Source organism: Bidens hawaiensis, unplaced genomic scaffold (genome assembly GCF_021521415.1).
Source record: "Bidens hawaiensis isolate Kalapana, Puna unplaced genomic scaffold, B.hawaiensis_p1.1 tig00022166_1, whole genome shotgun sequence".
Lineage (NCBI taxonomy): Eukaryota > Viridiplantae > Streptophyta > Magnoliopsida > Asterales > Asteraceae > Bidens > Bidens hawaiensis.
The window spans coordinates 91,818-235,996 of NW_027493438.1; the positions used below are offsets into that span (position 1 = coordinate 91,818).

General features: G+C 35.1%; 7 protein-coding genes, 11 non-coding genes and 6 pseudogenes across 18 annotated transcripts in view; 9 read left to right on the forward strand and 15 right to left on the reverse strand.

Annotated features, from left to right (window-relative positions):
• The first annotated feature begins 14,780 nt into the window (after window positions 1-14,780).
• Window positions 14,781-14,976, forward strand: LOC143564825 (U2 spliceosomal RNA). The gene has a single exon (XR_013140938.1). It is a non-coding gene; the product is annotated as a U2 spliceosomal RNA (small nuclear RNA).
• Window positions 14,977-16,625: 1,649 nt separating this feature from the next.
• Window positions 16,626-16,779, forward strand: LOC143564835 (U2 spliceosomal RNA; annotated as a pseudogene).
• A 64-nt stretch (window positions 16,780-16,843) lies between these two features.
• LOC143564814 (protein TORNADO 1-like) lies at window positions 16,844-21,562 on the reverse strand. The gene is made up of 3 exons (XM_077051982.1): window positions 20,517-21,562; window positions 18,514-19,766; window positions 16,844-18,428 (listed from the first exon to the last, which is right to left on the reverse strand). The coding sequence occupies exons 1-3, from the start codon at window positions 21,490-21,492 to the stop codon at window positions 17,058-17,060; spliced, it is 3,600 nt and encodes a 1,199-aa protein (XP_076908097.1). The 5' UTR covers window positions 21,493-21,562; the 3' UTR covers window positions 16,844-17,057.
• A 575-nt stretch (window positions 21,563-22,137) lies between these two features.
• On the reverse strand, window positions 22,138-22,332 carry LOC143564828 (U2 spliceosomal RNA). The gene has a single exon (XR_013140941.1). It is a non-coding gene; the product is annotated as a U2 spliceosomal RNA (small nuclear RNA).
• Window positions 22,333-23,872: 1,540 nt separating this feature from the next.
• Window positions 23,873-24,067, reverse strand: LOC143564831 (U2 spliceosomal RNA). Its single transcript, XR_013140945.1, has one exon. It is a non-coding gene; the product is annotated as a U2 spliceosomal RNA (small nuclear RNA).
• Window positions 24,068-26,994: 2,927 nt separating this feature from the next.
• Window positions 26,995-27,175, reverse strand: LOC143564839 (U2 spliceosomal RNA; annotated as a pseudogene).
• Window positions 27,176-28,063: 888 nt separating this feature from the next.
• LOC143564844 (U2 spliceosomal RNA) lies at window positions 28,064-28,260 on the reverse strand. Its single transcript, XR_013140951.1, has one exon. It is a non-coding gene; the product is annotated as a U2 spliceosomal RNA (small nuclear RNA).
• Window positions 28,261-34,946: 6,686 nt separating this feature from the next.
• Window positions 34,947-35,142, forward strand: LOC143564842 (U2 spliceosomal RNA). Its single transcript, XR_013140949.1, has one exon. It is a non-coding gene; the product is annotated as a U2 spliceosomal RNA (small nuclear RNA).
• A 1,649-nt stretch (window positions 35,143-36,791) lies between these two features.
• On the forward strand, window positions 36,792-36,945 carry LOC143564837 (U2 spliceosomal RNA; annotated as a pseudogene).
• Window positions 36,946-37,009: 64 nt separating this feature from the next.
• On the reverse strand, window positions 37,010-42,590 carry LOC143564815 (protein TORNADO 1-like; annotated as a pseudogene).
• Window positions 42,591-43,617: 1,027 nt separating this feature from the next.
• Window positions 43,618-43,812, reverse strand: LOC143564829 (U2 spliceosomal RNA). Its single transcript, XR_013140942.1, has one exon. It is a non-coding gene; the product is annotated as a U2 spliceosomal RNA (small nuclear RNA).
• A 1,539-nt stretch (window positions 43,813-45,351) lies between these two features.
• On the reverse strand, window positions 45,352-45,546 carry LOC143564832 (U2 spliceosomal RNA). The gene has a single exon (XR_013140946.1). It is a non-coding gene; the product is annotated as a U2 spliceosomal RNA (small nuclear RNA).
• A 2,938-nt stretch (window positions 45,547-48,484) lies between these two features.
• Window positions 48,485-48,665, reverse strand: LOC143564841 (U2 spliceosomal RNA; annotated as a pseudogene).
• Window positions 48,666-49,553: 888 nt separating this feature from the next.
• Window positions 49,554-49,750, reverse strand: LOC143564843 (U2 spliceosomal RNA). Its single transcript, XR_013140950.1, has one exon. It is a non-coding gene; the product is annotated as a U2 spliceosomal RNA (small nuclear RNA).
• A 6,823-nt stretch (window positions 49,751-56,573) lies between these two features.
• On the forward strand, window positions 56,574-56,769 carry LOC143564836 (U2 spliceosomal RNA). The gene has a single exon (XR_013140948.1). It is a non-coding gene; the product is annotated as a U2 spliceosomal RNA (small nuclear RNA).
• Window positions 56,770-58,418: 1,649 nt separating this feature from the next.
• Window positions 58,419-58,572, forward strand: LOC143564838 (U2 spliceosomal RNA; annotated as a pseudogene).
• Window positions 58,573-58,636: 64 nt separating this feature from the next.
• On the reverse strand, window positions 58,637-64,219 carry LOC143564816 (protein TORNADO 1-like). Its single transcript, XM_077051983.1, has 4 exons — window positions 63,596-64,219; window positions 62,311-63,361; window positions 60,307-61,559; window positions 58,637-60,221 (listed from the first exon to the last, which is right to left on the reverse strand). The coding sequence occupies exons 1-4, from the start codon at window positions 64,055-64,057 to the stop codon at window positions 58,851-58,853; spliced, it is 4,137 nt and encodes a 1,378-aa protein (XP_076908098.1). The 5' UTR covers window positions 64,058-64,219; the 3' UTR covers window positions 58,637-58,850.
• Window positions 64,220-65,246: 1,027 nt separating this feature from the next.
• Window positions 65,247-65,441, reverse strand: LOC143564830 (U2 spliceosomal RNA). Its single transcript, XR_013140944.1, has one exon. It is a non-coding gene; the product is annotated as a U2 spliceosomal RNA (small nuclear RNA).
• A 479-nt stretch (window positions 65,442-65,920) lies between these two features.
• LOC143564826 (U2 spliceosomal RNA) lies at window positions 65,921-66,117 on the reverse strand. Its single transcript, XR_013140939.1, has one exon. It is a non-coding gene; the product is annotated as a U2 spliceosomal RNA (small nuclear RNA).
• An 8,615-nt stretch (window positions 66,118-74,732) lies between these two features.
• On the reverse strand, window positions 74,733-76,708 carry LOC143564822 (uncharacterized). The gene is made up of 10 exons (XM_077051990.1): window positions 76,689-76,708; window positions 76,465-76,607; window positions 76,285-76,375; window positions 76,083-76,173; window positions 75,794-75,969; window positions 75,584-75,704; window positions 75,310-75,492; window positions 75,154-75,228; window positions 74,850-75,028; window positions 74,733-74,760 (listed from the first exon to the last, which is right to left on the reverse strand). Exons 1-10 carry the CDS (start codon window positions 76,706-76,708, stop codon window positions 74,733-74,735), a joined length of 1,107 nt encoding a protein of 368 aa, XP_076908105.1.
• Window positions 76,709-112,165: 35,457 nt separating this feature from the next.
• On the forward strand, window positions 112,166-114,581 carry LOC143564817 (small ribosomal subunit protein eS8-like). The gene is made up of 5 exons (XM_077051985.1): window positions 112,166-112,256; window positions 112,346-112,418; window positions 113,024-113,351; window positions 113,462-113,631; window positions 114,382-114,581. The coding sequence occupies exons 1-5, from the start codon at window positions 112,253-112,255 to the stop codon at window positions 114,455-114,457; spliced, it is 651 nt and encodes a 216-aa protein (XP_076908100.1). The 5' UTR covers window positions 112,166-112,252; the 3' UTR covers window positions 114,458-114,581.
• A 5,463-nt stretch (window positions 114,582-120,044) lies between these two features.
• On the forward strand, window positions 120,045-121,778 carry LOC143564802 (FAD synthetase 2, chloroplastic-like). The gene is made up of 5 exons (XM_077051973.1): window positions 120,045-120,118; window positions 120,254-120,306; window positions 120,452-120,587; window positions 120,816-120,991; window positions 121,198-121,778. Exons 1-5 carry the CDS (start codon window positions 120,060-120,062, stop codon window positions 121,701-121,703), a joined length of 930 nt encoding a protein of 309 aa, XP_076908088.1. The 5' UTR covers window positions 120,045-120,059; the 3' UTR covers window positions 121,704-121,778.
• A 303-nt stretch (window positions 121,779-122,081) lies between these two features.
• On the reverse strand, window positions 122,082-126,021 carry LOC143564818 (glycerophosphodiester phosphodiesterase GDPDL3-like). Its single transcript, XM_077051986.1, has 9 exons — window positions 125,845-126,021; window positions 124,817-125,110; window positions 124,612-124,724; window positions 123,870-124,371; window positions 123,751-123,789; window positions 123,362-123,646; window positions 123,079-123,221; window positions 122,483-122,969; window positions 122,082-122,387 (listed from the first exon to the last, which is right to left on the reverse strand). Exons 1-9 carry the CDS (start codon window positions 125,954-125,956, stop codon window positions 122,089-122,091), a joined length of 2,274 nt encoding a protein of 757 aa, XP_076908101.1. The 5' UTR covers window positions 125,957-126,021; the 3' UTR covers window positions 122,082-122,088.
• Window positions 126,022-140,912: 14,891 nt separating this feature from the next.
• Window positions 140,913-144,179, forward strand: part of LOC143564803 (sodium/hydrogen exchanger 4-like) — a 5,373-nt gene continuing 2,106 nt past the window's right edge. The window contains exons 1-9 of the mRNA XM_077051974.1: window positions 140,913-141,312; window positions 141,399-141,517; window positions 141,623-141,720; window positions 142,520-142,579; window positions 142,807-142,853; window positions 142,959-143,153; window positions 143,297-143,343; window positions 143,485-143,551; window positions 143,624-143,724. Of these exons, the coding sequence (XP_076908089.1) occupies window positions 141,118-141,312; window positions 141,399-141,517; window positions 141,623-141,720; window positions 142,520-142,579; window positions 142,807-142,853; window positions 142,959-143,153; window positions 143,297-143,343; window positions 143,485-143,551; window positions 143,624-143,724 (929 nt within the window). The 5' untranslated portion in view covers window positions 140,913-141,117. The remainder of the gene's footprint in view (window positions 141,313-141,398; window positions 141,518-141,622; window positions 141,721-142,519; window positions 142,580-142,806; window positions 142,854-142,958; window positions 143,154-143,296; window positions 143,344-143,484; window positions 143,552-143,623; window positions 143,725-144,179) is intronic.

Consider the following 144,179-nt stretch of genomic DNA (forward strand, 5'->3'; position numbering starts at 1 on the left):
AACAATCTTTTTTAAACACTATTCTTCTTAAAAATATAAATCCACATATCAAATTAATTTTATTATTAAATGATTTATCAATAGCAATCGTGTGCTTTTAGTAAGAAAAGTTACTTAAATAAATTTTAAACATAATATACAACGAAAGTTTTTAAAGATTTGTGTCGTATTTTATATATTAAAACTAGAGATGGAGTCAATCTTCTAATATTAAATTAATAGAGTAACTACAAATGTTGTATATAAAGATTTTTTAAACATTAATGAAAATTTACCATCTAATTTTCTTTTTCTTTTTTATTTTACAAAAAGTTTATTTTATTCAACTACTAGGTTAGTTACCCGTATAGCACACGAGTTAGAATAAATAATTTTTTTTTAAATAATAACATATTGTGAATACAAAAAAAAATGTATCACATATATATAGATATATTATACAACAAAAAATTACACATTACGCAATTTGGAAATAAAAAGTTAGATTCATAAATCATAAATTATTTCTTTGTTATTTTCTATATTAAAACTTAGTTGTAAATGACAAATTTTTTAAACCAACTCATGGACCAAAACTCATTTTAATCTTAAACTGTTTTGACATGAACAATGTTTGATACTTTAATCGGTTAAAGAAACCTACATGTTTCGTATTTGTTACTTATAAAAATCTAATATTAATAACTAATGCAATACAATTAATATTAAACAAATTAACATATTTATGATGGTATTAATTCTTTTAAATTAGGATGAAATTATTAAAAATTGAAAATAAAATATTAAAAAGGGAAATGTAATTAATATGAGAGAGATGAAGAAAAATTTTATAAGGATCAACATATTTAATATGAGAGAGATGAGGGAAAACTATTGGACTAAAACCGTAGATTTCGACAAACCATAGGGACGAAAACCGTAGTTCACTCAATAATTGTAACATCCTAAAATTTATAATGTTGAATAAAAGAAAGTTATGTTTAGTAATTTCACGTTTTAGTTATTTAATGTCGAGTAAGGAACGGGTCTTGGGCTTAGTTATTTTATGAACTCGGCCTGTCTCAACCCGTAGGAAGCCAACCCGAGCCTAACCAAACCCGTAGTATATAAACGAAAGTTCTTGACACTTCCACCATTTTCACCATCTTCCTTCACTTACACCCACCCAAACACTCTCATTTCTAGAGAGAGAAGCTAGAGAGAGAAAGTTCTCAAATCACAAATCCGAGTCCACAATCTTGTTCCTAATCGTTTTTGGTAAGTCCCTCTCGAAAATCATCCGTTTTCATAACCATTTCGGCCTCAAATCGAGCAAAAACGTAACTTGAGTTTTCGGGTCAAAAACCGCCTTGTTTTGGTGTCAAAATGCAAGCTTTTGTGTTTAAAAGTACTAGGAATCGATAGCCCTTTCAATCCCGAGCATTTCCATGTCAAAAACTTCGATTTTGGGTCAAAAATCTGGAAAATCTGGAAAACCCGTAGTTTTCTCCGTCGCCCAGCTTGAAGGAGTCGAATCAGACTCATTCGATCGAACCAGTCGATCGAATCAGTCCATTCGATCGAATGTGTAGATCGAACAAGTCCAGTCGACCGAATAGGGAAGCAACCGAATGGTCTCCAACTCATTCGATCGAATGAGTTTTGTATTCGATCGAATAAGTGTTGTATTCGATCGAACGTGTTCCTATTCGATCGAACGTGTTCCTATTCGATCGAACGTGTTCCTATTCGATCGAACGTGTTCCTGTTTGATCGAACGTGTTCCTATTCGATCGAACGTGATGTATTCGATCGAACGTGTTCCTATTCGATCGAACGTGTTCCTATTCGATCGAACGTGTTCCTATTCGATCGAATCAAGCCAGAACCAAGCTGTTTCCAAGTTTGCCTAAGGTTTAACTTCGCCTGAAGCGAAGTTCGTCTATAAAATAAATTAAAAACCTAATGAAAAATGTGTTAAGGCAGTTATCGAAAATAAAATTTTTCCAAGCTGACCTGGCAGCTTAACCCCAGCCAGGGGCTCTGCCCCTTGGACCCCGCTAGGGGCTGCCGCCCCTAGAACCCCGCTACCAGGGGCGCTGCCCCCGGACCCCCGTTCGCTGTGGGTCATATAAAGATAGAAACGCAACATAAGTAGTAGTAGCTAATTGATACGTGTAAATATTATACAGTTAGCCGTGCGCAGCTCAAGAGGGGAATAACTATTAACGGAGAGCGTAACAGTATTCAGGTGAGTTTCTAGCCCCATTTATGTGTTATGTTTTCGGGGCTGTGTGCATACTCGATGTGTTGTTAATACATTTATCCTAAGTGATAAGTGTATGCCATATGTGATATATGTGATGGATATGAATGGTTGCTTGTCGGTACGCGAACGATCTTCGGATATTGCGCGTACTGTCAGGTCAAAAATAAAGGTACGAATATTATACATCGAAGATGTATGAACATTACAAATGAATACTTGTCGGGGCGTGAACGATCTTCGGATATTGCACGTATCGACAAGAGGTATGGTTGTTAAATGAATGATGTAAAGAACGCCTAGGGTGTTCTTATGCTATGATGTAATTATTGTATATGTGAAGTAGGTGTATGCAGTTACACGAATGGTATGTGAGTTCTACGTTCGACATAGTAAGTTAGGATGGCAAATCCCTCTAGCTTTTGGCGGACATAGACTCGGCTGGTGATGGCGTAGTTAAGGACTGCGGGCCTTATACGTAAAGTAGATGATAGATGTAAACGTAGTTAAGGACTGCGGGCCTTATACGTAAAGTAGATGATAGATGTAAACGTAGTTAAGGACTGCGGGCCTTATACGTAAAGTAGATGATAGACGTAAACGTAGATAGGGACGGTGGGCCTTATACGCGTTACAGATAATAGACGACAACGTAGTTAAGGACTGCGGACCTTATACGTATTATAGATAGGCATCAGCATAGGAAAGGACTGTGGACCTTATACGTGCTGTAGTTGTATTGTGGTAGCATAGGGGAGGACTGCGGGCCTCGTACGTGCTATGGTTTAGGTTGCAACATAGGGGAGGACTGTGGACCTTGTACGTGTTGTGGATGTAGGATGGTATAGGGAAGGACTGCGGACCTTGCACGTACCATAAAGGGTGAACATAGGTAAGGACCGCGGACCTTTTACGTGTTCACGACCTTGAGTACAGGTATAGACGGCGGACTATGAACGTACTCACGGTAGACTGAGGTTAGTGGTTATAAATATGTGTGTATGTATGGTAGTAAGTGTGTATGTAGAACAGAAGGGTAACTAGTGAAGTATGGATATGTATCTACGGATATGTATGTATGTGTATGTATTGTATGGCGTTCGATTAACTAGAACTCACTCAGCGTAGCTGACTTTTAGTATGCACGCAGGTGAGCTGATTACAGAGTTAGCATGAGGACGACACACGGCATGGATTGAACGGCTGGCATCTGAAGAAAGGAGTAAAGATGTTTTAAATATAAAGTTTTGTGTTATGGTATCAAAGAAAAAGTTTAACGTTTTGTAACAAATGATTGATGTTTTATATTCCGCGAAAAGTTTTAATAAACTCTGATTGAAGAACTGTGTTTATGAGTAAATCCGACGCTAAAGTAGGGCTACCGGGTTCGGGGCCTTACAATAATAATAGATTGAAAAAAAAGAATAAAATATAAAACTATTAATAAGAAAAAGAAATATATACTTAACATGAGAGAAATGAGAAAATTTTGTAAGGATGACTCATGTTTAATGGCATATGGCATTAAGACCCGTATAGAACACGGGTTAGAATAAATAAATATGTTTATGTTTAGAAAATAACACAATGTAAATATGTTATAATAATATAAAGATATATTATATGGTAGAATAAATTACATATTACACAACATAGAAATAAAAAGTTGTTGAAAATTCATAAATCTCTAAATGTTTTTTTGAATACAATATTTATAATTTTAACATACATATCAAAATTAGTAATTTCGTTTTGTTTTTATTTCAACTTTAGATAATGAAACACATAACTTATCATCCGCTAAAACATGTTGTCTCAAAAACAAAACAAATCAAACCATCTATAGTCATGATTGACTTTAGCTTTTATTAATTTTCATTGCAAAACAAACATAAAGTTAAAATTTCTTTATTTGAAATTAATTATTTTATCTAAATCAACGTGAAAGTTTATTACTTATAAAAACTTAATATTAATAACTAATACAACATATTTATATAAAACTAAATAATATATCTATGTTTGTATTAAAATTTTAAATTAAAAAATAATTATTAAAAAGAGAAAATAATTGATTAAGAAGGAAAACAAAAGTTAAATATAAAACTATTAATAAAAAGGAAAATGCATTTAATAAGAGAGAGAGGTGGAAAAATTCTGTAAGAAGCTATCTTATGTGACATTAAGAACTATTATTTATTATATAGTATAGATGTAATACATATTTATATTCATTCATCTAATACCAAATTAGTATAAGTATTTCACATTGTTTTGTTCTTTTAATAATATAGTTTACCCTACCCGTGTATACACGAGTATTTAACCTTGTTATTAATAAGTCAGTATGATTACTTACTTTATTAAGATCAAATTAAAAAAATCAAGTAAATAGTTAAGAAATATGTACGAATATTGACCGATTTACCTAAATGGTATGACTCTATGGCTGTATATTACTAAATTGCCCCCTACTCTTTTCCCGTGAACCCATCTTCTTCACACATCTTCACCTGCAACTTCCAAGAGATCAAAAAATAATTCCGATGAACTTTTTTACACTTTGTTCTTCAACTTCGCTACTGCTACTATCTTTACTTAACAAATTTGGGGGTCAAGTCAACAAAAAACCAACTGGTTGAAGGAATAAAACATGCTTGGTCGGAGCTTCTCCGGAGGGTCATCGGACCCCCCGGACTCTCCTGTAGTTCCGTCACTGGTTATGAGTAGAGGTGGTCAAAAAAACCGGTCCGGGAACCGGTTTGCCGGTTTAAACCGGAAACCGGTTTTTAAGAAAACCAGTTTTTTAAAAACCGGTTTGACCGGTTTACAAACCGCCGGTTTGTATATCGGTTACACGTTTTAGAGCCAAAACCGGTTAACGAACCGGTTATAAAAAAAAACCGGTTTTTTTTAATAACCGGTTATAAAAAAACCGGTTAACCGGTTTTTTTATAAACCGGTTTTTGACCTTTATAAAAAAACCGGTTAACCGGTTTTTTATAACCGGTTAACCGGTTAAAAACCGGTTTTTTTTCCGTTGTATAACGGCTATATAGCCGTTTTTTTTTACCATTTTACCCCCACAAACATCTATATATAGTTTAGGTTGGGTATTGGTTAGATCACACTCGATTATACAACTCCAAACGCTCTAAACGTTTATTTCATACGCGATTATTTTGTTATCTCACGCTCAATTATACCACATTACCACTCCATACGCTCTTATTTCGTAGTCGATTATCATGGCCTCCCAAAGTGCTGCTTCATCAGTTAACATGGGTGCCTCGAACACGGGAGAAACGGTCGTTCGGGTCATCCCCACGAAACGAAACCAAGATGTTTGGCAACATTTCGACCTATGCGAAATGTCTAACGGTAGCCAAAAAGCTCGATGCAAACATTGTTTGTAGTTTTATGGCAAAGATGCAAACTCCACTTTAAAAGCGCATGTACAAAGGCCCTTTTGCAAAGCCTTGAAGGACGAATCGGGAAGTAGTTCGCAGCCGGAGATGACGAATCAAGGAACGGTGTTTACGTACGACCTTGAAGCGGTACGTCAACAGTTTTCAAACTTTGTGATTCAACAAACACTTCCTTTCAATCACTTCGACAACCCTCAATTCACGGAGATGATGCAAAAGTATGTTCAACCACGCTACCAACACGTAAGTCGTTCGACCATTAAAAGAGATTGTCTTAAAGCATGGAAAAACGCTAAATCCGAACTAATTTCATACTTTTCAAACTTACAAACTGGTGTAAACTAACAACGGATGTGTGGTCGGTACCTAATGGTTCGCCCGACTCATACATTTGTGTGACGGCTCATTGGGTTGACCCCGAGTCGTGGCAAATGATGAAACGAACCGTTGCGTTTCAATTGTTTGATTACCCGCACACGGGTAGAAATATTTTTAAACTCTTGGATAAAGTCATTCGACAATACAATATTGAACATAAAATCTTTTCAATTTCGTTTGATAACGCGTCCAATAATACGGCCGCGGTTGGCCATTTAAAATTAAAGTATAAACCTATTTGTGATGGAGCGTTTTTTCATAGCCGATGCATTGCACATATTATCAACTTGGCCGTGCAAGATGGGTTAAACGTGATCGAAACGCAAAGAAACAATTTTAAAAGAATGTTACGAGATGTTTTTAGCAACAATACAACATTTTCAAGATACAAAAAATTTTGTGTAGAAGCTAATTGTCAATGGTTGGGGCCAAATTGGGATTGTCCAACAAGATGGAACTCGACTTGTGATATGTTTGAGAAAGCCATCCAACAAAAAGAATCATTAATTGCGTTTCATCAAATTTTGTCAAGTAGGGGTAAATGTGCACCGTACGATCCTAGAAACTGGTTATTGATTGAGATCGTTACGGAGGTCCTTCAAATTTTTAAATCTTGCACAACTAGTTTATCCGGGGTTTACTATCCAACAAGCCCCATTGCTTTACCAAAAATTGCTGTCATGTGCACAAAGTTGAGTGAACTTCATTGTAGGGGTGCACCTTATTTTGATATGGGTGTAAAAATGAAAGAAAAATTTAGAAAATATTTTCAAGAACTACCCGCTGTTTTGACATGTGCTGCTGCGTTAAACCCTTGCATCAATGTTGGTGGTGTTGAAGCTTTAATATAAAAAATTTGTGATGAACTAGAGTTAAACGACGATCAAAACCCCTATTATAAGCAAACTTTAAAGAATGCTTTTAACACCACCTTGTCAAACATGTATGATGTTTACCTTACAAAATACGGGTCGTCTTCCCAAATTCATGACTCGTTAAGAGCTGTTGCCCAATCCCAATCCTAAACCGACCTTGAAATGGGGATGTACTACATGATTTGGGAAGACGCCGGTAAACGTCAAAAGGTAAACACCCCAAGCAGTGAACTTGGAAGGTATGGTGGTACCAACTTTGTGAAACACATGACTCCGGATGAATTTAGAAGTCTTGATTTGCTGGCTTGGTGGAGAGGTAAGGAGGATGAGTTTCCGATCCTCGCCGCCATGGCCAAAGATTTACTAACGGTCCAAGCTTCCACGGTAGCTTCGGAGTCTGCTTTTTCTGTTTCTGGCAGGGTTATATCGATTAGGAGGGCTCGACTCACTCCACCAGCTGTAGAGATGTCGATTTGCTACAAGGATTACTTGGACTCTTTAGATAGGGCACAACATCAACGCTCACTCGAGGGGGAAATGGACTATGAGGCGGGCTTGTATGAAGACTAGGTCAATCAAGGACACACTCAACCAATGACCGATGAAGAAGCCGCGTACGACGATTACCTAAGGAATAGCTCGGGATCGGGTAGCGAAGAAAATTAGTTAAAGAAACAGCAAACATGGAGGCAAATAATGAGTAAGAAACAGCAAGTTGTTAATGTAATCGTGTCTAAGCATTCTTTAATGTTTGTATTTTTGAGTTACGAATATGCGATAACGATTTAATGTTTGTATTTTTAATGTAAAAGCTATAAATGAAAGTTATGTGTTTTTAATCTTCCAAGCAAAGAACCCTAACAACGAAAGCAAAGAATGGAGTCAGTCCGTTTTGCCTTGTAGTTACCGGTTTGTTTATACTGTGAAAAAATAATGGTTATTTAAAAAAAAAAAAAAAACAAAAAAAAAAAACCGGTTAACCTAAAAACCGGTTATTAAAAAACCGGTTAATAAAAAAACCGGTTTATTAACCGGTTCTAACCGGTTTCTAAACCGGTCCTAACCGGTTAGACCGGTTAGGGTTTTCAGATACAAAAACCAGTTATTAACCGGTCCGGTTATTAACCGAACCGGTTTTTTTCCGGGCCAAAAAAAACCGGTCCGGTTAATAACCGAACCGGTTTTTTTTAAAAAACCGATTTGTGCACCTCTAGTTATGAGTGGAATGAGGAAGTGGTATGGCATTGACATGAAAAAAATAGAGTATTAGAGCATTCTCATCATATCCTCTAAATTTATGTGAGGGAAGTTTGCAAATTATAATGTGGGATTTTGAGTAGTTTTTAGTGTAAATTATAAGGCGAAGAGAGAAAATGTAGTGATTTTTTATAAATATGGAAAAGAAAGTTTGCCCCTATTTATTTTTTAATATTTATTGAATTTGTTGTCAGTAGAAGAGAAATAAAACTATAATTATAAAAGTATAAAAAAGTATTATTTAATTAAATAAGGGAGAGTAACGTAATTTTTATAGTGTAATTATAGAGATAAAGATAGTAGATAGGTTGAGAATGCTCTTAGCTATTTTTTTAAGGACAATTAACTCCTACCCAATGATTAAATTTGAGAGTTCACACCAAGACATAAGCTTCTATCACTAAACCAACTACATAGGTGGCAACGTGTTAGGTATATTAGAGCATTCTTAGAGCATTCACATCAGGTCCTTTAAAAATTTTGTGAGAGAGATCTCTAAAAATTTTTAAAGTATGGTAAGTGATTGTGAGTAGAGGAGAGAAAAAATTTAAAGAGATGGGAAAATTTTGAGTAAATTTGGAGAACCACTGTTCATCCTCTATTTATTTTTTAATATATTTGAAAATGATAGTGAGTGGAGGAGAGAGAAAAGATAATGATAAAGATGCAAAAAAATATTATTTAATTGTATATGATAGAGAAAATATAGTGTTTTTTAGTGTAATTAGAAAGATAGAGATAGAGAACGTGATGTGAATGCTCTCAACTCATTCTTTATCTCTACCTCTATAATTACACTTAAAAACACTATATTTCTCTCTCATTTAAATTAAATAATATTTTTTATACCTTTGTCATTACAGTTTTCTCTCTCCTCTACTCACAACCAATCCAACAAATATTAAAAAATAAATAGGGACAAACAATGTTTCCCTAAATTTACAAAAAAACCAGTACATTTCTCTCTTCATCGTATAATTTACACTCACAACCTCACCCTATAATTTGCAAACTTCCCTCACATAATTATAAGGAATGAGATAAGAATGCTCTTAGGGACCACACCCTACCCATATATTCATGGTTTTCTTCATACCATTGTTTTACACCCCGACCAAAGGCGGCGGAACATGCCGAGGTGTAACGATTGCCCATAAGCGGATGACACTAATTTAAAGCGTGAATATTTAACAAACTCATTTCATTTCACAACCTTGAAAATGTCACATAACAATATTCAAGAGATAGTCAACAACAAGATATAACAAAATATAGCAAATCAAATATTGTTCATTTTTGCTAAATAACTTAAAGGTCTTGGCTTTCATTTCCTCCACAATCATCAAATCAACCTAGATGCAAACCTGTAACATTTCATAAAATAAAGTTTGTCAACACAAAGGTTGGTGAGCAATTTATAAGTTTGAACAATAGTTATATAGTATGAAAAGCCACAAAACTAGTATACAAAACCATAATAATAGCTATAAACTTGGATAAAATAGTTATCGCTAACAAGTTAGCGACACCCAACTATAAGGGGATGCCAAATAGTTTAGGATTTTATAGTTATCGTTAATTGCATTACGTTAACGACACCTTGCCATGAGAGGTTGCCAAATGGTCTAGGATTTATAGTTCCACCATCCAAAAGCGATAAACAAGTAGACAATTAAGCATAGAACACCAAATCGAGCAATTATTCAAGTAAAGTATACGACAACGTTTGTGGTTTAAGACCCAAGTATAAAACATTTAGTTTAGATAAGATGAAATGTCACCCCCAAAATAAAAGATAGAAAACGGGGTATGAAGTTACTCACGTTCAAGTAATAACTTGAAAGATTGATTATTTGGAGATTTGTCGGAAAGACGAGTTAGCGTATGAAGCCTAAAATAAAAGAAGTCTTGGATTTAGAAAGGTTTCCTTGAAGATCTTTAAATAAAATAATTGTTGCAAAAAGTAAACAATTTAAAGTTCAAGATTTAAAATGTAACTATTTAAGAATTTATAATAATAACCCTTTAAAAATGTAAGTTTGCTCGAAACCGGGTTAAAGTATCTAACCTCAATATTTACTTAACCCAAGTTAAGTAATAAGGTGAGAAAAATGCTAAATGCAAGTTCCATTGGGACAAAGATACTAAAACGGGTTTTTAACAAGTGTTCGGGTTGTCGGTTCGGGTCTTGACAAATGGTCAAACCCAAAGTCAACTTTCCAAAATATTAATTATTATGAGATAACTCATTAAAACATAATAACACTTAACCAAGTATGTAGATCTATTGTTTTAGAACTAACAACGTACGTTAAGCGAGTGTTCGGTTTTGTCGGTCCAACTATGTTATGAGACCAAGTTGGATCCAACATTTCCAAGTACTTAAGAAAATGATTAAAATCAGTTTGTAAACTGTTTTTAAAGAAATATACAAATCTTGATAGCTAAAAACACACTTGTGTGTCTTAAGCGAGTAAAATCGGATCGGTTCGGTTTCCATCTCATAACAAGTTCATAGATGGATTCTACATACCCATATATCATAGATCTTGTATAAAATGTACAAATGAAAATATTTAAGTTCTACAACTAAAAAGATCAACAAGTCTTTTTAACAAAAGTTCGGTTTGGTTCGGTTTCCATCTCACAATGAGTTCATAGATGGATTCCACATACCCAAGACTTGTAAATGTGACTAACAAACTAAAATAAGCAGAAGTTAGGCATAATTAATATGTATAAATAAGTTATGTGTGTGTGTATATATATCAAGAACACGAAGTCCTCCATGAAGCCTTGCCTTATGACGTTCGAAACTTAACCAACCGGAGTCGGTGAAGTAACTAACAAAGGAAACAAGGGGTGTGTATTATATATATGTTGTACCACCATAAACAAGTATTAATAAGACTACATAAGCTAAAAAGAATGAAAGATGAAACTTGGTTTGACATTTGGAAGTCAAACCTTCAAGAATACATAAATAAAACATCCTTGGATCTATGGAGGTTTGAGAGAGTTTTTGGAGATGTAGCAAGAGTAAAATGAAGAAGATGGGTGTGTATATATACGGAAGGAGTGAAGGGTTGGGTATAAAGATTCTTTTATGGTTTGCATAAAAATGGGTATGTTTAAATGGTCAAACAATGCATAATATAAAAATCCAATATTTTATATATTTTAAATGACAAGATCCAATATTTTATATATACTTGAAATGTTCAGGTTACAAACGGATCGGGTTTACATAACAAAAGTGACCCGAAATTGACGAATGTCACACATTGATCTAGAAATAAATGGTCAACATCTCACATGCTTTTATTCTTGTTGAGGAAGTGAAATGAGATTGATACAATTTCATAGAATAGTAACCAAGTTTTAAAAGTGTCTTAATTAAGTCATTCAACTTTTAAAGGTGTTTCAATTAAGTCACTCAACTTTCATATTTTATTAATTTAAAGGTTTTAACATGCTTTTGTAGCGTTTTTCTTTTTTGTTTCACACAAGAAATATTTTTATCTTCTTTCTGATGTTAACGTTGAGTAGCGACATGGATTTTATTTTTTATTTTTGAATTTTAATATAATTAACGTTTTTTAAAATTTTTTAAATTTAACTACATATATTGCAAATTCCGAACCTCACATCTTTTCCGTCATTTATTTCTTGACGCACAAAAAAAATCGGTGAGACTCGATTTGAAGATTTAGTGTCCCGATTTATGAAAAATATGCATGAGTGACCTAATTGAAACACTTTTGAAAGTTGACCACTATTTATGAGATATTCCCAAAAAGTAGAGTATTAGGTATTTATTTAACAACTATTAAATCATACCTAATGATTGAATTTGAGAGTTCATATCAAGAAACATAAGCTTCTAACACTAAACCAACTACCAAGATAACAGAGTGTGAAGTATGTCAGGGACCACACCCTCCCCTTACATTAATGGTTTTCTTTTGTCACCGTTGATCTAAAATTAAACGGTCAAGATATAACATGATTTTATTCCTAGCGTCTATAAATAGCATTAAAATGCTAGTTCATATCACACCATAACAAACCTTACAAAAGTATCATCTCCTCTCATCAATATTTTCTCTGTCCTTTTGTAAATGAAGGCTTATAGTTTTTTCGGGGTCATGGTGATGGCACTTATAATAAATCTTATGGTGCATGCGCACCTCGGTATGGCTGCAGATTGCAACCCGGCGCAATTGTATCCATGCTTGTCGTTTATATTGGGTGATAGAGCACCGTCTCCAGATTCCTCATGTTGCCAAGAGCTCCATGCACAAAATGCATGCCTTTGTGCCTATGTGAAGGACCCTTCATTTGGAAAATATCTCCAAATGCCGGGTGCTACAAAAGTTGCACAAGCTTGTAGTGTAACAATCCCAGATCCTAATACATGTCACTAATTATTTGATTAGTCCTATGTAATTTAAGTTGATTAATGAATTATCATAATGAAAAACTTTTATTATATGTTGGACTTAAAAGTGTAATTTAATTTGATTTAAATATCTTATGTTTTATGCTCTTTCTTTTTGGGACCAAAGTTCCACTAAGATAAATGAAGTTCAAGAAATAGAATACTAAATTTTTTTATTAAATATTACAACTTGTCAATGAAATTAAATGAATATTTCATCTTGAATTGACTCTTAACGAGACAAATTTATCTTCGAGCTCGAGTTGGAAAAAAGCATGTTTTTTATTCGGATTAAACGAATATCCGAATAATCCGAACAATCCGAATATTTTAAAATTCCATATCCGAATCCGATCCGAATCCGAATTAGTTATTCGGATATTCGGATTGATCCGATCCGAAAATCCGAAGAAGAATTCGGATCGGTTTATTTGAGTTTCAGTTTCAGTTCGGATTTCGGTGTTTTTCGAATTTTTTGAAAACCCCTATTCTCAGGATTAAAATATTAGGAAAATAAATGATAACATTGGATAGGGGAAGAAATGAAAAGAAATTATATACTTAAAAACATTCTCAAGTTAAAATACAATAAAAGAAAAGAAAGTTTTAATTACATTTTTTAGTTAGATCGGAAAAAAAAGAAAGAAAAAAATTGTAACTTTACAGTTATGTCTTCGTTGCAACAGGGAAAAGAAAATTGAGATAGAGATAGTGTAAATTATTAATATTTTGGCTGGAAATTTTGGAGGAAAAAAACATTAACTTTTCTTTCCATTCTTTTTGTTTATTAATTATTTAGAAACTCAAAAATGAAAAAAGAAAAATTTTCTTATATTTTCTTTTCCTAACTCTTACCTAAAGAACTCAAGAAAGCAAACAAGTTTAAAATACAAATCAGGGCATAAACCTAAACAAAGTCGAACATAATAGTAGATCGACACAGAAATTGACAAAAACAAAGATGCAAACACGGAATTAGAAACAAAACATACCGATAAAACTAGTAACAATAATTGTTTAATGCATCGATTACATAAAAATATCAAAAACATGTAAAAACTAGGTCTAAATCGACTGTTTTAATCTAATAAAGCATAACCAGGTTAACAATACATATCACCGAATCAGATTTGGAGAGATCGAATGGGTGGGCGGGCGGTCGTGACGGTATTGAAAATATTAGAAGTTAAAACTATAGTTAAAAAACATAAAATTATTCCAAGTAAATGTCATACCGGTTCCAGCAAAACACAGCTCTTTGCCTATCACAGCGAATATCTGAATCATCATTCGTTCGCGTTGTGCTAAGAAAGAAACATAAGCTGTGCCATACATTCAAAGTAAAGTACAAGCAAAGGGCTTCCCTTTTAATATATTATTATTAATTTATTATATGCAGTAATTACTAGTGGAGTTAATATCTCACGTTATGAAAGTCATGTTGCCATAGTTGCAGTTTCCTATTATGATACATTAACAAATCTTTTGTAGTCAAGTGAACCAGTGTATAAATTTGCTGCTTTAAGCTTTCATTAAGAAACTACTGTGGTTTGACTCTGCATTATATTATATTATAATAAACAAGCATATTGTTTAGTTCTTAATGCATCCAGTTTAGGTAGTCAATTTTGCTGCAAAACTTGTCTGGCCAGATACATATGTGTTTGTTCATTGGTGGAACTATGCAGAAGGACTATGTATTTACTCTTAATAACTGTTAGAGATGAAGAATTTTGTTTATTGATAGGACTGAATAATGTTGGTTAGCTGCTTTGTCAATATTCATAAGTTCCTTGTGCTCTTATGATTGCTGAGCTTGTGGACACTGTATTTACATTTTACAATTAATGGTGTAGGTGAGCTTGTCTAGCATTTAGGCAAATTTGGATTTCTGAATTCATTGATGACACAGTTTACAGGTGATAGTTTTTGTTTAGCCATAACAATAGTCAATACGGTTAGAGAGAAAGGATCGGTTTATTGATATTTGATAAGAGGGTGTGTAAGCAAAAGCGGGTTCTTTGAGTTTGAAACAACAAATTTCAGGGAGGTTCTGGATCAGGCTTGTTAGAAACTCTCACAGTCCCGCATCGGCTGAGTGAAGACATATATGAAGAGACTGCCTATATAAACAAAGACACAAGGAGTTATCAGGCATACCTTTCTCGGCCTTTTGGCTAAGATCAAGTGTAGTATCTGTTCTTATCAGTTTAATATCTGATATGTGAGCCATTGGCTCACTCGATATTAATTTTATTTTTTATGGGGGAAGGCCTGTTAAAGTAGCTTGCTGCTTGGGTCTTCATGCGTCGCCTTGGCCTTACACTACCGCCAAGGCCTGGCGCACCCCTCCAATTTGCAGTCATAAATGTCTGAATTAACTGGTGTGCTTCCCAACTATGGTACCAAGTACACATGTGAGCTAGCTGGTAAGTTACAAAGACAATGTGATTACAGACTACCAAATCACCTATCAGCACTCAGATATGTGCATATGGCGTCTATAAACCAAGCAATCTGACCATCATCCCTGTGAGTCTATTTTGTAGCAAAACTTGTCTGGTCAGATTCTTAGTTTGCTTGTTCATTGGTGGAATTATGTAGGGCCATCATGTTTACTAGGTCATCATGTTTACTAAAAGAATCTGGCAAGGGAACTCTAACTAAATTTATGTTAATAGTTGCAGTTTTCTATCATGATACATTAACAAATCTTTTAGCAAAGATCAAACATGTTTTGGGCTCAAATGTACAAATTCATTGATGCTGCTCATTGCTTTTAACTTTTATTAAGAAACTATTGTTGTTTGACTCTGCATGTTCATATATGCTATAATAAACAATGGACTTGGTGTCAGATAATATAAAGTTTTTAATTAATGATCCACTTTAAGGAGACAATTTTACAGCAAAACTTGTCTGGTCAGTTACATTCTTAGTTTGTTTGTTCATTGGTGGAACTATGTAGAAGGACTAGAAGAAGTTTGTTAATTGATAAGACTGAATAATGCCTGTTAACTGCTTTACAACAAAATGGCAAAATTCATAAATTTCTTGTGTTCTTATTGTTCCAAAACGTGTTGGTTCCGAACACGCAAACCAGCCCACGCCAGACCGTCTCAGGCCCATCACGTGAGAGGTAAATCAGCCTCCTTCAGTGGCAAGGCGATTGGCGCTTAGGATCGGTTTCAAACCCACAACCTCTAGGTTATTGTTCCAAGTCTTACACCCTCTAAACCAACTGAGCTACACGGCGGGGACTTCTTGTGTTCTTATGAATCTATTGTGGTTTGACTCTGCATGTTCATATAAGAAACTTTTATTATATGAGCTACACGCCAGACCGTCTCAGGCCCATCACGTGAGAGGTAAATCAGCCTCCTTCAGCGGCAAGGCGATTGGCGCTTAGGATCGGTTTCAAACCCACGACCTCTAGGTTATTGTTCCAAGTCTTACACCCCCTAAACCAACTGAGTTACACGACGGGGACTTCTTGTGTTCTTATGAATCTTGAGCGTGTGGACTTTGTGTTTACTCGTAATGTTGCACATAAGGAGCCTGCGTATGAAGGGTGCTAAAATTTAGAAATGAATTAACATGTCACAGATTTGGTTTTGATATTTGGATATAGTTTTATCTACCCTTTAGCAAATTTGGATATCTAAATTCATTAATAACAGTTCATAGCTGATAGTTTTTGTTTAGCCAACACAATGCTTATCAGGATTAGAGAAAAATGATCAGTTTTTAATAAGAGTGTGAGTAAGCAACTCTGAGTTTGAATCAACAATTTTAGTTCTTTGAGTTTGAATCAACAAATTTAAAGGTGAGTTCTTTGAGTTTGAATCAACTCTGGTTTTGTCTTGTTTTATGGTATTAAAACTCTGAGAGATAAACTAAAAAGAAACAAAAGAGTCTCTCACAATCTCACATCGGCTGAGTGAAGAATGCATATATGAAGGGACTCCCTATGTAAACAGAGGTCCCAGAATATAACAAGCATGCCTTTCTCGGCCTTTTGGTTAAGATCAAGTGTAGTATCTGTTCTTATCAATTTAATATCTGATATGTAAGTCATCGGCTCAGTAACTTGTTGCTTTGGTCTTCATGCGTCGTCTTGGTCTTACACTACCACCAAGGCCTGGCGCACCCCCCTCCAGTTTGCAGTAAAAATTGATTCTGTTCTAAGTAATGTTGCTCAGCTATGCTACATACAGTTAGCATTTAATAAATATTGGACAACTTGTAATCGATGGGAGTTTCTTTTGTAATTCTGTTAATAGTTTTCAAGTTACTTGGATAGCTCAGTGTACTTAAAGAGAATAAAGATGAATAGAAAGAAAGAATTGCAGATTCCTTATGTGAGCTAACTGATAAATTAGAAAGATAATGTGATTACAAACTACTAAATCATCTTTCACCTCTCCGTTTTGTCACATAGGCACCTCGAATATCTCATTTGATCTTGTATACAAATGGCGTCTACAAACCCACGCAATCTGACCATCATCTCGGTATCTGACCCTCCACAGCCCAAACTTTTCTGCAATATCTTTCCCTGTAGAGCACCCTCTTTCCCTTAGAAAATCCACAACCCACTGCTGTGCTGCTTTCATATCTTGCTGAATGTCGGTTGACCTCTCTCTGCTCCCGCCAGCAGCCGCAGCCCCCACCACCCCAGCTGCCACCACACCTGCTGCCCCGTATGCAAGCGGGTTTCCCGCCAGATGCGCCACTTCTCTGCTCAAATCCGGTATCATCTCGCCCATTCCCGCAGCTATATGAGCTCCTATTTTCAATGCAAATGTCAGCAGTTTCATGAAACCTTTCATGTATGGAGCCAAAGATATCACTGCTCGGTTATCTATCTGCATCATTTCACACCCCATTTGATCTTCAACAACATGCATTTCGCCTCTGAACTCACACAACATATGAAGCCGAAGCGCGGTCATCCCCGATATCATGTTTGTCATCAATCTTCTCGAGTAATTCTCGGTTTTCACAAAATAAAACATGTTTGGAACCTTTCTTTCTTCTATCTGAACGTTATAATTCGCTATATAATTAACCTTTCGATGAAGCTCGGTCAGTAGCCTATGTTCATAATATCTCAGCCCTTGGATTTCTTGCTTCAAGTCTCTGATTTCCATCTCAATGATCTTGAGTCTCTGAATCACCTCTTCTACGCCTTTAGCGATTCCCGCAAATGACGGGTCAACTTTACCGGATTCATCCTCTTGAGGGCGATTTTGCCCGTTTGAATCGGTTTCGGTAGGCACTTGTAACTCCACAGCTAGATTATAAAGATCATGATACCTTCTATGAAGTACTTCTCTGAAGTCATCATCAGATAGTAGATCCCGAGCAAGGTCAAACCCGGCTCTTAGTACGAGTGGGCCCGAATCCGAGACTGGGCTCCAAGTATGCTGATAATCATACATGCTGTCTGCTGGAACTGAAAGCAAAGCCTCCTTTAACTGAGGGAGTGGTACACATTGGGTTTTTCGGTATCGTGGGGGTGTTAGATTCTTGACACATTCTGGACGAATGACGTTTTCGGTTAAAGTTAACCCGTGACAAAGGTTTTGGATTGATGGGTATAGAAGCTCTCGAAAGAGCTTAATGGTTTCGGTTAAGTTTTTGGTGGAGCAGGCAAGAATATCAATATGGTACCCGAGTTGTCCTCCCAGCTCGACCCGAATGTGGACACCATTGATGTTGATCAAGATGAGGTGTTTTTCTAGACTGTATGTTGCTCCATGTTGGCTCTTGAGCCCTATGATTTTGTTGTGTAGTTGTACCTGTTCCCAAATAAAATAAGAAAGTTAGTTTAGAGGGCGGTTCGCTTTGTGCTTCGAAAATATTTTCAGTTTCTAATGAAGATACCTGTAATTTTGGGAAGAACCCGGGGGTGAGGAACATGTGACTCGAGTCGTGGCATTCAAGGTGCCTGCCTGCAAAAACACAATCAGATGTGACCAACTGCCATCTCGGTATTCTTGTTCTGTTTTCTTCCAGAAGAGAAGGAATCAGCAGCAAAGATTCCAGATCAGACGGATCTTGTCTGTAACATAACTCCAGTTTCAGCATCATGTTCACCAGATCTCCCGCATCCAAGTTCCCGAAGATCTTGGAACCCATCCCAGGAATCTGGCTATGCAAACTTCCTCTCAGAATCTTCTCCAACTCTTGTCTACTCACAAATCCACCATTAACATCTTCGTTAGAGTTCGTCTTTCTAACGTTTAACTTCACTAGCTGACCGATCACCTCACCGCAAAACCACTGGAAATCCAAAATCAAAAACTCTAATTCTTCAAAATATATCACCTCTCCTATACTATGAAGACACGTGACAACCGCCTTTCGCCTCATCTCAACTCTCTTTACAATGTGATTGCTTCTCGATTGAACACGCAGAGACGGAACTCTAATCTGGCATAAATCACTAAACTCTTGCCACCTCATCGCTGGTTTGTCGTGATTCTCCGACCTCCAGTCGGATAATATTGTTATAAGACCATTGCAGAGTTCATAGACCCTCGGGACTCTTTGCAGCACAGTTTTGCTGGTTTTTCTAATATGATGTGTGAGTTTACTCACTGAAGCAGATGATCTTGCATCAACTGTGAATACAGTTGGATAGAAATCGACATACCCTTGGAACTTATTTCTAACTCTCTGTATCGTGTTTACAGTATGCTGGAAATCCAGTGACGTCGGATCCACCTTATCATGGTGTGTTAGCACCATGGTAACATTTGGTAGCATGCACTGCTGGTCTGCTCTTTTTGAGTTGGAAACTATGAACCTGAGCCAGTACTGCAGGTCTTCTTCCAACTCTGAGGGTGATTTTGGTTCTTTGTTGTTTGGTTTACGGAACAAGCTGGAAACGACTACAAAAAACGAAGCGCTCCCGTTCCCCGGAAACATGAGGTCGTGGACGGAAAAGAGCTCGTGGTGACCTCCTAGGTTCCATATCGAAAGCTTTGTGTCTTCGTCTTTGAATGTTTTTACTTTCATTCCGGAAGTTTTAATCGCTTGCTCAACTGGATTTACTAGAGTTTTGACTTGATCAAGGTATGGTAGCTTTGGAGAAGACAGGTTTTGTGATATGGAGTTGCATAATGTGGTTTTTCCTGCATGAAGATGATGTATATATGTTGATTATTTTACAAGTTGATTAAACAAGAACAAATTGCATAAAGAAATGACATACTTCAATCAGGTAATCATAATATTTGTGTGAATTTCTAACACGACGTGAAAACGCAACACAAACCGAACATGAAATTCACAAGTTTGGGGTTCGTAACGAATTCGGATATAGAAACAGCCGGCGAACATGTTTAGTTATCTGTTATCCCTTCCCTGCCCCCATCGAGAAAAAAAACTGACTAATCCTAAGACAAAGGGTTGAGAAACTCGGTGACACTATACTTGAACAACTTGGGGCCGGGCCTTCTTTTCGTTGTATTTGGGTAGACCTGACGGGTTCGTGGTTGACCCATTTAACGCATTTATGTTTATAAATAATAAAAGTATGTGATTTGTCATAACTATATTGAACAAGTATTTTATGCCAAAACATAAAGGAGAAATGAACATATGTTTTTATAGTGTAAACATAATTATTTATATACATATGTATTATTTGTAGTAAATTTGTAACTTGAAATTTTTAATATGGAAAAAAGAAAAAAGAAAAACATTTGGGTTAAACTAATCGTGTTCATGTCAACCTGTGAAAACCAAAATTCTCTTAGGATTAAATGTCTGCCAATATTTTCGGGTTCGGATCACGTATGAGCCGTCACCCCGCGAATATGGCCCGTTTAACACCTTTAGCAAAAGTAACTTTATAAAATGCATAGCATGATCAAACTTACCAGCAAATTCTTGTCCACAAATGAATATTCTGCAGCTTTTAGGCACTGTCATAGGCATATCATTGAGCAAATCAACTTCATTTTCAGGTTCAGATTTTGCATTTTGACCCAATTTCAGATATATTTCTTCTGCTTTCCCACAAATCTGCAGTGGTGTTCTTGCAACATCAATCTCCTCAATCCATGGATTCACCTGCAAAGTCTCCATTATCGCCTTCAATACCAAATCACCATCGACCCCTTTGCAGCCTTGCAAAGACAAACACTTCAAACTAGCATTCTTCTCCAAACTTTTAAAAACTCTAATATAATCTTGTGGTTTTAAGCTTTGATCTTCATATATACCCAATCTTGTTACAGTCTGATTACTGCTCAACATCTGCAAAATCGCAATCAAACCACTCCTCCCGATCTTCGTTCTTTTCCCTCCAAATGTTATCGACTTTAAAGTTATATTCGCTTGAATTTGAAGAGTGGAAAACCGAGTTAACGGGCAGAGCAAGTGTTCAACACCAACCCCATTAAACCGGTTATCATCTAAATACAAGTTTTCCAAGCTTCGGATCTTGAATAGTCCAGCTGCAACATAAACAACACCCTTGTTTTTTAAGCATGTTTTCGTGAGACGAACTTCTTTTAGACTCCGGTTCTGTTCAAGAACCCACCGAAACTCCTTGGCCCACCGGGATCTCAACCGGACCCCGGTCAGGTCAAGAGATTTAACCGTTGTGTTCCACCCCAGCGCACAAGCCACCCTGCACGCGCCTGAAACTGTTATCCGGTATATCCGTAATGTGCTACTTTCGGGTGCGAATTCAACCACTTTTGAGCTTGTGTTCTTATCATGCTCTCCACTCCATACATGAACTTCCATCGATCGGTTTCTTGCTAGCACTGCAGATATCAATGGAGTTGCTGTGATCGAACTCGAGTCAAAGATAGTCAACACCTTCAACGTCGAATTCGCTTCGATCATTTTGGATATTTCTTCTGCCCCTTTTGATCCTATTGAATCTTCCCATATTTGTAACTCTTCTAAACAAGTATTCACCAGTAAAAGTAATCAGAAAATATTTGAACAAATATACTCAAGTCCCGATCGATAATCAAACACAAAGTAAACGACTAACTCTCATTTATTAATCAGAAAATATAACTCAAAAAATTATTACAATATCTCAAAACCAACTATGACCGACTTGTCATTATTGGTCCTCAAGTATACCGACTTGTGACTTAAAGTCGGAAATTACGTCCAACATATACTATATACAACTAGCATTACCTTTAAAGCTGACGCTATTAAACTAGCTCCATACGAGCCAATTCTTGATTCAGACAACATAATCTCTTTAACCACTTCATTTTTCTTCAATATTTTCGCTAACCGGTCCATGCACTCAAAATCCAGCTTACATTTCTTGAACTCGACTCGTTTCACATTCGACGAATTATCAAGCAAGATCTCAAGATTCCTTACTTCTTCTATATCCCACTCAACCTGGTAAAACTCTAGATTCTGTAACTGATGGAGCATTAATTTCATATAAAAAAAACCTATATATGGCTATGCTGATTTCAATTATATTATAAAGTAACAAAAAAAATTGACTATGTTTTGGAGGGGTGCGCCAGGCCTTGGTGGTAGTGTAAGAGCAAGGCGACGCATGAAGACCCAAGCAGCAAGCTACTTTGGCTGGACTTCCCCATAAAAAATAAGATTAATATCAAGTGAGCCGATGGCTCACATATCAGATATTAAACTAATAAGAACAGATACTACACTTGATCTTAGCCAAAAGGCCGAGAAAGGTATGCTTATTCACATCTTGGGCCGCTGACTATATAGCCGGTTTCTTTATATATGTTTTCTTCATGCAGCTGATGTGGGATTCTGAATAACTATTTTTTCTTTTCAGTTTTCATTTCCCTTTAATACCATAAAGAACTCAAAATTGTTGATTCAAACTCAAAGAACTCGATGTTGCTTACTCACACTCTTATTAGTAAACCGATCCTTTTTCTCTAACCCTGATTGCCTATTGTGTTGGCTAAACAGAAACTATCATCTACGAACATACTATTAACGAATTCATATATCAAATTTGCTAAAAGGTAGATAACACTACTATCCAAACATGAGAAGTACACCTGTGACATGTTTATTCCTATCAAAATATTAGAAGTCTTCACTCGCGGGCCACCTCACCTGCGCCATTAAGAGTAAATACAAAGCCACAATCTCAGCATTCATAAGAACACATGAAACTAAATCAATAACTTGGTGTCTAAAGCACCAATTTCTCAAAATTATATTGGTTGTTCTTGTGACATTAAAGTAAAGGTCAACTACATGCATATGGGCATCTTGTTTGATTATGAAAGTAAACTTATCTAACAAGTTATAAGCATCATGGATAATGTTTGTAGACTATTAAAAGTAATCAAGCATGCTGGTACACAGATTTGGAGTGATGTCTATTTAGCATCACGTGTTAAAAGCCAGGACCTTTGTCTAGAAACTAAAATCATGTCAATGTTTTGAAATCCCAGATCAACTAATTCAATATTTATGATTTAACTCATGACTTTTTAGGGGGTGTTTGGTTCATGAGAAATGATGGTAATTAGTTGAATGATACAGTCTAACACAAAACATAGGAAAAAGATTACTTCGTTGCCCAATACCCATGTGTCTTGGATGTTTGTTTGCCTGGAATATCCGCAATGCCTCATGAGTTACAACAGATCATCAATGGACGGAAGTCTCTTTAAAACTAGAGCACAAGTGTCTGAAATAAAATCCATTTCTTAATCAAAGACAACCCTTAAATAACAAGTAGCAAAGTGAAATATTACGGTTATAATTCTTACTGCAATTCTACTAAATCTTTTTTAGTTATTTGGTAATACCGGTACGGTAATCACAATAACACCAGTTAGTATAAGTAAATTTAGTTGTGGTTTGGAGGGGTGCGCCAAGCCATGACAGTAGTGCAAAGCCAAGGTGACGCGTGAAGACCCAAGTAGCAAGCTACTTTGACGGCCCTAGTGACTAGATTGATTGAATTAGCATGTGATCAAATATAAAAAAAAGGCCAATGTTGCATCTTCAGTATGTGGGAAATTAATATACTTGACTGTGGATAAGGTAGAAAAAAACAAAGGAAAATAATAACACATTTAAAATATAGGGTTTGAATCAAATACAAATTAATAACTAAATATACAACCTAATGTATATATTATTTGTCAATCCTACAAGAACTTCCCAACAAAGCATTATTTTAATTATTAACCATTACTAAAACATGTTAATTATTAACCATTACAGAAATAAATTTAACTATATTTTGGAGGGGTGCGTCATGCCTAGGTGGTAGTGTAAGACCAAGGCGACCATGAAAACCCAAACAGCAAGCTACTTTGACGGGTCTTTCCCCATAAAAAATAAGATTAATATCGAGTGAGCCGATGGCTCACATATCAGATATTAAACTGATAAGAACAGATACTACACTTGATCTTAGCCAAAAGGCCGAGAAAGGTATGCTTGATATATTCTTGGACCTCTGTTTACATAGGCAGTCATTTCATGTTTGTATGCTCTACTCAGCCGATGTGGGATGTGAGACTCCTGTTTTTCTTATTAGTTTTCAACCCTCCAGATCCTTCTAAATGTGCCTGAAAATTGTTGTCTTGCTCACTCACACTCTAATCAATAAACCGAACTTATTTCTAAACCTGATAACTATTGGCTATATGCAAACTTTCCAATTGGTTTTTCAACTCTAAGGCTCTGTTTGTTTTTACCTCTTTTCTCTGAATAGAGGAAAACGTCTGATTCGGTCAGACGTATTCAGACGTGGGGTTGTTTGTGGGGTTGTTTGTTTTTTTTCTGGCAATAAGAGGTTCAGCGTCTTAATAGCATCTGAACCAGTAAGAGCTTTTAGTGGGTCTGAAAACCTCTTAACCCAAAAAAAACATACGTTTGTCTTCGGCCTCCATTAACTTCTAACCCGGAGACTAGGCTCCATCTCCGACGACTAGAGGTTCGTCTCTAACCTCCACCTTTTAATGATTCAGATTTCAGACATTTGAACCACCTCTTAACATTCAGATGTGGTATTCAGATTCAGACTTAAATCTCCAAAAAAAACAAACGGGGCCTAAATCTCTTATAACAAACCATGAGGAAGTGCGTAGGCCTGTAGTTAAACCAAATGTTCGGTGAACTGTTCGTGAACCATTTGGTGGGAAGTTCTTTTTGTTCGTTTATTTAATAAGCATACGAACATGAACAAAAAATTTGTGTTCATTTAATTAAACGAACGAACATGAACACATGTTTCGTTCGTTCATTTATGTTCATGAGTGTTCACTTATGTTCATCTATGTCTTTTTTTTATGTTCGTTAACATAGTAATAGAAATAAATTAAATATATTTTTTTTGAACGGCCAACGAATCCTCAAAATAAGCTACTGGCTAAAGTCACCACATCGAGATACACTCGCCTTCCAATTCGGGGAAACCTTCACCTGAGGCCAACGTCCTGAACACTCGCCCGAAGGCGCAGGTGTGGTGAGATAAACACCCGTTTAGTTCAATGGTCCAACTAGTGAACACCGCCTACTCACCTAGTCTCCCATCATCACCCGATGTCGCAAAACTAAATGATGGGGGCGGGAATCGAACCTGGGTCACATGGAACACGAAGTCTCTTCCTTACCACTCCACTACAAGCTCATTGGCAATAAATATTATCTGGATGAGTCATCTATTTAATGGTTTTATATTTGTTCATTTTTGTTCATTTATGTTTGTTTGTGTCCATATATTTGTTTGTCTTTGTTCATTTATGTTCGTGAACTGTTCATTCAAATTTTAAACAAATAAACATAAACGAACATGAACACAAAATATGTGTTCGATTAAGTGTTCGTGTTAATTTGAAGTTAAATGAACAACACGAACATGCCCTTGTTCGTGTTCATTCGGTTCGTTTACAGGCCAAGAACTCTAGAAGTGCATATTAAGGTCATCAAGTTTTCAACAATCAACCAACACTACAAATCCGTTTTGGAATGCACCTGACTGAATTATTCTATGGCATGCATCATCAATAACTTCACCCTGAAACTTAGATGTTACATACTTTAAAGAATTCAAACGAACATATGGTTCATAGTGTCTTCATCTAGGTGCGATTTTTTTTCTGTTTCGTGTCCTTTTCATTTTCCTTTAGTTGCTAGTGTATATGCAACTTATAGGTTGATTTATATGCAAGTTGTCTGACGTCTCTACACGTGTAACGATGACATGCAAGTTAACAGCGAATTAAAAGTAAATAGAAGTACAGGCTTAATCACATAGCTAATAACAGTTCTATTTGTTAAGTTATCCGATGCACGCCAGCTTATATTATCTTCTATAGTTATTTGTTAACTATGATAAAGTGAAAGCAAATCACTATAGATTTGGCACACAACAGCCAAAGGCGATCATTTCTTTCTAACCCAATTGTGATGTTCATCATACGAAATGACAAAACATATATTTCAAAGAAATTATATAAATTTTGGTGTAGTTGGGATGCTTGTCTACCTTAAATGTGTAGCAATTCAAAGAACTTTTGAAGCACAAGTTTGTTACCGTGTTATCTTTGAATGTTATCAAATACTACTTATCAAGCTTCCAAATGATAAAACATCACATATGTGTTGTTACTGATAAGCATAACTAGAAAACGATTGCTCGGTAAAGAAATGCAGAGTTGGCTCATCATTTTTACAAAAATATACCTTAGCATAAAAGTGGATGTTCAGCAGCCATGATCCTGTTTCCCATAGCACAGAAAAGTCTATCATTTGTCATCATGGTGATCAACTGCATATTAGTAAATGCATTTTAAAATCATTTTAATGTAAATATAAACAAAAAAATCAACATAACAACAAACCTACCAGTTAAACCCTCTTGCTGGTACAAAACTCCCAATGTATGCAAAGGAAATAATACCTAATGAGTATAATATGTTTAAAGTGTGATTATTATAAACAACTGAAGGTGAATCCTCGCAAGATGAGAATCAAACAGGTTAGCGGGTCAAGAATTGGGAATAAGGGACTCATAACCGAGTATAGAAGTTCAAATGTTCAATTGATGAAAATTGCATCCTGGCAACCTATAAAGGTGTATTAGAGGTTGGTTAGGGATGAGGTTAGTTAATTTGGTAAAATAAAATCATAATCATTGTAACAATAAAACACTATAAAAAAAGCTTAAAAAATTTTTAAGCCAATAATACAAAATTTATATTGTGACTCAGAGGGGAGCGCCAGGCCTTAGTGGTAGTGTAAGACCAAGGCGACGCATGAAGACTCAAGCAGCAAGCTACTTTAACGGGTTTTCGGAAACCCAAGGACTCAATCGTATGGATATGTAAAATACAGGATTTCCAATCCTAGCAGGAAAAGGAGGGAAACGGATACTCAATTGAAAGTGAGTAAACAGAATTCCATACTCGATCTCATAGATACATATTCCCCCATAAAAAATAAGATTAATATCAAGTGAGGCGATGGCTCACATATCAGATATTAAACTTATAAGAACAGATACTACACTTGATCTTAGCCAAAAGGTCGAAAAAGGTATGCTTATCCTATTCAAGAACTCAATATAAATGCATATGCTAAAAAGGTAAGTTTAAGGCATTATACAGAAATACAATTCCATCTACGTTTTCACTATGTTGTCGGGTCTTAGCACACTTGTCCTGAAGTATTCCGACTGTGGTTTATCAATGATGGGAACTCTTAACTCATTACACTTGGATATGTTCTAAAAGAATTTAATATTTCAAGTTGGTGAGTTGCATGTATGAGATGAGTGACTTTACCATCAACATATATTTGGATTAAGTGGTGAGCAGTCTCGCAGATCTACTTCTATAGTTGCAGATACTTCACAAAATGTCTCCTGAAAGGCTTTCTACTTCTCGTCAAAATGACAAGACAACATATAAAGTATAAACCGTGTAGGGTTTCATTATTGTAATTAAGCTTTGAGTGAGTTTCTTTATACAATAAACGAGTTTGGGTGTTAGCCAACATAATCGAGTATTCCAATGCAGCTCTTGGGTGGAACCTTTTAACATCACCTTCTTCATCAGAGAACTAGAGCATCAAACAAATACCGGTCAAATTTTGGACATCACCCTTTATCAAATACCCTATTTGCAAACATTAACAAAAGGAAAAGAGCATGAATAAATACATCTTCAATTCCAAGAGAAACAATAGGTCATCATGTTTCAAAAAGTAGCAGTCAAATTTTGGATAGACCGTCAAGGCGTCAACGTTCAGTTCTTAAAAAGAAAAAATATGCTCTTAGTAAACCAACAATATTCCAGTTTATAATTATAATATGAAATAAATGACCAAAATTTAGAAAAGAGAGACAAAAAACTGATTTTAGTTACTAAATTAATTATCAGTATCAAACATTATTATTATTACTAAACAAGAGTTGAACTAAGACTTGGAGGGGTGCGCTAGGCCTTGGTGGTAGTGTAAGGCCAAGGCGACGCATGAAGACCCAAGCAGCAAGCTACTTTGACGAGCCTTCCCCCATAAAAAAATAAGATTAATATCGAGTGAGCCGATGGCTCACATATCAGATATTAAACTGATAAGAACAGATACTACACTTGATCTTAGCCAAAAGGCCGAGAAAGATATGCTTTTCATCTTCTTGGGTCTCTGCTTAGATAGGCAGTCCTTTCATGTATGTTTTCTTCACTCAGCCGATGTGGGATTATGATTAACTCTTTTCCCTTTGGTTTTCATCTCTCAGGGTGTCAAATAATGCTAGCCTTTTCTAAATGTGTGTGACTAAATTTAGTTTCTACAAGCCAAATCCCATAAACTCAACCTTAGTATTGTTGATTCAAACTCAAATAACTCAGTGCTGCTTACTCACATTATTACCAATAAACATATGTATTCTCTCTAACCCTGATAACTGTTGTGTTGGCTAAACAGAAACTATCCTATCATCTGAGAACTTTTATCAATGAATTCAGATATCTAAATTTGCTAAAGGATAGATAAAACTACTATCCAAATATATAAACTACACTCGTGAAATGTTTTGTTCATATCTAAATATCAAAACTCTTCACACACAGGCGCCTCGGCTGCACCATATAAAAGAGTCCACAAGCTCAGCAATCATAAGAAGACAAGGAAATTATAAACACTGGCATCTTGTTGTAAAGCAGTTAACAGACATTATTTAGTTATTAATAAACAAGCTTCTTCATCTCTAACACTTATAAGAGTAAATACATAGTCCTTCTGTCAATGAACAAACAGACTAATATGTATCTAACTAGACAAGTTTTGCAGCAAAATTGACTCCCTAAAGTGGATGCACTGAGAACTCAATAATATGTGACACCAAGTCCGTTGTTTATTATAATATAATAATCAGAGTCAAACGACTCAAACTACAATAGTTTCTTAATAAAAGCTTAAGGCAACGAGCAGCATCAATGAATTTGTACGCTCATTCCATCGACTATAAAACGTGTTTGATGTTTACTAGAGTCCTAAAAGGCTAAAAGATATGTTAATGTGTGATAATAGGAAACTGCAACTATGGCAACATGACTTTGATAATGTGTTAACTCCTCCACTAGTATTTAACACATCTACTTATAATAAAGTAAAATTAGTTGTTTAAGAAAGAGCGTCTACATATTAACTAGTTGTTTCACTGAATTGCTGCTAGTCATATTATTCAAACTACCAATAAATAATTAAGACAATTTTCCCAGTTAGTTAAGAAAGCAGCAGAATTAATTAGGTTTATCATAATTAAGTCAGATCAAAGTTGACAATTAATTAAATGGAAATGGAATTAGAAGGCGAAATGAAGAGATTGCTTGCATATGGTGATGAGGAAACTAATGACGGATAGAACTTAGGTTAAAAGATATGTAAGTAATTAATAAATTTTAACACCTGATGAGATGAATAATAATTGAGTGTCAATCAATCAATGTGTGGCTAGCTTTTTGTGCGAGCCTGACGATATCAAATGGAAAGTTCCTCAAATTAACTGTCGTCCATCAAATGGTCTAGTGAATTGTTTACAAACCATTTGTCAAAAAATTCCTCTATGTTAATACATTAAATAAACGGCCGAACATGAACAAAAAAAATTATAGTTATTTAATTAAATAAACGAACAAGAACATATGTTTCATTTGTTTATTTATGATGATGTTCATATTTGTGTTCATTTTTTTATGAAACTTTGGATGAATCATTTGTTTAATGTTATATATTTATATTTATTCGCTTATGTTCATTTAAATGTGCTCATTTATGTCCATGTTTGTTCATATATGACTGTGTATATTTGTTCAATAATATTCACTGGATGTTTCTCACGCGAGTAGTTTGGCAACGAACCCGAATATTAAATTTTGAAAATTTTTAAATTTAACCACATATATTGCAAATTCCGAACCTCACATCTTTTCCGTCATTTATTTCTTGACGCACAAAAAAAATCGGTGAGACTCGATTTGAAGATTTAGTGTCCCGATTTATGAAAAATATGCATGAGTGACCTAATTGAAACACTTTTGAAAGTTGACCACTATTTGTGAGATATTCCCAAAAAGTAGAGTATTAGGTATTTATTTAACAACTATTAAATCATACCTAATGATTGAATTTGAGAGTTCATATCAAGAAACATAAGCTTCTAACACTAAACCAACTACCAAGATAACAGAGTGTGAAGTATGTCAGGGACCACACCCTCCCCTTACATTAATGGTTTTCTTTTGTCACCGTTGATCTAAAATTAAACGGTCAAGATATAACATGATTTTATTCCTAGCGTCTATAAATAGCATTAAAATGCTAGTTCATATCACACCATAACAAACCTTACAAAAGTATCATCTCCTCTCATCAATATTTTCTCTGTCCTTTTGTAAATGAAGGCTTATAGTTTTTTCGGGGTCATGGTGATGGCACTTATAATAAATCTTATGGTGCATGCGCACCTCGGTATGGCTGCAGATTGCAACCCGACGCAATTGTATCCATGCTTGTCGTTTATATTGGGTGATAGAGCACCGTCTCCAGATTCCTCATGTTGCCAAGAGCTCCATGCACAAAATGCGTGCCTTTGTGCCTATGTGAAGGACCCTTCATTTGGAAAATATCTCCAAATGCCGGGTGCTACAAAAGTTGCACAAGCTTGTAGTGTAACAATCCCAGATCCTAATACATGTCACTAATTATTTGATTAGTCCTATGTAATTTAAGTTGATTAATGAATTATCATAATGAAAAACTTTTATTATATGTTGGACTTAAAAGTGTAATTTAATTTGTTTTAAATATCTTATGTTTTATGCTCTTTCTTTTTGGGACCAAAGTTCCACTAAGATAAATGAAGTTCAAGAAATAGAATACTAAATTTTTTTATTAAATATTACAACTTGTCAATGAAATTAAATGAATATTTCATCTTGAATTGACTCTTAACGAGACAAATTTATCTTCGAGCTCGACTTGGAAAAAAGCCTGAGCCAACTAATATTTTTAAGGTTGGATTTTACAATCCACATCAATAGTTGAAATAGTGTTGAAAATCACATGGCTCAATAGTCAATCCTATACTTATTGGAATTTAGTTGCTATTTGTAGTTTAAATTAGGGGTGCTCAAAATTTGATTCGAAATTCAACTTGATTCGAATTTGAAAGTGAAGATTCGAATTCGATTTCTAAATATTCGAATTCGATTTGCTTCGTATTCGAGTATAGTAATCGTATACGAACCGAATATGAATTCATGATTTTTTATTCGATTTGATTCGAAATTCGAATTCAAATTACATAAAATATTAATATATAGTTAATTTATTAATTTGGGTCAATCCTTAAATAATATATGTCGAAAACATAATAATTAATTCCAATAACCCATACTGATATTTCTTAATTTTGACAATACTTAATTTTAATTATTTTCATTTGATATTGTAGCTACTTTAAACTTATATTTATATGTTTTACATTGACGATTATGAGTTTTGAAGATTTTGACATATGTGAACTTGAATCAATTTGAATTCGAGTTTCAAATACGAATAGAATCGAATTTCGAATATGGGAAATAATACGAATATGAATACGAGTCAAATAATCTAACTTTTAAACGAATACGAATCGAATACCAGCAAAAAAACAAATTATTCGAATTATTCAATTCGATTAACTTGAAAATCCGTTATTCGATTCGATGAACACCCCTAGTTTAAATAGGAAATAAGTTGGTTTTAAAAAGTAATTTGTTTTAACTTGGTTTATATATAAACTATGTTATTATTAAACGTGTTATTGATATAAACAATCTAATAAAATGAAATGACGTTACACGTCTGTTTCCAATGTAACTAATTATATGTTAACCATGTATATATTATCAATGCATGACAGGTGAAAAGTGGTTGACTTTACGCTTGCAAAAATACTTAATGCGTCTATATGTTAATGTTTTCGAACTATGACCGGATGGTAGTCTTATCGTGGTAAAAGGTCGAACCAGATTAAAGTTTGGGACAACAATAGCAACATTATAATTATATCAAAATTTATATAAAATAAAAACATATGTTGATCATGATATTACATGTATTACATATATGTAATAATGTTATATTATATGTATGTAATTCAACAATATGATATATTACATATATGTAATATGTCAAATATCGCAATCGACTTACTTTTTTTTTCTTTTTTGTTTAGAAATGCAACCTTATAATTAAATAAATGACGATGTTTTAAAAAAGAAAATCATGTTTGGGTGTAGTTTTCGCGAGCTATTTATGAGTTATCATAGAGGATTCTCGTATGTGTCCATATGGTTTGTTGGCGGAAGCACATTAAGTCCCTCAAACGTAAAATGATCCGATTGTGTCCATGTGGTTTTCTAGCCGACGGGTTGTAGGTGCTGAAAACAATCCCCTTTTTTTCATATTGCATCAACAATAACAAATCTTCAGGCTATAATTACAAAACAAGTCGATAAAACTAGTAACAACAATTTTTCGACACAACCCACTGCATTCTCGGGTAGGGGTGTTCATCTGATTGGATAACAGATTATTCGGGTTATTCGGTTTGGGTTATTTGGATTTGAAAATTTTTGGACCCGATCCAAAATCCGATCCGAATTAGGAATATTTTTATCCGATCCGAATCTATCCGAATTCAATTTGGATGAGATTCGAATAATATCCGAATAATCCGAAATTATCCGAATAATCCGAAATAAACCTGAAAATTTTTCCTATTTTTTTGTTCCTAACGTTTGATAGTTTAGAATCACAATAAACATACAAACTAGAAAATACAAATTACTCTTAACACAAATTTAAAGTTTAAACTTCAAATAATAGTCTAATAAATATACCAAACCGGAAAATACCACTAAAAACATGTTTTTTATTCGGATTAAACGAATATCCGAATAATCCGAACAATCCGAATATTTTAAAATTCCATATCCGAATCCGATCCGAATCCGAATTAGTTATTCGGATATTCGGATTGATCCGATCCGAAAATCCGAAGAAGAATTCGGATCGGTTTATTTGAGTTTCAGTTTCGGTTCGGATTTCGGTGTTTTTCGAATTTTTTGAAAACCCCTATTCTCAGGATTAAAATATTAGGAAAATAAATGATAAGATTGGATAGGGGAAGAAATGAAAAGAAATTATATACTTAAAAACATTCTCAAGTTAAAATACAATAAAAGAAAAGAAAGTTTTAATTACATTTTTGAGTTAGATCGGAAAAAAAAGAAAGAAAAAAATTGTAACTTTACAGTTATGTCTTCGTTGCAACATGGAAAAGAAAATTGAGATAGAGATAGTGTAAATTATTAATATTTTGGGGAAATTTTGGAGGAAAAAAACATTAACTTTTCTTTCCATTCTTTTTGTTTATTTATTATTTAGAAACTCAAAAATGAAAAAAGAAAATTTTTCTTATATTTTCTTTTCCTAACTCTTACCTAAAGAACTCAAGAAAGCAAACAAGTTTAAAATACAAATCAGGGCATAAACCTAAACAAAGTCGAACATAATAGTAGATCGACACAGAAATTGACAAAAACAAAGATGCATACACGGAGTTAGAAACAAAACATACCGATAAAACTAGTAACAATAATTGTTTAATGCATCGATTACATAAAAATATCAAAAACATGTAAAAACTAGGTCTAAATCGACTGTTTTAATCTAATAAAGCATAACCAGGTTAACAATACATATCACCGAATCAGATTTGGAGAGATCGAATGGGTGGGCGGGCGGTCGTGACGGTATTGAAAATATTAGAAGTTAAAACTATAGTTAAAAAACATAAAATTATTCCAAGTAAATGTCATACCGGTTCCAGCAAAACACAGCTCTTTGCCTATCACAGCGAATATCTGAATCATCATTCGTTCGCGTTGTGCTAAGAAAGAAACATAAGCTGTGCCATACATTCAAAGTAAAGTACAAGCAAAGGGCTTCCCTTTTAATATATTATTATTAATTTATTATATGCAGTAATTACTAGTGGAGTTAATATCTCACGTTATGAAAGTCATGTTGCCATAGTTGCAGTTTCCTATTATGATACATTAACAAATCTTTTGTAGTCAAGTGAACCAGTGTATAAATTTGCTGCTTTAAGCTTTCATTAAGAAACTACTGTGGTTTGACTCTGCATTATATTATATTATAATAAACAAGGAACTTGGTGCCGCATATTGTTTAGTTCTTAATGCATCCAGTTTAGGTAGTCAATTTTGCTGCAAAACTTGTCTGGCCAGATACATATGTGTTTGTTCATTGGTGGAACTATGCAGAAGGACTATGTATTTACTCTTAATAACTGTTAGAGATGAAGAATTTTGTTTATTGATAGGACTGAATAATGTTGGTTAGCTGCTTTGTCAATATTCATAAGTTCCTTGTGCTCTTATGATTGCTGAGCTTGTGGACACTGTATTTACATTTTACAATTAATGGTGTAGGTGAGCTTGTCTAGCATTTAGGCAAATTTGGATTTCTGAATTCATTGATGACACAGTTTACAGGTGATAGTTTTTGTTTAGCCATAACAATAGTCAATACGGTTAGAGAGAAAGGATCGGTTTATTGATATTTGATAAGAGGGTGTGTAAGCAAAAGCGGGTTCTTTGAGTTTGAAACAACAAATTTCAGGGAGGTTCTGGATCAGGCTTGTTAGAAACTCTCACAGTCCCGCATCGGCTGAGTGAAGACATATATGAAGAGACTGCCTATATAAACAAAGACACAAGGAGTTATCAGGCATACCTTTCTCGGACTTTTGGCTAAGATCAAGTGTAGTATCTGTTCTTATCAGTTTAATATCTGATATGTGAGCCATTGGCTCACTCGATATTAATTTTATTTTTTATGGGGGAAGGCCTGTTAAAGTAGCTTGCTGCTTGGGTCTTCATGCGTCGCCTTGGCCTTACACTACCGCCAAGGCCTGGCGCACCCCTCCAATTTGCAGTCATAAATGTCTGAATTAACTGGTGTGCTTCCCAACTATGTTACCAAGTACACATGTGAGCTAGCTGGTAAGTTACAAAGACAATGTGATTACAGACTACCAAATCACCTATCAGCACTCAGATATGTGCATATGGCGTCTATAAACCAAGCAATCTGACCATCATCCCTGTGAGTCTATTTTGTAGCAAAACTTGTCTGGTCAGATTCTTAGTTTGCTTGTTCATTGGTGGAATTATGTAGGGCCATCATGTTTACTAGGTCATCATGTTTACTAAAAGAATCTGACAAGGGAACTCTAACTAAATTTATGTTAATAGTTGCAGTTTTCTATCATGATACATTAACAAATCTTTTAGCAAAGATCAAACATGTTTTGGGCTCAAATGTACAAATTCATTGATGCTGCTCATTGCTTTTAACTTTTATTAAGAAACTATTGTTGTTTGACTCTGCATGTTCATATATGCTATAATAAACAATGGACTTGGTGTCAGATAATATAAAGTTTTTAATTAATGATCCACTTTAAGGAGACAATTTTACAGCAAAACTTGTCTGGTCAGTTACATTCTTAGTTTGTTTGTTCATTGGTGGAACTATGTAGAAGGACTAGAAGAAGTTTGTTAATTGATAAGACTGAATAATGCCTGTTAACTGCTTTACAACAAAATGGCAAAATTCATAAATTTCTTGTGTTCTTATTGTTCCAAAACGTGTTGGTTCCGAACACGCAAACCAGCCCACGCCAGACCGTCTCAGGCCCATCACGTGAGAGGTAAATCAGCCTCCTTCAGTGGCAAGGCGATTGGCGCTTAGGATCGGTTTCAAACCCACAACCTCTAGGTTATTGTTCCAAGTCTTACACCCTCTAAACCAACTGAGCTACACGGCGGGGACTTCTTGTGTTCTTATGAATCTATTGTGGTTTGACTCTGCATGTTCATATAAGAAACTTTTATTATATGAGCTACACGCCAGACCGTCTCAGGCCCATCACGTGAGAGGTAAATCAGCCTCCTTCAGCGGCAAGGCGATTGGCGCTTAGGATCGGTTTCAAACCCACGACCTCTAGGTTATTGTTCCAAGTCTTACACCCCCTAAACCAACTGAGTTACACGACGGGGACTTCTTGTGTTCTTATGAATCTTGAGCGTGTGGACTTTGTGTTTACTCGTAATGTTGCACATAAGGAGCCTGCGTATGAAGGGTGCTAAAATTTAGAAATGAATTAACATGTCACAGATTTGGTTTTGATATTTGGATATAGTTTTATCTACCCTTTAGCAAATTTGGATATCTAAATTCATTAATAACAGTTCATAGCTGATAGTTTTTGTTTAGCCAACACAATGCTTATCAGGATTAGAGAAAAATGATCAGTTTTTAATAAGAGTGTGAGTAAGCAACTCTGAGTTTGAATCAACAATTTTAGTTCTTTGAGTTTGAATCAACAAATTTAAAGGTGAGTTCTTTGAGTTTGAATCAACTCTGGTTTTGTCTTGTTTTATGGTATTAAAACTCTGAGAGATAAACTAAAAAGAAACAAAAGAGTCTCTCACAATCTCACATCGGCTGAGTGAAGAATGCATATATGAAGGGACTCCCTATGTAAACAGAGGTCCCAGAATATAACAAGCATGCCTTTCTCGGCCTTTTGGTTAAGATCAAGTGTAGTATCTGTTCTTATCAATTTAATATCTGATATGTAAGTCATCGGCTCAGTAACTTGTTGCTTTGGTCTTCATGCGTCGTCTTGGTCTTACACTACCACCAAGGCCTGGCGCACCCCCCTCCAGTTTGCAGTAAAAATTGATTCTGTTCTAAGTAATGTTGCTCAGCTATGCTACATACAGTTAGCATTTAATAAATATTGGACAACTTGTAATCGATGGGAGTTTCTTTTGTAATTCTGTTAATAGTTTTCAAGTTACTTGGATAGCTCAGTGTACTTAAAGAGAATAAAGATGAATAGAAAGAAAGAATTGCAGATTCCTTATGTGAGCTAACTGATAAATTAGAAAGATAATGTGATTACAAACTACTAAATCATCTTTCACCTCTCCGTTTTGTCACATAGGCACCTCGAATATCTCATTTGATCTTGTATACAAATGGCGTCTACAAACCCACGCAATCTGACCATCATCTCGGTATCTGACCCTCCACAGCCCAAACTTTTCTGCAATATCTTTCCCTGTAGAGCACCCTCTTTCCCTTAGAAAATCCACAACCCACTGCTGTGCTGCTTTCATATCTTGCTGAATGTCGGTTGACCTCTCTCTGCTCCCGCCAGCAGCCGCAGCCCCCACCACCCCAGCTGCCACCACACCTGCTGCCCCGTATGCAAGCGGGTTTCCCGCCAGATGCGCCACTTCTCTGCTCAAATCCGGTATCATCTCGCCCATTCCCGCAGCTATATGAGCTCCTATTTTCAATGCAAATGTCAGCAGTTTCATGAAACCTTTCATGTATGGAGCCAAAGATATCACTGCTCGGTTATCTATCTGCATCATTTCACACCCCATTTGATCTTCAACAACATGCATTTCGCCTCTGAACTCACACAACATATGAAGCCGAAGCGCGGTCATCCCCGATATCATGTTTGTCATCAATCTTCTCGAGTAATTCTCGGTTTTCACAAAATAAAACATGTTTGGAACCTTTCTTTCTTCTATCTGAACGTTATAATTCGCTATATAATTAACCTTTCGATGAAGCTCGGTCAGTAGCCTATGTTCATAATATCTCAGCCCTTGGATTTCTTGCTTCAAGTCTCTGATTTCCATCTCAATGATCTTGAGTCTCTGAATCACCTCTTCTACGCCTTTAGCGATTCCCGCAAATGACGGGTCAACTTTACCGGATTCATCCTCTTGAGGGCGATTTTGCCCGTTTGAATCGGTTTCGGTAGGCACTTGTAACTCCACAGCTAGATTATAAAGATCATGATACCTTCTATGAAGTACTTCTCTGAAGTCATCATCAGATAGTAGATCCCGAGCAAGGTCAAACCCGGCTCTTAGTACGAGTGGGCCCGAATCCGAGACTGGGCTCCAAGTATGCTGATAATCATACATGCTGTCTGCTGGAACTGAAAGCAAAGCCTCCTTTAACTGAGGGAGTGGTACACATTGGGTTTTTCGGTATCGTGGGGGTGTTAGATTCTTGACACATTCTGGACGAATGACGTTTTCGGTTAAAGTTAACCCGTGACAAAGGTTTTGGATTGATGGGTATAGAAGCTCTCGAAAGAGCTTAATGGTTTCGGTTAAGTTTTTGGTGGAGCAGGCAAGAATATCAATATGGTACCCGAGTTGTCCTCCCAGCTCGACCCGAATGTGGACACCATTGATGTTGATCAAGATGAGGTGTTTTTCTAGACTGTATGTTGCTCCATGTTGGCTCTTGAGCCCTATGATTTTGTTGTGTAGTTGTACCTGTTCCCAAATAAAATAAGAAAGTTAGTTTAGAGGGCGGTTCGCTTTGTGCTTCGAAAATATTTTCAGTTTCTAATGAAGATACCTGTAATTTTGGGAAGAACCCGGGGGTGAGGAACATGTGACTCGAGTCGTGGCATTCAAGGTGCCTGCCTGCAAAAACACAATCAGATGTGACCAACTGCCATCTCGGTATTCTTGTTCTGTTTTCTTCCAGAAGAGAAGGAATCAGCAGCAAAGATTCCAGATCAGACGGATCTTGTCTGTAACATAACTCCAGTTTCAGCATCATGTTCACCAGATCTCCCGCATCCAAGTTCCCGAAGATCTTGGAACCCATCCCAGGAATCTGGCTATGCAAACTTCCTCTCAGAATCTTCTCCAACTCTTGTCTACTCACAAATCCACCATTAACATCTTCGTTAGAGTTCGTCTTTCTAACGTTTAACTTCACTAGCTGACCGATCACCTCACCGCAAAACCACTGGAAATCCAAAATCAAAAACTCTAATTCTTCAAAATATATCACCTCTCCTATACTATGAAGACACGTGACAACCGCCTTTCGCCTCATCTCAACTCTCTTTACAATGTGATTGCTTCTCGATTGAACACGCAGAGACGGAACTCTAATCTGGCATAAATCACTAAACTCTTGCCACCTCATCGCTGGTTTGTCGTGATTCTCCGACCTCCAGTCGGATAATATTGTTATAAGACCATTGCAGAGTTCATAGACCCTCGGGACTCTTTGCAGCACAGTTTTGCTGGTTTTTCTAATATGATGTGTGAGTTTACTCACTGAAGCAGATGATCTTGCATCAACTGTGAATACAGTTGGATAGAAATCGACATACCCTTGGAACTTATTTCTAACTCTCTGTATCGTGTTTACAGTATGCTGGAAATCCAGTGACGTCGGATCCACCTTATCATGGTGTGTTAGCACCATGGTAACATTTGGTAGCATGCACTGCTGGTCTGCTCTTTTTGAGTTGGAAACTATGAACCTGAGCCAGTACTGCAGGTCTTCTTCCAACTCTGAGGGTGATTTTGGTTCTTTGTTGTTTGGTTTACGGAACAAGCTGGAAACGACTACAAAAAACGAAGCGCTCCCGTTCCCCGGAAACATGAGGTCGTGGACGGAAAAGAGCTCGTGGTGACCTCCTAGGTTCCATATCGAAAGCTTTGTGTCTTCGTCTTTGAATGTTTTTACTTTCATTCCGGAAGTTTTAATCGCTTGCTCAACTGGATTTACTAGAGTTTTGACTTGATCAAGGTATGGTAGCTTTGGAGAAGACAGGTTTTGTGATATGGAGTTGCATAATGTGGTTTTTCCTGCATGAAGATGATGTATATATGTTGATTATTTTACAAGTTGATTAAACAAGAACAAATTGCATAAAGAAATGACATACTTCAATCAGGTAATCATAATATTTGTGTGAATTTCTAACACGACATGAAAACGCAACACAAACCGAACATGAAATTCACAAGTTTGGGGTTCGTAACGAATTCGGATATAGAAACAGCCGGCGAACATGTTTAGTTATCTGTTATCCCTTCCCTGCCCCCATCGAGAAAAAAAACTGACTAATCCTAAGACAAAGGGTTGAGAAACTCGGTGACACTATACTTGAACAACTTGGGGCCGGGCCTTCTTTTCGTTGTATTTGGGTAGACCTGACGGGTTCGTGGTTGACCCATTTAACGCATTTATGTTTATAAATAATAAAAGTATGTGATTTGTCATAACTATATTGAACAAGTATTTTATGCCAAAACATAAAGGAGAAATGAACATATGTTTTTATAGTGTAAACATAATTATTTATATACATATGTATTATTTGTAGTAAATTTGTAACTTGAAATTTTTAATATGGAAAAAAGAAAAAAGAAAAACATTTGGGTTAAACTAATCGTGTTCATGTCAACCTGTGAAAACCAAAATTCTCTTAAGATTAAGTGTCTGCCAATATTTTCGGGTTCGGATCACGTATGAGCCGTCACCCCGCGAATATGGCCCGTTTAACACCTTTAGCAAAAGTAACTTTATAAAATGCATAGCATGATCAAACTTACCAGCAAATTCTTGTCCACAAATGAATATTCTGCAGCTTTTAGGCACTGTCATAGGCATATCATTGAGCAAATCAACTTCATTTTCAGGTTCAGATTTTGCATTTTGACCCAATTTCAGATATATTTCTTCTGCTTTCCCACAAATCTGCAGTGGTGTTCTTGCAACATCAATCTCCTCAATCCATGGATTCACCTGCAAAGTCTCCATTATCGCCTTCAATACCAAATCACCATCGACCCCTTTGCAGCCTTGCAAAGACAAACACTTCAAACTAGCATTCTTCTCCAAACTTTTAAAAACTCTAATATAATCTTGTGGTTTTAAGCTTTGATCTTCATATATACCCAATCTTGTTACAGTCTGATTACTGCTCAACATCTGCAAAATCGCAATCAAACCACTCCTCCCGATCTTCGTTCTTTTCCCTCCAAATGTTATCGACTTTAAAGTTATATTCGCTTGAATTTGAAGAGTGGAAAACCGAGTTAACGGGCAGAGCAAGTGTTCAACACCAACCCCATTAAACCGGTTATCATCTAAATACAAGTTTTCCAAGCTTCGGATCTTGAATAGTCCAGCTGCAACATAAACAACACCCTTGTTTTTTAAGCATGTTTTCGTGAGACGAACTTCTTTTAGACTCCGGTTCTGTTCAAGAACCCACCGAAACTCCTTGGCCCACCGGGATCTCAACCGGACCCCGGTCAGGTCAAGAGATTTAACCGTTGTGTTCCACCCCAGCGCACAAGCCACCCTGCACGCGCCTGAAACTGTTATCCGGTATATCCGTAATGTGCTACTTTCGGGTGCGAATTCAACCACTTTTGAGCTTGGTTCTTATCATGCTCTCCACTCCATACATGAACTTCCATCGATCGGTTTCTTGCTAGCACTGCAGATATCAATGGAGTTGCTGTGATCGAACTCGAGTCAAAGATAGTCAACACCTTCAACGTCGAATTCGCTTCGATCATTTTGGATATTTCTTCTGCCCCTTTTGATCCTATTGAATCTTCCCATATTTGTAACTCTTCTAAACAAGTATTCACCTGTAAAAGTAATCAGAAAATATTTGAACAAATATACTCAAGTCCCGATCGATAATCAAACACAAAGTAAACGACTAACTCTCATTTATTAATCAGAAAATATAACTCAAAAAATTATTACAATATCTCAAAACCAACTATGACCGACTTGTCATTATTGGTCCTCAAGTATACCGACTTGTGACTTAAAGTCGGAAATTACGTCCAACATATACTATATACAACTAGCATTACCTTTAAAGCTGACGCTATTAAACTAGCTCCATACGAGCCAATTCTTGATTCAGACAACATAATCTCTTTAACCACTTCATTTTTCTTCAATATTTTCGCTAACCGGTCCATGCACTCAAAATCCAGCTTACATTTCTTGAACTCGACTCGTTTCACATTCGACGAATTATCAAGCAAGATCTCAAGATTCCTTACTTCTTCTATATCCCACTCAACCTGGTAAAACTCTAGATTCTGTAACGAAAGTCGTGTTTTGGACGATGATGATATGAGTGTGAGAATGTTAGAAAACTGGAAATGGGATTCATTTGAAATGTTTATATGAATGGAATCATTGGTTTCTTGATGGCAACATGATGTTGGTTGAGAAAGATGGAATGAAATGCTTTTAAATTCGATAGTTTCGGTTTGAAGTGATTGAAGAAGCCATTGAAGGTCTCTCAAGCTTTGGTTTGATGCCATTGTTCATGAATGTATGATGATGTAACGGTAATTATGTTTGAAATTATATTATTGTATAAGTTCATAGGGTATTGTGAAGTGGTTTCTTTCGGCGGAAAATATGATTTGCTTTCACTTTTAACTGTTTTGCTTTTATAGTTTGTGTGGGAAAGTTTGAATAAGTTGCACTAAAGGAAATAAAAAGTTAAAACAGCATCTATGATTTCTCATATATTTATTAAATGTAAATATTTTACTAACAAAAGATTAATGAAGCATCTTAAATAATTGATTTTTCATTTTTGGATTAAAACTTAACATTGGAAACTTCAATTTAAATAGTAGATGCTTTTCACTTTTTATAAAAGCATGTTTGGTTGTAAAGAAATGATAAATTCCTTGATGCCTAGGTAGGTGATGGTGTTTCAAAGCATTGATACCATTCCTCGAGTGGTTGAATTCTCTTTAATAGTAATAAACAAAATATTTAGAACCATAAATTTTATTCACTCATGCATGTGCATGCATGTGTCATAACCCTTTTAACTGTTAATACAACTTTTTGATTTAAGACCAAAATTCAAACTTTAGACCAATTATCAGATTAACTTTCCAAACAAACCTCAATACATATTCAATACTTGAAAACACTTACAATGGTGTTACCTAACATAATAAAAAAATAATTTACTGTGTTAATCACCAATTAGTCACTTGTTCTTGACCCATTTGAGTAAATTATGAAAGTAAACTTATCTAACAAATTATAAGCATCATAAACGATATTTCCAGGCTATTAAGAGTAATCAAGCACACTGGTATACAGATTTGGAGGTGACGTATATCTAGCGTCACACTTTAAAACCCAGGACATTTGTCTCGAAACTAAAATTATTTACAATGTTTTAAAATCCAGATCATCATCAATATGTTTTAAAATCCAGATCATCATCAATATCCGCAGTTCACTGGTTGTCAATCTGGTTTTCAAAAACCGGTTGTCCAAAGAAGGTAAGATCAGTCGTTTTCATTGGTTTTATTCTCTAAACTAAAGACCAAGTTTTTGATCTGTGCCCAATTCATTAGCTAATAAACAACGTCTTTTTCTTTGGAACTGATGGAGCATTAATTTCATATAAAAAAAACCTATATATGGCTATGCTGATTTCAATTATATTATAAAGTAACAAAAAAAATTGACTATGTTTTGGAGGGGTGCGCCAGGCCTTGGTGGTAGTGTAAGAGCAAGGCGACGCATGAAGACCCAAGCAGCAAGCTACTTTGGCTGGACTTCCCCATAAAAAATAAGATTAATATCAAGTGAGCCGATGGCTCACATATCAGATATTAAACTAATAAGAACAGATACTACACTTGATCTTAGCCAAAAGGCCGAGAAAGGTATGCTTATTCACATCTTGGGCCGCTGACTATATAGCCGGTTTCTTTATATATGTTTTCTTCATGCAGCTGATGTGGGATTCTGAATAACTATTTTTTCTTTTCAGTTTTCATTTCCCTTTAATACCATAAAGAACTCAAAATTGTTGATTCAAACTCAAAGAACTCGATGTTGCTTACTCACACTCTTATTAGTAAACCGATCCTTTTTCTCTAACCCTGATTGCCTATTGTGTTGGCTAAACAGAAACTATCATCTACGAACATACTATTAACGAATTCATATATCAAATTTGCTAAAAGGTAGATAACACTACTATCCAAACATGAGAAGTACACCTGTGACATGTTTATTCCTATCAAAATATTAGAAGTCTTCACTCGCGGGCCACCTCACCTGCGCCATTAAGAGTAAATACAAAGCCACAATCTCAGCATTCATAAGAACACATGAAACTAAATCAATAACTTGGTGTCTAAAGCACCAATTTCTCAAAATTATATTGGTTGTTCTTGTGACATTAAAGTAAACGTCAACTACATGCATATGGGCATCTTGTTTGATTATGAAAGTAAACTTATCTAACAAGTTATAAGCATCATGGATAATGTTTGTAGACTATTAAAAGTAATCAAGCATGCTGGTACACAGATTTGGAGTGATGTCTATTTAGCATCACGTGTTAAAAGCCAGGACCTTTGTCTAGAAACTAAAATCATGTCAATGTTTTGAAATCCCAGATCAACTAATTCAATATCTATGATTTAACTCATGACTTTTTAGGGGGTGTTTGGTTCATGAGAAATGATGGTAATTAGTTGAATGATACAGTCTAACACAAAACATAGGAAAAAGATTACTTCGTTGCCCAATACCCATGTGTCTTGGATGTTTGTTTGCCTGGAATATCCGCAATGCCTCATGAGTTACAACAGATCATCAATGGACGGAAGTCTCTTTAAAACTAGAGCACAAGTGTCTGAAATAAAATCCATTTCTTAATCAAAGACAACCCTTAAATAACAAGTAGCAAAGTGAAATATTACGGTTATAATTCTTACTGCAATTCTACTAAATCTTTTTTAGTTATTTGGTAATACGGTACGGTAATCACAATAACACCAGTTAGTATAAGTAAATTTAGTTGTGGTTTGGAGGGGTGCGCCAAGCCATGACAGTAGTGCAAAGCCAAGGTGACGCGTGAAGACCCAAGTAGCAAGCTACTTTGACGGCCCTAGTGACTAGATTGATTGAATTAGCATGTGATCAAATATAAAAAAAAGGCCAATGTTGCATCTTCAGTATGTGGGAAATTAATATACTTGACTGTGGATACGGTAGAAAAAAACAAAGGAAAATAATAACACATTTAAAATATAGGGTTTGAATCAAATACAAATTAATAACTAAATATACAACCTAATGTATATATTATTTGTCAATCCTACAAGAACTTCCCAACAAAGCATTATTTTAATTATTAACCATTACTAAAACATGTTAATTATTAACCATTACAGAAATAAATTTAACTATATTTTGGAGGGGTGCGTCATGCCTAGGTGGTAGTGTAAGACCAAGGCGACCATGAAAACCCAAACAGCAAGCTACTTTGACGGGTCTTTCCCCATAAAAAATAAGATTAATATCGAGTGAGCCGATGGCTCACATATCAGATATTAAACTGATAAGAACAGATACTACACTTGATCTTAGCCAAAAGGCCGAGAAAGGTATGCTTGATATATTCTTGGACCTCTGTTTACATAGGCAGTCATTTCATGTTTGTATGCTCTACTCAGCCGATGTGGGATGTGAGACTCCTGTTTTTCTTATTAGTTTTCAACCCTCCAGATCCTTCTAAATGTGCCTGAAAATTGTTGTCTTGCTCACTCACACTCTAATCAATAAACCGAACTTATTTCTAAACCTGATAACTATTGGCTATATGCAAACTTTCCAATTGGTTTTTCAACTCTAAGGCTCTGTTTGTTTTTACCTCTTTTCTCTGAATAGAGGAAAACGTCTGATTCGGTCAGACGTATTCAGACGTGGGGTTGTTTGTGGGGTTTTTTGTTTTTTTTCTGGCATTAAGAGGTTCAGCGTCTTAATAGCATCTGAACCAGTAAGAGCTTTTAGTGGGTCTGAAAACCTCTTAACCCAAAAAAAACATACGTTTGTCTTCGGCCTCCATTAACTTCTAACCCGGAGACTAGGCTCCATCTCCGACGACTAGAGGTTCGTCTCTAACCTCCACCTTTTAATGATTCAGATTTCAGACATTTGAACCACCTCTTAACATTCAGATGTGGTATTCAGATTCAGACTTAAATCTCCAAAAAAAACAAACGGGGCCTAAATCTCTTATAACAAACCATGAGGAAGTGCGTAGGCCTGTAGTTAAACCAAATGTTCGGTGAACTGTTCGTGAACCATTTGGTGGGAAGTTCTTTTTGTTCGTTTATTTAATAAGCATACGAACATGAACAAAAAATTTGTGTTCATTTAATTAAACGAACGAACATGAACACATGTTTCGTTTGTTCATTTATGTTCATGAGTGTTCACTTATGTTCATCTATGTCTTTTTTTTATGTTCGTTAACATAGTAATAGAAATAAATTAAATATATTTTTTTTGAACGGCCAACGAATCCTCAAAATAAGCTACTGGCTAAAGTCACCACATCGAGATACACTCGCCTTCCAATTCGGGGAAACCTTCACCTGAGGCCAACGTCCTGAACACTCGCCCGAAGGCGCAGGTGTGGTGAGATAAACACCCGTTTAGTTCAATGGTCCAACTAGTGAACACCGCCTACTCACCTAGTCTCCCATCATCACCCGATGTTGCTGAAACTAAATGATGGGGGCGGGAATCGAACCTGGGTCACATGGAACACGAAGTCTCTTCCTTACCACTCCACTACAAGCTCATTGGCAATAAATATTATCTGGATGAGTCATCTATTTAATGGTTTTATATTTGTTCATTTTTGTTCATTTATGTTCATTTATGTTTGTTTGTGTCCATATATTTGTTTGTCTTTGTTCATTTATGTTCGTGAACTGTTCATTCAAATTTTAAACAAATAAACATAAACGAACATGAACACAAAATATGTGTTCGATTAAGTGTTCGTGTTAATTTAAAGTTAAATGAACAACACGAACATGCCCTTGTTCGTGTTCATTCGGTTCGTTTACAGGCCAAGAACTCTAGAAGTGCATATTAAGGTCATCAAGTTTTCAACAATCAACCAACACTACAAATCCGTTTTGGAATGCACCTGACTGAATTATTCTATGGCATGCATCATCAATAACTTCACCCTGAAACTTAGATGTTACATACTTTAAAGAATTCAAACGAACATATGGTTCATAGTGTCTTCATCTAGGTGCGTTTTTTTTTCTGTTTCGTGTCTTTTTCATTTTCCTTTAGTTGCTAGTGTATATGCAACTTATAGGTTGATTTATATGCAAGTTGTCTGACGTCTCTACACGTGTAACGATGACATGCAAGTTAACAACGAATTAAAAGTAAATAGAAGTACAGGCTTAATCACATAGCTAATAACAGTTCTATTTGTTAAGTTATCCGATGCACGCCAGCTTATATTATCTTCTATTGTTATTTGTTAACTATGATAAAGTGAAAGCAAATCACTATAGATTTGGCACACAACAGCCAAAGGCGATCATTTCTTTCTAACCCAATTGTGATGTTCATCATACGAAATGACAAAACATATATTTCAAAGAAATTATATAAATTTTGGTGTAGTTGGGATGCTTGTCTACCTTAAATGTGTAGCAATTCGAAGAACTTTTGAAGCACAAGTTTGTTACCGTGTTATCTTTGAATGTTATCAAATACTACTTATCAAGCTTCCAAATGATAAAACATCACATATGTGTTGTTACTGATAAGCATAACTAGAAAACGATTGCTCGGTAAAGAAATGCAGAGTTGGCTCATCATTTTGACAAAAATATACCTTAGCATAAAAGTGGATGTTCAGCAGCCATGATCCTGTTTCCCATAGCACAGAAAAGTCTATCATTTGTCATCATGGTGATCAACTGCATATTAGTAAATGCATTTTAAAATCATTTTAATGTAAATATAAACAAAAAAATCAACATAACAACAAACCTACCAGTTAAACCCTCTTGCTGGTACAAAACTCCCAATGTATGCAAAGGAAATAATACCTAATGAGTATAATATGTTTAAAGTGTGATTATTATAAACAACTGAAGGTGAATCCTCGCAAGATGAGAATCAAACAGGTTAGCGGGTCAAGAATTGGGAATAAGGGACTCATAACCGAGTATAGAAGTTCAAATGTTCAATTGATGAAAATTGCATCCTGGCAACCTATAAAGGTGTATTAGAGGTTGGTTAGGGATGAGGTTAGTTAATTTGGTAAAATAAAATCATAATCATTGTAACAATAAAACACTATAAAAAAAGCTTAAAAAATTTTTAAGCCAATAATACAAAATTTATATTGTGACTCAGAGGGGAGCGCCAGGCCTTAGTGGTAGTGTAAGACCAAGGCGACGCATGAAGACTCAAGCAGCAAGCTACTTTAACGGGTTTTCGGAAACCCAAGGACTCAATCGTATGGATATGTAAAATACAGGATTTCCAATCCTAGCAGGAAAAGGAGGGAAACGGATACTCAATTGAAAGTGAGTAAACAGAATTCCATACTCGATCTCATAGATACATATTCCCCCATAAAAAATAAGATTAATATCAAGTGAGGCGATGGCTCACATATCAGATATTAAACTTATAAGAACAGATACTACACTTGATCTTAGCCAAAAGGTCGAAAAAGGTATGCTTATCCTATTCAAGAACTCAATATAAATGCATATGCTAAAAAGGTAAGTTTAAGGCATTATACAGAAATACAATTCCATCTACGTTTTCACTATGTTGTCGGGTCTTAGCACACTTGTCCTGAAGTATTCCGACTGTGGTTTATCAATGATGGGAACTCTTAACTCATTACACTTGGATATGTTCTAAAAGAATTTAATATTTCAAGTTGGTGAGTTGCATGTATGAGATGAGTGACTTTACCATCAACATATATTTGGATTAAGTGGTGAGCAGTCTCGCAGATCTACTTCTATAGTTGCAGATACTTCACAAAATGTCTCCTGAAAGGCTTTCTACTTCTCGTCAAAATGACAAGACAACATATAAAGTATAAACCGTGTAGGGTTTCATTATTGTAATTAAGCTTTGAGTGAGTTTCTTTATACAATAAACGAGTTTGGGTGTTAGCCAACATAATCGAGTATTCCAATGCAGCTCTTGGGTGGAACCTTTTAACATCACCTTCTTCATCAGAGAACTAGAGCATCAAACAAATACCGGTCAAATTTTGGACATCACCCTTTATCAAATACCCTATTTGCAAACATTAACAAAAGGAAAAGAGCATGAATAAATACATCTTCAATTCCAAGAGAAACAATAGGTCATCATGTTTCAAAAAGTAGCAGTCAAATTTTGGATAGACCGTCAAGGCGTCAACGTTCAGTTCTTAAAAAGAAAAAATATGCTCTTAGTAAACCAACAATACTCCAGTTTATAATTATAATATGAAATAAATGACCAAAATTTAGAAAAGAGAGACAAAAAACTGATTTTAGTTACTAAATTAATTATCAGTATCAAACATTATTATTATTACTAAACAAGAGTTGAACTAAGACTTGGAGGGGTGCGCTAGGCCTTGGTGGTAGTGTAAGGCCAAGGCGACGCATGAAGACCCAAGCAGCAAGCTACTTTGACGAGCCTTCCCCCATAAAAAAATAAGATTAATATCGAGTGAGCCGATGGCTCACATATCAGATATTAAACTGATAAGAACAGATACTACACTTGATCTTAGCCAAAAGGCCGAGAAAGGTATGCTTTTCATCTTCTTGGGTCTCTGCTTAGATAGGCAGTCCTTTCATGTATGTTTTCTTCACTCAGCCGATGTGGGATTATGATTAACTCTTTTCCCTTTGGTTTTCATCTCTCAGGGTGTCAAATAATGCTAGCCTTTTCTAAATGTGTGTGACTAAATTTTGTTTCTACAAGCCAAATCCCATAAACTCAACCTTAGTATTGTTGATTCAAACTCAAATAACTCAGTGCTGCTTACTCACATTATTACCAATAAACATATGTATTCTCTCTAACCCTGATAACTGTTGTGTTGGCTAAACAGAAACTATCCTATCATCTGAGAACTTTTATCAATGAATTCAGATATCTAAATTTGCTAAAGGATAGATAAAACTACTATCCAAATATATAAACTACACTCGTGAAATGTTTTGTTCATATCTAAATATCAAAACTCTTCACACACAGGCGCCTCGGCTGCACCATATAAAAGAGTCCACAAGCTCAGCAATCATAAGAAGACAAGGAAATTATAAACACTGGCATCTTGTTGTAAAGCAGTTAACAGACATTATTTAGTTATTAATAAACAAGCTTCTTCATCTCTAACACTTATAAGAGTAAATACATAGTCCTTCTGTCAATGAACAAACAGACTAATATGTATCTAACTAGACAAGTTTTGCAGCAAAATTGACTCCCTAAAGTGGATGCACTGAGAACTCAATAATATGTGACACCAAGTCCGTTGTTTATTATAATATAATAATCAGAGTCAAACGACTCAAACTACAATAGTTTCTTAATAAAAGCATAAGGCAACGAGCAGCATCAATGAATTTGTACGCTCATTCCATCGACTATAAAACGTGTTTGATGTTTACTAGAGTCCTAAAAGGCTAAAAGATATGTTAATGTGTGATAATAGGAAACTGCAACTATGGCAACATGACTTTGATAATGTGTTAACTCCTCCACTAGTATTTAACACATCTACTTATAATAAAGTAAAATTAGTTGTTTAAGAAAGAGCGTCTACATATTAACTAGTTGTTTCACTGAATTGCTGCTAGTCATATTATTCAAACTACCAATAAATAATTAAGACAATTTTCCCAGTTAGTTAAGAAAGCAGCAGAATTAATTAGGTTTATCATAATTAAGTCAGATCAAAGTTGACAATTAATTAAATGGAAATGGAATTAGAAGGCGAAATGAAGAGATTGCTTGCGTATGGTGATGAGGAAACTAATGACGGATAGAACTTAGGTTAAAAGATATGTAAGTAATTAATAAATTTTAACACCTGATGAGATGAATAATAATTGAGTGTCAATCAATCAATGTGTGGCTAGCTTTTTGTGCGAGCCTGACGATATCAAATGGAAAGTTCCTCAAATTAACTGTCGTCCATCAAATGGTCTAGTGAATTGTTTACAAACCATTTGTCAAAAAATTCCTCTATGTTAATACATTAAATAAACGGCCGAACATGAACAAAAAAAATTATAGTTATTTAATTAAATAAACGAACAAGAACATATGTTTCATTTGTTTATTTATGATGATGTTCATATTTGTGTTCATTTTTTTATGAAACTTTGGATGAATCATTTGTTTAATGTTATATATTTATATTTATTCGCTTATGTTCATTTAAATGTGCTCATTTATGTCCATGTTTGTTCATATATGACTGTGTATATTTGTTCAATAATATTCACTGGATGTTTCTCACGCGAGTAGTTTGGCAACGAACCCGAATATTAAATTTTTAAATTTTTTAAATTTAACTACATATATTGCAAATTCCGAACCTCACATCTTTTCCGTCATTTATTTCTTGACGCACAAAAAAAATCGGTGAGACTCGATTTGAAGATTTAGTGTCCCGATTTATGAAAAATATGCATGAGTGACCTAATTGAAACACTTTTGAAAGTTGACCACTATTTGTGAGATATTCCCAAAAAGTAGAGTATTAGGTATTTATTTAACAACTATTAAATCATACCTAATGATTGAATTTGAGAGTTCATATCAAGAAACATAAGCTTCTAACACTAAACCAACTACCAAGATAACAGAGTGTGAAGTATGTCAGGGACCACACCCTCCCCTTACATTAATGGTTTTCTTTTGTCACCGTTGATCTAAAATTAAACGGTCAAGATATAACATGATTTTATTCCTAGCGTCTATAAATAGCATTAAAATGCTAGTTCATATCACACCATAACAAACCTTACAAAAGTATCATCTCCTCTCATCAATATTTTCTCTGTCCTTTTGTAAATGAAGGCTTATAGTTTTTTCGGGGTCATGGTGATGGCACTTATAATAAATCTTATGGTGCATGCGCACCTCGGTATGGCTGCAGATTGCAACCCGGCGCAATTGTATCCATGCTTGTCGTTTATATTGGGTGATAGAGCACCGTCTCCAGATTCCTCAAGTTGCCAAGAGCTCCATGCACAAAATGCGTGCCTTTGTGCCTATGTGAAGGACCCTTCATTTGGAAAATATCTCCAAATGCCGGGTGCTACAAAAGTTGCACAAGCTTGTAGTGTAACAATCCCAGATCCTAATACATGTCACTAATTATTTGATTAGTCCTATGTAATTTAAGTTGATTAATGAATTATCATAATGAAAAACTTTTATTATATGTTGGACTTAAAAGTGTAATTTAATTTGTTTTAAATATCTTATGTTTTATGCTCTTTCTTTTTGGGACCAAAGTTCCACTAAGATAAATGAAGTTCAAGAAATAGAATACTAAATTTTTTTATTAAATATTACAACTTGTCAATGAAATTAAATGAATATTTCATCTTGAATTGACTCTTAACGAGACAAATTTATCTTCGAGCTCGACTTGGAAAAAAGCTTGAGCCAACTAATATTTTTAAGGTTGGATTTTACAATCCACATCAATAGTTGAAATAGTGTTGAAAATCACATGGCTCAATAGTCAATACTATACTTATTGGAATTTAGTTGCTATTTGTAGTTTAAATTAGGGGTGCTCAAAATTTGATTCGAAATTCGACTTGATTCGAATTTGAAAGTGAAGATTCGAATTCGATTTCTAAATATTCGAATTCGATTTGCTTCGTATTCGAGTATAGTAATCGTATACGAACCGAATATGAATTCATGATTTTTTATTCGATTTGATTCGAAATTCGAATTCAAATTACATAAAATATTAATATATAGTTAATTTATTAATTTGGGTCAATCCTTAAATAATATATGTCGAAAACATAATAATTAATTCCAATAACCCATACTGATATTTCTTAATTTTGCCAATACTTAATTTTAATTATTTTCATTTGATATTGTAGCTACTTTAAACTTATATTTATGTGTTTTACATTGACGATTATGAGTTTTGAAGATTTTGACATATGTGAACTTGAATCAATTTGAATTCGAGTTTCAAATACGAATAGAATCGAATTTCGAATATGGGAAATAATACGAATATGAATACGAGTCAAATAATCTAACTTTTAAACGAATACGAATCGAATACCAGCAAAAAAACAAATTATTCGAATTATTCAATTCGATTAACTTGAAAATCCGTTATTCAATTCGATGAACATCCCTAGTTTAAATAGGAAATAAGTTGGTTTTAAAAAGTAATTTGTTTTAACTTGGTTTATATATAAACTATGTTATTATTAAACGTGTTATTGATATAAACAATCTAATTAAAATGAAATGACGTTACACGTCTGTTTCCAATGTAACTAAGTATATGTTAACCATGTATATATTATCAATGCATGACAGGTGAAAAGTGGTTGACTTTACGCTTGCAAAAATACTTAATGCGTCTATATGTTAATGTTTTCGAACTATGACCGGATGGTAGTCTTATCGTGGTAAAAGGTCGAACCAGATTAAAGTTTGGGACAACAATAGCAACATTATAATTAGATTGTTCAAGAGAACTCATTTTAAAGAGAAAACTCGAAAACTAGTAAATAACTCACGAAAACTTAATATTAAACAAATATTTGTAATTTATTTTCATTCTATTTATATGTTGTTATTCTATATCAAAATTTATATAAAATAAAAACATATGTTGATCATGATATTACATGTATTACATATATGTAATAATGTTATATTATATGTATGTAATTCAACAATATGATATATTACATATATGTAATATGTCAAATATCGCAATCGACTTACTTTTTTTTTTCTTTTTTGTTTAGAAATGCAACCTTATAATTAAATAAATGACGATGTTTTAAAAAAGAAAATCATGTTTGGGTGTAGTTTTCGCGAGCTATTTATGAGTTATCATAGAGGATTCTCGTATGTGTCCATATGGTTTGTTGGCGGAAGCACATTAAGTCCCTCAAACGTAAAATGATCCGATTGTGTCCATGTGGTTTTCTAGCCGACGGGTTGTAGGTGCTGAAAACAATCCCCTTTTTTTCATATTGCATCAACAATAACAAATCTTCAGGCTATAATTACAAAACAAGTCGATAAAACTAGTAACAACAATTTTTCGACACAACCCACTGCATTCTCGGGTAGGGGTGTTCATCTGATTGGATAACAGATTATTCGGGTTATTCGGTTTGGGTTATTTGGATTTGAAAATTTTTGGACCCGATCCGAAATCCGATCCGAATTAGGAATATTTTTATCCGATCCGAATCTATCCGAATTCAATTTGGATGAGATTCGAATAATATCCGAATAATCCGAAATTATCCGAATAATCCGAAATAAACCTAAAAATTTTTCCTGTTTTTTTGTTCCTAACGTTTGATAGTTTAGAATCACAATAAACATACAAACTAGAAAATACAAATTACTCTTAACACAAATTTAAAGTTTAAACTTCAAATAATAGTCTAATAAATATACCAAACCGGAAAATACTACTAAAAACATGTTTTTTATTCGGATTAAACGAATATCCGAATAATCCGAACAATCCGAATATTTTAAAATTCCATATCCGAATCCGATCCGAATCCGAATTAGTTATTCGGATATTCGGATTGATCCGATCCGATCCGAAAATCCGAAGAAGAATTCGGATCATTTTATTTGAGTTTCAGTTTCGGTTCGGATATCGGTGTTTTTCGAATTTTTTGAAAACCCCTATTCTCAGGATTAAAATATTAGGAAAATAAATGATAAGATTGGATAGGGGAAGAAATGAAAAGAAATTATATACTTAAAAACATTCTCAAGTTAAAATACAATAAAAGAAAAGAAAGTTTTAATTACATTTTTGAGTTAGATCGGAAAAAAAAGAAAGAAAAAAATTGTAACTTTACAGTTATGTCTTCGTTGCAACATGGAAAAGAAAATTGAGATAAAGATAGTGTAAATTATTAATATTTTGGCTGGAAATTTTGGAGGAAAAAAACATTAACTTTTCTTTCCATTCTTTTTGTTTATTTATTATTTAGAAACTCAAACATGAAAAAAGAAAAATTTTCTTATATTTTCTTTTCCTAACTCTTACCTAAAGAACTCAAGAAAGCAAACAAGTTTAAAATACAAATCAGGGCATAAACCTAAACAAAGTCGAACATAATAGTAGATCGACACAGAAATTGACAAAAACAAAGATGCATACACGGAATTAGAAACAAAACATACCGATAAAACTAGTAACAATAATTGTTTAATGCATCGATTACATAAAAATATTAAAAACATGTAAAAACTAGGTCTAAATCGACTGTTTTAATCTAATAAAGCATAACCAGGTTAACAATACATATCACCGAATCAGATTTGGAGAGATCGAATGGGTGGGCGGGCGGTCGTGACGGTATTGAAAATATTAGAAGTTAAAAGTTAAAACTATAGTTAAAAAACATAAAATTATTCCAAGTAAATGTCATACCGGTTCCAGCAAAAAACAGCTCTTTGCCTATCACAGCGAATATCTAAATCATCATTCGTTCGCGTTGTGCTAAGAAAGAAACATAAGCTGTGCCATACATTCAAAGTAAAGTACAAGCAAAGGGCTTCCCTTTTAATATATTATTATTAATTTATTATATGCAGTAATTACTAGTGGAGTTAATATCTCACGTTATGAAAGTCATGTTGCCATAGTTGCAGTTTCCTATTATGATACATTAACAAATCTTTTGTAGTCAAGTGAACCAGTGTATAAATTTGCTGCTTTAAGCTTTCATTAAGAAACTACTGTGGTTTGACTCTGCATTATATTATATTATAATAAACAAGGGACTTGGTGCCGCATATTGTTTAGTTCTTAATGCATCCAGTTTAGGTAGTCAATTTTGCTGCAAAACTTGTCTGGCCAGATACATATGTGTTTGTTCATTGGTGGAACTATGCAGAAGGACTATGTATTTACTCTTAATAACTGTTAGAGATGAAGAATTTTGTTTATTGATAGGACTGAATAATGTTGGTTAGCTGCTTTGTCAATATTCATAAGTTCCTTGTGCTCTTATGATTGCTGAGCTTGTGGACACTGTATTTACATTTTACAATTAATGGTGTAGGTGACCTTGTCTAGCATTTAGGCAAATTTGGATTTCTGAATTCATTGATGACACAGTTTACAGGTGATAGTTTTTGTTTAGCCATAACAATAGTCAATACGGTTAGAGAGAAAGGATCGGTTTATTGATATTTGATAAGAGGGTGTGTAAGCAAAAGCGGGTTCTTTGAGTTTGAAACAACAAATTTCAGGGAGGTTCTGGATCAGGCTTGTTAGAAACTCTCACAGTCCCGCATCGGCTGAGTGAAGACATATATGAAGAGACTGCCTATATAAACAAAGACACAAGGAGTTATCAGGCATACCTTTCTCGGCCTTTTGGCTAAGATCAAGTGTAGTATCTGTTCTTATCAGTTTAATATCTGATATGTGAGCCATTGGCTCACTCGATATTAATTTTATTTTTTATGGGGGAAGGCCTGTTAAAGTAGCTTGCTGCTTGGGTCTTCATGCGTCGCCTTGGCCTTACACTACCGCCAAGGCCTGGCGCACCCCTCCAATTTGCAGTCATAAATGTCTGAATTAACTGGTGTGCTTCCCAACTATGTTACCAAGTACACATGTGAGCTAGCTGGTAAGTTACAAAGACAATGTGATTACAGACTACCAAATCACCTATCAGCACTCAGATATGTGCATATGGCGTCTATAAACCAAGCAATCTGACCATCATCCCTGTGAGTCTATTTTGTAGCAAAACTTGTCTGGTCAGATTCTTAGTTTGCTTGTTCATTGGTGGAATTATGTAGGGCCATCATGTTTACTAGGTCATCATGTTTACTAAAAGAATCTGACAAGGGAACTCTAACTAAATTTATGTTAATAGTTGCAGTTTTCTATCATGATACATTAACAAATCTTTTAGCAAAGATCAAACATGTTTTGGGCTCAAATGTACAAATTCATTGATGCTGCTCATTGCTTTTAACTTTTATTAAGAAACTATTGTTGTTTGACTCTGCATGTTCATATATGCTATAATAAACAATGGACTTGGTGTCAGATAATATAAAGTTTTTAATTAATGATCCACTTTAAGGAGACAATTTTACAGCAAAACTTGTCTGGTCAGTTACATTCTTAGTTTGTTTGTTCATTGGTGGAACTATGTAGAAGGACTAGAAGAAGTTTGTTAATTGATAAGACTGAATAATGCCTGTTAACTGCTTTACAACAAAATGGCAAAATTCATAAATTTCTTGTGTTCTTATTGTTCCAAAACGTGTTGGTTCCGAACACGCAAACCAGCCCACGCCAGACCGTCTCAGGCCCATCACGTGAGAGGTAAATCAGCCTCCTTCAGTGGCAAGGCGATTGGCGCTTAGGATCGGTTTCAAACCCACAACCTCTAGGTTATTGTTCCAAGTCTTACACCCTCTAAACCAACTGAGCTACACGGCGGGGACTTCTTGTGTTCTTATGAATCTATTGTGGTTTGACTCTGCATGTTCATATAAGAAACTTTTATTATATGAGCTACACGCCAGACCGTCTCAGGCCCATCACGTGAGAGGTAAATCAGCCTCCTTCAGCGGCAAGGCGATTGGCGCTTAGGATCGGTTTCAAACCCACGACCTCTAGGTTATTGTTCCAAGTCTTACACCCCCTAAACCAACTGAGTTACACGACGGGGACTTCTTGTGTTCTTATGAATCTTGAGCGTGTGGACTTTGTGTTTACTCGTAATGTTGCACATAAGGAGCCTGCGTATGAAGGGTGCTAAAATTTAGAAATGAATTAACATGTCACAGATTTGGTTTTGATATTTGGATATAGTTTTATCTACCCTTTAGCAAATTTGGATATCTAAATTCATTAATAACAGTTCATAGCTGATAGTTTTTGTTTAGCCAACACAATGCTTATCAGGATTAGAGAAAAATGATCAGTTTTTAATAAGAGTGTGAGTAAGCAACTCTGAGTTTGAATCAACAATTTTAGTTCTTTGAGTTTGAATCAACAAATTTAAAGGTGAGTTCTTTGAGTTTGAATCAACTCTGGTTTTGTCTTGTTTTATGGTATTAAAACTCTGAGAGATAAACTAAAAAGAAACAAAAGAGTCTCTCACAATCTCACATCGGCTGAGTGAAGAATGCATATATGAAGGGACTCCCTATGTAAACAGAGGTCCCAGAATATAACAAGCATGCCTTTCTCGGCCTTTTGGTTAAGATCAAGTGTAGTATCTGTTCTTATCAATTTAATATCTGATATGTAAGTCATCGGCTCAGTAACTTGTTGCTTTGGTCTTCATGCGTCGCCTTGGTCTTACACTACCACCAAGGCCTGGCGCACCCCCCTCCAGTTTGCAGTAAAAATTGATTCTGTTCTAAGTAATGTTGCTCAGCTATGCTACATACAGTTAGCATTTAATAAATATTGGACAACTTGTAATCGATGGGAGTTTCTTTTGTAATTCTGTTAATAGTTTTCAAGTTACTTGGATAGCTCAGTGTACTTAAAGAGAATAAAGATGAATAGAAAGAAAGAATTGCAGATTCCTTATGTGAGCTAACTGATAAATTAGAAAGATAATGTGATTACAAACTACTAAATCATCTTTCACCTCTCCGTTTTGTCACATAGGCACCTCGAATATCTCATTTGATCTTGTATACAAATGGCGTCTACAAACCCACGCAATCTGACCATCATCTCGGTATCTGACCCTCCACAGCCCAAACTTTTCTGCAATATCTTTCCCTGTAGAGCACCCTCTTTCCCTTAGAAAATCCACAACCCACTGCTGTGCTGCTTTCATATCTTGCTGAATGTCGGTTGACCTCTCTCTGCTCCCGCCAGCAGCCGCAGCCCCCACCACCCCAGCTGCCACCACACCTGCTGCCCCGTATGCAAGCGGGTTTCCCGCCAGATGCGCCACTTCTCTGCTCAAATCCGGTATCATCTCGCCCATTCCCGCAGCTATATGAGCTCCTATTTTCAATGCAAATGTCAGCAGTTTCATGAAACCTTTCATGTATGGAGCCAAAGATATCACTGCTCGGTTATCTATCTGCATCATTTCACACCCCATTTGATCTTCAACAACATGCATTTCGCCTCTGAACTCACACAACATATGAAGCCGAAGCGCGGTCATCCCCGATATCATGTTTGTCATCAATCTTCTCGAGTAATTCTCGGTTTTCACAAAATAAAACATGTTTGGAACCTTTCTTTCTTCTATCTGAACGTTATAATTCGCTATATAATTAACCTTTCGATGAAGCTCGGTCAGTAGCCTATGTTCATAATATCTCAGCCCTTGGATTTCTTGCTTCAAGTCTCTGATTTCCATCTCAATGATCTTGAGTCTCTGAATCACCTCTTCTACGCCTTTAGCGATTCCCGCAAATGACGGGTCAACTTTACCGGATTCATCCTCTTGAGGGCGATTTTGCCCGTTTGAATCGGTTTCGGTAGGCACTTGTAACTCCACAGCTAGATTATAAAGATCATGATACCTTCTATGAAGTACTTCTCTGAAGTCATCATCAGATAGTAGATCCCGAGCAAGGTCAAACCCGGCTCTTAGTACGAGTGGGCCCGAATCCGAGACTGGGCTCCAAGTATGCTGATAATCATACATGCTGTCTGCTGGAACTGAAAGCAAAGCCTCCTTTAACTGAGGGAGTGGTACACATTGGGTTTTTCGGTATCGTGGGGGTGTTAGATTCTTGACACATTCTGGACGAATGACGTTTTCGGTTAAAGTTAACCCGTGACAAAGGTTTTGGATTGATGGGTATAGAAGCTCTCGAAAGAGCTTAATGGTTTCGGTTAAGTTTTTGGTGGAGCAGGCAAGAATATCAATATGGTGCCCGAGTTGTCCTCCCAGCTCGACCCGAATGTGGACACCATTGATGTTGATCAAGATGAGGTGTTTTTCTAGACTGTATGTTGCTCCATGTTGGCTCTTGAGCCCTATGATTTTGTTGTGTAGTTGTACCTGTTCCCAAATAAAATAAGAAAGTTAGTTTAGAGGGCGGTTCGCTTTGTGCTTCGAAAATATTTTCAGTTTCTAATGAAGATACCTGTAATTTTGGGAAGAACCCGGGGGTGAGGAACATGTGACTCGAGTCGTGGCATTCAAGGTGCCTGCCTGCAAAAACACAATCAGATGTGACCAACTGCCATCTCGGTATTCTTGTTCTGTTTTCTTCCAGAAGAGAAGGAATCAGCAGCAAAGATTCCAGATCAGACGGATCTTGTCTGTAACATATCTCCAGTTTCAGCATCATGTTCACCAGATCTCCCGCATCCAAGTTCCCGAAGATCTTGGAACCCATCCCAGGAATCTGGCTATGCAAACTTCCTCTCAGAATCTTCTCCAACTCTTGTCTACTCACAAATCCACCATTAACATCTTCGTTAGAGTTCGTCTTTCTAACGTTTAACTTCACTAGCTGACCGATCACCTCACCGCAAAACCACTGGAAATCCAAAATCAAAAACTCTAATTCTTCAAAATATATCACCTCTCCTATACTATGAAGACACGTGACAACCGCCTTTCGCCTCATCTCAACTCTCTTTACAATGTGATTGCTTCTCGATTGAACACGCAGAGACGGAACTCTAATCTGGCATAAATCACTAAACTCTTGCCACCTCATCGCTGGTTTGTCGTGATTCTCCGACCTCCAGTCGGATAATATTGTTATAAGATCATTGCAGAGTTCATAGACCCTCGGGACTCTTTGCAGCACAGTTTTGCTGGTTTTTCTAATATGATGTGTGAGTTTACTCACTGAAGCAGATGATCTTGCATCAACTGTGAATACAGTTGGATAGAAATCGACATACCCTTGGAACTTATTTCTAACTCTCTGTATCGTGTTTACAGTATGCTGGAAATCCAGTGACGTCGGATCCACCTTATCATGGTGTGTTAGCACCATGCTAACATTTGGTAGCATGCACTGCTGGTCTGCTCTTTTTGAGTTGGAAACTATGAACCTGAGCCAGTACTGCAGGTCTTCTTCCAACTCTGAGGGTGATTTTGGTTCTTTGTTGTTTGGTTTACGGAACAAGCTGGAAACGACTACAAAAAACGAAGCGCTCCCGTTCCCCGGAAACATGAGGTCGTGGACGGAAAAGAGCTCGTGGTGACCTCCTAGGTTCCATATCGAAAGCTTTGTGTCTTCGTCTTTGAATGTTTTTACTTTCATTCCGGAAGTTTTAATCACTTGCTCAACTGGATTTACTAGAGTTTTGACTTGATCAAGGTATGGTAGCTTTGGAGAAGACAGGTTTTGTGATATGGAGTTGCATAATGTGGTTTTTCCTGCATGAAGATGATGTATATATGTTGATTATTTTACAAGTTGATTAAACAAGAACAAATTGCATAAAGAAATGACATACTTCAATCAGGTAATCATAATATTTGTGTGAATTTCTAACACGACATGAAAACGCAACACAAACCGAACATGAAATTCACAAGTTTGGGGTTCGTAACGAATTCGGATATAGAAACAGCCGGCGAACATGTTTAGTTATCTGTTATCCCTTCCCTGCCCCCATCGAGAAAAAAAACTGACTAATCCTAAGACGAAGGGTTGAGAAACTCAGTGACACTATACTTGAACAACTTGGGGCCGGGCCTTCTTTTCGTTGTATTTGGGTAGACCTGACGGGTTCGTGGTTGACCCATTTAACGCATTTATGTTTATAAATAATAAAAGTATGTGATTTGTCATAACTATATTGAACAAGTATTTTATGCCAAAACATAAAGGAGAAATGAACATATGTTTTTATAGTGTAAACATAATTATTTATATACATATGTATTATTTGTAGTAAATTTGTAACTTGAAATTTTTAATATGGAAAAAAGAAAAAAGAAAAACATTTGGGTTAAACTAATCGTGTTCATGTCAACCTGTGAAAACCAAAATTCTCTTAAGATTAAATGTCTGCCAATATTTTCGGGTTCGGATCACGTATGAGCCGTCACCCCCGCGAATATGGCCCGTTTAACACCTTTAGCAAAAGTAACTTTATAAAATGCATAGCATGATCAAACTTACCAGCAAATTCTTGTCCACAAATGAATATTCTGCAGCTTTTAGGCACTGTCATAGGCATATCATTGAGCAAATCAACTTCATTTTCAGGTTCAGATTTTGCATTTTGACCCAATTTCAGATATATTTCTTCTGCTTTCCCACAAATCTGCAGTGGTGTTCTTGCAACATCAATCTCCTCAATCCATGGATTCACCTGCAAAGTCTCCATTATCGCCTTCAATACCAAATCACCATCGACCCCTTTGCAGCCTTGCAAAGACAAACACTTCAAACTAGCATTTTTCTCCAAACTTTTAAAAACTCTAATATAATCTTGTGGTTTTAAGCTTTGATCTTCATATATACCCAATCTTGTTACAGTCTGATTACTGCTCAACATCTGCAAAATCGCAATCAAACCACTCCTCCCGATCTTCGTTCTTTTCCCTCCAAATGTTATCGACTTTAAAGTTATATTCGCTTGAATTTGAAGAGTGGAAAACCGAGTTAACGGGCAGAGCAGGTGTTCAACACCAACCCCATTAAACCGGTTATCATCTAAATACAAGTTTTCCAAGCTTCGGATCTTGAATAGTCCAGCTGCAACATAAACAACACCCTTGTTTTTTAAGCATGTTTTCGTGAGACGAACTTCTTTTAGACTCCGGTTCTGTTCAAGAACCCACCGAAACTCCTTGGCCCACCGGGATCTCAACCGGACCCCGGTCAGGTCAAGAGATTTAACCGTTGTGTTCCACCCCAGCGCACAAGCCACCCTGCACGCGCCTGAAACTGTTATCCGGTATATCCGTAATGTGCTACTTTCGGGTGCGAATTCAACCACTTTTGAGCTTGTGTTCTTATCATGCTCTCCACTCCATACATGAACTTCCATCGATCGGTTTCTTGCTAGCACTGCAGATATCAATGGAGTTGCTGTGATCGAACTCGAGTCAAAGATAGTCAACACCTTCAACGTCGAATTCGCTTCGATCATTTTGGATATTTCTTCTGCCCCTTTTGATCCTATTGAATCTTCCCATATTTGTAACTCTTCTAAACAAGTATTCACCTGTAAAAGTAATCAGAAAATATTTGAACAAATATACTCAAGTCCCGATCGATAATCAAACACAAAGTAAACGACTAACTCTCATTTATTAATCAGAAAATATAACTCAAAAAATTATTACAATATCTCAAAACCAACTATGACCGACTTGTCATTATTGGTCCTCAAGTATACCGACTTGTGACTTAAAGTCGGAAATTACGTCCAACATATACTATATACAACTAGCATTACCTTTAAAGCTGACGCTATTAAACTAGCTCCATACGAGCCAATTCTTGATTCAGACAACATAATCTCTTTAACCACTTCATTTTTCTTCAATATTTTCGCTAACCGGTCCATGCACTCAAAATCCAGCTTACATTTCTTGAACTCGACTCGTTTCACATTCGACGAATTATCAAGCAAGATCTCAAGATTCCTTACTTCTTCTATATCCCACTCAACCTGGTAAAACTCTAGATTCTGTAACGAAAGTCGTGTTTTGGACGATGATGATATGAGTGTGAGAATGTTAGAAAACTGGAAATGGGATTCATTTGAAATGTTTATATGAATGGAATCATTGGTTTCTTGATGGCAACATGATGTTGGTTGAGAAAGATGGAATGAAATGCTTTTAAATTCGATAGTTTCGGTTTGAAGTGATTGAAGAAGCCATTGAAGGTCTCTCAAGCTTTGGTTTGATGCCATTGTTCATGAATGTATGATGATGTAACGGTAATTATGTTTGAAATTATATTATTGTATAAGTTCATAGGGTATTGTGAAGTGGTTTCTTTCGGCGGAAAATTTGATTTGCTTTCACTTTTAACTGTTTTGCTTTTATAGTTTGTGTGGGAAAGTTTGAATAAGTTGCACTAAAGGAAATAAAAAGTTAAAACAGCATCTATGATTTCTCATATATTTATTAAATGTAAATATTTTACTAACAAAAGATTAATGAAGCATCTTAAATAATTGATTTTTCATTTTTGGATTAAAACTTAACATTGGAAACTTCAATTTAAATAGTAGATGCTTTTCACTTTTTATAAAAGCATGTTTGGTTGTAAAGAAATGATAAATTCCTTGATGCCTAGGTAGGTGATGGTGTTTCAAAGCATTGATACCATTCCTCGAGTGGTTGAATTCTCTTTAATAGTAATAAACAAAATATTTAGAACCATAAATTTTATTCACTCATGCATGTGCATGCATGTGTCATAACCCTTTTAACTGTTAATACAACTTTTTGATTTAAGACCAAAATTCAAACTTTAGACCAATTATCAGATTAACTTTCCAAACAAACCTCAATACATATTCAATACTTGAAAACACTTACAATGGTGTTACCTAACATAATAAAAAAATAATTTACTGTGTTAATCACCAATTAGTCACTTGTTCTTGACCCATTTGAGTAAATTATGAAAGTAAACTTATCTAACAAATTATAAGCATCATAAACGATATTTCCAGGCTATTAAGAGTAATCAAGCACACTGGTATACAGATTTGGAGGTGACGTATATCTAGCGTCACACTTTAAAACCCAGGACATTTGTCTCGAAACTAAAATTATTTACAATGTTTTAAAATCCAGATCATCATCAATATGTTTTAAAATCCAGATCATCATCAATATCCGCAGTTCACTGGTTGTCAATCTGGTTTTCAAAAACCGGTTGTCCAAAGAAGGTAAGATCAGTCGATTTCATTGGTTTTATTCTCTAAACTAAAGACCAAGTTTTTGATCTGTGCCTGATTCATTAGCTAATAATCAACGTCGTTTTCTTTGGAACTGATGGAGCATTAATTTCATATAAAAAAAACCTATATATGGCTATGCTGATTTCAATTATATTATAAAGTAACAAAAAAAATTGACTAAGTTTTGGAGGGGTGCGCCAGGCCTTGGTGGTAGTGTAAGAGCAAGGCGACGCATGAAGACCCAAGCAGCAAGCTACTTTGGCTGGACTTCCCCATAAAAAATAAGATTAATATCAAGTGAGCCGATGGCTCACATATCAGATATTAAACTAATAAGAACAGATACTACACTTGATCTTAGCCAAAAGGCCGAGAAAGGTATGCTTATTCACATCTTGGGCCGCTGACTATATAGCCGGTTTCTTTATATATGTTTTCTTCATGCAGCTGATGTGGGATTCTGAATAACTATTTTTTCTTTTCAGTTTTCATTTCCCTTTAATACCATAAAGAACTCAAAATTGTTGATTCAAACTCAAAGAACTCGATGTTGCTTACTCACTCTTATTAGTAAACCGATCCTTTTTCTCTAACCCTGATTGCCTATTGTGTTGGCTAAACAGAAACTATCATCTACGAACATACTATTAACGAATTCATATATCAAATTTGCTAAAAGGTAGATAACACTACTATCAAATTTGCTCTTAGTAAACCAACAATACTCCAGTTTATAATTATAATATGAAATAAATGACCAAAATTTAGAAAAGAGAGACAAAAAACTGATTTTAGTTACTAAATTAATTATCAGTATCAAACATAATTATTATTACTAAACAAGAGTTGAACTAAGACTTGGAGGGGTGCGCTAGGCCTTGGTGGTAGTGTAAGGCCAAGGCGACGCATGAAGACCCAAGCAGCAAGCAACTTTGACGAGCCTTCCCCCATAAAAAAATAAGATTAATATCGAGTGAGCCGATGGCTCACATATCAGATATTAAACTGATAAGAACAGATACTACACTTGATCTTAGCCAAAAGGCCGAGAAAGGTATGCTTTTCATCTTCTTGGGTCTCTGCTTAGATAGGCAGTCCTTTCATGTATGTTTTCTTCACTCAGCCGATGTGGGATTATGATTAACTCTTTTCCCTTTGGTTTTCATCTCTCAGGGTGTCAAATAATGCTAGCCTTTTCTAAATGTGTGTGACTAAATTTAGTTTCTACAAGCCAAATCCCATAAACTCAACCTTAGTATTGTTGATTCAAACTCAAATAACTCAGTGCTGCTTACTCACATTATTACCAATAAACATATGTATTCTCTCTAACCCTGATAACTGTTGTGTTGGCTAAACAGAAACTATCCTATCATCTGAGAACTTTTATCAATGAATTCAGATATCTAAATTTGCTAAAGGATAGATAAAACTACTATCCAAATATATAAACTACACTCGTGAAATGTTTTGTTCATATCTAAATATCAAAACTCTTCACACACAGGCGCCTCGGCTGCACCATATAAAAGAGTCCACAAGCTCAGCAATCATAAGAAGACAAGGAAATTATAAATACTGGCATCTTGTTGTAAAGCAGTTAACAGACATTATTTAGTTATTAATAAACAAGCTTCTTCATCTCTAACACTTATAAGAGTAAATACATAGTCCTTCTGTCAATGAACAAACAGACTAATATGTATCTAACTAGACAAGTTTTGCAGCAAAATTGACTCCCTAAAGTGGATGCACTGAGAACTCAATAATATGTGACACCAAGTCCGTTGTTTATTATAATATAATAATCAGAGTCAAACGACTCAAACTACAATAGTTTCTTAATAAAAGCTTAAGGCAACGAGCAGCATCAATGAATTTGTACGCTCATTCCATCGACTATAAAACGTGTTTGATGTTTACTAGAGTCCTAAAAGGCTAAAAGATATGTTAATGTGTGATAATAGGAAACTGCAACTATGGCAACATGACTTTGATAATGTGTTAACTCCTCCACTAGTATTTAACACATCTACTTATAATAAAGTAAAATTAGTTGTTTAAGAAAGAGCGTCTACATATTAACTAGTTGTTTCACTGAATTGCTGCTAGTCATATTATTCAAACTACCAATAAATAATTAAGACAATTTTCTCAGTTAGTTAAGAAAGCAGCAGAATTAATTAGGTTTATCATAATTAAGTCAGATCAAAGTTGACAATTAATTAAATGGAAATGGAATTAGAAGGCGAAATGAAGAGATTGCTTGCGTATGGTGATGAGGAAACTAATGACGGATAGAACTTAGGTTAAAAGATATGTAAGTAATTAATAAATTTTAACACCTGATGAGATGAATAATAATTGAGTGTCAATCAATCAATGTGTGGCTAGCTTTTTGTGCGAGCCTGACGATATCAAATGGAAAGTTCCTCAAATTAACTGTCGTCCATCAAATGGTCTAGTGAATTGTTTACACACCATTTGTCAAAAAATTCCTCTATGTTAATACATTAAATAAACGGGTCCGAACATGAACAAAAAAAATTATAGTTATTTAATTAAATAAACGAACAAGAACATATGTTTCATTTGTTTATTTATGATGATGTTCATATTTGTGTTCATTTTTTTATGAAAATTTGGATGAATCATTTGTTTAATGTTATATATTTATATTTATTCGCTTATGTTCATTTAAATGTGCTCATTTATGTCCATGTTTGTTCATATATGACTGTGTATATTTGTTCAATAATATTCACTGGATGTTTCTCACGCGAGTAGTTTTGCAACGAACCCGAATATTAAAACACGGATATACAAACACATAGTGATGATTATCAATTTGACACAAAAAAAATTATCTAGATGTCAAAAAAACTTAGACCATGTGTAGTCATAAAGCCCCACCCCTGGGCGTTATGCGTCACGTGGCGCTCAGTCAATTTTACATTTTTTTGTTTTTTTTATAATTTATTATTAAGAATAATCAAATAACAATAATATTTTATTAAATATCTTATCAAATAACAATCGCAAATGAACGGTTTTTTAACAACCTTATTTAACATAGAGATAACCCGTTAAAGTGCTGCACTTTCCTCTGAAATACATATTCTTAAAACATAATTTTACAAAAATAGCAACTAAAATGACTATTTTACCCTCCACTCACATATCATTAAAGCAGTCACAATATTATTACACACAGCTGTATCCCCTCACTTAAAAGGACTATTTTACCCTCCACTTGCATCATCTTCTTGATCTTGATTTCTGCCGTTCCTACAACTCCTGCACCCATTGTACAAAATCTTCTCAAACTAGCCATTGTACAAAATAGCCATTGCTGGACAACCGAGAATTACCAAATGAAAAAATACAATGATTTTTTTTAATTTTGTGCCAAACATGTGTTATCAACAAAACGTCGGACGGATTTTCAACACCCAAAACGCTGGGGGGAGCGGTGTGCCCCTGGCGTTATGGGCCATAACGTAAGCCATAACGCATGACTACGCTTGGTCTTAGAGCATGTTTGGAATTGAATTAAAAAATGTTTGTTTGCTTATTAGTGTTTTCAAAAAGCCAATAAGTTAAAATGTTTTGGCAATTACAAAAATCTTTCTTATTTTAACATTTTGAAATTGTTAGAAAGCAATTTACCAAAAGCCCCAAATCTTGGCTTTTCAAAATGGTTATTTGAAAAAGCCAATACACATTTTTCAAACTCAATCCTAAATATGCTATTAGTCGGTATCGGTTCGGCTCATTATGGTATTGACGCGACACTGATACTCTTTATGTTTACATTAAAAAAAGATACTATATTGCGAATACAACTTCGTTTTAATGTGCGGTGTCTATAAAAATAGACATGTCGTAAAAAGTATCATATTACCGTCAAAAACAAATTAATATATATTATTATATATACTAAAAAGAAGATTTTCTCACACTCACAAAAACACTATTCATTTTACTATTCAATTTAATAATATTTTATTATACTTTATTTCTTTTTAATTAACTCTTACTATATATTTGTTATCTATATTTATATATATTCTAACTTTAAAAAAAATACATAGAGATCTATACACTATCACTTGGTTTTTATTACTTTTACTTACTTATTTTTAAACTAATTAAGAAAATTTAACAAACAAAAATTTTAAACTTTAAACTTGGGTAAATGTCAGTTTTACATGTTTAATTTGTAAATGGTTCAATGGTCCCGTCGCGAAGCGCGGGCCTAAATCCTAGTATATATATTAAAAAGGGGATTACATTCATTCAAGAAGTCACTATTCATTTTACTATTCATTATTTAATATTTTTTTAATTAATATAACCATTAATTTACTAATCATAATTCTATAATTAAAAATAATAGTTTTTACTTTCTTTATTATAATTTTTTATCAACTAATTAAAATATTTAACTAACTATATTTTTAAACACTAAACTTGGACAAGTGTCGATTTTACATATCTTATTTTTGGTTAAACGATTTTCTTAAATTTTGCTTTCATATTTTTTATAATTCGTCTTTACAATAACTGAAACTTTTTTCGTGATTTAAAAATATCTCATCGTCGCATGGTTTATATCCGTGTTTCAACATGATACCTAGCTCGCTTTTAAATATTTTTTTTAAAGACTAATTTATGTTTATGGATTAGTGTTGGTACCGCTGATATGAACCGAATTTGTGTTGGACCGATGATACGAACCGAATTTGTGTTGGTACCGCTGATACGAACCGAATTTGGGTTGGTACCGCTGCTACGAACCGAATTTGTGTTGGTACCGCTGATACGAACCGAATTTGTGTTGGTTCGCAACAGTAACATGCCGATCTCTTTAGTTCCACATATGAAATTTGTTGTATTTTGGCATTGACGGGTTTATTTCTTTTGTTTAGTTTCGATGTCGTAACTTGATACAGACCGACTTCGCATCGACTTGCAACGAGTTTATGGTTTAACAATTTTACTTATGTTTTTTTGTTAGATTTAACGGTCCCGTCGCGAAGCGCATTGTCCTCAATTCTAGTTAGATACTTAAATATATGAATAACTAGTTTTAGAGCTCGTGTCACACACGGAATAATTCAAATTATAAAAACATACCCGATAATGCTTCTTTCTTTTGAATTTTTCATTCTCATTGTCATTATGTATAATTGAAAGAATTTTGGTTATGAACCAACTTCGAAAATAAGACTTTTCATATGATAGTAATTATAATCACTCAGCCTAAATATAGAGAGACTGTTACCTTTATTGACACATTTATCATTTTACCACCTATCGAAGGAAATGAGAACATTAAATTATAACGACGGGTGTTATTCAAGAACTATGTTTTTCTGAGCTACACCATGAACAAGATTTTGATAAGTTTTAGGGGGGTCTCCACTTAAAAAAAATAGCATGTTAACCCATTCAGTTTTGTAAATATTTTGTTTCATTTGAGCATAGTTTTGCATGACATATTTCTCATGCAACGTTCTGATCACCATTTGAGGATATTTAATGCTGACATAAATATTTCAAAGTTGATAAAAGTTAGAAGCATTAATAGGCATGGAGTGGCATGTCGAATGTGTTCGCAATCTTTTCTTATATTTTAATAGTCAAGAGAAAAATTGTCAATTTGTCAAATCCTGAACCTTTTGATTAAAACCTACCCTTGAAAATAAATTTGAAACCCGAATCATGTTTAAAATTCTAACTTTCATCCCTTTGGCATTTTCAAGTCAACACTTTAAACCCATAACAAATTTTACGATAAATCTATTTGCATTCTCAAACTTTTAAAAATACTCAAAATTTTCATTTTTTACTCATAACAAATTTTGATATAAATGTAGTTAACTTGTACCAAACAATCTATTTACCAAATTTTGACCCATAAAAATCAAATTTAAGTTCCACAAAAAATCCGAAACAATCCTTGATAAAAAAAACTAACAACTTAAATATGATAATCTTTGTTATGTGTGAAAGTTATTCGTATATATTATCCTTACATTTTAACATATATATATAGTTTACTAAATTAACTGAAAAAATAAATGATAGATTTAAAGCATATATCTATAATTTATAATTTTATATGACAATGTACAATAATAATAATAGATAAATGGATTGATTTAAAAAAAGGGATCGATTTTTAAGCATATATTTATAATTTAATAATTAAAAAATTACTTTGTAAATGAAAGCATATTCGAGTTTTGTTTTTCTTTATAATATTCTACAATATACATAGTACAATATGTTAATGATAAAATTTGAAATTATATTCTTTTCTGTATTTGAGAAACATGGTTTGTTGTTGGTTTTTTGATTTCATCAAGTATTTTGGAATAAATAGTAAAATAATATGTTAATATTTATTTTTATTAAAAATCTATATATATAATATAAATAGAGTGTAAAAGGAAAGTGAATAATAATTGATTTATTGTATATATTAGGGTATCTTAGTTTTGGAATAGGTAGATAACAAAAATATATGTGGGAAGAAAAACAAACGTTAAATTTGAGGCTAAATTGCAAAGTAAACATAGTTTAGTAAAATAGAATTATTGGACTCAAATTTAAAAGGCTTAACTCTCATTAATATTCACAATTTTTTATAAAAGAACATATACATTTTATAGAATTACTTCACTTATATCAAACCCGGTGGCATGATATGTGAAGGGAACTCAAATAAAGTCATCTTATATAACACCTACATGATAACACTTGGCATACAACTAATAAAAAGCAAACTATATGGACCAAAAATGTTAACATGTACATTCACGTGGGCTAAAAGTGCATATAGGAAACTTCTATTGTAGACCACTATAGGAAAATGTTGTATAATTGTATAGTATATAATAATAACTAGTTTGAGACACGTGTATTATACGGATACTTGATGAAAATTTTAAAACAGGAAATTATAATTTGCCTCCTATGCTTTAGTGGCGCACAACGCGCAAAATCGAACTGGACCTGTAAAGTGCTCCCGTCCATAGAGCAAAGTGCTCTTGTCCATAGAGCATAGGGAGGCAAATCATAATTTTCTCATTTTAAAATTTAAACATTAAGAAATATACAATCAACAACGAACGTATCAAATATTGTTAATAATACAATTAAAACTTACATTAAAATCATAGGAATTACAAAAGAATCTGTACACAAGTATTTTACAAAAGAGAAAATTTCCTTATACACTACATTTTTGGCTTGTATTGGTCAGATTACCTTGTTTATCAAAAATCAAAATCTTTAGCACATATCTGCTTGTAACTCTTGACAAAGTGGCATATAGCTGTCCATGTGAGAACACATGTTCTTTCAAGTAAAAATATATATGTTGGTTATTTTTTATTGAATTGGATACTTTTAATAATATTATACTAACAGAAATTTAATACAAAGTATAATACTAATTGAATTGGAAGATGATTAAGTATGATAAATTTGTTGTCATCAACCAATCTGTATTGATAAATTTCAAGTTTTTTTAATTTATTACAATTAAAAGTCATTTAATTAAGGAGCATATGAAATAATTGAAAGTATTACATAAGAAATGCAATTGGCAGGAATATGAAAAAGACATACTAACATGTTTGCCATAGTTGTGAAAACGTTGATTGCTGTGTGAGTTAGCAAAGTACCACATGGTGTGTCTTATATATAGTGCTTGAAAATATTAGATAAAGAATGTTTTAAACTTTGAATACTAATCGCGTGTGATTAGTGATAATTTTAAGAAGAAGTTGCAATATTTAATTAAGTTGATATATCTCTATCTTTATAATTATTTAAAACAATTAGAAAATTATGGTTGTAGTTTTCAAAATAATGAAATAATTCAGATTTACAGGAAACAATCATGGTAAATGAGTTTATCAGATTAAATAAAAAAGTCGTAATTATAGCTTGATCATATTAGACACTTGATTTCTTCATTAAAAAATCTAACTAAAATAATCTATTGATTTGTATTTAGGGAAAATTGAAAAATCAAATCACTCACGTTTATATTAGTTAAAAGTGTCAAATAATGAATATATATAACTTGATTCATATCCCATGTGATTAGATAATTTCGTTTGGAAAGTTGTTGAAATATTAAACACCTAATAAACCATGATTGTTTCCACACTTATATATGTATTAATAAGGAAAAAACATAATTTAATACTTTATTTTAAGGTTTAAAGCTAATAATTATTCGTATGATTAGAGTTTTAGAAACAAAATCAGAATTGTAAGTTTCCAAAGTTTCAGCTAAAACTAATAATGGTTTTAACTAGGGTATAGACCCGCGTGACACGCGGGTGAAATAACATGTCACTATAAAAAATCAATTAAACATACGTTTAAGTTAACATACTACTTGTTCATATTTGTTACAAAAGTATTATAAAATTACATTGTCTTAAGATTCAAACTTCAAAATTACAATAACTTAATTTAAACCAAACCACCAAAAGACATTAACAAAAACACTAACCATGTTCTTTGATATAAAAACATCATCAAAGTCTTCAAAAGTTATACCAACATAAACTCCCATTTCCTAAACACCTGAAAAGTTATAAAAACAACACAATATTCATTTAAATTAAACTGAATATAACAACATGTATAATAATTACTAAAATCTAAGCATTACAAAGTTGTTATGTCCGACCTACATATCTAAAGTTCATAAATATAGTTATTAGTTGGTCTAAAAATATGTTGACAATATACTGATATTTTTAAGTCTATCAACAATATCTAAAGCATTAATATATTACCTTCTCCTTCATCATCGGACAACAAACTTTCGGGATAACCATCATAATCACTTTCATAGTTTGCACATTCGGCTAACCATTTAACCTTCAAACTCACCTCCCTTTCCAACTCAAGATGTGCAATTTGTTTTCTATCATTAGATAACTTCAACATATCTAGCTCTCTCAAAAGGAACAAATCATCACATGACAATAGTTGTTTAGGATTCAAATTTTTATACTGCCCATTCTCAAAGTTGATAACAACTTTGTTTTGATTAGGATAAAAAAACCAATCCCTAACATGTTCAAACGGTAAAACATCTTGGTGGAGATCATCAAGGTATTCACGTAACAGATTGATGAGATTGGTTCCTTGAATACAAGGAGAAACTTTCCGAACACCAATCTCATGAATCTGATGCTTAAGGAGGTTATTAAACATTATCACCGACTCCATATTATTTTTTGTATCATGAAGAAATCACTAAACAGAAATTCATACTTACGTAAAACAGTAGAAAACTTCCAATTGACAATGGTCGACATATGTTAGCAATATACTCGTACTTTTTTATAAAAAATCTTTAGATTGTAAGAAGAAGATGATGATAATTAATTAAATTGATAATTATAAAATATATAAATGAAGTGACGGTTTATTTTTCCAATGATGTAAATGATTATATCTATCTAATTATCATGTATAGTTACCCTATATTTGTAATATTTTATTAGATATTATTATAAATATTTTAAAAAATTTTAACTTGAAATTGAAATTTAAACAATGCTATATATTAAAACATATATATCCAAAAATTGAAATATTTATTAATAACTTAATAACAATTTATAAGTTATGATTAAACAAATATAAAAAACGTTTTACAACTACATAACAAAAGTATAGAACAAAATAAGTTACATGATAACACTTAGAGTAGAATAGAACAATTTAAAATAGTTGCAACATCACATACTTCATTGGTCTTCCCAATCTCTTCAAAAGTCTTTGGCTTAACCTTAGTGGCAGACATGCTAGATTGATCGTCAACTTCAAAAACTTCAACCAACCTTCTCTTAAGTTTATCGTCAGAAGACGTTGAAATTCTTTTTCCTCATTTGCCACATCCTCACCATCAACATTTGAATTTGGAGTCTGGTTATCTCCAATATCCGAAATATGTTATTAAAAAAGTAATCAACATCACAAATTCATGTCACAAATGTTTGTTTCACCTATATATATAAGTTTGAATTATCATATTTAAGAAACATATATACCTTAACGGAAACCGAACCGGATGATTGAAATTCTGACATAGATGCTCCCAATGAAACAGAATTAGAATCGGTTTGCTGAAAATTATAAGGGTAACCAAAAATTTTGTTAATGGAAATAACATTAACTATAAAATGAATTTACTATTAAATAATTACCAAACGATTATGATGCCTTTTCAACAATTCGGTGAGAATATTAGTGTCATCGGTAAGCTTGTTTTTACCATAATCTTCCACACTGTTTCTGAAATTTAACTCTGCCACATCGACTTTAAAAGCAAATTTCTTTTCTAAAAGACAATCCAACTCAGTAGGGAATCCACCTTTTTCAACCTCATTCTGTAAAAATAAGTGAAAAATATAAACTTAATAATTCAAATTGTGAACAATTATGTATAATAATAATAAAATATACTAATTGAAAATAAACCTGCTTTTGAGAATCAATCAATTCAGCTGCAGTTTTGTATATTAGCATTTTAGCATCTCTATCGAAGAGAGTCAACGACACAACACCAGTCGAATCTTGAACCCTTATCTTTATCTTGAATCTATATAATTTTTAAAATAGGTTAATAGCAAGCAAAACAGAATATTGAATATTTTGTAAATAAAATTTGAATTTGTTTTCACTAATTACCTAGTTGTAGGAAGAACACCTAACACATTGCATCTTACTATTTTGCATTCATATTCAGTTACCCCTTCACCAATATTTTCCATGAGTTTACGGCTAAAAGTATTACAGCCAATGTAATACCACTCTGTATCTGGACATATGGCCTTAATTGTACCAAGGATAATGATATTCTTAGGCTGCAAATAAGTAAAAAACAAGTTATGCAATATAATCATTTAAATAGTGAATTTAATAATTAACTTACAAATATAATGGTACAAATATCACAAATTTTAAACAAATCTGTAGCTTTCAAAAACTCATCATCAACAGAAGAGAGCATCTTGACTGGAATCGGTTTGCGAATAGCGACATCATTGCCATTCAGCAAATCAAACAAACTACATATTTAAAGTTTACACATTTAATAAAAGTAAAAGGGCTAAAATTTAAATAACCAAATCTAATGTAATAAACAGAATAAAGAAAATAAAGAAAACAAAATAATATACCAGTTTTTGTATTCTTCTATCTCAAATAAATAGTCGTTAATGAACAAACGGCTAACATTAGATCCAAAAGAATTGGACACATAGACTTTCTCTATAAAAATTGAATATTAATGAGTGATAAATTAGATTAACGTGATATGTTTATATTTCAATTAACTTGAAAATAGTAAACATAATTACCTTTACCATCAGAACCGGTGTAATACTTAGCCCTACCAAACTGGAGAACAATAAAGGCATGTGGTTCATCAAAATGATCAACGACATATTTAGAGAGCTCGGATGCATAATGATCCCATAGCGTGAGATACACACAATTTCCACTAAAATAAAATAAGTGTTCAAAATCAAGATAAAGTAAATTAACAAAATTATTTAAATCAAATATCTAAAAATAGTGGTACCTTAAATCACATAACTCCATTGTACGCTTGTTTTTGTCTTTGACGTTTGAAACATTCGTCTTGAAGACATGAACCACATGACCAGTTATATTTAAAAGAAAGAAATTAAATAAATTAAGTAAAACATCAACTGGAAATCTAAGGATAAATTGAATAAATAATTTATTTGAATACTAATAGTATTTTACCAATTGTGGACTTCAAAGAAATTTGTTTCTTGATTACTGATTCAAATGAAATCATTTTGAATCCAAGCATGCGACCTTCAAACTCTTGACATGGATTAACATGAGTGTTTGGTCCAAACACTAATTTGTTGGGAGAATCAATAACTCTGTAGTTTGATCCATTTAGACCAACGCTAGGATTAACAATAGTAAGAGTAGAGCTTTCCTTCAAGAATCTTTTGAATGGAAAGATATCCTATTTGTAAACGGTGACTTGGATTCGATTCTCCTGTCATTAAAGAAATAAATACTTATTCAATGATAAAAACTGTAGAAAGTCTAACATATATACAGATTAATAAATACACACTTACCTTTTCATCCATTAAAACCATCTCGATCAAAAAATCCTCGTTGACATTTTTGTTATCTTTGATGCTCCAAAGCCTCATAACTCTAACCTTAAGAGTTGATGTTGATGTTTTGAGAACATCAATCTCATTTAGCATGGTAAAGGTCTGAGCTTCCATTGTCATATGCTTAAAATGAAAATATATAACAGTTAAATAAAGTAGCCGAAAACTAAACACAATTATCAAAAGTGTACAAGCTTACATGGAAGAAAATACGAATGGGATAAAAGAGCTATGATTATGAAAATTTAATATGTGATTAGATATTATATAGTTTTATGTAGAGAATTTTAATTTTGTTAAACGTATTATGTATAGAAAGTTTCTTAAAATAAAATCGAATATAATCAACTGGTTTATTGTAAATTATAATATCTAAAAATAACGTATTGTTTCTGAAAATATAAAGTTGAAAGAAATTTGAATATAATCAACCGGTTTATTGTAAATTAAATTATCCAAAAATAACTTATTGTTTCTGAATATATAAAGTTTCTTAAATAAATTTGAATATAATCAACCGATTTATTGTAAATTATAATATCAAAATAAAAAAACATTAATTATTAAATTATTTCCTTAAATATAGTTATTTTAGTCAAACCTTTAAATATTGTGAGTACTAATTTGAATTTGAAGTTAACATTGAAGTCAAAACGTAAACTAATCATGGAATCAGTTAGGTACATTAATATTTTTAATAAATCATAGAATAAATTATATTTGGAACATGAATATTATAATTTAATATGTAATTTAAATTTTAATTAAATAGTAAATTGCCTGGAAAAAAATCAAAAACTGAACGGAAATTGATCGAAAATAAAAACATAAATTACAAAGTGGTCGGAAAACAATTAAGAGTTCAATTATGATTGTTGACTAAAGAAAATAATATAAAATTGCCCGGAAAATAAATATTAAATTGGCCGGAAAAAAATCAAAAACTTAACAGAAATTGGTCGAAAATAAAAACATAAATTACAAAGTGGTCGGAAAACAATTAAGAGTTCAATTATGATTGTTGACGAAAAAAAAATTATATAAAATTGCCCGGAAAATATAATTTAACATAAAATTATGTTTATAACAGTTTGGCCGGATAAAAGTCAATTATGAAAAAATAAAAAAAAAATGGCCGGAGAATATCATTAAACATAAAATTACGTTTATAACAGTTTGGCCGGAAAGAAGTCAATAATGATAATTAACTATATGAATTATGATAACAAAACAAACTGGCCGGACTATATTCATCGGATGTTATTATAATAGTTAAGTATCTCAAGGTGAAAAAATCGTCTGTTAATTACCTTTATTATGTTCACTGGAGAATCGATCTGTTATACGAATCATCAATTGCGAGAAAAAAACCTTATTGCATCTCGTATGACAAACAATGAATTGAACGGAATCCAAACGATTGTAGACCTTTCCACAGATGGAATTGAAGAATAACATGGTGAATAATGGAGAAGTCGGAATATGACGGCAGGAATTAGAGTAGAATAGTAGTGGCGGATTAGGTTTAGTTAGGTTTGGTATGTTCGTATAGAGATTAGAGAGAAAAATGACTGGTTGGATAGTTTGTGGGTTATGGAAAATGGAGCGGTTTTTTTTTGGGTTTTATGGTTAAGATGACACATGGCAGCATAATAGAGACTCTTATAATGGAAATTTGATGACATAGAGGCCTAGGTGGACACCCTAGTAGAAAGACATGTGGCAAAATTGTATTGATTTAATAGATTAGTAAGATGTTTACCTAAATTCTCTTAATTTTAAAAATTTTAAATAAAGTGATTTTAATGATAATGTTAATCTTTGCACATTAAGCAAAATATGGTCTAACAAAAATATGATTAATGAAAAAACAAGCAACTAATGGTATCTTAGTTACGAAAAAAAGATATATAATGAAAATTTTTAAATTGCTAGTAAATCGTGATTGTAGCTTTCCAGATAAACAAATAATTTGAATTTTAAGAATAATGATAAATGAGTTGACCAGATTAAAATTTATGTTTCTTGAATTTATGTTTTTGAAAAATGGTTAAAAAAAGATGAGAATAGCTAAGGGAGTGACGGGTGGTCCATGGGACAACCCTTAAGTGAGTTAATACCGTAATAATCTTGTATTGAATTTGTTTATTTTGTGGAATTAGATAACTACGGATTGGTTGGTGAATTGTAGGTAAAAGGAGGTTCTGGAGCTATTAAGACGTATAACGAAGAAACCCAAGGAACCGAAGACGTGAAAGAAGTCAAAAATAAGTGAAAGCGAGGGTGCATGGTCGGAGTCCACCGTGACCCACGGTTCGAACCGTGGGCCACGGTCCAAAGAAGATAAAATGGACAGAGGCCACCGTACCGTGGCCTCTGTCTCACCGTGAAGACCACCGTGACCCACGGTTCAACCGTGGGCCACGGTCCAGCTCTTTGTCAAAATGCACCGTGACTCACGGTGTGAACCGTGGGCCACGGTGCGGGTCGTAACTGCCATTTTCTTTCATTATTTTAATCGGTATTTGGCTGAACTTTTCATTATCTTTCATTCAAAACAACCCTAAGACGATTTTTGGAGATCAAGATTAAAACTTTGGTGATTATAATCATTGGTTTAAGTTTATGATTCATTGGATTATCTTAATTGAGTTGATGATTAATCAAACAATGTGTGGCTAGTACTCTTTATGTTCTCTCCCGAATTGTAAGGTTTTCTAATTGGATATTTGTTAATCGTTTATGTTATTGGTGAGATAGTATTTTGATCATATGATTATTGTGCTATGGTGATTGTGTGTTTGTTTGTAATTGTTAGTGTGGTATAAATCTGTGTTCTTGATTATCCGTTCTTGGTGCCATAGGCAATCGAGATTTAGTATAAGAGAATTAGGGTTATCAATACTAAACTGATTTTTGAGTGACAACCTTGCGTTTTTGTAATCCAAGTACTTAGTCCTCTCTTCTCACATCCAAACACATTTTCATGAACTATAATTGTGTAGTTCATCTCACAAGTAAACATTAACTTTTTCAACATTGGAAACCTGAAATCGGGAGAGAGCATTCTTTCTTTTATTGTTTAAAACTCGTTTAATTGTTTTAGTTATTTTCGTTAATCAAATCAACCAACCAAATCATTGAATTTATATTCTGCACTTAGTTTAATATAGTTAAATTTTATAGCTACTCATTAACGCACTTTCCACAAACTCCCTGTGTTCGATACCCGCTTATCACTATCTAATAGTTGTAATCGGTTTATTTTTGAGTGAGTCTTCGACCTCACGTCAAATTGTGGCGCCGTTGCCGGGGAGTAGTGCGCAACGTGTGTTAGCTTTAGTAGTTTTTGTGTTATTTTCGTGTTTACGCTGGTTGTGTTAGTGTGCAGGTACCTACATGTGTATGCATACTAGAGGCCTTAACAGGTCATCACCGCTAGTAATTGATCCCGAGATTGACAGAACACTTCGAAGAAACTGAGTCTTACTTAGGGAGAATAAGCTTCTTAGTTCTCCAACCGCATCAAACAACATGGATTCACCACTTCCCACTTCGGGTCAAACAATCCCGACTACACCTCCACCAAATCCACCTCCACCAATCACTACTAATATATCTACAGCATCAAGTGAACTCCAACCACCACCTACAACCGAACCCATCAATGCCCAATTCACGTATGCAACATCATACACATTGCCACCTATTACCAACCTTTTCCCTACATTTGGTGCATCATCATCTCAACAATATCAACCACCAACCTTTCAACCATCACAATCAAGTTACCAATATCAACCCCAACCTTTCATGCAACATTCAAGATCACAAGGTGACGGATACGGATATGGGTTTGACAGTGAATTTGAGGGGCATGAAGTGGAAGGTCACTACATGGGAGGTGATGGAGGAAAAATGGTAAATCCGGGAACTTTTGGTTATGGTCAATGGCAACAACCACCACAGGTTATTCAACAACAACCACTACCACCAGTTCAACAAGCTCAACCACTAGTTCAACAACCGCCAGTTATACAACAAGCTCAAAAACAACCATCGGTTGTTGTTAATCAACAAGTTCAACAGCCACCAATTGTTCAACAACCACAAGGGCAACCTCAAGATCAACAATTCCAGCCGCAAATGCCTCAACCACAGTTTCAACAATAGTTTGCGCAGCCAAAGCCCGTTTATAGGCAAATGGGTCAACCAAGAGTACCAATGGGGGTACCAAGAAGGCATGCAAGAGAAATGGTGAGGGGGATTGAAGCCCATTTCCGACCAATAATTACTAATAATCCGTCTCCGGTGGTTATTCCTTACAATCAACAAGGGAGGACATTTGAAGTGAGAACTAATGCACTCCAAAGTCTACCAAAGTATAAAGGGTTAGCAACGGAGGAATCGTATTTTCATTTGGAGGCATATAACTCTATGTGCAACACAATTGGGGGGTCAAGGTTTTTTGGCGAATGAGGTGAAATTGGTTCTTTTTCAATTTTCGTTGGAAGATAAAGCAAAGAGATGGTTTTACACATTACCTTCTGCATCCATTTATACTTGGGCCGAGATGCAACAACGATTTTTGGAAGAATTTTACACAGCTCAAAAGACCAACGATGCAAGAAGGAGCCTAAGATCTTTCCAACAACAATCGGGCGAAATGTTTCACGATGCATTTGAGAGGTTTAATATGATGATCAAGAATTGTCCTCATCATGGTATTGCTCTTTGGGAGTTATTGAATGCGTTTCATGAGGGGTTGAGTACAGAAGATGAACAAAATCAGATGTCGATTACAAATGGGTCGTTTGGTACAAACTATGAACAAGATGATTGGGCATACTTGGAACAAATGGCGGTCACATCAAAGAGAAAGGCCCAAACCGGTAGAAGAGCGAGACCGACGATTGGTAGACCGCAAGTGCAAGCCGTGGAAGAAGGAAATGTACAACCCACTAATCAAGCCATCAATGTTTGTACAAATTGTAACGAGTTAGGTCATGCAACAGAGGTATGTAAGGTCGGTCAAGCACCGGTGGAAGAGGTAAATGCACTTCAAGGGGGAGGTGGTAGAAATTACAACATGAACTCCAACACCTACCACCCCGGGTTAAGAAATCACCCGAATTTCCGTTATGGAAATCCGGCCACTCAATCTAACCCGAATTTTCAAGGAAGTCAAAGCAATTATGTCCCTCGCCAACAATACAATAACCAAGGTAATTATCATGGCGGGAATAATCAAGGATTTCAAGGTCAAAACGGGTCAACGGGTCAAAGTTCATCGAGTGGTAATGAGGTTATGGATATGTTGAAGTTGATGAAAAAAGACATGCAGCGAAGAAATCAACTTGATGAGGCGCGAATGCAAAAGGATGAAGTAAGAGATAAGGCCATCCAATCTTTGACTACACAAATGGGTCAACTCGCATTTGAAGTGTTTGAGTTGAAGAAGAATAAAGGTCCATTGCCAAGCGACAAAAAGGTAAATCCTTCTCATAACTCTTCTCGTAATGTTCCTATTAATCACGTTAGTGTTTTAAGAAGTGGTAAAGAATATAAAAAAGATTTATCACCGTGTGTGGTTGATGGGGAAGTTGAGGATATTACGGGTAACGAAAGTGATGATGAAATAGTAACAAATAAACCCACTAAACATGTCACTTTTGAAAAACCGTTAAAAAATCCGGGTCAAACTTCAAATTTAAACGATGAAAATAAGGAAGTAGAACCAAAGGTGGTTCCATTTCCTTCGGCTTTACTTGACCCGGGTAAGAAAAATATAATTTTCAGAAGTGGTCCTCAAAAAGAAGAGATGTGGGAAGTTTTTAAACAAGTAAAGGTAAATTTACCTCTACTTGAGGCAATTAAGCAAGTACCCGCATATGCAAAATTTTTGAAAGAATTGTGCACTCAAAAGAGGCAACAAAGCCTCTACGAGTGGATTTAACTGAGCGGGTGAGTGCTGTTTTAAAAGGAGATCTTCCTCCTAAGCTTCAAGATCCGGGAACGCCTTTAATTAACATTCAAGTAGGCGATTTTCGAATGTCTAAGGCGTTACTAGATCTTGGGGCCGGTGTAAGTATTCTGCCGAGGGGTTTATACGACCAATATGATTTTGGTCCTTTAAAACGAGTCGAGACAACGGTTGTGTTAGCCGATTTGTCCCATAAACTCCCCCGAGGAATTGGGCGGGATGTGATAGTAAAAGTTGAAGAATTTTACTATCCGGTTAACTTTTTGGTCTTAGATTACTCATCGGTTGATTCGACACAACAACAAAATGTTATATTGGGTCGACCGTTTTTAAACACTACTCATGCTATTATTGGCTGTCGATCGGGCACAGTTGATATGGCTTTTGGAAATCGGAAAATGAGATTAAATGTATTCACTAACGGATCTAATGCTTTATGTGGCGATGAGTGTTTCATGGCAGACATTGTTGACATATGTGAACCGCATGATTATGAGGAAGATGCTTTGGAAGCATGTGTTTGTGATTTTTCTGAACAGGTGCATCTTTGTGCATTGAGGATGGAAGAGAAAAATCAAGACGTGTTGGCGGTTAAAGAAGGACGACCACCATGGACTCATCAAATTGAAAGTCTGCCAGCTGTGATTGATTCGAGTACAAAACCGTCATTGGAAAGTCCACAAAAGTTGGAATTGAAGGATTTACCAAGCCACTTGAAGTATGCGTTTTTGGGGGATAATGACACAATACCGGTCATTATTGCATCTAATTTGGAAGAGGCCCAAGAACACGAATTGTTGAAGGTGTTGAAGGCGAACAAGGCTGCCATAGGTTGGACAATTGCCGATTTAAAAGGCATTAGTCCATCTATAGTTATGCACAAAATCATCACCAACGAGGAGGCAAAACCAACCCGAGAGACTCAAAGAAGGTTGAATCCCAATTTGAGAGAAGTTGTGAAGAAAGAGGTAATAAAGTGGTTGGATGCGAGAATCATGTATCCCATCTCGGATAGCACATGGGTAAGTCCTACACAGGTTGTACCGAAAAAAGTAGGTATACAGGTAATTAAAGATGAAAGCGGTGAACAAATCGCCACCCGACCGGTCACCGGGTGGCGAGTTTGCATTGATTATCGCAAATTAAATGCCGCTACATCTAAAGACCATTTTCCATTACCTTTTATTGACCAAATTATTGAAAAATTATCGGGTCAAAAGTATTACTGTTTTTTGGATGGGTACTCGGGTTATAACCAAATTGCCATTCACCCGGATGACCAACACAATACCACTTTCACCTGTCCGTATGGCACTTTTGCTTTTCGGCGAATGCCATTCGGTTTGTGTAATGCGCCGGCCACATTCCAACGTTGTATGATAAGTATTTTTTCGGATATGGTCGGGGAGTCACTCGAGGTATTTATGGATGACTTTTCCATTTTTGGCCCAACTTATGAAAATTGTCTCAATGAATTAGAAAAAGTTTTAAAAAGGTTTGTTGAGACAAATTTAGTTCTAAGTTGGGAGAAAACTCACTTCATGGTACGAGATGGTATTGTGTTGGGTCACGTGATTTCGGAAAGGGACATGGAAGTGGATAAGGCAAAAGTCCGGGTAATATCATCTTTACCACCACCTAAAAACATTAAAGAGGTAAGGTCATTTTTGGGGCATGCGGGTTTTTATAGAAGATTTATTAAAAGCTTTAGTGTGATCACAAAACCTTTATGTAATTTATTATTAAAAGATGCTCTTTTGATTTTACTAATGAGTGTGTGCAAGCACTTAATGTTTTGAAGGAACAGTTGATGAAAGCTCTCATTCTACAACCACCGGATTGGTCAAAGCCGTTTGAGATCATGTGTGATGCTAGTGATACTACTATCGGAGCTGTATTGGGTCAACGAGTTGATAAAAAGCCGGTGGTCATTTATTATGCGAGTAAAACATTATCCGAAGCGCAACTTAATTATACAACCACCGAAAAAGAATTACTTGTGGTAGTGTATGCTTTGGATAAGTTTCGCTCGTATATTTGGGGGAGTAAGGTGATTGTTTACTCGGACCATAGCGCGGTTCGATATTTGATGGAGAAGAAGGATGTGAAAGCACGTTTAATTCGATGGGTATTGCTTTTGCAAGAGTTCGATTTAGAAGTTTGGGATAAAAAAGGATGTGAGAATGTAGTGGCAGATCACCTTTCCCGAATTCCATTGGAGGGTGTTGATGACCCGATGGAGATAAACGAACGGTTTCCCGATGAACAATTGTTTGCCGTGTCGACTACACCGTGGTATGCTCACTTTGTGAATTATTTAGCAACGAGGTCTATTCCAAGTCATTGGGTGAAGAAAAGAAGACAACGGTTCATGGCCCAAGTGAAACAATATATTTGGGATGAACCGGATTTGTTCAAGATTGGTTCGGATCAAATGATAAGGAGGTGTATTCCCGATTCTGAAGTGTGGGAAGTTTTGACTCATGCACATGCATCGGCGTGTGGAGGTCATTTTAGTGGTCAAAAGACGGGTTACCGGGTGCTCCAATGTGGTTTTTATTGGCCCATCTTTTTTAAAGATTCAAGTGAGTATTCCCGACATTGTTTGAATTGTCAAAAGTTGGGTAGTATCTCGAAACGGGATGAAATGCCATTGCAACCGATTTTGGTGTTAGAGATTTTTTATGTATGGGGTATTGACTTTATGGGCCCGTTTCCAAACTCGAATGGATTTTTATATATCTTGGTTGTGGTTGATTATGTGTCCAAGTGGATAGAAGCGGTAACAACAAGAACAAATGATCATTCGGTAGTTTGTAAATTCGTCCAATCAAACATCTTTGCTCGGTTTGGTATTCCGCGGGTTATTATTAGTGATGGTGGATCACATTTCAAGAATTTCAACTTTGGGAAACTTTTAAAGAGGTACAATGTGAATCACCGAATTGCCACTCCTTATCATCCACAAACAAGTGGACAAGTTGAAGTGTCCAATCGCCAAATTAAAGAAATCTTGATGAAGACGGTGCGGGTCGATAGGAAGGATTGGTCTTCTAAGTTAAATAGTGCATTGTGGGCGTATCAGACCGCCTACAAAACTCCTATTGGCACAACTCCTTATCGGTTAGTTTATGGGAAAGTGTGTCATTTACCAATGGAGTTGGCACATAAGGCACTTTGGGCGATTAAGAATGTTAACGTGGATTATAAGGAAGCGGGTGAATTGAGAAAGTTGAAGTTGAATGAGATTGAGGAAATCTGGGATGAAGCGTATGAATGTGCTTCCGCATACAAAGACAAACTAAAAAATGTCCATGATGCAAAGTTGAGAAAACGAATTTTTGAAGTGGGTCAAAAGGTGTGGTTGTACAACTCAAGGTTGAAGTTGTTTCCGGGTAAGTTAAAGAGCAAATGGATGGGCCCATATGTTATCACAAGAGTGGGTCAATTTGGTGATGTGGAGATAGAAGATGTCCACGAACAAACGAAACAAGTGGTGAACGGTCAAAGACTTAAACCTTACTTGAAAGGAAAGGACATCAATATGCTCGATGTGGACCAGGTGAGTTACTTGTTACGCTCACCGGATGAGGAAACGAATTAAAGGGCCAAGGTATGTTGTATATTTTAGTATAGGTTAATTTAGTTTTTTATTTAAAATTGGTTTTAAAAATTACCTTTCTCATTTTGGAGTTTGTCCAAATCAAGTGTGGGAAAATTTTATGTTTTTCTTTACCGTGTTGGGGACAACTCGGGTTTTTCATGGGGGGTAGGGTAATTTTTATGTAATTTTTATTTTTATTTTAATTTGGTGAATAAGTTTTAATTAATTTGGTTTTCTATTTTAATTTGGTGAATAAGTTTTAATTAATTTGGTTTTCTTGGTTCCTTATTTTGTTATAAAAAAAAATTAAAGGTGAACCGTGGACCACGGTGGGAACCGTGGCCCACGGTTGGTGATCGTAAGACACGGCGGTAGCCCAGGACACGGTACGGCGCGGTCTGTTCGTTTTGACATAACTCAACCGTGACCCACGGTTCAGACCGTGGGCCACGGTCCGACCAGACTCAGCCACCAACAACAGCGTAACTGTGACCCACGGTTCGAACCGTGGGCCACGGTCTGATCGGAACTGACATGGGGAGCGGGGTTTTAGGTTTTAAAATCAATAAAAATCAATTTTTACACAAATTTTAAACCACACAAATTACCTACCTTCATTATTTTCACTTATTATCTTCTTCTTCTTCCTTAAACCTTTCTCCACAAACCCTAACTTCCAACTTCAAAGATCCATAACTTCTTCATAACTTCACCAAATCAACCGTTTTTGAGTATATTTTGACTAAAATTTCACAAGGATTTCGATTATACCATTCAAAATTGAAAGAATCCTTTGTTTTGTTGGTCGATTTTGGACATATAGAGTCCGAAAATTTCCGAAAATTTTTGGGTTTTTGGTTTAGTTTGAAGCTTTCTTCATCTACATATTCAACAACACAAAGGTATGGAATCTCTTTTCATTATTGATGGTACGTTGTATTGAAGTTGTAAGTTTGTTATGATTGTTTCTATGTACCCACTTGCTTGTTTGAGTAATGAGTATAATGATTATATGGTATGGTTGTGGATAGTTGATAATTGTTACAAAAATATGTTTGTTATATTGATTAATTGGAAATTATATGTTGAAGCAAATGTTGAAAATTTTGGTCAATTGATTAACAAGTGATTATCCACAACCATAGTGTAGGTTCCCGGACGGATCTTACACGGGATATCGCTATATACGCAGGTGCGGAATCCCTGCGTAGGTAGTTACGAGCGTAGAATACGTAAGACAATCACACGCGATACAAACGAACACGTTATGTAATATAACTTGTAACACGTCTATTACAGACTCGATCTCTCGTCTACTGACTTGCTGAAATACACGTGATTAAACAAAATACTAACTAACCAACCTGTTTCACGTAAACCCGTAGGTTACTTAAATACACGACAACTTCGCCTCAGGCGAAGTTGTCTGTAACTTCGCTCGTTGAACAAGTTCGCCTAGGCGAACATGTCAACAACTTCGCTTGTTCAACAAGTTCGCCTAAGCGAACTTGTTGACAACTTCGCTTACATACAAAATCATAAACTTAAACATAATTACATACAGACTCGATTACAAACACTAGACTATGAACTACTGACATTTATGTACCAACAGACTCCCCCTTGGCAGTAGCTTCATATCTTGATCTTCAACGCTTGTGTCTTGTAATCTTTCGTCTTCTTTCTTCATCTCTTCAAGCATGCACTCCCTGTCTAACACATACAGAAACCAACTTCTGGTACTTCTTAGCTTCCTCTTTCCAAGCAGGAATGTAGAAAATCTTCTTAGCGTGTAGTACCTGCAAGTCAGCTTGAGACAGATTGACCAAGTGCATAGGATCATACACTCTCATGATCTCTTGCTCATCTTCATCCTCCATGACCGCTTCAGCAGTTTCACAATCCACGTACCACCACTTCAAGTCTTTCAAGACGTTCTTGGGCATCACCTTCATCGGCACTTCTTTTAAATGACGGACTGGTTTATACTTCATAACCATCCATGGTTTGCCGTCTGCCCTCATCCCTCTATCTTTGTCTTCTACTAACTTCCCTTTCTGAGGCTTTAGAAGTTCAAACTTTTTGTCTCTAATGGCCTCCTTCCAAACAATTTTCCCAATTACTCTCGCCATATTATCATCACTTCTGTTTATCAGCCCCAGTCTCGCTAAGTCTTTCACCTCACACTCCGGTAAGGTATTCAGGGATCTCAACATCTTCTTGAAGTACTGAATGCCGTCGTAACGTTTGATCACAAATAGTTTCAACTCTTCATCGTACAACCAGCATATGATTCCCTTCTTTGATTCTGCATATCCCTTTATATTATATGACTTTTTGAACATCGTTGGTACTGCAGGCTTCTTCGTCTTTACAAACCACTGAGCGCAGCCTTCCTTCCAGTTTGGCTGTTCTTCCCACTCAGTGTTGTCAACCGCAGCATCTTCACATATAGTCGACTGTTCAACCACAGGGATCTCATGCTCTACATTTTCTTCAACAATCTCTCCTTCTTCTATCACATTCTCAACAACAATTTCTGCACCAATCTTTTCAATCTCATCGATTGGCAGAACATCATCTTCATTCATCAACTCATCATCCTCTAACATATCGTCTATCTCTTTTAGTGCATCAATCATATCATCAACCACATCCACATCATCACCAACATCTACCACATCATCACCAGATGCAGACTCCCCCTCAGCTGTGGAAGTCCCAAGAGCTATAGAAGTTCTTGGCAACTCACCACCTGCACCTTCCGGTGCATTGGGATCATCGTCTTGATCGTTTCGGCGCTTGGTCCTCAACTCATCTCCTCTACAGCTCATCTCCCCCTAAGATGCCAAGAACACCTTCAAAGCATCTATTATTTTCCCGTGTTCAGCCAGGAGGGATGCCTGCAGTTGATTTGCTTCCACTAGGCTTTGAATAGTCTTTGACTGCTCAGCTACAATCCGCTCTAGTGAAGCTATCCGTTCCGAATCAGAAGAGGGCGTGTCCGCAGGTGGTACCGTACCCGATAACCCTGCAGAAGTGGTGACCGTAGAGTCGACAAATCGTGCTACTACCACCGATGGAGTACGCGTTTGAGGTGGTAGAGACACAATTGCTGGAGTCGACGTCTGGACGGCTGTGATCGGTTGAATGTCAGCCGATGATGTAGCCACTACAGGAACAACCGTAGCGCTAGTACTCGATACCTGCACAGAGGTAGGAACAAAGGACATACCAGACAAGGCAGGTGGAGCAAAACGTACCAACCGTGAAGTCTCTCCAGCTCCTACACCCATACCTATCGTTTCCCTACGTGAACGCTTTCTTACCAGCTGCACAGCTTCTTCTTCATCATCTTCCTCGTCGTCATCGTCAACAATTCTCTTCTGTTTCCCAACCGTTCTCTCATGCGTTACCATCATCCTTCTAGCCTCTTCCAAGACATCATCAAAGTCAGCTTGTGGACCCGAGACTTAAATATTCTCATGTGGATCAACTCGGTCCATATCAAACAATCCTTTCCCGCCGAACATGGCGTCAAGATCAATTTCAGCAGCTGACACAGCAGCAGATACAGCAGGCGCAGCTGATACAGCCTGGGGTGCTGCCGCCTGTTGTGGTCTTGGGTCTCTGAACTCGTCCCCTGCCGCAGGCACATACTCCGGGTTTATAAGATACCCAAAGAGCGGAGTATGCCTGGGACGCAGCTCAGGCTTGCTTCGTGCGCTGGAAGTGCGACACTGTGCAAAGATACGTTTTGTCACACTTTCCACGTATCGAATAGGGCGTCATTGAGGCAGCGTCGGAGCCACATGATTGAAAATCATCTGTAGGAATCGTGGATACATTGTAAACCGCTCACGCGCCACAGCCCTTCGTTGCCTGTCGATCTCGTAAAAGATCATCTGGCTGAACGAATATCTTTTATTATAAGTCAATGCAGTCATAGCAGACTGCATTGTCGCACCCATTCCATCAGTGCCTGCCTTCCTTCCTGACATACATACGATCATGACGTGCATAAGGAAGCGCCACTGATCTAAGAGGAACCCCTTCCTCCGTTGAGTGTCTCCTAAGAGACCAGAATACCCCATCCTGAGGAACGCCCCATCACGGAATGGCGCAACAAACTCCGTTGGGTCATCCCTCGTCTCTTCACCAAACTGCAACGCCACCCGTATATGTTCAGAAGAAAACTGAACGTCTTGACCGTTAACGGTGGCTCGCATAACCGGGGGCTCAACCCGGCAATCGTACTCTACCGTCTGCCAAAAGTCTTCAATATTCGGTAGCGAAATAGGCAGGGTAGTCGTTATTGCATGATAAATCCTTGAGCGCAGGAGAAAAGTAATTATCTCCCTATAATCCTCCACGCCCTTTGCATCTGGGTCAAGTGTTATGAACTGGTTATGGGCTGGAAAGAATTGTCTTTGATCATCACCGTCATCACCTGCACCTCCTGCACCTCCAACAGCAGCCATATCTGCAATAAACGAACCAAGTTAGATAAACGTTAAAGTTATACACAAGTTCGCTTGATTACCAGGAGCGAAGTTGTGACCAAACCTGTATAGGCGAAGTTTAAAGTGAGGCGAAGTTGGGAACAACTTCGCTTCATCTTTAAGTTCGTCTAATTAATTTTAAGTAAAATGTTCTGGGCGAAGTTAGGGTTAACTTCGCCTCTTCACAACATCGCCTCAGGCGAAGATAAGGGTTAGGCGAACTTAAGCCTTAGGCGAAGTTGCGGATAACTTCGCCTCAGGCGAAATTAATCGTCAGGCGAAGTTGAAGATAACTTCGCCGAAACCCTAACTTCGCCTGAACTGAATCGGCGACTGTTAAGATTCTAACAGTCGGAATCCGATGTTTCGGCAAAGGTTTGACGATGAAGAACTCAAAAACACTTGGTATTAAGGTTATGTGGACGAACAGTTTGTCCATGAACACGTAATACAAGCTTGTAAATCTCGGTTTTGAAAGGTCACCGGACCGAGGTCACGAAACCGTTCAAAACGACCTATGAAAAGCATCACTGTCGTTGGATATACGATTAATCGATAACACACACCTTGAATTTATGAACGAAACTGAGAAATAGGATCGAAATCGGAAACGAAACAAGTTCGCCGGAAATGATATATGTTCGCCGGAAATTTCTAATAAGTTCGCTTGAAAATCTGATGAACAGTTTGACCCTTAAAATCCTTTATATAGAGGCGGAGTTATACAGGCGAAGTTACAGATAACTTCGCCTAGGCGAAGTTATTCCCAACTTCGCCTGTTCAACAATCATCGCCTAAAATTTCAAAATTTAACCCTTAAAATTTTAACATGATCAATTCTAAGTAACCAGATAAAAAATCATAAAGCTATCTAAGTACAAAAACGTAATAAATTTAAAGTATAAGGGATCAAATTTCAGTCTCGATAGGGACTGCTACGTTTTAGAAAAGATCCGAACAGGAATCATACTAGCTACGTGACTGTCACATAGATTCGTGTTTAGCTGTATTATGACATATAGAGACAGGTTGTAAGCAGGTAATATACTTAAGATGGTTTTCATCGTTTCTGTGATACGAGTTAGGTTCAATTAATCCTTAAAATTTAAGTGGGCAACAACTCAGAAATATTGATGCCTCCTATCTATCCTCAAAGCGTATTTGGCTTTCCCCAAGTCACCCTGAATTGACTTCGACCCATAGTGTCTGATTAACTTGTAAGTATTCTATGTCTGCTTCCCGTACTCATTCTTGCTCCATGATTGAGAAGTCTCGATATCTTTAACTCTCGAATGTTACAATAACTTCATAAGTACTAAATTTTTTTTTTTTTTTTTACAAACAACTTATAGAACTTCAGAGTAATAAACAACTGCAAGTCCCGAATCTGGATCACTGCAGTGTCTTGAAACGCCTTCTTCACGGGAATCAGAACACTTACGGGCTCGTGTATGACTGGGTAATCACTTTTCTGCCTATCATTCGGAAAGATATACATGAAGACACGCAAAACTCTTAAGGAGTTTCCACATAAAATCAAGTAAAATTTAATTTGTATCACATCTACGTTTACGCACCATAAAAAGTTACCAAGACATACAATGATTGTCCTAAAGCCTTTTAAGCCTAATAACTTCACTAGTTAAGCACACAAAGTTAGTATATCTATCATTTTCCATGGTTGGATCAATTTTCGTTTAACATAGCTAACTAACTTCTTACGAAGTAACAGACTTGAAAAGTAATTTCATTTCCCAAAAATTTGACTTCAATCGCCCCGATCACGTCAAAGTCTTCAGGTAAACGGCAATCCTGAAGATCCAATGGATCAACTGGACCGACCACATACAAGTATGTGTCCTTCTAACTAAGTATGACCGACTAATTTTCAGCGACAGAAAGAAAACACATCATAACCGCCCCGGTCACTTTCAGTCATCTGGTTAATGGCGACCCTCATTCTCTACAAGTAGAAACGAGGACCAAAACATATCCGAGGATATGTCCATCAAACTGAGATAACCGACTACTTTTAAGCAATAGTGACGTTTTTTTTTTTTTTTTTTTTTTTTTTTAATAAACACACAGAAAAAAAATGGTTACTCGGGATTGATCATCCCGTTTAGCTCAATTAGGTTTTGAAATCTGGATTTATCAAACGCTTTTGTAAATAAATCAGCGAAATTTTCTAGCGTATCGACCTTTTCGACCTTAATCAGTTTCTTCTCAGCACAATCCCGTATGAAATGATGACGAATGTCAATATGTTTAGTTTTACTATGTTTCACGGGATTGTTAATTACTGAGATTACTGAGATGGCAGCAGTGTTATCAATTAAAATAGGAGTGAGTAAGAAATTCAGACCATAGTCGTGCAATTGTTGCTGAATCCACAAAACCTGAGAGTAGCAGTTGGATGCTGCCATATATTCAGCTTCGCACGTAGAGATTGCGACTGATGTCTGTTTCTTGCACTGCCAGGAAACTAATCTTCCACCGAGAAACTGACATCCTCCTGTTGTCGACTTCCGACTCTGATTGCACCCTCCATAATCAGAATCTGTATAAGCAACCAGTTCCACGTCTCCTCCCTTCGGGTACCACAACCCTAGCTTCGGCTTGCCTTTGAGATACCGCAAAATCCTCTTCACACCCTTCATGTGAGATTCCTTTGGGTTTGCCTGAAAACGAGCACAAAGACAAACAGCAAACATTATATCAGGCCTAGAAGCAGTCAAATACATCAAAGAACCTATTATAGCCCGATACTGAGTTGGGTCCACATCTGCGTCACCGTCAATTTCTGCTCCCAACTTGTGGTTGACGCAAATTGGAGTGTCAAATGGAGAAGAGTCCTCCATCTTGAAGCGCTTGAGGACATCATGAACATATTTTGTTTGATGAATGAACATCCCATCCTTCTTTTGATCAACCTGCAATCCTAAAAAGAACGTTAGTTCACCCATAGCACTCATCTCGAATCTTTTCTTCATGACGGCCTCAAATTCCTGACACATGGAGACTCTTGATGCAGCAAATATGATGTCATCCACGTAGACTTGAACTAGCAGGAAGTCACTTCCATCTCTCTTCACAAACAGTGTGCTGTCAATCAAACCCCTTTCAAAACCATTTTCTAGCAAGTAGTCCGATAACGTTGAATACCAGGCACGAGGTGCCTGATGTAATCCATACAGCGCCTTGCTCAACTTGTACACGTGATCAGGAAAGTCTGGGTCAGGAAAACCCGGAGGTTGCTCAACATACACAACCTCATCAACTTTCCCATTGAGAAACGCACTCTTCACGTCCAACTGAAACACTTTCATCTTCTTAAAAGCAGCAAACGCCAAAAACAATCTTATCGCCTCCAACCTGGCCACCGGAGCGAACACTTCATTATAATCTATCCCCTCTTGCTGATTAAATCCTTTAACGACCAGCCTCGCCTTGTTTCTTATAATAATCCCCTTTTCATCTCTCTTGCACTTGAACACCCATTTTGTGCCTATTGCATGCACATTCCTTGGTTTTTCAACCAAAGTCCAAACTTCCATCTTCTTAAATTGAGCCAACTCTTCTTGCATGGCATCGACCCACGAGCTGTCCTTAAGAGCCATTTGATAATTTTTCGGTTCAATCTGGCTAATAAAGCATGAGTACAAACATTCGTTCATTATACCCGTTTCCTTAATGCTTGTATAAACACAGGTGTGTTCATTCAAGCTACTTCTGGTTTGTACACCGGAGGACACATCACCAATAACATTCTCCAAAGGGTGATCTATGTGAATTCTCGTGGTCGGCACAGCACCGACATGCAAATTATCTTCTAAATTAGTAGAGAGCTCATCAATGGTTGTTTCTGGCTGAGAGTGAAAAGGATTGATAAACTCTTCTTCAGGAGAGACAGCAGGGGAATCGATAGAATTTGATGAGGAAGGTTGACAATCATCAAATAGCTGTCTATGTGCCAAATTTTCCTCCTTATCTAGAATCATCTTCGTAGCAACACGTTCTTCTTCTTCTGTACAAAACAAATCAGGTATGTTAAAAGACTTGAAGAGCCTATCATAGTCGAAAATCCCAGGAGGTCCGATGCTCGGTCTTGGCGATCTGTAACTCGTAATGTCGGTGTTACATACCACCTCAACCTTGCCATTCGTTGTATTAAAGACACGCATGTTGGGAGTCCCAACTTCATAGCCGACTAAGATTCCTTCAGCGGCTGCTTCACCAAACTTTGAATGTGCCTTTAAAATTGAACACGGGGACCCGAAAGCTTCAAGTCCACACAAATTGGGTTTTCTCCCATGCATAAGCTCGTAGCATGTTTTATTAAGTCTTTTTACCGTTAAAACTCTATTCAGTACATAGCAAGCTGTAGAAACAGCTTCAGCCCAGAACACCACCGGAAGCTTCGAATCAGCCAGCATAGTCCTGGCTCCTTCAATTAAAGTTCTATTCTTCCTTTCAGCCACTCCATTCTGTTGTGGAGTATACGGAGCGCTGAATTGGTGTTCAATCCCTCTTGACAGACAGAAGATCTCCATTTCAAAATTTTTAAACTCGGAACCATTGTCACTTCTGATGAACTTCACTCGTTTATCCATAATGTTCTCAACTTTGGTAATCAGATTCTTCACCATTTGAGCCGTTTCGTCCTTTGATTTCAGGAAGTATACCCACGAGTATCGTGAGTAGTCATCAGTGATCACCAAGCAATAAGTTGTACCACCTAGACTTCTTACATTCACAGGACCGAAGAGATCCATGTGAAGCAGCTCTAGAGTACTGGCAATTGAGTTTACTTTCTTGGTGAGATGGGACTTCTTGTGCTGCTTTCCCTTTTTGCACGCAAGACATTTGTCTTCAAAATTGAAACTTTTTAAGGGAACACCCAACACAAGCCCATGTCTGACAATATGGTTCATCTTCCGAAGATGAATGTGCCCCATTCTCCTGTGCCACAGTTCAGATTCCGATTCGCTTGCTTTCGTCAAAAGGCACGATTCTTCCGTTGACATTTCAGTTGAACTTAAATCCATCATATACGTATTTCGATCACGTGGAGCCTTCATTACTATCCACTCCTCTGGTATTTGAAAACCAGGCTTCAACACAATAGCATCAGTCTTCGTGAAGTGTACGGTATAATCTTTATCACAAATCTGCGACACACTCAGCAGATTGTGCTTCAGTTCTTCAACAAAGTTCACATTTTCTAACGTCATCTTCCCGTTAGTTACCGTACCCCTTCCTGTTATTTTGCCTCCACTCTCACCGGTAAAACTGACTCTTGCCCCTTGAACAGGTTTTAAATCTTGTAACAAATTCTTGTTACCAGTCATGTGCCGGGAACAGCCGCTGTCCACAACCCAAAGATTATTGGAAGCCCTGTTCAACTGTTCCTGCACAAACAAAAGAGATTATTAAAATTTGGGGACCCAAGACCTCTTGGTCTTGGGTCGATTAACCTTCTTAACAGAACTCACACAACTTGGCCGACCAAAGTTAGCATTAGAAAAATTTCCACGAGTCCTAACAGGATACCTCCTTGGAGACTGATAGTGAGGCCAACCAAACCGACGAACATTAAGAGAATCAAAAGAATTATAGCATTTGGTTTGGTTATTAGTAGTGTAAAAACGAGATGTGTTTCTTTGAAAACCTGTATTAGCTCTTAAATTTGAATGGTTTTCATTTTTAAGATTTAAACGATTACCAAAAACCTTAGTCTCAGTTTTCGAGGGCCTCACCTCTCTGAAACGCAGCTTCAGAGGGCAATCAGCAACAAGGTGCCCTGTTTGATTACATCTAAAACAACACCTATATTCAGCTTTCTTTTCAGCAGATGTTTTAGATGTGGAGGCAGTATTACCAACCGTACATCTCACATAAGGTGGGACATATGGGTTGAGTGGAGTACTACTTTTAGTTGATTTAACCTTTTCTCCACTAGTGGGTAATACTTCCTTCTCTTTTGTCTTACCCGACTCGGATGACTTATCCGAATCAGATGAGACTGGACTTGAAATAGAAATTTTAACTTTTGAGACAGGCGAACTTGTTTCGCCGTTACTAACTTCCGGTACTTTACCAGTTTCCTTAGCAGGACCTGTCTGATCAGCTACAAAATTAACAGATTCATGAACACTAGGATTGAAAGTATAATTATGGTTATAAGGTGGTGGAACCTCATGGTAACCAATTCCTCCCCTCTTAGGTGAGGAACCTTGATCACTAACGAGGTGATCAAGAATAGCAGAGGAATTCCGGAATTGCTCCAGTTTCCTATTTAGTTCCACCACTTTTACCTGGTGATCAGCAATCTGTTTTTCTTTCTCAGCGATTAACTTGGTTTTCTCTTCTAAAACCTCGTAGCTTAGATCGATCACATCAATTTTCTCAGCTAATTTTGTTTTTAAACTTTTAACGTCTTTTTCACAAGCTTTAATTTTTATTCTATAATTATTTTCTATTGTTTTTGTGAAGTGATGATCTTCTTTCAAGGTTTTAAATTCGGCATCCAACTTAACATACTGATCAGTAATTGTAGCAAGCTGTTCAGACAAGTTCTCACATTTAGTACAGATAGGTTTAGTACATACCTCGGAGTTCTGGTCATTAGCCATGAAAGCTTTTTCATTTTCAGCAGCTTTCATACATTCTTCAGCTGCAACCTTCGCCATGTGTGCCTGTTCAAAGAGTTCTCCAGAGAACATGTTCCAGTTGTATTCACCAGCATCAGACATCATGGCATTATCCCCATTGTTATTTCCACTTTGCTGTGTAGTCCTCCCCTGACTACGTTCTACCCGTGCATTAGTGCACTCCTTTGCAAAGTGTCCATTTCGTTGACAATTGTAACACCTCACCCTTGACTTATCAAATCCTGGCTTTCCACCTACGAACTTTCTGCCAGTCTTCTTCATGAAACGCTTCACTCTTCTGACTATCATCGCCATCTGCCACTGCAGATCCATCTCCTCCAGATCATCAGGATCGATCTGGTAATAATCTTCTTCCAAAACAGCAGGGTCCACAATCTTCCCTTGTATGTAGTTCTCGTAAGAAGCAATAAAAGATGCATAGAGTGCAAACTGCTCTTCAGCAGATTTGACACTCATTGGCATCTTAGTGTAGTTATTGCTAGAGGCACTGGGAGAGAAACTACTCTTGGATGCTTGAGTTTTCGAAGCACTTGATCCTCCAGCAACAAAGCAAACATCACCGTTCATGTTTACTGACACATTTCCTTCATGAGAAGAGTTACAACCTGACTCTCCTTTGGAGTAGTAAGCAGCAGATTCAGACTTCGAACTTGAGCCTGAGTTAACTTTGGCACCATACATACCAGGGTCTTGAACCTGATCCGTTGGTGTTTCTTTACGAACCATATTAAGCTCAAAGGTTCTGAGCTTGTTTACTGCTGTCTCCAAGTCGTAATTAGGAAAGTCTTTGTCTTCCCTCATTAGAACAGTGTACATTTCCCACTTTGGTGGGAGAGCATCGAGAAGCTTTTCAACTATCTCCTCCTCTCTGTAAGCAATAGAATAGTTGTTCAGCTCTGTCATTAGATGATAATATCGGGTGATAATATCATCGAGCGATTCGTTCTTCAAATACTTGAAGACAGAGAACTGGGTCTTTAACAGCTTAATCTTCGAGGCACGAATACCCACGTTCCCTTCGAATCTATTCTCAAGAGCATCCCAAAGCTCTCGTGCAGAAGTGTACTTCCGGAATGTATGGAGAATCTCTTGAGGAAGAGCCATAGTAATTGCAGCATGGGCCTTGCTCTCGGCCTCGTACATCTTCTTCTCTTCTTCCTCCATCTTGCTATACTTCTTTATCACATCCCGACCTTCGTATTCCATTGTTGGTGGAATATATCCATCCTGGATGCACACCCACATCTTTGCATCCTGGTATTTAATATACTGAATGAACCTATCTTTCCACGCTACAAAGTCGGTTCCTTTGATTAACCTTGGGGCCTTAGTAGCCGACCCCGCTTCAACTTCCATTTTGACTAATTCTGAGATGTTAATCGGCGACATCTTCTTGAAAACACGAAAAACCCGAAAATCCCAAAAATTTCTTCCAAACAGTACTATAGGCGAAGTTAAGGATAACTTCGCTTAAATGTTAACTTCGCTGGAAAATTCTTAAATTCGCGTGACTTGGCGAAGTTGAGAATAACTTCGCTTAAGGTAAGCGAACTTAGGAGGTAAGCGAAGTTGAGGATAACTTCGCTTAGGCGAACTTATGAGGTAGGCGAAGTTGTGGATAACTTCGCTTAGCCTTATATCTTCGCCGAAACCCTACTTCCAGTGACGGCAACTTCGCCTGAAGAACAACAACTTCGCCCGAAGAACACTGAAAATATTCAGATCTGTTTTCGACGATTTAGCAGTTTCCGGTCGGTGTAACGGCTTGAATATGACTGTATAAGGTGAGTATAACACAATATCAACAAAAACGCGTCCCGCGAATAGGTCAAACGAGACGTTTTCTACACCCGCGTGAAATCCCGAACCACACAATCGAGCCAAAAGCTCTGATACCAATTGTAGGTTCCCGGACGGATCTTACACGGGATATCGCTATATACGCAGGTGCGGAATCCCTGCGTAGGTAGTTACGAGCGTAGAATACGTAAGACAATCACACGCGATACAAACGAACACGTTATGTAATATAACTTGTAACACGTCTATTACAGACTCGATCTCTCGTCTACTGACTTGCTGAAATACACGTGATTAAACAAAATACTAACTAACCAACCTGTTTCACGTAAACCCGTAGGTTACTTAAATACACGACAACTTCGCCTCAGGCGAAGTTGTCTGTAACTTCGCTCGTTGAACAAGTTCGCCTAGGCGAACTTGTCAACAACTTCGCTTGTTCAACAAGTTCGCCTAAGCGAACTTGTTGACAACTTCGCTTACATACAAAATCATAAACTTAAACATAATTACATACAGACTCGATTACAAACGCTAGACTATGAACTACTGACATTTATGTACCAACACATAGTAACAAGCAAGTGTGGGGAAGTTTATGTTGACTTAAAGTTGGTTTGTTTGGTGTTCGTAGATGGGTATAACTGCGGATAAGGGTAAGTCAAAGGCATCATCTTCAAGTGGGGAAGCAGCCCAATTAAAGAGACAGAGGATGCAGGAAGAGCAAGCATATGTGTAAGTACAAACGGTGAAACCCACTTGGAAAGGTGGGGGATTGTCAAAGTACCCATCGAAATGGAAATCGGAGCTGTTTGTTGATAAAATGGCTACATTGAATAAACGACTTGATGGATATATGTGTGAGAAGGAGGTAAAAAATCCATGTTTTGAGGCTTTTGGGATAGTTAACAAGTTTGAAGCTTTGGGTTGGGAAGCAGCGTTAAAGTGTTATGATAACGAAACTAACACTTTGTGTAACATCCCAATTTTTCGTTCGGATAATAATAATAATAATAATAAATATGATAGGATAAGTAGGCTTTTAGATGGACTTAATTATGGACCAAAAGGGAAAGATGGGCCTTAGGTCAATGGGCTTAAGGGAGTATAAATACCCCTTAAACCCTAATCCTTTCCATTATTATCAATCTCTACACCATAGCCTACACCTTAGAAAACACACACAACACCGTCTTACAATCCGAACCAAGATCCAAAGGCGAGAACCCGAGCTTGTTGGTGCTAGATCGTCAAGACGAACCAAAGCAACATCAAAGACCAGCTCGTGTTCGTAGTTCGACTCGTTCAAGGTACGTTTATAGTTAGAAATCGTTCGTATAGGTTCGGTTTGATTTGGGAAATCATAGATCTGCGTTAGATTGTTATAAACGAACCCAAAACAACAAATATTACTGGAATTGATTAGCATTTGATGGGTTAATTGTTAACCTAAAAGAACCCGTAATCTATATGCCTAAATCGCACCCCTTAAACATCAATGTTAGGCCGATTTGATGGTTGGGGTTTGTAGGCGCTGGTCAGACGATTCCGTTGATACCAAAATCGTGATATTTGGTTAAGAAACGAAGGTTTAATTGCAGATCTAAGATCTGTTGACTATTTGCTGTTCTTGACGATTTTGACTTTGACCCTTGAGTCAAAGTCTGGATTAGAACTATGGGTGATTCGTTATGGGTGATTCTTTAGCTAGTTCGTTATGGGAGCTTAGCGAATCAGAGGGTGATTCGTTAGCTAGTTCGTTATGGGAGCTTAGCGACTCAGAGGGTGATTCGCTAGCTAGTTCGTTATGGGAGCTTAGCGAATCAGAGGGTGATTCGTTAGCTAGTTCGTTATGGGAGCTTAGCGAATCAGAGGGTGATTCGTTAGCTAGTTCGTTATGGGAGCTTAGCGAATCAGAGGGTGATTCGTTAGCTAGTTCGTTATGGGAGCTTAGCGAATCAGCTAGTTCGTTATGGGAGCTTAGCAAATCAGAGGATGATTCTTTACCCAATTCGTTAAGGGCAAAGCAACGAACTAGGAGTTTAATATAAAGACAGAATGGTCCCTGGACTTAGAAAAGAATTATATAATTACATAACAACCCTTGGAGTTTGGCAATTTATGAAAGATACCTTTAAAGGTTAATAAGTAACGATTAACTAACCAGGTAATGATTTAATGAAGTAAAACAGCTTAGACGTGTAAGACTAATTAAGTAGCAATGAGATGACTAGAGCGGTACTTAATACTGCAATTATTAAACAGTTAGACGCGCACAGCTCAAGAAGGAGTAACCGTTAGCAAAAGAAGTAACCAAGTTCAGGTGAGTTTCTAGCCCCATTCCTTGTTATGTTTTCAGGGCTGTGTGCATACTCGATGTGTTGTTAATATATTTATCCTAAGTGATAAGTGTATGCCATATGTGATATATGTGATAGATATGAATGATTGCTTGTCGGTACGCGAACGATCTTCGGATATTGCGCGTACTGTTAGGTTATAAATAAAGTTACGAATATTATATATGGAAGATGTATGAACATTACAAATGAACACTTGTTGGGGCGTGAATGATCTTCGGATATTGCACGTATCGATAAGGGGTATGGTTATTAAATGAATGATGTAAAGAACACCTAGAGTGTTCTTATGCTATAACGTAATTACTGTATATGTGAAGTATGTGTATACAGGTACACTAATGGTATGTGAGTCCTACGTTCGACATAGTAAGTTAAGATGGCGAACCCCTCTAACTTCTGTTGGACGTAGACTTGGCAGGTGATGACGTAGTTAAGGACTGCGGGCCTTATACGTGATGTAGATGATAGATGTAAACGTAGATAGGGACGGTGGGCCTTATACGTGTTATAGGAGATAGACGCCAACGTAGATATGGACTGCGGACCTTATACGTAATGTAGATAGGCGTCAGCACAGGAAAGGACTATGGACCTTATACGTGCTATATCTGTGTTGTGGTAGCATAGGGGAGGACTGCGGACTTCGTACGTGCTATGGTTTAGGTTGCAACATAGGGAAGGACTGAGGACCTTGTACGTGTTGTCAATATAGGATGGTATAGGGAAGGACTGCGGACCTTGCACGTACCATAACTGGTGAACATAGGTAAGGACTGCGGACCTTTTACGTGTTCACAACCTTGAGTATAGGCATAGACAGCAGACTATGATCGTACTCTCACTAGACCAGGGTTAGTGATTGTAGATATGTATGTATGTATGGTAGTAGGGTAATTGGTTAAGTATGGATATGTATCTTCGGATATGTATGTATGTATGTATGATATGCGTATGTATTGTATGTCGCCTGATTAACTAGAACTCACTCAGCGTAGCTGACTTTTAGTATGCACGCAGGTATACATGTTTATCGAGTTAGCATGAGGATGGCACGTGGCTATGGACTGAACGACTGGCATCTGAAGATGAAAGAAATGATGTTTTAAAAGTAATGTTTTAAGTTGGTTTTAAAGAAAAGATTAAATGTTTTGTAATAAACGGATAAGTTTTATATTCCGCGAAAGTTTTAAATAAACTCTGATTTGTAAGAACTGTGTTTATGAGTAAATCCGACGCTAAAGTAGGGCTACCGGGAACGGGGCCTTACATTTTGTACGATAGAGAGATTGAGGAATGGGTATCCACGTTAAGATATCCCACCTATAAGAAGGGGCACAATATGAAGTTAATTGGGACGGTAGGAGGTCAAGAAGTGGTGATGTCATTTGACTCATTTAATCAGATCTCGCTTTTTGACACCAAGCCAAGCAACTCATACATATACCCCTCTGCCAAAGACTTATTTGATTGCCCCGACAAGCACCCTGAATGGTACAACATGTTAGCAAAGGTGGTTAAAGCAAGAGAAGGTTTTAGTGATCAGATTATGAGAAAAGATTTGAAGATCGAGGCGAAGTTATTGATGTCTATTTGCTTGCACAACGTGATGCCTCGTCGGGGGGACATTTCGGTAGTGAGGAACAGTGATACTCCTGTTTTGTATGCATTGATGTGTGGAAAGCCCCTTATTTCTTACCGATATCTTGTCATGCATAATATTTGGATCAGCCGAGAAAGCAATAAGCGGAAGTTAATTCCGCATTGTCGACTGATCACGGCATTGTTAAAGAATCATGGTGTGATAACTGACGAGTCGGTGGGAAAGACCAAAGTATTCAAAGAGTTTAAGTTGTCAGATTTTCCAGGTTGTGAGTACACACAAACTGATAGGCACCATGTTCTTGTGTGTGATAAGGTGAGATTGAGAGTAGCAAGAGAGGATGTTGAAGTGGAGGATGATGATGATGATGAGATTGAGCAGGTGGAAGAGGTAGGTGAGCCCGATTACATGGATGTGGGCGGTGGCAGCAGTTCCCAACACGGGGGTTGGGACTATTCAGATGGTTATAACTCTTATGGGAATAATTGGGCCCATGTGGGGTCAATGAATGAGGTGGTGGAGAGGCATAGGCCCTCCAAGTATGGAAATTGGTCAGATGAGTCGCGTTCACTATTCGATCATCAGACTTTTATGGGGGCCTATGATAAACTGGCCGCAAAAGAGAGGCACGGCAGGTTGGATATGTGGAACCGTGCCAATGCGTATGGGCGTGAACATGAGATGAACATGAGGTACTTGGATGATCGTAATCGGAGGATGCATGATCAATGGCATGCAGGTGAACTGGTTGTAACGGATCCGCAAATCATGGATTACACGACTCTTCCTCTGTTTGACGGTTCGGTACGATATCCCGAACCACCACTTCATCATTCAATGTGGGTCAGCCCAATGCAATCAATGGCACCTCCACCACCACAAGGAGAAGGAAGCAGCAGCGGCGATGGGGCGTTTAATTTCGGCCAATTTTCAGACTTCATGACATCTATCTTCGGGCCGACCCACCCGCCGTACAACTGATCGAGCCGCGTGAATCCAAGTGAACCCCGTTTTATATATTCTGTATAATAGTTTTTATCTTTGTTTTCAGTTATTTTTGTGTGGATGGGTGAAGGATGGAATACTTATGAGTAAGTATTAAGGGATGTGTTGGAATGAAGGTTATGTGTAACAAGTGGTTTGTTTTATTTTTCTTAAAATCGTACATTGGGGACAATGTATCCCAAGTGTGGGAATGAGGAAAATTTTCGTTTGTTTTTGTTTGTTTTGAAAAATATAAAAATAAAAAATCAGAAAAAATTAAAAAATCAGAAAAACATAAAAATTAAAAAAAACGTGTTTAAAAGAATCGGAAAGTGGTAAGATGGCGGGGTAAAGTTTTGGTCCTTTTTCATGGTCACAATTCCCTAAATAACATGTGCCTAGTTGTTTTTAAAAAGGAGATTATGTAGTTTTCTAACCAATATTAGCATGCTTTCGGTGTAATAACTTGCATAACACGTTCATTTACACTTGAGAATTGAGAAAGTATTGTTTGGTGAGACGGTTGATATTCTCCGATAGAACTTGTACAATTAGTGCCTTTCGAGATCTTAGCTTGGCATGAGTGCAAAAGTGATAGAGGCACTTAGGTTAAGCCTCGTCTGGATGAGCGAGAGTGTGGGTTTTGGGGGGTTGGGGCCTCATACATTATACATGTGAGGATGGTTATGTGAGGGGCGGGGAGTTGGTTCCTTTAGAAAACTTTATTGGGCTTATTCTTTCATTTAATCAACCCCGGTATTATTTTGCGAAACGATCCGACTTAATAGGTTTTTATGTAATTGTTTTAGCATTTATCAGTTAGAGATGTGAAGCATTATGTTTATCATGCTAGTATGTAATGTTCAAGTATTATATTAGTTCAAAAAAAAATAGAGTTGCAAGATTTATGTATGCAATGTTCAAAGTATTATGTATTGAGAGAAAAGAAAAAGAGAAGTTAGTGATGTTTATAGTTGTTATTTTATTTTTCTTAGATTGTTTGTAATAAGTCGGATCGGATCGCTTGAGCTACTTTCAATATTCCCTTCCATACCCTTACACTTGGCCCCATTAAAACCCGTTTAAAGACCTCTTGATTTGTATTCATGTCAATAAGCATTTACATAGGTGGAGATTTGATGATTGTACAAGCGTATGCGAGGAGAATTGACTAAATATGAAATGTATGGATGATCACCAATAAAAATGGTAATGTGTAAATGTGTTATGTATAGGTAAAATCTGAAAGCATGTTAGGTTTGGTTAGAAATCTTCGGTTTAAATGGAACATCAAGTGAACTAGTGCACCCGATAAAAATAAGAGAATAGGGTATGACTTGGGACCTTAACTGAACCGGAATTGTGGTAAGATTGGTGAAAACAAGTTGAATGCAATAGAAAGTTAGTGTTGAGATGCTTGCTTGGGGGCAAGCAACGTTTAAGTGTGGGAATGTGAAGGGTGGTCCATGGGACAATCCTCAAGTGAGTTAATACCGTAATAATCATTTATTGAATTTGTTTATTTTGTGGAATTAGATAACTACGGTTTGGTTGTTGAATTGTAGGTAAAAGGAGGTTCCGGAGCTATTAAGACGTATAACGAAGAAACCCAAGGAACCGGAGATGTGAAATAAGTCAAAAATAAGTGAAAGCGAGGGTGCATGGTCGGAGTCCACCGTGACCCACGGTTCGAACCGTGGGCCACGGTCCAAAGAAGATAAAATGAACAGAGGCCACCGTACCGTGGCCTCTGTCTCACCGTGAAGACCACCGTGACCCACGGTTCAACCGTGGGCCACGATCCAGCTCTTTGTCAAAATGTACCGTGACTCACGGTGTGAACCGTGGGCCACGGTGCGGGTCGTAACTGCCATTTTCTTTCATTATTTTAATCGGTTTTTGGCTGGACTTTTCATTATCTTTCATTCAAAACAACCCTAAGACGATTTTTGGAGATCAAGATCAAAACTTTGGTGATTATAATCATTGGTTTGAGTTTATGATTCATTGGATTATCTTAATTGAGTTGATGATTAATCAAACAATGTGTGGCTAGTACTCTTTATGTTCTCTCCCGAATTGTAAGGTTTTCTAATTGGATATTTGTTAATCGTTTATGTTATTGGTGGATAGTATTTTGATCATATGATTATTGTGTTATGGTGATTGTGTGTTTGTTTGTAATTGTTAGTGTGGTATAAATCTGTGTTCTTGATTATCTGTTCTTGGTGCCATAGGCAATCGAGATTTAGTAGAAGAGAATTAGGGTTAACAATACTAAACTGATTTTTGAGTGACAACCTTGCGTTTTTGTAATCCAAGTACTTAGTCCTCTCTTCTCACATCCAAACACATTTTCATGAACTATAATTGTGTAGTTCATCTCACAAGTAAACATTAACTTTTCAACATTGGAAACCTGAAATCGGGAGAGAGCATTCTTTCTTTTATTGTTTAAAACTCGTTTAATTGTTTTAGTTATTTTCGTTAATCAAATCAACCAACCAAATCATTGAATTTATTTTTTGCACTTAGTTTAATATAGTTAAATTTTATAGCTACTCAGTAACGCACTTTCCACAAACTCCCTGTGTTCGATACCCGCTTATCACTATCTAATAGTTGTAATCGGTTTATTTTTGAGTGAGTCTTTGACCTCACGTCAGGGAGTGACAAGTGGCACAAGTGAGTAGTCTTTTATTATAATAGTAGATTTAGCATTGTAGTATATAATAATAACTGGCTTTTATTCTTAATATTACAGTGTTGTTTTATATTATTCGTTTCTAATATTTATATATATTTTTGGATTCTAATTTTATTTATTGTAAGAAAGTTAATAATATACTTAGGATTTGATGATGAAAGAGTTTTACAAATAAACGTGATTTTATAGCCCGATTTAAAAGCTATCTGGGTTTTGTGAGACCCATGACCCGAATATTTTTTTACTATAAAGTTGTTTCTTAATTTTAAATAATATCTTCTTTAAAAATCGGATATTAATTTTTAGTATATCCCTATTTTATAGGATTTTCAAATCAAATATTTGGTGAGATTAATTTTGAATTTTATGAGATGTTATAACCCGTTTAAGGGCTATATGGGTTTGGTGAGACTCATACCCGTGAATTCGGGTCAAATGCGTGAGAAGCTTTCATTTACAAATAAAGCAATCTGATGGCTTTAGAGAATGTAGGGGGTTTTGTTTATATATATTTGATTATCCGGGTTTGGTGAGACTCATACCCATAAATTCATGTCAAATGCATGAGAAACTTTCATTTACAAATAAAGCAATCTGATGGCTTTAGAGAATGTAAGGGGGTTTCGTTTATATATATATTTGGTTATCTGGGTTTGGTCAGACCCATACCCATAAATTCATATCAAATGCATTAGAAGCATTCATTTACAAATAAAGCAATCTGGTGACTTTAGAGAATGTAAGAATGTTTCGTTTATATATACATATATATATATATATATATTTAAGATTAAGATTCAAGATCTAATATTGTAGATTGCTACAGTACCCTCCGTCACTTTGCTTTAATCAATCATACCCAGTGGAATCTCATCAATAGCAAAGCTATAAGTAGGGTCTTGGGAGGGTGAGACGTAGGCACACCTCACCTCTATCCAATGGAATAAAAAGGTGGCTTCCTGAGATACCCTCAACTCTAAAAAAAAACATATTTTTGAGAGAATATAAGAGGAAATCAAAGTTCAACAGTAATATAATTAATAATAGCATGTAATAAAATTAATACTACTAATACATAAAAATATATAATATATGAAAAGAAAATATCATAATGGTGTGTGACCAAAATAAGGCAAAGAGCAGCCCTTAAAGTATTCCTTTATCCCTGAAAATCCTTAACTATAATTCTACGTCTTCAAGAATTTCTATCCTCAACCATGTCATCGGAGAGGTTTAGGTCTCGCAAATCATGCCTAATCCTCTCCTCCCAAGTCAATCTAGGTCGGCCTCTACCCCTCCTCCCCTCTATAGTAATGTTTTCTACGGTTCTAACAGGATTTGTCGTCTATCTTCTCTTCACATGTCCAAACCATCTCAATCTCCACTCTCTTATCTTGTTGGATATGTTAGTTACCCCTAATCTCTCCTGAAACACACCGTTTCTTATTCGGTATAACCTTGTGTGTCCACGCATCCAGCGTAGCATTCTCATCTCTGCTACCTCCATCTTCCGCACTTGTGCCTGCTTGATGGCCCAACAATCTGTTCCATATAACATTGCAGGTCTAACTGTGACCCTATAAAATTTTCCCTTTAGTTTAGTTGAGAATCTCTTGTCGCACAATATGCATATGGCTGCTCTCCATCTACACCATCCTACATGAACTCGATGGGCCACATCATTGTGTAATTCCCCATTGCTCTGAACAAATGATCCTAGATACTTAAACTTTGTTACCTGCGGAACCACTTGCCCTTCAATGTTGATCTGGACGTCCTCATTGTCAATTACCCCCACCAAAGTCACAGTGGAGGTACTCCGTCTTAGAGCAACTAATCCTTAAACCTCTTGCCTACTGTCTCTTGGGTTGTTCGCCACTCCTCTAGCCTCATGTTTAGATCTTGTTTTCTATCAGCAACTAACACAATATCGTCTGCGAACATCATGCACCACCTGAGTGTCTCATGAATCGACTTTGACAACTCATCAAAGACAACTACAAAAAGAAACGGACTCAACGCTGACCCCTGATGAAGACCTACCTCCACAGGGAAGAAATCAGTATCCCCCACGGGCGCACAGACACTTGTTGCACTCCTGGTATACATATCCATAATAATCTCTATATATTTCCTCGGGACCCCTCTACCCTCCACATCACTGTCACTTTGCTTTAATATACAAAGTAATTTATGTTCGTTTAGATTCTAAATGAACCAACACGAACATGTTCATTTTTTTAAATGAGCAAACATGAAAACAAATATTTGTTTGATTAAGTGTTCATGTCCGTATTCATCTAAATTAAATGAACAAACACGAACATGCCTTGTTATTGTTCGTGTTCGTTCGGTTCCATTTTATTGCCCTATGTTTCCCTAATGTTATATCAATGATATTAGTTTAGTTTGGTGATACTATGGTTGGTTTTAAGTTAACAAACTTCATATTCAATAATCACATTTTTTATGGTCATCATTTCTTATTATGGCTTATTAGTTTATCATCGGCAGGCTTCTAATGAATAAATATTGGTAGAAGGGGATCATGGGAACCTTCAACATATAGAAAACAAAATTTCACGAGGCCATAAAAGCAAAAACATATTACGGGACTATGAGTCGGAAACTAATAATAAACCATAATAATAACTAACGATATCCAAGTTTAACTTTGAAGTTACGAACTCTTTCCTAACATGCAAGGTTAGTCATATGCGAACTTTTACTAAACCAAGCGCGCGATGTTCAATCATAGTTCGTCTCATGAATTTAAGTAGGATTACGAACTCAAGTTGTAAAACCCGGTTTCAAACCCAAACTTTAGCATAACTCAGTTAGAGTATTATTCTAGAGGTGTGTGTCGATCAACCAATAAGGATTATTGACGGGGGTAGTGTCGATAATGATTGACGTAGGCGAGTAATGCCAACCAATTTGACAGTTGGCGACACCCACCAAAGCCTAGTGTGAGGGTGACAACAAATAACCAATGTCGAATGAATGATCATTATCTACGAGTTTAAAAATAATCTTTTTATCTTATTACTCCCAATTTAAAATAAAAAAATATATATAACTCTATAAATTAAACTAGTCCTTTAATTAGGGGTGTAAACAAGCCGAGTTGAGTTCGAGCTTGACTAAGTGCAGACTCACATCGTTTATCTTATGAGAGCTCGATAACTAAAGTTTGGGCTCAACCAACTTACTTTTACACTCGAGCTTGTGTAAGCTTGACTCAACCCAACCCTGAAACAGTCATAAATAACTCGTGGCTAATTCGTTTTCAATCACGTTACTATAAAATAAAGTTGTGTATTGTAGGTACGCAATGGGGATGAACATTTTGTCTCGCATACCCGTACGGATTTAGCCTATTCGGTACATGTTTCGGTATTCGTTTTTGTTGAATTTTGGTACGGGGTATGGGTACGTTTGGTATTTTGTACATGTTTGGAATATCTAGCGGTTCAATTGAGATTCTTCATATCTATAATAATAATATATATAAACGAAGATCCAAAAATCCTAGGTGTCGCGATGTGGTCGTTCCCCCTTTTTTTGGAGTCACCAGAATTGCTTGATTTTTAAATGGAGGTTTCTCATGCATTTGACCCGAATTCATGGGTATGACTCTTACCAAACCCATATATTCCTTAAACGGGTTATAACATCTCATTAAATAAAAAAATATTCTCACCAAACTATTGATGTAAAAATTCTATAAAATAGGATACACTAAAAAATATCTTATTTATTTTAAAAAAGATATATACATTATTTAAATTAAAAAAACCAACTTTATAGTAAAAAAAATAAACGGGTCTTAAGTCTCATCAAACCATAAGTATATTATTAATTTTCATAAATATTATTTATAATTAAAAAAATCAATTTTATAGTAAAAAAATAAACGGGTCTTGGGTCTCATCTAAACCATATAGCTTTTAAACCGGGTTATAACATCTCATTTATTTGTGAAACAATTTATCATCAAATCATAAGTATATTATTAACTTTGATACAATAAAAAAATATAAATTCAAAAATAAATAAATATTAGAACAAACAATATAAAACAACCCTTAATACGAGGGATAAAAACTAGTTTAATATATAAAATAAGTTCTTCAACCATATTATTATTAAACAAATATCAAAAGATTCTTCAATATTAAATAATATATTATTCAAGAGTCAAACAAACTAACATACTGTACAAATTTGGTACCCGTCAATACTATACGATCAACAAATCGGAGACCAATTTGGTAATTGTACAAATTTGGTACCCGTCACGTACATGTAATTGTAGTGGTGCTCAGACTAATTCAAGTTGCTTGTTACCTAAACCGGTACCGATTACAAGATCGTCAGACATTTGGAAATAAAAAAGCAAAGCAGTAGAAACACGGGTACCGTACCAAAATACTCGTACCCATACCATACCAAAAAAATCGGTACGGGTAGTGGTACACGTTTTTATTAATTTTCGGTAGTGCTACGAATTCAAGTAGTGTATCAAGCCCATCCCTAATCCGAAATGTCCAGAAAATTATAAACCTTGTTGGACTCAAATGATAGTGTTTGGGCCAGACGAATTGTACAACATTTGAGGAGCCCATTTGGAGCTCTGGACTAGGGTTTTATAGAAACAAAACAAGGGTTCGTCTTATTAAAGCATTCCGCCACCAAACGCTGCACCTCTCTTCGTCGTTCGTCCAGGTAGAGTAGCAGAGGCGGAGCTTCCGATCTGCAATCATGGGTACGTTACGTCTGATTTGATCTTCTGCTTCGTCATCTTATGATTATGAGCTGAGTAGACTAATGGTTGTGGTTGGCTGGTATTTGCAGGTATCTCAAGAGACTCGATGCACAAGAGACGTGCCACTGGTGGCAAGAAGAAGGCCTGGAGGAAGAAGCGAAAGTATGTTTTTATTCATTCAATTCTAACTCTTTACTGGAAGCTGCTTATGTCTAGTATTAAGATATATAAATTACTCCTGCTCACACTAATTAGGGTTTCAAAATTATTATATAAAATGCAGCACTTTGGTTAAATTACTTGTTATTTTCTGTTGTCTGTTTATGCTGTTGTGGTTTTAAAATTGATTAGCAACACACTTTTTATCTTGCACATATCTATATGATGCTGGTCTTTTATTTTTGTACACTTCACGTTTGTTCCTTGACAAGTAGAAATGAATGGTTTTTTTTGAGACTTAGTGTTACTTTATAGTCTCATAGTTATTACTGACATAAGTTTTTAAACAATTTTTATTTTTCAAGACTGAAATATTATAACCTTACAATCTTTAGTTTATGAACAATTTTATAAAAACTGATGTCATGTACGAACAATGTTTTTTTCTTGCTGAAATTAGTTTTGCAAAGGTTTCTAAAAATATTAGAATAAAAAATCTTTGTTTGTTAAAGTTTATTGGCTTGTTTCACTAAGTTTCAACATACAATCATTTTCTAGTGTACTTTGTTTTACAAATTTTTTATTCATAATTAATTATTTTTTTAAAGGTATGAGCTCGGAAGACAGCCAGCAAACACCAAAATTTCCAGCAACAAGACTGTTAGAAGAGTCAGGGTTAGAGGTGGCAACGTTAAGTGGCGGGCATTGAGGTTAGATACTGGTAACTACTCGTGGGGTAGTGAGGCTGTAACCCGCAAGACCCGTATCTTGGATGTGGTTTACAATGCATCCAACAATGAGTTGGTCAGAACTCAAACCCTAGTGAAAAGTGCCATTGTTCAAGTTGATGCTGCACCATTTAAACAATGGTATCTTCAACACTATGGTGTTGATATTGGTCGCAAGAAGAAAGCTGCTGCTAAGAAAGAGGGAGAAGTATGTTGTTTTTTATATTAGGCTATATGAACATTTTAGTATAAAAGGTTACACAATTTTAATGATTTTCAGTTTTCATTAAATCTAACGATTTAAAGTTTGTTCATTAGGAAGCCGAAGCTGCCACTGAGGAGGCAAAGAAGAGTAACCATGTTGTGAGGAAATTGGAGAAACGTCAAGAGGAGCGTAAACTTGACCCTCATGTTGAGGAGCAGTTTTCAAGCGGTCGTCTTTTGGCTGCTATTTCATCACGCCCTGGCCAATGTGGTCGTGCTGATGGGTATGTGTTTATTTATGCTTATATTTATGGTTTTATATTTTCATATGCAAGTATTCATTTTATTAATTGGTTGATATGTTTTCTGGTTAGTCTAAACCAGCAAACAAGCACCCTTGTTTATATAAGGTCTTTGTTACATGCTCAACCTCACTTGATGGTGGAGCAGTTGAAGGTCAATTATGTTCATTTATTATTGATAATTTCATGTACCCTAAATTATTGGTCAGTTATTTGTGTTGTGGTCACTCTATTTCTCTAGACTAGACGATGGTTGAGGGTTCATGTTTATTTCAGTTCATGTTAAATTTTTTTTGTAAGCCTATAAATAAGAGAGATGACAGCACAGAAGTGGAATTGTAACAATTTTGTCTGTCAATCTCAAAATGAGAGTCTTTTTATAAGCTTCCATGAAATAGATTAACATGAATATCCAAAGGCGACTCACTCATCGACAAGTAGAAAGACACAGACTCAAGTAACTAATAGTTGAAGTAAGCTGCATGAAATTGTCAAGACTAAATAAACAGTTGTTGCATAATCTAGGGGCTTTGAACTGTCATATGGTAAAGTAGAGTCGGGCACATAACAATCTGATCTTTAAAGAATGAATTAAAATAAATAGTGAATTCTGATTCTATGATTGTACTTAAATCAATTATCTCATCTAACTTACTTAATTGATTTGTAGATAAAACATAACTCGATTTTTTTTTCTTTATGGTGTTTTAATTGTTTTATATACGTTGGCAGATATATCTTGGAGGGTAAGGAGCTTGAGTTCTACATGAAGAAGCTCCAGAAGAAGAAAGGGAAGGGTGCTGCTTAAGTTTTATTTTCTTTTTCTTGTTTACTCTGCAAGTCTTGGAACTGAAATTTTGATGTGTTTGTTTGTTAAAGTACTGACTTTATGAATGTTTTGTTCTCTGTAAACTTCATCTTTTTATTAATACTAGCACTATTCATTCAGTATTATGGTTTTCTTTATTTTCAACACATTGTCTTTCAAAATGCACCATTGACATTTCCAAGTTATTTTTCAATACCACAGTCTGCAGCTATGTTTGGTTTGGTTGGTTTTGTTTAAAAATTTTTAACTTATCCGTAAACCACGGTTTCAACATTTCAAGTTTGATGGTTTAATGTTTTTCTTATTTACTAGTTTGTACAATAAAAACATGCATCAGACAACCAAGCGAAGTTGATTTGTTTGTATGGTTTAGATGGTTTAAATCTCCCAGATTCTGCCTAAGCTGCTTATGTCATGAAACATGAAATTTTAAACAAGGAGATTTTGACACAGATAGTCATCAGATAATCCAGTTATCATCTTTAAAGGGTTGTTCGGATTGCTTAATATATTTCAGTTGCAAACCGCCAAATTTTAGTGATGACTGGCTGACCTCTTTTCAGTGTTTGTATGTGCATTTTAACAAGGAGATTTTGACACAGATGCCATCAGATAATACAGTTATCATTTGTTTTTTGGATTGCTTAAAAAAATAGTTTCAAAACTTATTATCATATTATGAGAAAATATCAAATAAGAAGTTTGATTTTTCTAAGGAGGGTATTTTTTGTCTAATACCTTAATATTGAAAACCCATTTAATTTAATTTCAAAAACCCACTTAATTAAACTCACTTAAATTTTCACTTATCTCCTAAAAGCACCAACGCTCACCGCCACCCACCGCGCACCACCTTGCTGAAAAAGTCTTCGGAAATTTCGCCGGAAAATAAAACACTATGAAAAACACAATGGAAAAAACACTATAAAATAAAAACACAATGACAAAAACACAATGAAAACACAATTAAATAACACAATGTAAAAAACACAATGCAAAAAGCACTATGAAAAAATAAAACACAATTGTAAAACACAATTATGGTAAAACACACTTTATAAAAACCCACGAATTTTTTTTCTATTTTTATAAAGCAATATGGTACTCATATAAAAGATAAAAAAACACTCGTTTTTAGGGTGAAATTGTTTTGAAAAAAAAGTGTCGTATAACGTTTTTAGGGTGAAATTGTTTTGAAAAAAAAGTGTCGTATAAAAAAGTTATGGACGTTTTAAAATGATGGGGGAATTTGACATGTGCCTTGCATGTGGAGAGAGAAAGTCAACAAATGTGTTATCCCTATTATGTCCTTACCCTTGTTTTACACTTGATGATCTCTTTAATCTAATCTCAACCATTCAATTCTCAAATGAATGGACAAGATTATTTCCTATCCTTCCTAGGAAAACTAATCTTCTTATTATAACGCAAATCTCAAACAAATGTTTTTAAAAAGCAAAATCTGAAACACCCCCTAGTTATCTCTAAACCTGATTACTTTGATATTAAGTAAACAAAAAGATCAATTCAATAACTACTTGTTCATCTATATATGAAATATATTTGGTTAACTGATCAGTCACAATTCATCAAAAAATAATGTTATGAAGGCTACATGTATTTTACCTAGACCACAGTGATCATTAGTCTAATATCCAGCAGGTACTCCTAAACATGGTATTTCTCTTATATCCTTTACATGAGTGATTTAATCTTTAATAATGAAAAAAAAAACCCTTATTGCGGTGTGGCATCCATGTGATTGTAGATCCAACAGAAAAAAAGTTGCTGCATTGTTGGATTGATCAAACTGCAATCAATAAAGAACATACAGAAAATAAGTTAAAAATGATTAAAACAGAATGTCAGAAATGGAACAAATATATGAAATCCAACTGAAATATATTAAGGTTATGTCCTATAAAATACGCGTTTTTAGTGCGATATCATTTAAAATTTGAACACGAAAGTAATAGCAAAATACCTGCAGATCATCAATTGAATTTAGTCTTTAGACTGGGGAGTGAACATGTCATACCCATATTTCTTCTTCAGTCTATCTCTTACATAATCATTTCGGGCTTGTATCCGGGCTTGTTGAGGAGCGACATGTACATAAGAAAGATACAAACCAACACCAAATAGGGACGAACCACCAAGAAACAAACCGACAGTCATCAACAACCTTTGAGGCGTTGAAGGAAAGCACAATCCCATCTAGCTTTTACTTATAAACTGTCAAAAAAAAATTAAGGTACAAAAGAACCAACTCATCAATTATCAAGTTAAAACAATATAAGAAAAGGGAGCTTTATTTTCTTAAAGTAGTAAAAAGGATTTATTTAAACAGGCAAGCTAATACATAGTAAAACAATACGAAATTGCAACACCATAGGGTTTATCGCAAAACCGATTTAGTATACTGTCAACTAAGACCTCATCCTAACTGCATAAAAACCGAAACATGCATACTAAAAAATTACGAAAAAGCCAAAGCAACTGCAAGATGATATTGCCATCCGAAATTGATGAACAAGTGTGACAAGAATCGATCTTTTATTATAATTATCCAAACCAGTACCCGATATTGAAGCAACATACTTAGACGACATCACCAGTTATTATCGTATGTAATGTTATGAAGTTGGTAGTTAATCATACACACAATAAGATGCTTCACTAACGTAGAACTAAAAAGCTTATGTTTGACACCTGATTTCAAACCTAGTTCATTACAGAAATCAGAACTAAAGTTGAAATCAGATATTTTTCAATACAACACCAAATATATTTTTCTTTAATATTTTGTTTGGCAATATGTACATATAAAGCTGAAAGACTAAGGACATGTTTGGCTAAGCTTATGGAGAGCTCCTTATGATATGGAGGGGTAAAAAGACAAAAATGCCCCTCCATAAGTCACTATAAGTTACAAATTTGTAACTTATAGTGACTTATGGAGGGGCATTTTTGTCTTTTTACCCCTCCATAAGTTATAAGGAGATCTCCATAAGCTTAGCCAAACATGCCCTAATAAAAACTCATGAAGCCAACAACCTAAGCATATGACATCAACATCAACATCAACATCAACAGTACACTGATCAAATTAAAGGCTCTTATGTATGGACAGACAGTATATATCCACTAGATTACAACTAATGAATGTATGGTCAAATGAAATTCTAACAGGCATTTCGTCGAACATGTGATGGGCATTGGCCCACTGAATATATAAAGATTTACTCAACCAAATCAAGAGAAACAAGCGTTCGGTTATGCATATTTATACGCAAATTGGGAAGATAAGAGATCTAATTGACATACCCAGTTCGAATTGTATCTTGTGATTCTGGTCTGAAGAGGGGTTTCAGACACGGTACATGTGTTGTTGGCGTTTGGTCCGCCTAGGTTGGGCTTTTAGGAGGAGGGGCTTATTTGGCATGAAAAGCTTTTGGAAGAGAAATTATAAAATGGCCCTCCAAGTATGTTTTTTACTTAAAAACTAGAAAAAATGGTTTATATATATATAGACCGTTTTACGATAAAATTGTTCTCACTCTTAATCCTTTACCACCACCAAAATGTTTTGAACATCTGAGAGACAGTCGTTATCCCAAAGAAAATTGTTATTAATGTACGGAATTCCTATATATGACTGATCATTAGTTTTGTCACACAAACACTTTTGATACACACCCTTAATTGATTATTGAGGCACCCCCGAAAGTTATGTAAAAGAGACCAAATGATACATTTAAATACACTTTATCTCCTTACCATGCCCACCTTGTTTGTTACATGTATATTTCATCTAAATTCAACTAAAACACTTCGCAAATAAAATGGGCCGTAGAATGAAGGCGGTTGTGGACGTTAACTTGGTTAACGTATATAAGTGAGTTTCGTAAAAGAAAAAAGAAACTTCTAGTAACTAATTTTTTTCTCTTTTAGATAAAACGTTACATATACTAAGGGTGTTCAAAGTTGTATATCCTGATTTTCAGATATCCGATCGGCTAGTGAGCCAGATATCTGAAAATTTGGAAAAAATAATAAATATAAAAAATTTGAAGAACTACTTTTAAAATATTTCGGATATCCGAAATATCTAAAAAATTATCCGAAGTATCCGAAAGATTATCGGAAATTTGTAAATAATATTTATTATTTAATTATTAAAGAAATAAATTTCGAATAGTTAAAATTTTCAAAATCGATATTCTGAAATTTGAATACGGATATTTTTTAACACCCCAAAGTCATATATAATTTACTAGGGACCATATAAGATAAAAGAAAATCTCAAGGAATGAAATATAATACCAAGGAATAGTTGTAGACCTTTTGTCTAAAGAGATAGAAAACAGGAGTATGAATTGAGGCTATTGAACGAACGTTGATGATATCATCAAACATACTTCCTTTGTTTCCTTTGTTTCTTTGTTTCTCTTTCAACATCTGCTGCAGCTGCAGTCATTCATTTTCTACTCACGCAGCCGCCGAAATAATCCTTCACTCGCCGGACTTATTTCCGGTCAGTCTTATTTCACATCTGGATTCTTTCATTTAGTATTATTATATTATTCATTAATAGCTAGCTCAAAGGCATTGTTTATAACTCTATTTGTTTTCTGGGGCATCTTATCTTGTTATTGGTCAATCATTCAAACCTAAACTACTTCTCTGATTGCTAATTCATCACTATTATTGTTAATTGTTAATTAGAAACGATAATTAATTAAGTAATAAGTTATCAAATGCCATGGACAGTTAGTTGATTTAACGTCTCAGTGATTAATTTTTAAAATCTGATAATCTTGATTTGTATAATTTGAAATTTAGATTCATAACACTTTTGGTGTCAATGCATCGAAACAGTGTTGATATTTCCATGTATGCCCCCGTCCCTCATCCTTGATTGTTTTCAGTCTTGTAAAAATCGGGTTAATAGCTAATCGGTCGATGCGATTTCATGTAATCGGACCCAAACATCAGTAGGCGGTTAAAACTGGGCCAAATCGGTCTTTTGGTTTTAACCCGAGTTTTAAGCATCCACATCGACCTGTTCAAGTTTTAAGCTACAAAGGATGATCAAACGAGGTTTCGAAATGCTGAGGTTTGTAAAAATGCAGCAAAAATGATCAAACGAGGGTTGGATGTGTGTGTGTGTAGTTTGAAAATTATATATAAAATGAACAAACTAGCGTCTAGCAAGTTTTACAACACTGACTGTTTTATCTTCTTTATTCAAGTTCCCTTTTTGAAAAACATGATTCAAGGTTTTTATTGTCGTAAGCTGATACTGTAGTTACACACGTTTGAATTTCTTTGACTGTAAAAAATGGCAGCTTTCATGGCCTTTGGGATCACATCTGTGGCAGCTATTGCAATTTCATCGTAGTGCAGTTTGATCTAAATGAAACAAACAATGATTATGAATCAGAAGTTGTTTGTTCACCTGAACGGGTAAGTTTAATTTGTATAAATTATTTGCTTGGAGTAATATATAAAAGTTAAAACTAAGGCTGTTACGGGCTCCGTTATTTGCATTTGTTGAGGAATTAGATTACCTAGTACAATGCACGAAGCTTCTAGAAGGGTTCTCTCTTTATCATCTTCGGATATGAAAGCAACAAGGTATGCATTTCATAATTAACTTCTTTGGGTGGCAAAATGGATTGACAATTCCACTTCACTTCATTTTTACCTTTTGTTTCGTTCTTTGCTTGACATGTGTTTTAAATTTCTAATCTGTCTGTTTAATTGGCAAAGCCAACAGGAAGATGATGACACACCGCGCTCTGAACAGTTGTCATCTGTGGCAGGTATTATTACTGTTATTGTTATTATAATTTGTTTCTTTAAGTAAATGGGCCTAATGTCACATATTCAATTCTTCTAACACCACCATGTAAATAAGACCCTCTAACAAAAAAAAAAGTTTTCTAACACTTTAATGTAATTTTGTAGGAGGGATAGTAGCTTTGGGAAAGTTTGATGCGCTGCATATTGGTCACCGTGAGCTTGCTATCCAAGCAGCGAAGGCAGGCACTCCTTTCCTACTATCATTTACTGGAATGGCAGAAGTTCTTGGCTGGGAACCAAGGTATATCAACCCATTCATATCTTGGTGAGTCAAAGCGGGCCACAAGTTGCCTAAAGAGTTTTTAAATGCTTACAACCTTCTAAACCTTTTTTTTTTGAAAAAAAAAAATCATATTGGTATTTTCTATAACTATACAACACATTAATTGTTTACATGCTTTGAAAATTGGACACAAAAGTGTTGTCCCTCTATGTCTTAAAAAGTATGAAATCTAAGTTGTTTGAACAGGGCTCCTGTAGTGGCCAAGTGTGATCGAGAACGGGTGCTTTCATCATGGTCTAGTTGGTGTGGAGAAGTGACACCCACAGAGCTTAAAGTCGAGTTCTCTAAAGTGAGGAATCTGACTCCACGTCAGTTTGTGGAGAAGTTATCAAAAGAGCTCGGTATACGTGGTGTTGTCGCAGGTACATGCACTTGAATCTATTAAACGGGTGTTGGGGTGTGGGCTTTATAAATATTTATCTTATTCGGTTTTTGATGATCGTTTAACCTACTTTTCCATACGAATTACATATATATAGTTTTATTTAGGGTAACAAAATTGTTTATCAAATAGTATATGTGCTAATTTGATCATCAAGAGCCTAACTGTAGATCTTATTATACGTAGGCAAAGACTATCGGTTTGGTTACAGAGCCTCAGGAGATGCATCTGAGCTGTCAAGATTATGTGAAGAGTATGGTATAGAGGCATACATCATAAATCCAGTGATGGACCAAAAACAGATCATGTTAAACAAAGAATTCACTGACTCTAAAGAAAGAGGACAGGTGTCATCTACTCGTGTTCGCTATGCACTTTCAGAGGGAGACATGAATTATGTATCTGAGCTTCTTGGACGCCACCATCTTCTAATATTAATGCTAAATGATGACCAAACTTTTATCAGCAACAAGAACACGATATCGCTTCCCAAATCATGTTTACTGAATCTTCCACCTAAAGAGGGTGTATACGAGATGTGCAGTATCGTATTGGGTAAAGAAAATGAAAATGTTGTACCATGTAGAGTAGTCGTTGATAGGGATAATATTCGTTTAGAGTTGGTAGAGATAGATTGTATTGATATTCCTTCAGGAGACTTGAGATACCTGAATATTGAGTTTGGTGCCTGAAAACAGTCATTAAAAGCGGAATACATGGTTACATTTATATTCTATTAAAACTTTCAGGTTGTAGATTTGTTAGGAATGTGGATGGTTTGGTTTGGTTTTCAACCCTGGAGTTTGAAAAAGACCAAAGCGGTCATATTGCCTCATCCTTGGGGACCGGGGCCATAATAATAAAATTTTTTATATTCGTTTCAACTACTTTACATTAGACAATTTAAGAGGTCAAACTATAAGAAAGTGACAACATTGGATACCTATTAATAGAAAATTTGGCATGCTATAGGTCAACAGACCCCTCTCTATATCCGCTAACGCAAAAAAAAATGACTAAGAAAATACGCTTTTATAAAATCTATTAATAATAAAGTTGGGTGCTTATATATGTTTATCAATACATCAATACGCCTCCTACAACAACAGCCAACAAACAAAGCAGAGTTCTCATTACAACTTTTGGTGGTTGAGCACTCGGAGATGGTGCTCTTGGCATGTTACTTGAAGGTGGAGGTGCTTTCCTTGTAGCTAGTAGTATAGGTGGATCTGCCAGGTCACTATCGTTCAGGACCGGGTTGGGAGCTGCAGCCGGCAGCATCGACCCAGGAGTCATGGATCCCAACAGTCCGCCAGGCATTGCAGCTTTTGCATAATCTGGGACCTCCTCATCTGGTAATTGCAGACACTTGTTCCCTGTAGTTCCCACAAGAAAAAAAATTAATAAATTTCAGAGATTATTAACGAGACCTCGAACTTTTGAAGATATCTGAAAATGTAGCATAACTTACTTCTGTATCTGGCAGCGGTAGCAGGGAAATCTGTAACAACTCCATCAACACCAGCACCGGTTACAAACGAGTTTATTTCAACATACGGGTCTGAAAAGAAGTCCCGTGCAATTGATGAGAACTCGTTGCTCATTATTTGCACGTATACAGGAAGCTTAAACTCGTGAAATTTATCCACGACATTAGTTTGACCAAAAAGATACCCATCACTGCGTGTGTAGACAGATTCCTTCCCAATAATAACTGAATTAGCAATATCTTTGATTTCTAATATGGTTGAGTTTAAGGCATCACGGATGTTTTCATCAACTTCATAAACAAGCTCATGCCTGTTGCTTCTTTCCTTGAATAGTTTCAGAACCTTACTGTCTGAAGATTGGATTAATATCTTTTTGTGCAAATTGCTATTATAACTTGATTTATTCAAGACGTCCATCACTGCATCTGTTACACTTAGTTCATGATTTTCAGCTAGGTAGGCTGCATGCTGCAAATTGAGTAATGAGTATTATTGGATGAATTCGTATCACAATTTTACTGGATAAAAAAGGTGAGCTTTTTTATGAGTATTATTATTATATATGGTGGTTGCTCACTTTTATGTTGATCAGGACACCAGAAACAGAAGTAGCATTACTTGCAAACTCCAAAAAGTCAAACAAAGTCATAAACTTTCCATCATTTTTGAACTTCGGATTCCGATACAAAGTGACATTAGCAAATGGTTCAGAGATTAAAGCTAAAATACAAAGAAAGAAAAACAATGAGATAGCAAATCAGTAATATACATTTTTGAAAAGCATTGATGAATCTTTTGGTGCAGTGACATTACATCTACTTTCCTATTAATATCACAAAAGAGGTTAATAGATTACTTACGTCTCAAGGTCTTAATTTGGTTCCATGTGAGGCTGAAGGTATATATTCCATTACCAGAATGAAGCTCGGGAAAATTTGAAGTAAGGTTGCTGAATTCTGAATTAACAACTGTTGTTCTATCAATGAGGTTTATAGAACCTAAACAAATAGGTACCCCATCACTTGTCATCTGAACCGGACAGTCGATAATATCTGCACCATCTGAAACAGCTTTTCTGTATGCTGAATCAGTACATCCAGGAAAGTCCCCACTTGCTCCTTCAAGTGATATAATTGAAAAGTTCACTGTAACAATGTTACAGGAGAAATATATGATTAACATTTTTTAAACAGAGAAAAACAAACATTAACTGATTATGTACACACATATAATACATGGAATAACAGACCTTTATGTGATTCATTTGTCCCCATGTGAGAAAAGCAATCTGTAGGGTTCTAGAACATTAGTTGATCAAATAACTAATCTAATCTAATATAAATATAATATTAAATGCTTCAAACTTACCAAAAGCAGCTGATGGAGTTATAGGGTAATCAGAAAGAACACCATCTACAGCAAATTTCCCATTATCAACAAAACTTAAATACTCTGATACAGGGTCATAACTGTAATTATACGCGATTAACACATCATTCATAAAATCTGAAGCAAAAACTTTTAGACCCTCCTTGTGAGCATCCAAGACCAAGGATGTAAACGGTTGCAAATACATGTCACTGTCCACAGGCCATATGTATGATTTAGGAACTAGAATCCCAGAAGCAAATGTCTTGATATATGTCAGATTTTTCAGAAGAGATCCATATGTTTGATTGGTTGATGGCTCTGTTTCATCCAGCCCAAAAAATCTGAAAACTAGTTTTGTAGTGCTTGATCTAAATCTTTTCACAATGCTTTTTAAAAAATTCACCTCTGGCGACGAAATATATTTCACACCACCAGTTTTGGAAGCAGAAATCACAAAATTTCTCATACTCAAGTTGTGTTGTCTGAAAAATGCATCATTCTGCAAAAGCATAAAGAGTATAACCGCATCAGCATAATTCTGTTAAGACAGTTAGTTGTCATAGTTGACTTTTCGTGTGTTTTGTTGACTTGTATTGTACCTCTTTGTTGATCAATATAGTTATTCTATGTTACTATTACAACTATTTTTGCACTTCTGATCAACTTCAGGCATCCGTTTACATGAAATATAGTTGGTAACTTTATGTAGTTGATAATGTAAAAGAGTAATAATAATCACCTGGATATTCAACCACATTTGTTTGCTTGGGTTCGCTCTGACAACATCTTCAACAGTAAGGATCGGAAACGAGTTATCATAAAATGGAGTTCGGGAGTCGATGTTCTGTGTTACTGTTCAATGCAAAAGAAACATCATAAATTGCAAGACATGATACCATTCAAGTATTCAACTTGAGAGATTTATAAGTACGAATTTGACTTACATGAGACATTTAGTAGATCATCAAGTGAGAAGTCAACAGGAAACCATCCTGTCACGGGTACACCATTGACAGGGTATGTATTGCTTCTATTATCAAGCACTTGGGTAATATCAGAAGCATTTTCAAGATTAAGATTCGGAAAGCATATCCCAGCTGCATCTTTAGTCAATTGCACGTCACACCACAATATCAAATCGGATACACTCAGCGCCTTAGCAAAATCATATGCAGCAGAACTGGAGTCAGGAAATAATCCTGAAAAACCACCCCGTGCTATAACTGCAGGACGGTTTCCTGCAAAAATGAAACAACTTACAAATCAATAATCCTGAAGTACCACTGCAGAATCATAAATTATAATTCAGTGAATCAGTTGATTATAAGGCATTGACTACTAGGGGTGCAAACAAGCCCATATACGCACGAGCTAGTTGAGATCAGATCGATAAAAAGTTCGGAACAAGCTGAGCCCGAGCCGAACCCAATCCTCAAATAAAGCTCGTTTAGTTATCAAGCCCGAGCTCGTGCTTTGTGTATTGTTAAGTTCTATCTATTTTTGTACTTCTATGTATTAATTTCACAATGAATAGCTGAGCTCAAGCCACACTTAGGCTCGTTTAAGGTTTTTCTCAACATATAAAAATGTATTTAAATTAATTAACAAAAAAAAAGCAAGCCGAGCCCAAGAAAAAACTCACGAGGCGAGTTCGAGCTCTCGTAAGTCAAAACAGACTATTGCAAAAAATGAAAACTCAAAACCCTAGCCATCTAATCTCCTTTTCACGAAACTTAATATAACACATTTTCATAATTAATTTCATACGCTCCATTGTTGCTTAACCTTTCTCATATCTCCTCCTTAAATTCAAGCCCTAACTCTTCCGAAATATAGAAATAACAATTACTAAAATAAAGCGTGACATGCAATCAATCAAATAAACAAACAGCACACTAGCAATGCAAGATGACTAAAGCATATGATAATATCAATAGTTACGATAATAATAATAATAATAATAATAATATACCGCTTAATGTCTTCCATGCAGTACTAGTACTGTTACTAGATAGTCCGGCATCGCAGAAACACACCGAGCAGAGAAGTAATAAGAGGTTTAGTAGCCACCGGAGTATCCGCATATCAACACCGGCGGTGGATAGTTGATTATGGTGAGACTCAAGTAGTACTGATGAGGAAGAAGATGCAAATTAAATTATAAGAAAAAAGTTGCATGCTAAAAATACCGCTACACGGTTGTTAAGGGATGACCCTCAGCTTCTCTGGCACCAAACACCGCTACACGGTTGTTAAGGGCGTCTCCGCAAAGTCTTACGGGCGTAAATGTTGAAGGTAAACTGCGGTCTATCATTTTAACCATTCATTATAAATTGGATATGGCTCAATGGTAGAGCACTCACTTTACTTACTAGTGAGAGGTAGAGGTTCAAATCTCACTATCATCAATTTATATGGAAGATATAAGGGATGACCCAGGCTTGTCAGGGTTCGAGTCCTGATCTCACCCGGTTTTATCGGCCTCTAGCTGCCGTGCCGTTTGGCGGGCGTGGGGGTCGGGTTTTATCCAAGGAATCCTTCAATAGGTGGACCGCTAGGGGCTCCATCCGTCCGGACTCGTGGCCGGCTCGGGCTACCTTTAGACAATGAGAGCTGCGTACGAAGTACCCAACGTTACTTAGTTGGTCGTTCCAAGAAAAAAAAATATAACCATTCATTAATTTTCTATGGTTTTTATTACTTTTTTTTATTGTCTTCTATTTATATACTCTAAGGTAGTGTTTGGTATGATTGAATAAAATGTGGAATGGAATAAATCATTTCAAGAGAATGAATAAAAGCATGTTTGGTTGTCATGTGTTAATGAAATGAGTTATTCCTTAAGGAATGAAACTCCTTCCATTTATATGATTTTCATTCCTTTAAAAGGGGGTGTGTTTTTTTTCATTCCTTCTAAGAATGGAAAATAATAATAATATAATAATAATAATCTCTATTATTGTTATTATAGCAGCATTATATTCTAATTATTTATTTTTATTATAAATATCGTATATTATCAATATTATTATAATATATTATTATTATTTTACATATTATAATATAACTAATATTATATATAATTACTATTATATTTAAATTTGAGAAGTTAACATTTCACAACGTATATATGTGATTCAATGTTTTTACGAGTATGTTAATTAGTATTAGTTACTAATAATAATATTCACTAATGATAATAATAATTATTATTGGTGAATAATAATAATAATAATAATAAAGTGAAGAATCATCATTCCTACATGGTAACAAACATGACAATGGAATGGTAATAATCAATTTCATTCATTTGCCCATTCCATTACCACATTCATTCCATTTCTTCATTCATTCTATTACCTCATACCAAACAGACCCTAAGTCTATAACGTCATTCCGACTTTAAAGTGTGAAATATGAGGTCATAAGTTTAAAAGTAATATAGAGTAAAGATTTAGTTGTTAAAAAAGTTAACCTTATGAATATATGGGTTAACATTAAACCACTGTACGTAATATTATGCCTAGCCGACGAGTGTAAAACTACTTAATGTTAAAAAATTTTATACTAAAGTAAGTTTATATCAAGTAACTTCTAACATATTAAGGCGTTAAAAAATTATTTATTTTAAACTATGAGAGTTTAAATATTGAGGTCATATGACGTACATCATGGATGTACGAGTTCACCATTAAAAAAAAGAAGCTAAAATAAGTTTATGAGAGCAAACTTTTATTCATTATATTTTTTTCCTTCTAGTATCTTTAAAATATTCAAGTTTTCATATATTGGCTAGGTTTGCCTTGTTATCATTCTCATAATTGGACCAAATTGTGTGCACTTAAAATAATTTCATTTGGTACGTTATTACTGGTGTTGCCAGTTGATCATCAGCGAACTAGATTGATAGTCGAACGACATTTTCAAAAATTATTTTTTGTTTCTAAAGTCTCATCAACCGCTTTATTTACCCTTTCACGACCAATTTTTTTATAACAAAACAAAATTTGGTGTTTTTCTAAATTTTATTTGGGTTTTTATGTTGTTTAACAGTAATAACATATAATAAAAAATGGTTGTGAAAGGGACGATTGGATTTTGGAGGACAGCCCACAATGCGTCAACAAGAAAACAACACTTCAACTGACGTGCACACAATATCTAATGCGACATCATTTGTACCTGATGGCCCACACAATTTGGGTTCATTTGAAGACACAAATTCAGAATTTCAGACCCTCTTGTAGCCTTGTTGGTGTGAAGGTTTCTATATAAGGAACTTGTTTTATGTGGGCTCTTATACCAGTTATTGCACTTCAAAATATACAAGTTTTCTTTGAACCTTTTCAACTTTGTTCACATTTTAAAATTGATAAATTACTTCGATAATTGAGAATGAGAATAATAGTCACGCAAGCATTAAAAAAGAAGTTAATGTCGTCATTAATTCATGTAACCAACTATGGACAAAGATTATGATAAAAGGGTATTTTATTGCTAATTGTTGGATGCAAGATTTTACACGCTAATTACTAAAATATTTATTTTGATCATGTAACTATATCAAAATAACTTTTTTAGTATAGGTCTACGGGCACCATAGTTAAAAACATGATGTACTTCTCTATTAGATTAAGAGTTTCAGTTTTATGATAGATAGTGGTGTATATATAATAGGAGTACCAGGGTATAGCCCGTGTTACACACGCTTGGAAAAACATGTCAACAAACATAATAAATTTAAACAATAAATTCAAGCAACACAAAACTTCTTTAAATTTTCGGACCAATATGTTAACCATTTACATTGTCTAGATATTAAAAGTTATAATAAGTTAATTTACATCGAGCAACCAAAAAACATCAACAAAAGACATAAACATTTTCTTTCATATTAAACCACCATCAACTTCTTCAAACATTCTATCAAAAGAAACTCATTTTTCTTCACAACCTGAAAATATAAGAAAACAATAGCATCCAAATTAAATATACCATAATAACATATTTAATAATGAGTAACATTTGAACATTAATAAAGTTGTTTTTGTTGAATTGTTGTTTTTATTAAAACAAAATAACATACAACAACAAACAAAGTAAAATGACAACATAAAACATCTTTCTAACTTAAACCATTAAACCAAAAAACAATATTAATAAAAACATTTTTTGCCGTCATTTTATACCTAACAAATTTGTTACTCTTTTAAAACAACCCGTTTTGAAATATTTTTAAAATAGTTACAAAATATAAAAAAAATTGGAATTAGTCAACTTCAAAAAATTATGATTTTTTTTTATTTTTGACCAATTTTGCAACAAACTTTTAAATCACTGACATTAATATTTTGTTAAACTTGCAAAACATAAAAAAGTTTTATAATAAATGAATTTTCAAATAACTTTGAAAAGATTAAAAAAATTTATGTTGACTTTGAATATATTTGAAGATGAAAAAATATGTTACAAAAATATATATACTATATATACATGTATTTTAATAAAAAATATATTAAAACGATTAAATTAATTGTTATATTTAAATGAGAATATTATTAAAGACATTACTAACGAACGTATATGAACATCCCGTACAAACAGAAAATGTAATAGACACGTATTTAAGATATTGACATTTTATGTTGAGTATATATTAGGAAAATGAATTAAATTAGAATAACTTAAATGGTTATTTAAGTTATAAATCTGTTTACCAAAATTTCTGAAACTATCAAAACTAATAGTCGGTCAACAATATTAAAGGAAGTTATTAACTTTATAAATTTTAAAAAACACCGACCCACATTATAGTCAACTTATTTATTTGAAATTCGAATTATTAATTTGAATACACGTAAAAAATATTAACTTTCAACTTTATTATATTATTTGATTAAATTAGAATATAATAAATTATTATTTAAGTTATAAATCTGTTTACCAAAATTGTTGAACGAAATTTGTTATAGTCAAGATCCTAAATACAAGAAATATTACAAAAATCATGGCATAATGTAATCTTGAAATTATTAGTTTTTTTAGTCGATCCAAAATTAATATTATTTTATTACCGTCAATGAAATCTACATTCAATTTTGTCACAAACTCATATCATTAATTGTGACATTTATGTATAATTATAAATTGGTCAAAAACATATAAGATAGAAAGATTTTCGAGATTGGAAACTAATAAACATTATAATATTGACAACGGAAACCAAAATTTTTCATAACCAACTGTAATATATCTTTTTTTAGAATTCAAATTCAAATAATATTTTGATTTTTTATAGTGCATTAATAGTTACAGTTTCCATAACCAAATGATGACACATATTAGCATTAATTGTGACATTTATGTCTCATTATACATTGGTCAAACAAAAATATGGAAAGTGTGTGAAAATTAGGAACTACTCAAAACTTAATATTACTAATGGAGATTGATAATAATATTGGCAGTTGCGAAATATTTTTTGAAAGTGCAAAAAATATACATAAATAATAACACAAATATACATCAATATTAAACAAAAATACATAAATACATGAATAATAACAAGAATATACATCAATATTAAACAAAAAATAAGAAATCTTATCAAAAAATCCTCAATCCATGAAATTAACTATATCAAATTGGAGACATAACCTGAAATGAGAAAATTAAATATTAATATTAATATCACATAATAAATAAATTAAATTATAGAAGATTTGAATTAGGTAAACAAATATTCTAATTGATAACCAGAATATTTGAATTGCGTTACCGGAAAAACAAAATAGGGGAAATCTCCATTGTATCTTCGATTTTGATATAGAACCTAAAGAGATTATAAGAAAATCATATAATAATTAATATAAATAAAAAAAAAATGGAAAACAAAAATCTTACCGGAAGGTGGAAGCTTTACCGGAAAACCGTAATAACTTTAAAATATCAATTCAATCTTGGATTTTGATATACAACCTAAAGAGATTATTATAAAATCATATAACAATTAAAATAAATATAAAACCATATCGGAAAACTTTACCGAAAAAAGATATAACCTTGCCGGAAAATCATATAACATTGTTGGCCATTAGAGTATATGTGACATTTGTCAAATTTGAGTCTCGAGTCATATTCTTATTTTAAACTTTTATTTTGTAAAAAAACGCTCAAACATTTTTAGAACCTTAATTTATTTATTATATAATATTATCATGGACCTCGATTATCAATAAATAGATGTTTGTCATATTGTAGTGTCGTTAAGAAAAACATAAGGGGTAATACTTGTCATTTCGAATCTACATTATCATTTTGTTAAGTTTAAAACCTTTCCTTAAAACACTTGGAACTTGAGGGACCGTTTTTGAAAATATTTAATATACATATAAACCAATAAAACCCTAACTCCATATTATTTAGCACCAGCCGCCACCCCCCATGGCCGATTTCCGGCGACCACCACTTCCGGCCACTGCCTCCGGTCACCACCTTCCACTATACCACCACCATCTCAGCCGCCCCTAACATCACTGGAACCCGCAGCCACCCCTTTCTTTCCCCTCCTCGTTTTTTCGGCGACCCTAACCTAGCCGCTCTCTCCCTTTCACTCTCCGGTCCGGTCGCTTTTCCGGCGACCGGAAACCGTGCTCTCCGACTCCCTCTCTCTCGCCAGACTCTCTCTCTCTTCGGCTCCCTCTTTCTCGCCGGACTCGCTCTCTCTCGCCGGAATCCCTCTCTCTCACGGTCTTTCTCTATCTCTCTTCTCTCTCTCTGTTTTGTTTCCGTCTTCGGCTCGGCTCCATTCCGGGTATAGAGCCACGACTCGTGAACATCAAAAGGTATATAATTTGGGTTTTTGGTGTTATTAGTTTTATATATCGGGTCTAAGTGGTTAATATCGGTTTTATGTTATCGGTTATCTTCTTTGAAATGGGTTGAAAGGGGTATGGAGTTGGTTTGGTTTGGGGAAAAGATGAACAACCGAGTTCGAGTCTCATCCTAGGCCGATCTTGTGTTATCATTGTTAAAAATCGTATATTTAGTATAGAACTATTTAAATATATAAAACTCATGATTTATAACGATTATTATTATTATTATTATAAAGGAATATTATTAAAATTTGATGTTGTTAATACTATTCATTTGTTTTATCGAACCGAACCCCATGTCGGGCCTAGTTACTATTTAACGTCGTCGTCACTTGAGTTATATTCTTATCACTAATACTATTTTTATTAAAGGTTATAAGTAAGTTATTATAATTAATATGACATATATAATTACAATAATAATAATAATTATTATTAGTAAATTTCAAATATATTAATAATGTAATCAACAACAAAAGTAATTACTATGGTATTTGTTATTATTATTACTATTATTAGTTTTAATAACAATCCTTGAGTTGTAGTATATTTATATATCATCAACATTATCTTATATATCTATCTATATATATATATATATATATAAATATATATAAAAAACATATTTTAAAATCATTAATATCATTTCTATCTTTAACTATTATTATTAGAATTATTAATAATAATCATTGTTATAATTATTATACGATATTAGTATTATTAGTAATAGTTATCGTTATTATCATTAACTTATATATCTATATATATAGATGAGAACATATTTTAAAATCATTATTATCATTTTTATCTTTAACATTAATAATATTATTATAAACTTTATTATCAGTTCATTCATATAAAACCGAACGTTTGATTTAAAACGCGTCTTGTTTCTTTTAATATTGGTTTAGCAATTTAAAAACCCAATAAGATAATATTATTTTATTTTAATTATAAATTAAGTACGAGTCCCTAATCATTTATAAACTAACCGGTAACCCGATTAACAGCCGAACCTTTCTCGTCCAATGTTTCAAATGTAGTTTCAACTAAAGTTCAAGTTCATTAATATATTTTATTTATCCGTTTTCAATTAGCTTCCAAGTTGTTTTCGTTCGTTTCGTTTACAAGCTTCCTTTATGTCAATCACTTATTAGTTTCTCAATTCATCAATCGAGGTGAGTACTTTCATACCCCTTTTTCCATCTTTCGTTTTGGGGTGACGTTTCATACCTATCAAACTAAATGCTTTATTTACTTGAATCTTAAACCTACAAACGTGATTGTATACTTTACTTAAATAATTGTTCGATTTGGTGTTCTATGCTTACATGCTTATTTGCCTATGTGTTTATCGCTTTTGGATGGTGGAACTATAAATCCTACACCATTTGGCAACCCCTCATGGCAAGGTGTCGTTAACGTAATGCAATTAACGATAACTATTAAATCCTAGACTACTTGGCAACCCCTTGTAGCTAGGTGGTGCTAATGTGTTTAGCAACTGTCTATAAAATCCTAAGCTATTTGGCAACCCCTTATAATTGGGTGTCGCTAACTTGTTAGCGATAACTATTTTATCCAAGTTTATAACTTTTATTTATTGTTTTGTATACAAGTTTTGTGGCTTTTTATTACTATATATTTATATGCTCAAACTTATGAATTGCTCACCAACCTTTGTGTTGACAAACTTTATTTTATGAAATGTTACAGGTTTGACTTAACCCGAGGACTTGATGAAAACGTTACCAAGACTATTAGGATATTAGTAAAACGAACAATATAATTGCTACTTGTATTCAACTTTGTTTGCGTGAACGAGATGTGTTGTTTATTGATTTGTTGAAATAAAAGGAGTTAAATAAATATTCACTTTAAATAGTGTCTTGTGTATTTGTCCAATCACGTTGCACCCCGGCATGTTCCGCCGCCTTTGGTCGGGGTGTGACAGTATAATATATAACCTTACCGGAAAACGATTACTCCCGATCTACATTACCGAAATATAGAAGATGGTGGATGGTGGAGTTAGTAAGCCGAGAGAGAGAGAGAGAGAGAGAGAGAGAGAGATTAAAATGATTATGGTGAAAAATCTTAAGGTTTAAATATAGTGTGTGAGATGATTTGACAATAATAAGAAATGAAATGGATGACTTGGCAATGATGTGACATTGATGTGGAGAGGCTAGATGAATGACATGTGGACAATTGATGTGGAGAGGCTAGTAGAAGACCATGTGGACAATATGTATTGCTTTAATAGTATTTAAAGATTAGTGGGTAAATGAGTTAGCAGTTATAGAAAACTACTAAAACCTATGCAAAAGAGAGTAATATAAGGCAAAAACCAAGAAAAATATGTTTAAGATGAAAATAACATAAAAAACCCAAATATAGTAAAAAAAAGAAAAACAAAGACTACATTGTGTGAAAAAAAAATTCGACATCATGATTATGACATTTAACTTGTTACGCGTTTTTTAAAATACAAGATGAAACCGTGTAAAACAAAAGTTCATGTTTAATATAAGATAGTTACAAAATTCAATCCAGACTATTGAGTAAAATATGATCTTTAGGTAATTGATGATTATCATACATATAACAGTCTAATCTTGAAAGTTACATTCAAACATAATCAATTATACATGTTTACCAAAAACTAAACATCTAAATTTTGACTCAATGCGGAAGGAAAAAGTTGACTTGGGAACACGTATCGTTTTATGAATTGAACTAGCTTATATCCCGTGTTACACACGGATTGAAAAAAAAATATTTTAACACGTTAATATTAATAAATATAATCTATGAAAATTTAAAAATCAAAATAACATATAACCAAGTAACTTAAATGTAAACACAATTAAAGATAAATAATAAGTGCATAAAGTTATGTTTTAAAGTGATAGAAAATGTTCAATTAAGAGTCGACTTCTAGTGTGTACAATGCAGTTTTTTTGTCGGTCATACTCATAAATGAAAAAACGCTAAATTGGCATTAGAAGTGATCATAACGTTTTCCCATAAAAGTTTACAAACTTGACAATTCACATTACTAAAAAGGGACTTAAAAAAGAGCGTCTTTCGAGAACCCATGATTCAATACAACTTTAGCAATTGACTTATTCCTAATATCAGAAATCAACATCATCTGCATTTAATCAGAATAAAAATAAATAACAATAACATAATCTTGATGTGACAAATAAACACCCAAATTCGTTAAAAAAAGAGAGAAAATTAGTAATGGAATTGAACCTACCATATGCCTTTACAAAAGCTTTCCCTCATAGCTTATTACCTATGTTTTTTTATACCGGGCTTCAAAACCTGCAGATAATCATTTTTGTGCGTCAGCTTAGTTACTGAATGGTTTATAGTTAAAAAGTATTGTTAGATAAAAAAACTTAAATTGCAAAATAAAAAAATATCCATCTCTCACGACAATTTATTTGCTCCATTTCTCACACAAAGAGAGGAAAGAATCTTGATATATATATATATATGGGTGAGTTAACGTACAATAGGTACGCGAGACCCTGCGCCACCCGATCCTAATTGCAATTAAAACTACGCGGTGGCATAATTGTAATTAAATCAAAAGATACTTCTCGCACAACAGATCGTCACTCGCTGCAAGCCTTCAACCATAATCAAATCATCCACAAAACTAAAGCATAATCAAAGTCGATAAACCCATTATCGCTGTAGGTTAATAATATTCAAATTGGTCAAAAATTGATGATTTAATCAATCAAATTGATGATTTAATCAATCGAATTGATGTGTAAGAGGCTTTAGAACCATCAATCGATTATGGAATTGCAGAAATAACGCACTCGATCGAGCTCTGATTAAGGTTCAAAATATTATGTTTAAACGTTCTGAAATAAAACTGAAAACCTTTAAACGTTCTGACCAAAAAAGAACATCTTTAAACGTTATACTACATTCAAAGAAGTTCTGGGTGTTAAAAAAAGGAACATCTTTAAACATTTTAATACTTTCTAAGAAGTTCAGGGTGTTTAAAAAAGTTTAGAAGTTCTAAGAAGTTTTGGGTGTTCATACGTTCACTTGATATCATCATATTGTTTATACGTTCTACTTGTTTATTCATTCTTTTAATACGTTATACTTGTTTATACGTTCTGTTTATACTAACCCATCTTCAGTAACATCAAGCCTGATTTACAATTCATAATCGATCCCAAGTTAATAATCAGACTGTTTATATGAATAGTTAATACGTGCTACTTGATATCATCAGATTGTTTATACTTTATGTTAATACATTCTGTAAATACGTTCTACCATATCGTAGAATGTTTAAGCAAACAAACATAAATGAAACGTTTAATCACTTTATATAATATCTTATTCATAAAAAAATCATCAATCAACAGTCAATTTGAAAATCGATTATATTATATGAACAAATATGGAACGTATTAAAAGTTCTGCAAATGGGTTTCTGCGAACGGCTTATTTCAGTTCAATCCAATTGAATTGGTGTTTGTAAATCGTTTAATCACTTTATATAATCTCTTATTTATAAAAAAAATCATCAACCGACAGCCAATTTGATAATCTATTATATTATATGAACAAATATGGAACGTATTAAAAAGTTCTGCAAATGGATTTCTGCGAACGGCTTATTTGAGTTCAATCCAATTGAATTAGTGTTTGCAAATAGTGTCGGTGAAGATGGTTGAATCGATGTAGCGTTTAATTAGGATGGAAACGAATTGAAATTATTTACAAGTTTGCCACTGCGTGTCTTTTGAAATCGACGTTTAAAATTGTCGCGTACGTATTGTACGATAAGTTATTAGCGTATTTGATCCTTTACCTATATATATATATGTAAATTTATTACTAATTTCTAAATATGTATTTTGTATTCAACACCTGATGTTGTATTTGAATTATTAGCATCACTATCTAGAAAAAACAACTTTTTAGGACCATGTGTTGAACTAAATACTAATGCTCACCAAGTATGGCGATTAATGCATCAAATGTTGATCTCCTTCTCAGTCTCATCCAACAATAGCACCAACCTCATCTACAAATATAAAAGTAGTAACATGCACAAACAGTTTTTTGGTTTATACGCAGTTCCACCCAAACAAAAGTTTACGTGCTTTAAATCGGCCGGTTATGACTTAAAACCCATTTCAACCGGTGACAAGACACAACCGACCCACCCATATTGTCAGCCGTTCTCAATAGTAGAAAAAGATAAACTTACTAATTTCGCCTTTATGGTCTTCAATAGTAGAAAAAGATAAACTTACTAACTTCGCCTTTATGGTCCATATGCTCTCCAATAAAACACAAATGATGAGGCCAAGTGTTTTCTGCCAACAGCTAATTCAAAGCGGTTTCATCAAAATATAAACTCATTTTTAATCAAAAGTGGCAACTGCAAGTCAAACCAAAAGTCAGATTATAAAAAGCAAACATAAATCTTTGGTAAATTTATAAACCAGAAATTTAAGACTGTAAGATTTAAATTAAAATGCAAAATATAAACTAAATCACTAATGAAAACCTTAAAAAGACATCAAGTAATTGACCTACTTCTGTTCTCCACAAGTTATACAAATAAATTGAACAAAAACCATCAAAACAAAAAAGGCTGTTTAAGCTCTCAAGCCGGCCCAAGTCAGCTCAACTATGAGCTTGTTTAAGATTTGCTCAACTCAAGTTTATAATGAGATTATATCAAGAAGCTCATGAGCAGCTCCAATTTCTCAAAATATACAAAACAATTAACAAATAACAAACAGCGAGCCCAAGCTTCAGAAAAGAGCTTGAAACAAACCGAACTCAAGTGAGCCAAAACATGCCGAGCTCGGACCGATTACACCACTAACGATTAGCAATTGTGATTCTATACTTTCCTAAAAAATATATTGTTAAAAACTGCAGCTTTAAACATCAATCAAACTTCAAACAACATTAAACAATTAATAAAGATATATATTATAAAAAAACTGATTCTATAATGTAACAAAAAGGACAGGTGAAACGCGATTAAGATATAGATATATCAAATTGAAACAATTGGTGCAAAGTTAGAGTAAGGTTTACCTCTCCGGAACTCGATTTCAACATTTCTTTGTCGATGACGAAGATTTCAGGTGAAGATATTTAAAGATCCAGTGACCTGATTTTAGGGCTGTGCTACGGTTCAGAACCGCGAGAACCGAACCGAAACCGAAAATGAGTGAAAAATAGAACCGGAACCGGAACCTATTATAGTAAACCGGTTCGGTTCCAGAACCGCTAAAGCCGGTTCTCGCTAATCGGTTCTGGCTAGAACCGGTTCGATCATTTATTTATCAAATGAGTTATGCAAACTTGCAAATTGCAAAACAAGTTTATACAATTGTATGTCTTCTTTCACGGTAAAACTAATTTAGATTACAACATGAGCATCCGTTATATTTTTTATTAAAATCTAAGTGTTGAAGTTAAATAAATCATTAGCAACGATAGACTAATGAAAGATCATATCATTTTATATTAAATTACCTTGATAGCTTAAATCAAAATTGATCATGGCTGCTAGTTCTTGAACGTAAAGAAAGAAGATCTTAATTAAAAAAATGATTGAATGGATGCCGGTTAATAAGTTACTCTATAAAAAATGGGGATTGGTATATTAATTTAAAACATTTTTGAATATTCTGGTTCTTCGGTTCCAAGTCTAGAACCGCCGGTTTTACCCGGAACCGAACCGGAAACCGTTTAATGCAAATTCTGAGAACCGAGAACCGAACCGGTACACACATTAGCAGTTCTGAGGCACCGGTTCGGTTCCGGTTTCTCGGTTCCGACAGTTCCGAACCGTTCTTTGCTCACCCCTAATGATGATAAAGAAAAGTGGTAGAGAGTGAAAAAAAAGGACAGTAGTTACTTGTTGAGTTTGGGAAAGCAGATCTAGGGTTTCTTAAGAGAGAGAGAGAATCTTGTTTCAAAATTTGAATTCTTGATAATCTCAAAAGGTGAAAGTGATTCTTGCAGAGTAAGCTTGGTGAGAGTGAAGGCGTGGACAACCTCATTGCTGAACACGTTAGTAAATGAATTGTGGTGATTACACGTGTCCTAAATGCACGTGGGGGTGATACGTGTCAGAACCTGTTTTCTTTTATTATATATAGAGATTAGCAATACCGTAATACATAACGGGTCGAAACGAACATCACAACCATCACCATAACAAACAACAAATGTTCAACATAAAACTATGTGGGTTTAGAACGGGTTAAAAGAGGTCAATGTAGGGACGGTTTTGGGCCGTGCACATGGCTAAAAACTCGGAGGGGCTCATAACAGTTTTACACATAGGTCTGTGTCCAACAATTATTTCAAATAAAACTTTTGTTAGGCATGGCGCATGGCCCAAAAAATTGAAGAGTTTAAACTAGAGGTGGGAATATAAACCAGTTAACCAAACCGACCGGAAAACCGAACCGGTTTGAAACAGAGCATGTAGAAACCGGTTTTAAATCGATTGAAACCGTAAGTTCGGAACCAATTTGTAATTTTCTCCAACAAAACCGGTTTCAAACCGGTTAACATAACCGAAACCGGCCAAAATCGGGCGAAACCCGAACCGAAACCGAACAAACCCGAACCGAAACCGATGTATCCTGGTCAAGAAACCAGTTTCAACCAAAACCGGTTTTAAGTTTTAAACCGGTTTGTGTACCTTTAGTTTAAACTAATAAAAAAGCCCAAATAAAACTAGATGGTTGATGAAGATCCGTATCGTAAAGAAATGAAAAAAAAAATTAAATCTCAAAATTTGTCTATGTAGTGATGTTCTATTGAAATTTATTTCTTTTACTTGTTTTATTTTAGTTTCTTTGTTTTAAATATTTCATGCATGTTTAATTCCTTAATTATATTAGTGCCTTAGTGGGGTTATTGGAATTTATTATTTGAAATTACGGATTTTGTTATTTGAAATTGAAACAAGGTTTTTTTTTTCATTTTGAATTCTAATCCTTTAAAATCGAAGCAAACTTTGATTTCGTGAAAGACCGATTGCTAGGTATTGTTATGAATTGTTTGATTATGTTTATTCATTTAAATTAAAGGTTTAACAATACCTCTTAACTGACTATGCGTGTAACTATTTAACACATATCATTATACTACTACAATAGTATTCTTTTGTTTAATGTTAATATTCTATCACACACACAACACACACACATGTGTGTGTATAAGCTTATATATTAAAGCCCATTTTTATACTCGCACAAGGTCTATGAAGGCCGACGCATTCTCAAAGATGACCATGGATCAATGTTTTTTTATAATGGAAAAAATCCACATGAAATTATTTACATTGGTTTACACACACACTACTCCATTGCCACCATTAGAACAACCTTCCCTATCGTCGCCATGGTTACCATAGTCACTGTCGGCACCAACACTAGCACAATGGGAAACCGAAACAACTTCTTAGTTCCGAAACTACCACAAGAAGACGTACCGGAAAAACGAAACCCACGCATTGTTGAAGATCCCATCCCTCCCGTAGCTGAAGATCCAACCCCTTCACGTGAAAAGAGGTGCTCAATGCTTATATCTTTGATCCTAATTTCCAATTTGGAAGGGTGATATCGCCCGTTATATCCCCCTCTTTCTCTTTTTTTTTGTTTCCTTATATAAACTCATCGTAAACATAGTTTTTTTCTTCTTTCCTGCTCTTTTTTTTAATAAAAAAGCTCTAGAACACAACTAACTTTTTTTCCCTTTATTTTCTTCCATTAAGTTAATTAGGGAACATAACGAGCCCACTAACCACTTCCGACTTTGAGAAGGGGGGTGGGGGGACTGCTCTCCGACCGATCACCCCTATAGTCCTGATATTTTTATATTAGTTATACACATATTTTACAAAACAAGTATACTTAATGTTTAAAACTAATTACCCAATTCAAGCCCGTTTTTATTAAGAAAAATATTTACACAATCAAAATCATAACTCAATAAATAAAAATAATCATTTAAAGTTTAAAAATAAAAAATCCGTTCATATTTTCTAGTCATTGACTCAAAATATTTGAACAATTCTCTAAGACCGTCATCCCAACCAAGTCACAAGTCACAACCATTTGGTTCTCTGACTCCCCGTCCATGTCAGCAGACGACTACGTACGAGACAGACTCCCTGAAACCCACGTGTACCATCTGCATTTGCCACGTGGCAACTCGCAATGCATCCACCACACTGCCACATCCTCCTTTTTCCCGGGAATATCTCTCACCGTCACTCGATCGGTTTTCTAACAGAACCATTGATCGTAGATTGATACAAAAAAAACGAATGAAAAATGGAGGCGGTAATGAATCACAATTCAACATTGTATAATTTGTATTCTGATCACGTAGCAACGAACCTCAAGGACACTCATAGTGACGTCATCCCCATCACATTGTTCATTGCCGTACTGTGCTTATGTCTAGTCGTCGGACACTTGCTTGAAGCCTATCGTTGGCTTAACGAATCCATAGCTGCAATCCTCATCGTAACAATTATTTCTATATATAATTAATCACCACATACATGCTTATTATTAAGATGTAACTAACTAATTAATTAATTACATTGCAGGGTTGTATTGTTGGAACAATCATATTATGCACAAGCAAATGGAAGAGTTCTCGTCTGCTGAGATTCAATGAAGAACTCTTCTTCATATATCTACTTCCACCCATTATTTTCAATGCTGGGTAATTATGCTCGCTCGGTTAAGTTTAATTTCCATTACCAATTAGCATGGTTGTTGTTGTTGTTGTACACGCGCGTGTCACTAGTTTTAATCTTACTTTAAACAGATTTCAAGTGAAGAAGAAACAGTTCTTCCATAACTTTTTCCCTATCATGCTGTTTGGAGTCGCTGGTGTTCTCATATCAACTTCTATAGTTGCAGCTGGTATTATTTATCTTATAATTCTGCGTAGCCCGAGTTCGAGCATTGTATGGGAGACTCGTTTAGGCTCAGTGAACTCTAACGAGCTATTTGTACTTTTTAGTTTTACCACTTATGGACTTCTATGAGTTTATTTTACACTGCACATTGCACAACTATGCTCGAGCCGAGCTTTGGCTCGTTTGAGGTACTACACGAGCTTAAGCAGAGCTAAGACTCATTGAAGGTTTTTCTAAAAATATATAAAAACAATTTGAGACGTATTTAAATAATTAATCAATAATAAATGAGTCGAGTCCAAGTGCTCGAGCTTTAGAAATGAACTACGAGCTCTCGTAAGTCAAAGCAAGCTGAGCTCGAGCCTATTCAAGCTTAGGCTCGTTTAAGGTTTTTCTCAAAACATTTAAAAATTATTAAAACATATATAAATTTATAAAGTAATAATAACGAGCCGAGCCTAATCTTTAAATGAGCCTAAGTCAGCCGAGCTTAGGTTCATTTAAGGTTTTTCACAACATATATAAAAATAATTTAAACGTATATAAATTAGTTAATTAATAATAAGTGAGCCGAGCCCGAGCTTGAAAAATGACACACGAGTCGAGCTTTAGATAGAGAGGTCGAGCACTCGTAAGTCAAAACGACACTCGAGCTTCAGATAGAGAGGTCGAGCACTCGTAAGTCAAAACGATCCGAGCATGAGAGTCATGCTCAAGCTCGGGCTCGGCTCATTTACAATGTTTAATCTTTTCTTTTATTTTATATTTGATATTTGGAGTATGGTGTGCTTGGTGTTGTGTAGGTAGCTGGTGGTTGTTTCCAAAGTTAGGGTTTGATGGTTTGTCTATCAGCGAGTATCTAAGTATGATAATCTGTCAAATCATTTTTTTAATAACCCTTCGATTCATAGTGGGTCATTTAATACATAACCAATTTTAAGTAGTTAACTGCAAGAACCGTAACAACGTGTACCTATTGCTTTAAATGTTATACGGTTCTCACTGTCCTTTACTTGAAATTGGTTATGCATTGAGCGTGCTTCATTGCTTGTAACTGTTGTAACTTGTAACAATTAACTGTACTTTTAAGGTATTGGGACTATTTTCTCCTCAACCGATACTGTGTGTACATTACAGGTTGGTCAGCTTATATTTAATAAGTACCTTATTATGAATGTTTTATAAATTATGTCATTCTGTGGTGCGATTATGGTTGGTGTAATTATGAAAATCTTTGTGAAGGTATTGAACCAAGAGGAGACACCTTTGCTATACAGCTTAGTTTTCGGTGAAGGAGTAGTAAACGATGCAACATCAGTTGTACTCTTCAATGCGGTTCAAAATATTAATTCAGATACACTTAATGTCCAGACAGCTCTTCGGATCTTTCTAGATTTTTTGTATCTGTTCACTACAAGCACAGTTCTTGGCATTGTAGTTAGTTCAATTTCTTTTCCTTTTCATTCAATGTAAAACTTGTAAAAACATCATATGAAACATACATTTTTAATTAACTATAATGAATAAAGATACATGAACTTCATTTGTAACCAACAATTTCTATGACTTATTTTGTGCAGGCTGGCCTTGTGACAGCTTTCATTCTTAGAGGCCTGTCCTTTGGCAGGTTAACACTCATTTTGTATATAATAATGTATTTAATTGGGGAAATGTGACAAGATAATCTTCCTTTCTAAAGAGTATATTCATAGAGTATATGTATTATGTAGATCAATAATCCCATTTGCCTTACATGTCACTTTAACAGGCATTCAAGTGTTCGAGAAGTTGCTTTGATGGTTCTAGTAGCATATTTGTCCTACATGTTGGCTGAGGTGATATATTCATCTAGTTTATGTCCTTTTACATATTTTTATCCTAACGTTTTATCGTGTTGTCGCTTGCAGCTGTTTGAGCTCAGTGGGATTCTGACCGTGTTTTTTGCTGGTGTGTTAATGTCTCACTATTCATGGCATAATGTGACTGAAAGCTCAAGAATCACTACCAGGCATGTATGGTCAACAGCATGTGCATTTAGTCAGTTTGTGACCAAGGGTTGAGTTATAATAAGAAGATTAGTTTTCCTAAGAAGGATAGGAAATAATCTTGTCCATTCATTTTAAAATTGAATGGTTGAGATTAGATTAGAGAGATCATAAAGTGTAAAACAAGGGTAAGGGCATAATAGGGATAACACATTTGTTGACTTTTTCTCTCCACATGCAAGGCACATGTCAAATACCCTCATCATTTTAAAACGCCCATAACTTTTTTATACGACATTTTTTTTTCAAAATAATTTCACCATAATAACGAGTGTTTTTTTATCTTTTATATGAGTACCATATTGCTATATAAAAAAAATCGTGGGTTTTGTACAAAGTGTGTTTTACCAAAATTGTGTTATACAAGTGTGTTTTATTTTTTTCATAGTGTTTTTTGCATTGTGTTTTTTACATCGTG

Bases quoted from the DNA above. Each gene is read 5' to 3' on its own strand.
- LOC143564814 (XM_077051982.1), bottom strand. From the start codon at position 21,492: ATGATCGAAGCGAATTCGACGTTGAAGGTGTTGACTATCTTTGACTCG. The intron at 19,767-20,516 runs GTAAGTTTGATC...ATCTTCATGCAG, and splicing joins TTGTGGACAAGAATTTGCTG to GAAAAACCACATTATGCAAC. The intron at 18,429-18,513 runs GTATCTTCATTA...ATTTGGGAACAG, and splicing joins GGTTCTTCCCAAAATTACAG to GTACAACTACACAACAAAAT.
- LOC143564816 (XM_077051983.1), bottom strand. From the start codon at position 64,057: ATGGCATCAAACCAAAGCTTGAGAGACCTTCAATGGCTTCTTCAATCA. The intron at 61,560-62,310 runs GTAAGTTTGATC...ATCTTCATGCAG, and splicing joins TTGTGGACAAGAATTTGCTG to GAAAAACCACATTATGCAAC. The intron at 60,222-60,306 runs GTATCTTCATTA...ATTTGGGAACAG, and splicing joins GGTTCTTCCCAAAATTACAG to GTACAACTACACAACAAAAT.
- LOC143564822 (XM_077051990.1), bottom strand. From the start codon at position 76,708: ATGGAGTTATGTGATTTAAG. The intron at 75,493-75,583 runs GTTTATTTTCAA...TTATTTTTACAG, and splicing joins TGATTGATTCTCAAAAGCAG to AATGAGGTTGAAAAAGGTGG. The intron at 75,229-75,309 runs GTAATTATTTAA...TATAATTTTCAG, and splicing joins AAAGGCATCATAATCGTTTG to CAAACCGATTCTAATTCTGT.
- LOC143564817 (XM_077051985.1), top strand. The intron at 113,352-113,461 runs GTATGTTGTTTT...TTTGTTCATTAG, and splicing joins CTGCTAAGAAAGAGGGAGAA to GAAGCCGAAGCTGCCACTGA. The intron at 113,632-114,381 runs GTATGTGTTTAT...ATACGTTGGCAG, and splicing joins CAATGTGGTCGTGCTGATGG to ATATATCTTGGAGGGTAAGG.
- LOC143564802 (XM_077051973.1), top strand. From the start codon at position 120,060: ATGCACGAAGCTTCTAGAAGGGTTCTCTCTTTATCATCTTCGGATATG. The intron at 120,588-120,815 runs GTATATCAACCC...TTGTTTGAACAG, and splicing joins GTTCTTGGCTGGGAACCAAG to GGCTCCTGTAGTGGCCAAGT. The intron at 120,992-121,197 runs GTACATGCACTT...TATTATACGTAG, and splicing joins TATACGTGGTGTTGTCGCAG to GCAAAGACTATCGGTTTGGT.
- LOC143564818 (XM_077051986.1), bottom strand. From the start codon at position 125,956: ATGCGGATACTCCGGTGGCTACTAAACCTCTTATTACTTCTCTGCTCG. The intron at 124,725-124,816 runs GTAAGTCAAATT...TGCATTGAACAG, and splicing joins TGATCTACTAAATGTCTCAT to TAACACAGAACATCGACTCC. The intron at 123,222-123,361 runs GTAAGTAATCTA...TTTGTATTTTAG, and splicing joins CCAAATTAAGACCTTGAGAC to CTTTAATCTCTGAACCATTT.